The following is a 123,121-nucleotide window of genomic DNA, read 5'->3' on the forward strand; positions in this document are numbered from 1 at the left end:
AAATTGGGGGAATTTTTTTTGAATAAGTAGTCTTACTATAACGATTGGATCATTTGGCCTAACGGATTGACCATACTCTTTGATAGGATTCGAAAAAAAAAAAAGGAAAAGGGAGAAATTTTACAAAACTTGGAAATTAGTGATCTAACTATAACGATTGAATCATATGTCCTAACAAATCGATCGAATTATGTGATATATTATTCGGATCACATGTGAAAACTTGGAAAAAAAGGCGAAAGGAAATTTAAAATATATTTTTCTTTATATAATCCTCCTATTGCTCCGCATATAACGGCATTAATTATTATTGACCCTTACAAAAGTGCCATTATCTCAGTTTTTGGAGGAATTCAGAGGATTCATTCAGAGGAGACATAGCACAGTGAAAAGCCCCCACTTTGTCGCGTCGATCCACTAAGGGATAAAAATATCACGGCGTGAATTTTGTGTATTTACAAGTACTCGAACATGATACCTTACTTAAACGGAATAAGCGTCGAACCACTTGAATCAATTCATATTGGTTAACTTTTTGCTTAAATGGTTTCATGATATATGTTGTTATCTTTTTTTTTTGATGAAGTTATCAGATTTTTTAATTCATTAAAGTTTTTTTTATGTGATATATAAGACTATAAGATTTCATATTTTTCTTTTTTCTCAAGTAAACCCAATCCGGAATCGACAGACTCATCTTGGAGTTGATTTAGAGAAGATGAAGGGTAACTATATTGAATCGTGCATTCATTAGTTCTTATCACTGAGTTTTATATCGTATTCAATGTCCAAGCAGACATGTTGTTTAAGAAATAAAATATAATTAAATTTATCTTTTTAGTATCAAGAATTTGATAAGGAAACGTGAAGAGACATTGCACCATGAGCTGAAAGTTTTCGAAATTTCATTAGAAACCGAGGATTCCCAAATATAACTCTATGGATGTCACTATTCTGCTTTAATATATTTTATATTGATTTGCACCTTTTCTCGTAATGTTAATTGAAAAAATAAACGGGAGGGGGTACATTAGCCATATATAAATTAGTTTAGAGGGCCGAACTGAACTGAAGGGTATTTTTTCAAGAAAAAAGAAAAAAGAAGAAGGGTGACATTTTATATATATATATATATATTTTTTTTTTTTGCTGAATGGTGACATTTTAATTTGGATGGACTTATTATTTATTATCCCAAAATTGGCTAATCCATTCCTCCCCACCTCACCTCTCTTTTTTTATTATAGTAAAGTGCAACAGTAAGAGGTCCCCCTCACTTCTCTCCTGCCGGTGGCAAATGGCAATCGCACGGCATTGGCGTCTCCATTTTCCCGGGAAAAAAATTGAAACCACCGACCCACCACCCCCCAGACCACAGCATACCCTACCCTGTGCTTCCCTCCCCCCCCGCGCGCCAAATCCAAATCATCCGGCCGGGCCGTTTCCTTTTCTGGTGTCTTCTTCCGTCTTCCCTTCAATATATGTGTTGAAATCCGGAATACGAGGGGCTTCCTCCTTTCCTTTTGCCCATTCCGATGGCTAGCCAAGGAAGTTATTCGAGGAGAAGCGCATCGATGTCAAACTTGCCATCTCAAGGAAGCAAGAAAGCTTCTGACAACGGCGGAGTCGGAGCCGGACCTGGACCTGGACCTGGAGGGGCAGGCGATTCCTCTCGGAAATCTCTTGCCGTTTCTCGCTCCATGTACGTCCCCTTCTTACCCTGGTTCAAATTTCCGCTACATTTTCCTTTTTCCCCTTAATATTTGCATTTGATTGCTGTGCCTTGAATGCACGGTGCCTCCTGTCCTGCTGCTATCTTATATCCAGGAGCGCAACTGTTCTTTGCATAATTTTCTTTCCGGATTGATCAATTCACGTTGGAGTTTCCGCGATTTGCTTTCCCTCCCTCATTTGATGGACCGTATAATAAGGACTTTCTCAGGCTATACTTTGATTTTGTCACGAGAGACTCTTTTTCCTCTCCCCCCACCCCCCTTCCCTTTTTGAAGCATCCGTGCTAATCTGTGCTCAATGTAATAATTGTCTACGATGAATTAGCATTTGGCTTTTCTGTTTTTGGTGTTCATCGAGAACAGTGATATAATGTTTGGAAGAGGAGATTTTAAATACTCATCGTTTGGGCAATAGGGGACTGACGGGAGAGCGCACGGTGAAAAGGTTGCGACTGTCAAAAGCCCTTACTGTACCTGAAACTACAAGTATCCGTGAGGCATGCCGGCGAATGGCTGCTCGTAAAGTAGATGCTTTACTGCTGACCGACTCTAATGCACTGCTTTGTGGTATTCTCACCGATAAGGTATCACCCACCCTTTTCTTCCCATATCTCCTGTCATACTGTGTTGATTTATCGCGTCTTCTTACACCTCCTCTTCCGATTTCCAGGACATAGCAATAAGAGTGATAGCCCAGGAGCTCAATCTGGAGGAAACACTAGCTTCTAAGGTCATGACTCGGAACCCGACATTTGTACTCTCGGACACTCTCGCCGTAGAAGCCCTTCAGAAGATGGTACAAGGTCGGTTAAAAACTGAGCAATTGCATCAACTTCTTTTTAATTTTCGCGTCTTATCTAGTTCCAAATGAAATGGCCCTGATACTTTCCGTGACAGGGAAGTTTAGGCATTTGCCTGTGGTGGACAATGGCGAGGTCATTGCGTTACTTGATATAGCAAAGTGCTTGTATGATGCTATTGCCCGAATGGAAAGGGCAGCAGAGAAGGGTAAAGCTATTGCTGCAGCTGTTGAGGGTGTTGAAAAGAACTGGGGGACACCTCTCTCTGGTTTGTGGAACTCTTTCGATGTGGATATAGTTCTACCTTATCAACTTCTAGACACGATTCTAATCAATAATTCTATAATAACATACTCTTTTTATTCACAACTTGCAGTTCCAAATACATTCATTGAGACGATTAGAGAGAGGATGTTTAGGCCGTCTTTGTCTGCAATCATCTCTGAGAATTCAAAGTAGGTAATGTCTCTTTTATAAGTTTATCGGTGTTAATACATACAACTTTGGATGATATTTTAAGTTAATTTTGGACAAAATCGTTCATTTTTTAGGGTTGTAACTGTTTCACCAACAGAGACGGTTTTAGTGGCAGCAAAAAAGATGCTTGAATTTCGTTCAAGCTCGGCTGTTGTGACAGTTGAAAACAGACCCCTGGGAATATTGACGTGAGTATATGGTAGCTGTAATTCTTTTATTTTTATTTTTTTTAAAATATTTTGTTGAAATAAGAATTAACCCTGAAATAGTTATTCCATAATCTACAGCATGCTCATGGTTCGTAAATATTCTTACCTGTACATTTATTTTTGGCAGTTCAAAGGATCTCTTAATGCGTGTGGCTGTACAGAATGTCCCTGTAGATACAACTCCAGTGGAGAAGGTCTGTATCATGATTGGATAGAATTTTTTTTTTCTTTTTTATTTGGTCTAAAGGAATTTCATATGGTATTTCAAATCAACGCAACATAATCCTTTAACAATAGAATGTAGATGGTAATTTTTAGTTGGCATAAATGTTCAGGTGATGACTTTAAATCCAGCGTGTGCAACTGTGGACACCCCTATTGTTGATGCCCTGCATACTATGCATAATGGCAAATTTTTGCATCTTCCTGTTGTAGATAGAGGTAACAGACTTCCCAATCAAAGTTGAATATCAAAAGGATTTTAGGAATATCCAGAGACTGTAATCTTGAACCTTGACAACTGCTGGGTATGTCTGGTTGGGATAGATGGAAATATAGTTGCTGTTGTGGATGTTATCAATGTCATTCATGCTGCTGTGGCCTCGGTAAGTCACTCGTCGATTTCTGTCATTTAAAGCGAAACATGTATTCGGGCTGAAATAGATCTGACCATATCTAAACTAGGTTGGGAGTGCTGTTTCCGGAGAATCTGCGGGCACTACCATGCAAAAGTTTTGGGATTCTGCTATGGCCCTGACTCCATATGATGATGAAGAAGAGACTAGAAGGTTCTGTTATTGATGAAAAAATGGCATCATATTTGGAAGATTTTAGGTCATTTTATGTTTACTAATAATATGTGCTATTGGATTACCAGTGAAGGTTCCTTAAAATTGGCTTATGAAGCCGATATCGCAAGATCGCCTTCCTATCCATGTTCAAATCTGCCAACTATGTTCACTTTCAAAATTGAAGATAAGAGCGGTTGGATGCATAGATTCACATGTGGTAATTACATCTACCTTGCTTATTGCATAACTATATTGATTTTCGCGTGCGCATGACATACATCTATTCGTTTCCAGTAAGGGTGAATGAACAGTATGTTTATGTGATGACTGATGTTATAGCAGATAGTCTGTTTCTTAGACTAAAAGGTATTGTATTCATTGCACATAAGTGACCTAGGGGCCTAAGAAGTTTTGTCATTTTCCTCTGTCCTGGTCTCGGATATACTCGTACCAGCTTTATAGATTTATTTAGTGTGTGAGACTATAGCAAAGGGAGGTGGCAGCTTGGTGCATCTCTATACTAAAGGCATTAGCTCCCTCAGCTCATTTTCTGATTGCTTCTCAACTCTGGATGTGCACTCAGATACTCGATCTCTGACAGAACTAATTGCTTCAATCATTCAGCGAGTTGGTGATGATCTTGACCGAAACAATTTTCCGCAGATCCTGGTACGTGATAGTTCTCTCTTGCTGTGAATTTACATTCTATTACACTGCTTTTTATCTTTTGGTTAAGCTGCATCTCGTGAATTTACATCTTGCCAAATTGCTTATATTTGGTTTTAATGTCCTTGTTGGCTAACTGATTTCATGTTATCGCAGTATGAGGATGAAGACCATGACAAAGTCGTACTTGCATCAGATAATGATCTTGCAACAGCTGTGGATCATGCTAGAACGGTTGGTTGGAAGGTGCGATTAATCGTGCTGATTCCTGGGATTGACATGCAGTAGAAGCTCTAAACATAAGAATTGCTCCTCTGTCTTCAATATATATTTGCTTCTTTTTTTCACAGAAAAAAAATAAAAAATTGAAAAAAAAGGGAATGTGGTCATATAACCTTGCGAATGATGATTACATACACTTGGCAGGGGCTGAGGTTGCATCTAGAGTATTCTGGGACGAAAGGCGGCCGAAGAGGTTTCGGGTCCCTATCTGGGAGATTTGATTATTATGGTCAGGCATCAGATGCCCGGGCTGCTGCATACAGTGCTGTTGCAGCAGGGGCCGCTCTTGTTGCCGGGTTGGGCATATTAACATACTTGAAGAGATCCGGAATGTGAGCAGCCAACTGCACTTCCAGGAAAATTGGAGCAGAGCAGATTGGGCGCATTTGTTTGTATGATCCTCAGGATGTGCTCGAGACAAGAAGAAGCTCTCGTTATCTGGATGCGACTCCACACGATTCTTTTAGCTTTGTACAATATATAACATAATAAGGCTGGGGGTGGGGGGGTGGTGCTGCACATTCCTGCAATTTTATTATTATTATTTTTTTTGAATCAGGCCGAGGAGTTTGCAGCATCACAATTCAATACTGTCTATAATATGTAACCTTGGGCATTTGAATGGAGGTCATGTGTTTCTGCAAGTTTTTTAACTGTGTGCAATATCAGACGGTGACTCGGCTCGGCTCGGCTCCACCATTGTTAAGTATGTATATTTGGTAAGACTGAGTGGATATGTTAAGAGAGAGACCAAAAAAGGGGGATTGCTTCAGTAACATTGTCATGGTCGAGCGAGCGGAGACAGAGACGGATGCAAAAGATTTTTAATCTTAAATTTAATTGTTACTAATACCTTGTTAGGGAAACAGCTCGTGACCAAGGCCGAACCTACTACTAGTATGCTACTACAATGACAATGAGTTATGAGAGGGAGGCAGGAGAGAGAGAGAGAGAGAGAGAGAGAGAGAGCAGTCCGCCATCGAAATCGAGGGAGGAACATTCACTGGACTGGGACTGGGACTGGGATTGGGCCCGTGGTGCAATGCATCGATCCAAACAATCTGACATGAGGAACGTGGACCCAAGCTTTCCCGCGTAAAAGAAATTTTATGAAATCTGTTCCGCGGGCCCCACAGCTAGCTGGGCTGGGCCTAAAAGAAATAACTCATGACTCTTACCAGCCAGACAAGACAGGACCAGCAGGACCCAGGAGTTTTGTGGGTGTGTCGTCGGTTCTTTCTTAGTATTATTCCACTTCCACAATTTGCATCCACAACCACAAATTCAATTCGCAACGATATAAGTTGTAATCTTCTCAACATGAATGAATTGGCTATTTCATATATGTGTATGTTATGGAAAATTATATTAGAGAACACTTTTTTTTTTAGTAGGATTTGGCTTATGTAGTACTATGCTATCGCCCACATGCGCCATTGCTTCCGTTTTTTTTTTTTTGATAAAGTCAGAAGCATAGCCCAAATTACAACGAAACATGAATAAGTCGAGACATGGTGACCCCTACAAAGTCGCCTAACAACAGCTGAAACACTCCATTAGAATTTTGAGCTTATTCGTTCACAGCAAAGCTTTTTTTTTTTTTTTTTTTTTAAGATTCTGCAAAACTAACTTTTGTCTTTTTATTTCACGTGCGGTACTGCTGATTAATATGTGAATGCCACTTGGGCTGGGGCTGCTTTGCACTGCCCTTTCTTTCCCAATTTTTGACAATTTTTGCGACTGCGAGTGTGAATGAATGCCATTGCCATTGCCATTGCCATTGCCAGCAATTCCAACTTTGTCCTCTTCTGATGCAATTTCATTTCTCATTGAACAAGCCATATTCATTACTTTACCATATATATATATATATATATCATATGTGTGTGTATATATATATATATATGTTTAGTGAATCCGGCAAATCCTCCAATTTTCCTCCTTCAAATCTTTGACTGACATTCTCCTTTACTTCCATACCCCCATATGCAGATTCGTTCTTACTAATATCATATATCTGTCTTCCTCTGCTTTTTTCTCTCTCTCTTTCTGTGAATTTCACATGGTTAATAATAATAATTGTTATTGTTATTTATATTATATAATGGAAGGCCGTCCCCTTACCGAAGCCAGAGGCAAATGGGGGAATGAATGGATGAGTGAATGTCTCAGTTTAGTTACCCAAAAAAATATATTTCAAACCGTTTACGTTTTAACGATTTTAGCACGAATTTTTTTCTTTAATTAATTAAATCACAAGCTATCGATTTGATAATATGTCAGCACACCCTTAATTTCTTCGTTAATTTTAATCGAAATTGCTGACGTGTATATGACGGTACCACACTGTAATTGACCCAGTGGATCTCACATTTAAAAAAAAAGAATTCTGAAAATTTTAAAAAATAACAAAAAAAAGAAAAACAGTGAAGAAAAAGAAGAAGAAGAAAGAAGTGGAGGCTTAGCTGAGAATAAACGAAGCAAGAAGTCCACCTCCCTCGTCCTCGTCGATCAATCCAGGGTTAGGGAAGAGACTGCTAATGCTAGCTTTTGCTTTTGAGTATCAGACTGATAAATCAGTCGGTAACACACTCTTTTTTTTTAAAAAAAAAAAAAAAACTTTATTACACCCAATAAATGATCCACCATTCCACACTCTGTCCCTTCTGTGTGAGCTGCTCGTGATTTTGATCTAAAGCCCCTCCTTCCCTTCCTCCCTTCCCCTTTCTTCCCTTTCTGCTTGTTTACACAAACAAAGACAATGGCTTCCATTTTCCTCCTCATCTTTCTCATTCTCTCTGGGGCGATGGCCTCATCATCATCATCCCAGCAGCAGCAGCAGCCCATCAAAACAATTGTGGTCCTGGTTCTGGAGAACCGCTCCTTCGATCACATGCTCGGTTGGATGAAGAAAACCATCGACCCTAACATCGATGGGGTCACCGGCGACGAATGCAACCCCATCTCCACCAACAACACTTCCAACCCCCTACCCAAAACCATCTGCTTCACCGACGATGCCGACTTCGTTGACCCCGATCCCGCTCACTCCTTTGAGGCCGTCGCCCAGCAGGTCTTCGGCTCCTCCAGCTCCTCCATGCCCTCCATGAGTGGCTTCGTCGAGCAGGCCCTCTCCGTGTCCCAGAACCTCTCCCAGACCGTCATGAAGGGCTTTCGCCCCGACGCCGTCCCCGTCTACGCTGCCCTCGTCCGGGAGTTTGCAGTGTTCGACCGCTGGTTCTCCTCCATCCCCGGCCCCACCCAGCCCAACAGGCTGTTTGTGTACTCTGCAACTTCCCATGGATCCACCAGCCATGTGGTCAGGCAGCTAGCCCTGGGCTACCCTCAGAAGACCATCTTCGACTCTCTCCGCGAGAATGGCCGCCTCGACTTCGGCATCTACTACCAGAGCATACCCAGCACACTGTTCTACAGGAATCTCAGGAAACTCAAGTACGTCCCCAACTTCCATCAGTATGACTTGAAGTTCGAGAGGGATGCTAGGAACGGCCACTTGCCCAACCTAACTGTTATCGAGCCCAGATACTTCGATCTAGTTGGCCTACCCGCCAACGACGATCACCCCTCTCACGATGTCGCTAATGGGCAGAAGCTGGTTAAGGAGGTCTACGAGGCGCTGCGGGCGAGCCCTCAATGGAATCAGACCCTCTTGATCATCACTTACGATGAGCACGGAGGTTTCTATGACCATGTCAAGACTCCATTCCGCGACGTTCCCAACCCCGACGGAAACACCGGTCCTGCCCCTTACTTCTTCAAGTTCGACAGGCTCGGAGTTCGCGTGCCGACGATTATGGTCTCTCCTTGGATTAAGAAAGGGACTGGTGAGGATTAAGTTACTTATCATCGTCGCTCCTTCCGCAAGATCGGTTTCCCTTCGTTGTTCGTCATGCATTGTTTCTGTTGTGTTTCTCTTTGACGGCCTTGCAGTGATCAGTAATCCGGTAGGGCCTACTCCAAATTCCGAGTTCGAGCACTCTTCGATCCCTGCAACTATAAAGAAAATGTTCAACATCACATCCAATTTCTTGACTCACAGAGATGCTTGGGCTGGCACGTTCGAGCAGGTCGTAGGGGAACTAACATCCCCTCGAACCGATTGCCCAGGTACATATATATACTTACTGGCAGCCTATTTCAAGCTCCAATACCACCAGCAGCCTATTTCGGCTAATCAAATCAAACAGTGTAGAGTGTACTATAAGTTGCCCTGCTGGATGGATCCTCTGCAGAGACATTGCCCGAGGTGACCCCTATGAGGACCACACAAGCGAAGGAAAATGGCGGGTTATCTGAGTTTCAGGGTGAGATAGTCCAATTGGCAGCTGTTCTTAATGGAGATCACTACCTGAGCAGCTTCCCGGATGAGATGAGCAAGAAGATGACTGTGAAGGAAGCTCACGATTACGTGAGAGGTGCTGTTTCGAGATTCATGAGAGCCAGCAAACAGGCCCTCAAGTTGGGCGCCAACGAGTCCGCCATCGTGGATATGCGGTCATCTCTCACTTCAAGGTCCTCGACGCGCAACTAATAAAGCCTCCCATGACCCAAACTCCCCAGTCTTGATGTATCTAATTCAGCCATATACCCAAGTTTGTCAATTCTTACGAAATTTTCCAAGTAAAATTGAAAAGGTGCCTAACTGGCAAGCAAGTTGTCTTCCTGTTTCTTCTGCCTTCAGAATGCTGGCATTATATCCCAATCTCTCAATTTGCCATTGAGATGAACACACAATTGCTACCCTTTCCTGATACATCATGTTTTTTGTTGCGCAAGCACAGCGCAGTGTCAAGGCTCGAGGCATATAAGTGAAAAAAGAGGAAGTTGCTGGTTAATTCACTGCGACGAGCGAACAAGCAAGAATGGTCTTCATTCCAAACTAGGGGAACGTGAAGTGTCATTGCACGTAGAACTTAAACTGATTGCGATAGTTTAGAGATAGTGACACGGAGAACTTAAACTGATAGTTTAGAGATTGTGACAGTTAGGTCCACAAGGTCAACAGAATATAAAACACATCCCTTCTGAGAGGACCTAGTCAAGCCGAATCTCATACAAACAATCAACTAATTAATTCTCTGCCAAGGATCAGCAGTTCTTCCGATGACGCAATCAGTACAGCCCATCCTGGCGTTTTCTACGATGTTCCAGGAGATAGAGCACCTTGGTGGACTGTAGAGTATATATATATATATATATATTACATCCCTGGCTTTAAGCAGAACAAGGACTTTGCCAAGTCGATGTATCCGCAATAAGATCACGTAGCTGATCTATGAGAAGCTTGAGATAGTAGTTCTTCTTCTCCAGCTCCTGAAACAAACCATACAAAATCCAGTGAGGATATGTTGTTGAATTTCACGAAATGAAGACAGAAACCAACACCACTGTAATATGCAACTGGGGTTTATGAAAATTCATTCAGTACCAAAATGGGCAAGTCTAGAATCAATGAGCCACTGCCACGGTACAATTGTACGTAAAACCAATAAAAGAGTGCATCTCTCCCTAGATTGGAGTCACGGACGATATATAACTAGTAACCTCGATTGTATCTTTCTTCTCTTATGAAATTCAGAGTTTGATGAAAAGAGCGCTGGATTTTCACTTCTCTTCAACCAATGAAAGAGTTTAGAATATATATAGTATAGGAAGGATATGATCTCGATTTGCACCAGCGTTGGACAAGACGAGAGTTGAATGTCTGGCACTTGTCCCGCACTGAGTTGGGAAGAATAAAGTTGAAACAAAAGTATAACTTAAATTGCATAAAACTTGAAAGATAGTGAAAAGAAAAGGGGGGGGGGGGGGGGGGGGGGGGGTGGGGAAGGGGAAGAGAGTCCGGAAAGGAAACAACATCAAATCAAGCACCTTTCTTAGGTTTGCTGCACGCTCTTCTAACCTCTCAAGTTCGGTCTCGTCAGCAACTGATGCACTACCCATAGCCGAACTGGTATCAAATGATCGAGCCTGCATTGTTCAACGGACGGATAAGCTACCGTAAAACAGAAGAAGCAAGTCTTGTGCGGGACAGCACAGAAAAATAGATGCAGCAGGTAGACGCTGCAGTTAAGTGGCTGCCTTCATTACCATACAATGACATCCTGTACAGTGTCCACCACACCATGTGAATGAGATCAAATGACCAGAACAAATGGCAACTTAACTACTACCAGGAGCATATAGCAGCCTAAGGCAAAGCCGCCTCATTAAGAAGATTTGTTCAAGCTCAGCGAGACCAGACGATATCTTTACCCTTTCAACGAATTTGCTCAAAACTTTGGAATATCCGGAATATGGAAACTGCATGCAATCAATCAATCAATCAATCAACTACTTCTTCTGATGCTGATGAGGGGTTGAAATTCACATCTACTGACTGACTGACTGACTACAGAAAGAGCAGTAAAGATGCAACTTTTTCAGGCTGGAATTCAAATAGCTCGTCCTGAAATTTACATCAATCAGTAATCCATCCAATGTCAAGCTCGTCGAGAAATTCACTTGACAGTTGGGCATATTGTAACGTCGAGAGAGAGAGAGAGCTTGACAATGAAGAGGGGCCTAGTAGTACTACCTTTTGGGAGTTTGGGATTGCAGAGAGAACAGCACGAAGAGCAGAGACGCAGCTCTTATAACGGAGGCGAGCTTCTTCTAGGGCACCTCCACCTCCTCCAGCTACTCCTCCTCCGGAACCGGAGGTATTATCAGGGTGATAGGTGGAGTCAGAAGAGGAGTCCCCGTTGCCACTGTTGATAGGGAGGACGGGGTGGCCGTTGGAGGAGGAGGAGGAGGAGGACCAGAGGGCCGGGTTGCAGAGCTCGTCCTTCATGGAGGTGAGGACATGGAATGCCGCCTCCACGGTTTCTTCGAGATGCCTCTGACCTTCGACAGCCAGCTCCTGGGTGCTCTTGGGGCTCGTTATGATGGTGGCACTCCTGCTCATCAAGTTCTTCTCTTCCATTAAATTAAATTAATTAGAAGATTCTTCCTTCTTTTCTTCTTCTGCGAATCGATCGGATCCCGAACAGAACGAAACAGAAAGATGAAATCAGACAGCAGTCGCAGCGGCAGGCAGCGCTCTTCTTCTGTTGATGATTGTTGAAGTTGAAAGTGGATTTTAGGGGAAGTGGAACATTACAAACAAGAAGAAGAGGAAGAAGGAAGAACGAAGAAGAATTGATTAACCCAAAAAAAAAATAAAAATGGCATCAAATCAAATGGGCCGTGTTTTTAAACGGGCCTAGTTCGGTGGGTTGGGGCTTGTCATCACTAATTAATTAATATTTATTTATTATATCACTCTCTCCGGGCTTGAGAGGAAATGAAAGGGAGACAGTCAGTACAAGACAAGAAAAGAAAAGAAAAGAAAATTAAATAAAGAAATATATAAATTTTATCGATAAAAATTAAATTTATAATTTTTTTAATTAACAAGATGAGACGAGGGAGAAATGAAATTTAGATGACGCGGACGTGTGTCTTATTGAGTGGAGCGGAGCGGAGTGCTGTGCTGAGGGCGAGCTGGGGGGGAGAAGAGAACGCAACGGCAATGGCAATGGCAATGGCAATGGAATAACTTTAACTACCCTTACCAGCCTTAGCCTTGATGACGACGACGATTCTTCTCTCTTCTCTGATTCCTTCCACCACCTGGAGCTGGAGGTGGAGGCCCAGTTCCTCTTCCTCCTGCAAATGCAAATGCAATTGCAATTGCAATTACCCCCACAATAGTCGCCCCCTCAACCTCAAAGTCAAAGCGGCTGCTTCAGCTCTGCTGCAGCCACCGACCTCGACCTCAACCTCAACCTCTAGCTCAAAACCGACTCCTTTCCCCGCTCTCCTCTCTCTCGCCCTCGCCCTCACCTTGAGCTCCAGCTCTCCCCTGCCTTCTCTGGCCATCCCTTCTCTTAGCTTTCAGCCCTCCCCTCCCCTTCCCACCACTCCCTTCTCCCAGTCCAAGAATCAGCCCCTCGGCCTCCAAGATGATGGGTGCGTTTGCTTTGCTTCAGTGCGTGTGCAAAATTTTTGCCTGTTTTCTGATATTGCTCTATCTATCTATCTATCTATCTATGTATCCATTAAATTTTGCTTCTTTTTTTTTTTTGTTGTTGTTTCTTCACCTGAACTGAAATGCTCTCCTTTCCAGGAAGATCCGACCTTGCCCGTCTACGAACCCCGGTTGCGTATCCACAAATCCAAAGTCGTCGTCTTTCGCATTCCCATGGAGAATCCCTGACACTTCCACCGGAGATGCCGTCCAGGTTCCACAGAGCAACAGCATTAGTCAGTCGTGTATTACTTTGTTGGCTACCGAGCACCTTCTAATTCATTTGAGCATCATTGGGTCTTCTTTTCTGCAGAAACTAAAAGAAGCTATCTTGAAAACTCAAAAGAATCCGAATATCGAGGTTGCTGAAGATACCCCGTACGGTAATTATTTTATCCCAACTGATACGATCAGATATATGAAAGATTTGTGATATAGATGCTTTTATAAAACTGAACTGAACACAGGCCAATACTTGCGAGCTGAAGTTGATGGAGGATTTGGCAGAGATGTGTTGGAGTTCTTGGTGAGAGGAGATGTGGTTGCTTATAGGACTATGGCCACAAAAGTGACCTATGTTTACCCATTCACTACTGCTTTAGGTGACTCTAAGGGTCAAGAAGAACGAATGAAGAAAATCATGGATGAGCTGGGCTGGTATGCTCCTAGCTTTGATTCCATGGATTGAGGCTGCAGCCAGTTCACTGAAACTTGTAGTCAATAGATAGATGAAATTCATCGGCTTGTTGTCCTGTATGTCCATTGCCTGCAACTGCTTCTGCTACACACACTGTTGAGCTACGCACGCTTGCTTTGTATGAGGGCCAGCTTGTTGCTGTGCAGTCGCTTGCAATTCATAGTGTGCAAAGGCCTCACTTTCTTGTCTCTTGCTATTCCTCTACGTGAGTGGTTATAATATAATATTTGATTTCTATTCTATCGTGGCCTAGATCTCTTGGGGCATACGCATATCTCCCCAGCTCCTGAGTAAATTTTACTCTGTAGGCCTGAGCCAAGCATCTACGGAGTCGTCAGGATATGAAACTTCTTTTTGTTTTTTCAATAAATAATATGGGCTGCTCTGTATGTGTTCTTGGTAATGTAATCCCACAACCGGATTTAGCTGATCCTCATATTCGGGACAAGTGCACTGGCTGTGCATGGACCTGCATGTTCTTAAATGATGGGGCAGAGGAAATATGGCCATCGTTTTGATGGCAACAGAGCGAGTTTATTGATGAAAGTTGGGAAGGAAGAAGACTTACTAATTAATGGCACGCAGCGCAATGTTTTTGAGCAAGGGTTCTTTTCCCTGTACGTGTTCTTTTTTTTTTTTTTTTGTGAGAAGACAGATAGGTCGTCGTCAAATCAATTTGTCTGTGTTCCAGAGAAGTTGCAAATTTTTACTCATGGAGTTGCTTTTCACTGACCATCCTTTTTGAAGGACCGGGAAAGAAGAGACTCCTTCACTAGCTGGAAGAAAGAAGTGAAAATATGAATGATTTAGAAAATCACAATTAGTTAGCTGAGTCGTGAGGAGCTGGATAGCCCGACTAAAATGATGCTCAAATGATGTAGACCGCTATAGCATAGCTGAGTAAACAAACCTTAATATAGGGCTGATGTTGACTGCAAAAGTTCTACCTGTTTCTGCATTATTGACTGGAGGCTGCCAAACTTATCAATAAAAAGATCTCAGAATTTCCTTCCCTTTTTTTTTCTTTTTTTTTTTCCGTGGTGGCCGGCGAATCAAGCTTCGCATTAATTCAGCAGATGATAGCTGATAAATCCTAGTCATGCACGGGAAGTTTATTTCTTTATCAGAATATCAATAATAATCTCTATACTTATTTCATATCGAAGTTGCATTACTTACATATGGCCCAATAAGAAAAGAAAGGAAATAAACTAAGTCTTGCTTGTCCTTGTCCAAGTGAAGAGACCAGTGATCATTGACAATTTACTAAAAGAATTGTTTCTGCTAAATTATTTAAGGTTCAACAGTGTTATAGATTCGCAATGATATTATTGCTAAAATATCTGCATCTGCATGCCTTTTTCTTGTCCGAGATCAGCTGAAAGGCAGATCCTGGAATAAGTCGAACAAAAATTGTCCCTGGCACAGAGACTAGTAGCTTCCACAGTCAGTCTCTCTTCCCATTGTATAAGTATTTCAGCTCTTGTTACTTTGAATCTGCTGATGGTGTTGAGCTTGCTCTCCCATGTACTTTGATCCAAAGTCAAGTTGGATCCTGTGATAAAGTTGGAAGTAAAAGAAGGATGCTGCGAATGCGGGTACCAGCAAAATTCAAGGAATTCTGCAGGAACAGATGGCTAGTATTTGTGTGTGCTATGTGGGTTCAGTCTTGTGCAGGAATCGGGTACCTGTTCGGGAGCATATCGCCAGTAATAAAGAGCACCATGGGTTACAACCAGAGACAGGTGGCCCTACTGGGTGTTGCCAAGGACTTGGGGGACAGCATCGGATTTGTGGCGGGAAGTTTATGTGAGATCCTGCCCATCTGGGGGATTCTTGCAATCGGGGTGGCCCAGAACTTTGTCGGGTATGGCATGCTTTGGTTGATTGTCACCGGAACAGTGCCTTCTCTGCCTCTGTGGGTGGTGAGTTCTATCAGGATCAGCTCCACTTGGTTTTTACGTTGCTCCCTCCTGTTACTTTTCAGCAGTGTGATTTTCGCATGTCATGTGTTCACAGTGAATGTCATTCATGAAAGTCCAAGCTTCTCTGCTTGGGAGAGGTCTAATGAAAATCCTTCCTACTTGTTTTTGCTTCTTTTCTTAACTCCCCTTTCTTCTACTATGAATCGCCAGTGATGCTCCGTTGGCATCAAAAATTTTTGTTGTGGAAAACTGGGATGCAGTATCAATTATATAGCCAAAACTCTGCATGTAGAATAGTCTGATATATAGACTTGAGAATTGCACATCGTGCTTTGCAGGCTTGTAGAGAATTCCCTTCCTTAAAACTAATATAAGCTCAGAATTAGTTTTATTCTTTTTCACCATCATGTACATGAGTGGTAGCTCAGAGGATTTCTTCTGCCCTAACAACAAATATTGGCAAAATTATGGCAAATGCCTGGCAAATTTTTCAGATTAGTATGATGTTCCTCGAGTATCTTGGCATGAACTTACTACTCCATTTCATTTTGTTCTGCTTCGTGAATTTGGCAACAATTTTCTGCACCAACCTGTTCATACTGGAGAGAATTACTGAAGTTAAATCATCTGTCACGCTTTGCAGCTATGCCTTTGTATATTTGTGGGAACAAATGGGGAAACCTACTTCAACACGGGAGCTCTGGTTTCATGCGTTCACAACTTCCCTAAAAGCCGGGGTCCTGTCGTGGGGATCCTCAAAGGATTTGCAGGGTTGAGTGGGGCCATATTGACACAAATTTACTTGATGATCAATTTCTCCAGTGAATCATCCTTAATCTTCATGGTGGCTGTCGGGCCCTCCATTGTTGTCATTGCCCTGATGTTCATCATCAGACCCGTGGCGGGCCATAAACAAGTCAGGCCATCTGATGGTTCGAGCTTCTTATTCACGTAAAGTATCTGCCTACTCCTCGCAGCTTACATGTTGGGGGTATTGCTGCTCGAGGACTTAGCCAATATTAGTCAGACACTGATCACCATATCGGCGGTCATTCTCATCATTTTTATTTTGCTGCCGGTCATAATACCGGTCCTGCTGGTTTTCTTCTCTGAGCCAATTTCATCGTCAGAAGAGAACCTTCTTTCCCATCGTCAACAGAATGAACAGCCAGGAAAGTCTCAGCAAGATGGGAACGAGGTCATTCTCAGCGAGGTGGAAGAGGAGAAAACAGAGGAAGTAGATCTGCTACCAGCATTGGAAAGACAAAAGAGAATAGCACAACTGCAAGCGAAACTTTTCCAGGCAGCTGCAGAAGGAGCGGTGAGGGTGAAAAGGAAGAAGGGGCCTCGCAGAGGGGAGGATTTCACCTTGCTCCAGGCCCTAATGAAGGCCGACTTTTGGCTCATGTTTGTTTTGCTTCTGCTGGCTTCTGGTTCTGGTGTCACGGTGATTGATAACCTTGGTCAAATCTGTGAATCTCTGGGGTATAATGACTACAGTATATTCGTTTCCATGATCAGCATTTGGAACTTCCTTGGCCGAGTCGGTGGTGGTTACTTATCAGAGATTGCTGTAAGGTACGCATGCTTGTCGGGAACTTCAGCTACCTCTTCCTGCTGCTTGCTAAACATGATAAATATGTGTGTGCATGTTATTTACTTCATTGCGTTATACCTACCAGGAATCTTTCCCTCCCAAGACCAGTAGCCATGGCAGTTTTTCAGCTTCTTATGGCAATTGGACTCCTATACTCCGCATTGGCTTGGCCCGGGGAAATTTACGTCTTGACAGTGCTGATCGGGCTGGGGTATGGGGCCCACTGGGCAATCATACCAGCTTCCGCATCCGAGTTGTTCGGCTTGAAAAGTTTCGGTGCTTTGTATAATTTTCTCACTCTAGCCAGTCCTGCTGGATCACTAGTATTCTCTGGTGTTATTGCTAGTGGTTTCTATGACTATTACGCGGAAAAGCAAGCTGCCCTCTCCTTCCAGATTCAAAACTTGGACTTGGAGCCAGTACTAGTTGGAATCTCTCTCCGGGACGATGACTCGCTTACCTGCACTGGTTCCATATGTTACTCCATCACTTTCGGGATCCTGTCAGGATTCTGTATTATTGCAATGGCGTTTAGCCTGATTGTTGTGTATCGAACAAAAGGTGTCTACGCCCAGCTCTACGGAGTGACCCGTAACTGAAGGGAGTATGAAAATCTATCTCACCTAACAAACCCATGCGTGGTTGCTAACGGATTTTAACTTTCTTTGTCTGGTGAAAATTCAGATTTGTAAACGAGTAAAGATAGGATCGTAAACAGGAAAAAGCTGGACTCAGTTACCGTGGGGTCCAAGCAAAACGCTTTGAGGATTGCTCATCTTGAGACGATTCTTCCCGATAAGTCATATATATCGTTTCATTTATTTATGGTTTATTTCTTTTCATTTTGGCCAACACATTTGTTTTATGGGGGGGGGTCGGTTCATGCATCTGCTTCTGATTCCTTCGACGGCAAATTAACCGTTGCATTGGCATTATTTAGCGGCTTAATTAGCGAAATGGAATAAAATATCTTAATTAGCTCCTCAATTAAATGATTTTTTTTTTTTTAAAAATAATAATAATAATAATAATTCTCGAACAAATCTTCATTTTGTGTCGTCTATGACAATTCCTCCTTTTGGGCTGTCTAGGACTGCTTACGACTCCTTTACCAACTCCAGCGTTACCGAACCATCTGCCTACTCGTCCCAGCGCCGGTTTTGCCGACACCATCCGCTTTCTTGCCTCAGCTTCGGTGTTTCGACCACGTCCTTCAACTCCATCACTCTCAATTACTTGTCTGCATTGCAACGCCTCCATCTCGCCTAAGTGCCAACGATGCCGCCCGCCATCATCGGGGTTCTTCAGCTCTTCACCATTTCTGTTTCTTTCTATCTATGTGCCTCGCCTCCACCTCCCTCCAAGAGCACTGTGGCTATGTGTCATTGGTTTGTTGATTTGATCGGTCCCGGGTAAGGACGATGCTGCTCTGTTTCTGTCATTTTGTAATCTAGCTTTGCTAAGCAGTGAGATGGTTAGGTTTTGGTGAATTTCAAGAAAGTTTAGCAATGCCAAAAGTTCCGATTGAAGTGCCTAAGGAAAGAGTTGAATGAATGGGCTGTGAAACATCTATTTTCTTCTTAGATGGTGTTCTGTGAAACATCTACTCCATCTCTGTTTGAATTCGTACTCGTCGCTTTATGAAGGCATTTTTTTTCTCCCATAATTTCTACAATGCCTCCTCTTAGAAAAAGAAACTCTTCACATCGGTCTCCTTTTTTCTTTTCTTTTCTTTTCTTTTTTTTATAAATAAAATCGGTGGAAATTTCATTCTCTCTGTTTCTCTCCAGACTTTTTGCCCCTTTACTGGTGTCTTGTGGTTCTCTCTTCGCTCTTCTTCTTTCAGTGGGAATAAATGGGGCAAACCGAACCTGCTTCAATCGTAGAAAGGCAAGAGAAAGCAAGACATTGACGAATTCATCAACAGGTGCTTGTTGATGAAGGGAGATCAACCGCTGCGGCTCCAGGCGACGGATGCAAGGTGATTTTTATGCAATGGCAAGGCATACCATTTGAGCGTTTCTACCAAGAATGAAAGGATGTTGAGGATTTCAGTAACATCTCAAGGACAACTACTTCAGCTCAACAAAGGATTTCAGTAGTTTTTTCGGAGTAAGCCCTTCTTTACCTGTGCAAATAGTTATGTGAACTCTGAGCACGCATGCACCCATTATCACAACCGAGGGCAAACTATTCATGAGGCTGCTCGGGCTATCAACAACGATTTGAGCTAGAAAGTTCATCAAAAGCGTGCACTTTAAAAGCAAAAATAATTTGAAAAATTCAAAACGTTCACTCTGTCGACTCTCATTTATTGCTTCTTAATGATAAGGTTTGTTTTCTTTTTTAAGGGCAGTTGGCGCACCAACGGGTCTAGTGAGCTTGGTCGAGCAGTAGCCGTGCATGCACTGGGAAAGAGACATATACTGTTTCTTTTAGGTCATTTTCATCTCTCTTTTCTGTCAGAAGATGGTATGTACTGTATATGTGTACATAGTCGATGGCATATCCTGTCGATATAGTAGAAAGGTAAGAAAACATATGCTACAATTCATTTGTTTGGTTACTTTGGACCTTGAAATCTTACTGATAATGGTTTTTTTTTTTCCCAAACCATGGTATCTCGTGGTGGACGTTCATCAGAAAATGGATCCTCTATCATCACCGAGAAAGAGTCAGGCAGTCTCAAACTTACAGCTGGGGTGTTTGGTCTTGCGGGAGCACTCATCTTGAACCCCATTTCTTGACTAGCAACAAACAAGAAAACACGGTACTGTTGATCTCCCGCCTCTTGGGGCTGAGAAAAAAGCTAAAGATTTGTCCATTTTCATTGGGATTTGTCTTCTAAGGACAATTTAATGTCAAGCTGTGTTTTTCTTTGTGTTAGTATAAGGATAGTATTGGATTGGTGGAGTTGTTCCCGGCAATGTTTATTCACTTGTGGAATTCTAATTCTCGACAATTTTCTCATCTGTGTTAACAGTGAAAATGGAAACAAGAACTGAGTATACTTGAGCTTTAAGGGGGAAATATTGATAATAGAGGATCTTTATGATATTAAGACTTTTAAAAAAAATTGATGGACGGTCCGAATTTTTGGATTATTTGTTACATATATCTCTTTTGGAATTTCGACTATTTATACTTTATGCAAATATTAGTATATAATTGATGTTGCCATCGATGGACTGCACCATGAAAGCATCAACATACTTTTCTCAGATATATACGCCGTTCACACTATTCTCTCAGTCAACTACTCAATCCGTAGGAGGTCATGTGAGATCTTACAATATGAAGCCGTGATGCACGCTTTCGGAGCCCTCTTCGAGTCAGAGGAGTTCAAAAAGATATGGTTCCATTTTGCAAGAAGTTCAGCGGTCAAGTCCCTGGTTCCTAATAAGTACATGGCGGAGGATGATGAAACTTTATGGCCTCTAATAAATAAATTGAGTGTGTTTGAGGGCACGCAGTACTGTTATAGATCAAATTACTATCATAAAATCGATAAATTTGGCATCCTCATTTACATATATCCAAGTATTAATTATGTAACGTCCCGCGCAACGCTCGGGTCAATTGGCTAGTTTATTGTAATGTAAAGGCATTAGAACATGCATGGAAAGCTACGCTTGAGGTCTGTCATTTTGGAAGTGGATTCCAATATGGCTCGTCGACTCAACATAGGGGAAAAAACAGCGTGCTTCCCATCTCTCATCGACGGTTGAATTGAATCTATCTATGAACTGCCTCAGAGGAGTGGAATTTGCAATTGGTCCAATAAGTGCTCGGATTGGCTTGGACGTCTCTGTCTACTGCTTGTAATCCTACCAAATCAAAAGGACCAAAATTTTTTAGGACCTTTTTTACTTTTAGAGAAGTAATTCTCGTTTTACTTCTCTACTTTTTTTCCTTCTCGAAATTTATTTCTCCATTGAAAAATATAAAAATACATTTACTAACATAAAAGTTAAAAAAAATCATAATTCACAGTAAATCAATCACTAATTTAGTATTGATGCTCAAATCTTGTAGAAATAAATGACTTAATAAATAAGAAAGGAAATTCATAAATTAAAAAATTACAAAATAAAAGAATTGGCTAATGAAAAATTAGAGAATGAAAAAAGAGCTTTTTCTAATCTCTATACGAATTTGAATAGTGAAAAAGAAAATTTTCTTAGAAAAATCATTTCAATCTATATATATACGAAAACAAAATCCTAAACTAAACCCTCACGTCGCCACATCATCAAAAACATAAAACGGAACTCTCTCGCGATACCATATCGTCATCATTTATATAGTAATAAAATTTGTATATCCTTTTATAATATAGAAGTAGCTATATATTTATTACATACTTTTATCAATTTAATTATGTAAATTTTATATTTGTATATATCCATGTACCCATATATAAGGCAATTCTGAAAAGAAAATTTATAGATATATTTCATTTCTTTCAATAAAGATGTCAGTAATAAGCATATATATTGTTTGGAGAATAAATCATGTGATTACATTTATAATACTTATGATTATCTTTCATTTTATGTTAATAGTATATCCTCAATTATGATTTCCTTGCTTATAATATATAAAAATATATTTTAAGTCGTCATGTCCTTATTGCAATGATCATATATAAGATTCTACATATATCTTAATGAAGAAGACTTCTTTTCACTTTTCTTGGATTTGCTCTTTCTTTCTGATCAACTGTTATGACTTTTTCACAAAGAATTATATGTGAGAGTAAGTTTTTGCAGACTCTCCATTTCTTTTTGTTGAACTTCACTTTTGTTGAATGAGTTGTTTTTGAATATTTGAAATTGATCATATAACATTAACTTTGATTGTTTTCATAGGACATTTAATCCAATTCAAAATTGCCTTCTCAATTGTAACGGTCTTTTGGTTTCTTTGCCTTTTATATTTCTTTTTCATTCTTTTCCATAGAAGATTTTTCCATAAACTTTGAGTTGGGTAATTATACATTGCGATGATGATTCTTATAATTTCATAGTTTGAGAATTTTTGTTTCATGAATTTTGGTTTTCATTCTTTTATGTATATGGGGCTTGAGAAGCAAGATGGTTGATTTCTAGATACACAAATGACTAACTGGAATATTTTTGATTTTTTCTTATTTATTCAAGCTCCAATTCCATAATGGCTTCTTAATTATAATTTTTTTTTTGTTTTATTTTCCCTTGATATTCTTTTCAATTCTTTTCCGTTGAAGATTTTTTCCCAAAATTTTTGAGTTGAGTAGTTATACATTAATATAAATGATATGTATATATTAATTCCTTTTGCATATATAACAATATATTTCATTTGTATTATATACATGCGTATATATTGATTTCGTTATTTAAACCTTATGATCTTTATATATAAGTAACTTATCAAAATATTTATATGTATCTATCGATTCATTTTGCTTATGTAACAAAATATATCCCGGTTGTATTATATATAAGCACAATATCAGTTTAATTATGTAAATAATATATTCAATAAAATATATAAATTTCTTATTTGGACTTAATTATAGGAATTTTTATATTTAATATACCTTTTAATTATTTTAAATCACGTATAAATGGTAAAAGAATTACAATAAAAATATATAACAGTGTATGCATATATTTCTATTCCAATTATGTATATATATTATTATAGAATTTTAAATATTATATTTTCTTTTATTGAACTTAGATATCTCTTCAATTGACTATAAATATAGATCTTATATTGTTCAAGTTCTTTAACAAGTAACAATCCATTGATTCTCGAATTACAACAATTTCTTTTATTTCTTCACTATTTGTTCGGAGATTCCTCTCCAATTCAAGTGGCGAAAGATTCGATCAAGTCCATAGCCGCAAAATGAGATAACTTGTTGTACAAGAGATGATCCAATTCTTTTTCTTATACATATATATATATATATATATTTCGTTAGACATTTTGAATTTTCGTTACGGGTTTGATTAGGATAGCGATAATCATACTTTGTACAAAAAAATTACTTATTGTATTATTGTTGCATTATTATTTATAAAAATTTCTCGCGCAGCGCGAGGGTTTTCATATAGTTTAATGTTAGTGAGCGTATTTATTTTTGTTCTCTACTTTTTAGAAATTTTTCCTAGAAAAAAAACTCCAAAAATAAACAGGGCCCTGCCCTTTCGTTTTTTTTTTTTTTTTTTTTAATTTAATTTACTTAAATTAAATTAAATAATTAAGTTTTACCAGAGGTAGGGTTTTAACTATGCGAGAGAGAAAATTGGCCCAAAACAGAAGTTCTTGAATAAGAAAGCCCACAAATTCAATTTGCATTGCATTGGGTGCTGCGTTGTTGTTGTTGTTGTTGTTGTTGTATTGCGCCTCTTCTTCTTTCCATTCGCTTCCTCCTCCTCCTCCTCCAACAGACACGCCCGTTTGTGTTTTGTCCATCTTTATAATATTCCGAGTTTTCTTTTTTCTCTGAATTGATTTGTCTGCTCTGCGGAACAAAAAGAGTACTCCCTTTTGCGTTGTCTCCTCATCGGATCAGGGCGGCAGTCTCAGCATTTTCCGGGAAACTCATCAGTGCCCGTGCCTTCTCTGGTATAATTCCAATCATCCCAAATACATCAATGGCGGCAATCTCTATCAATGTAGCTTATATATGCGATTACCTTTTCATGATCGTGGGCATTAGTCTGCTCTCTTAATACAGAACATCCGGGCTGTCCAGCTAAAGCTTTCTCTTTGTTGGAATTCTGAGTCTGGAGTATCCTCGTATAAGTGTTCCATGCCATCTGCATTTGGGTTTTCTTAGGCAATTCAAGGGCATGAATTTGTTTTTGATTATTGCGTGATACGATTTCTAGGAACAACTCTGTTTGTGGGATTTCAAATACTGGACGAAGAATCCATGTGCTTTCTGCCAGTCCGAGGGTCGCTTAAATATAACGAGAATCGGCTATGTTTCCTGCTTCTCATTATCATCATATGTGGTGGAGCTTCCACTACCACACCAACATATGATGCCTGTTTGTTGCTTTGCTGAATGCTGATCTCCTGTATAATATTAGTTAGATCACCTACATTGCTAAGTTCTTGCCACTGATTCTTCTAGGGCCTTTTCATGTCATAATATCTCTCAGTTGATTTATTTCCCAGCTCCAATACTTGCAATATATCATGTCAACTACTTGCATTTTTTCCCGTGTATCTCCTCCTTGTCTTTTCTTCATGGCAAAGCTTGTATGAAACTGATGCATCCATGCACTGGAGAATCAGCGTTCCAATATGATAGTAACGGCTAACCGTTAACGGCTATCTTCTTGTTGTTTCTTCTCTTGGTATTAATTATTTGAATCTAGCATTTTATGTTAAATGTTATTCTCTTTGATTCGTGTGCCCTCTATCCTTAAAATGTTACCTTATGTACAATGCGATTCACAGTTTCTGATTTTCCTATTATGCTTGGCCATTCCTTTTCAGGGTTTAGTATTTTAATCTGATCAAGCCTAGCTCTTGTTAATTGCGTGGAAATGGCTTGTTGGCTCTACGCTCCTCTTATTTTTCACCTGAGCTGTCATACTTGCATGTATGGAAGTATATGAATCACGTACATCATTTTCTCTTCCATTTGCTCCTGGATTAATTGATGACGATAAGTGACTGCATTGTAGATACGCCAGGGTGTATTTTCCGGTTTGTGCAAATTAAATATGAGAGTTGTAGTCCGCATGATTTATCGCTTCACTTTCTGCTCAAGCATAGAGTTTTTAAGCAAATTTTATTTTTATGAATTATGGCAATCATTCTCTGTATTCTCTTCGTTAGGCACAATAAGTGATCTGGATGCTTTTGCAGAGATCCCTCGACCTGAATCTGTGTTGTATTCATTGCACTTATTCTGAGGCCCGCCATTTTCGATACTTGGACGCCCACCAATTGCTTGCACTGCTTTGTTCACTTTCCTCTCCTTAGATTGACCAATGTGCATTAAAGAGCACGAGAGTGCATTTATCATGGCTATCCTTTATTTTCCCTGAGTTTCGTACTTACTGCTCTTTGACTTATATTAACATGAATTTCACATTTGCATTTACCTTTTTTGCTGATACATTGCTTTCCTTGGATTGGTTCTTCTGAATTTTAGGGCTGGCTCGATCAGATCTAGCCGTTTCACGGCGGAATGAAATTCCCGATCCAGGTCCACATCCCGTCCCTCAAGCTTTGTGACATCAAGATGTTTGACATTTGCTCAGGCGGCAGTGGGTAACTAAATATAGTAAAGGCCATTGAGGTTAGAGATCAATCAACACACGCATATGGAATGGAACAAGGATGAGGCACTCAAGGCGAAGGAAATCGCAGAGAAGAAGATCGTGGAAATGGACATGAATGGAGCCCTAAGATTTGCTGTAAAGGCCCAGAACATGGATCCTACTCTTGATGGCCTTCCTCAGTTGCTGGCAACTCTAAATATATATGTCTCTGCTGAGAATAAAATCAATGGTGAAGTTGATTGGTATAGGGTGCTTGGTGTACAGCCCTCAGCCGATGATGAGACAATTCGGAAAAGTTATAGGAAGCTTGCCCTTATTCTTCACCCAGACAAAAATAAAGCAATTGGTTCAGATGGAGCGTTCAAAATACTATCTGAAGCCTGGAGCGTGCTTTCTGATAAGATCAAGAGAATATCACATGATCAGAGGCGGAACTGGGGGACTATATGCAAGAAAACTCCGAATGGAAGTTTTCCGATGTCACATGAACATGATCGCTTTTATCATCCTGGTCCAAGTAGCCAAAAGTTCAGTCCAAGGGTCTCTGTGGGAGCTTCTCATCTCAGTAGTGTATCAGCTCATACTACTACACCACCATATAAGCCCACATTTTGGACTGCCTGCAATGCTTGCAAAGTGCAGTTTGAGTTCATGACTCGATATGTGAATCGCCATCTTCGATGTCCCAACTGTCATCAGTCCTTCATGGCTGTTGAGATTCTGCCCCCACCAATAAATGGGAATGGTTTGTTTTCCTCACAGGCTTCATCTATTCTGCAGCGGAATCCCAGTAAAATGAAGCTTTCTGGTAAAGCAGATTCAATGGGCTTTTGTTATAGCAACTTACCAGGCAAGTCAACTCCTTCTTATGGTGTTTTGCCAAAACTTGGGAGTGTTAGAACATCCCCTTCACCAGCATTATCTACTGCAGGTTTCCAATCAAACTTTGGGTTGGAGCACACCCAGAGGACGCACTTTTCTATGAAGGCTAATGGTGGTGTAAGGGGCATGTCATCTAATGCCAGTTTCAGTTCTAAACTGGACGCTGGGGGGCCTAGGAAAAAGAGACGCCCACTCGAACCAGGGGCTAATTGTAGGGAGAGAGAAGATACCGGAAGCCGCATTGTGACAGCAATAGGAGGAGGTGGTTCGATGATGGAAACTGGAGGTGGAGCAAGTCGGCCAAACAGTACAAGGGAGCTGTCACAGCTAGAAACTCGAAGCTTATTAATGCAGAAGGCCAGGACAGAAATCCAGAAGAGACTTAGTGAATGGAGTATGATGAAACACGTTGCAGGCAAATCATCTTTTTCAACAAAGAAGGTCAAGGAGCATCAGAAAGAAATGAAAAATTCAACTTCTAATGGGGTGCAAGATGGTGCCAGCAGATTGAGACAGCACATGGACATGAAGGAAGCCTATCAAACTGAGAAGCCTTCTTGTGCTACTTCAACAGTTGATATGGAGGTAGACTGTTCTGCCAATTCAATGAGCGTCCCAGATCCAGATTTTTATGATTTTGACAAGAATCGTGTAGAGTCATCGTTCGGTGATAACCAAATTTGGGCCATTTATGATGATGACGACGGGATGCCGCGCTACTATGCTTTTGTTCACAATTTGATATCTGCAAAGCCATTTAAAATGCGGATTAGTTGGCTCAGTTCCAAAAGCAACCTGGAGTTCAGTCCTGTGAAGTGGGTAGCATCTGGTTTTCCCAAGACGTGTGGGAACTTGCGCATTGGGAAGTCTGAAGTCTATGATTCTCTCTATTCTTTCTCACACAGGGTGAAGTGGACCAAAGGACCCAGAGGCATAATTCAGATTTATCCCATCAAAGGTGATGTTTGGGCTCTCTATAGGAACTGGTCTGCTGATTGGAATGAGTTCACGTCAGATGAGATCATACACAGCTATGACATGGTCGAAGTCCTTGAAGATTACCGTGAGGATTGTGGTGTGACTGTTGCTCCCCTGGTCAAAGTTCCTGGCTTCAGGGCTGTATTTCAGAAGCATTTGGATCCAACTAAAGTTCGGAAAATTCCAAGGGAGGAAATGTTCCGCTTCTCGCATCAAATCCCTTCTCACAAGCTTTCAGGTCAGGAAGCCACCCATGCTCCTAAGGGATGTTGGGAGCTTGATCCTGCATCCACTCCTCTGGAACTTCTTCAAGTAGTAACTGAATGCAGCAAGGAAGAAGATCTGTTGGTTGGTCCTAGAATGCCCACGGGAGAAGTTAGGGGTAATGGCAATATTACTGCGGGAAATATTTCAAAAAAGGATGTTGAAAACAATGTATCGGAAGCAGCACTAAAGGCAGGGGGAAAGGTACAAGGAAAGAAGCTTTTGGTGTATCAACGAAGACGTAGAGGAAGAAAGCAAAATGTCCGGTGCTGACAGTCACCATCTACTCCGCCACATGTATCCCCCGTTTTGCAGAACAGTTTATGGGCTTCCATTGCAGAGCTGATGGAGAGTCCAAATGTAGAGAAAGCATTGGCCACATCATGGACAAGGTATGTGGCTTGCATGTTATAGCTTACGCCAAGTTGTCTCTGTTTTAGTTTCTTTGAAGAAGTCTCTGTTGTATTTTGATTTTTCAATGAATGCGATAACTATCAATTGGTTCTGTAAGACAAAGATGGGGGTTAAACAAGACATGTGCCTGTGCTACGCATGGCATGGCATATCTTTTCGTGTCCTTTTAAAATTTTTAGAGAATTATAGTTACATTTTAGAGATTTTAAATATGAATGAGTTATTTGTAAAGATTAATAGATGAGATTAACTGAAAAATAACGAAACGGAGAGATGAGAGAGAAAAGGAACAATGAGAAACCGTGAGAGGAGAGGAGAGAGGGATAGAGGAGAGAGAGGGAGAGAATAGGAAGTGGGATGGTAGTTAAAAGACAATCAAATTAACAAAGTTGCCCTCAACTTCCCCATGATCCAATGCTTAGTAATTAATGTAGTGATTTTATTATGGACAAAATTGGAAAAGAAATGTTACCCCATCTTCCTCCTCCTCCTCCTTGTAATATAGATATGAGGATAGACATGTTAGTAGAATGACATTCGATGCAAAGCAAGAAATTTTCACTGGATAGAATTACACAAGCAAATATATGTAAAAGGCACATATTCCATGTAATGAGAAACACTTTTGAAGATTTTATTGCACATATTCCTTTTTCTTGTGATTAAAAGGAGAATGAGAGGTTATATACTTCTGATTTGCACAAACAAATTCTCGTGAAAATTTTGAATGACTTTTCCACTTCCAGGAAAGATTTCTAGGTAGATGATAAGTATTGCATTTTCTCCATTTGAATTCAGTCAGAGTACTGTCATCCCTTTGATTAAATTTTCTAGTATAATGTTGTTCAGATGGACACATGCATATTTGGTGAAGTTACTCAAATCTCTTCCTGGCTGTTGCATTCGTCATTCAAGAATTGAGTGGACATGAGTGAAGTTAGGTGCTTCATTTGGAGATTTTATTGTTTTAACTTTTTCCTTTTAATCCTTGTGCCAAATATACATACATACATACATACATATATATATATATATACAGTCTAAATAGATTGATTTTGAAGTGCCTTTTCTGATGCTTGCTAAAATCTTCCTTAAATCTAATAATAAGGATAAAAGAGATCCATACAATCAACCCTGCTTTTCTCCAGATCCTCACTTAAGTTTTTTCATGTTGCATGCAGTTTAGCGGAATCATTGGAAGCTGATATTATGCTAAGGTGCCTGGGGAGGTTGATGAGCTTTGCTGATGCTTGAAATTCCATTAACTTGTGCAATAAGTGGCTTTAGGTTTTGAACTGATGGATTAAAAAGAAGCTGCTATAAGCTTTGAACTCTGAGGCCTAACTGGTTTAGCGCAGTAAGAAAATTGCTACTGTAATCAGATACATTATTTTAAACCTGGGAAATTCATTTGATTCATTTTGTTCGAAGGAAATATACTACTTAAAGAGGTGGACCATTGGCATTCCATTGATTTTGTTAAATGGATGCTGCAAATCATGTGGTACTTGGTCATTTATAGCATAATCATCTCAATAATTTCTTTTATCAGTGAATAAAAAATTGCTGTAATTTCATTTGCTGATTGTCTATCTCAGCTAATCTCTATTTAATTAATGCTATTTTTTTTTATTAAGTGCATGAAATGCTGATCTAGTATAGAGGGTACTAACCCCAGGAAGTAACTGAAAATTCATGGTTTTCTTCAAATAACAAGTTGCCCCTAAACTTCCCAGCTTTTCCTCATTATATGAGATGCATGAAGTTGATTTCGTTATTGTTATGATTGTGAGTTTTTTTACTAGTTCATGTCTTGTTTTCTAGTTAGTTATCTGTGCTAGAGTTTTGATAGCATTTAAGAACTATATTGTTGCGCTTGATTCTGCCCTGCTTCAAATGCCCATGGCTTGAACTACTTTTCTGGAAGAGTTGAACACCTAAATTTCTGAGAACTTTGTTTCTCAGTTTGAATTACCAGAAACCACAGAGGACAAACAGTATATAATCTGCGACAGTGACCCTTTAGATATCAAAATTACGTATATGTATGGAAATGAAGTTCTCCTCAGATTAAAATAAAAAATTGGGACAGGATACTAGATGGATATATGATTCTGTAGGTTTCAAAATGAAAGAAGTAGATTCTACTTGCACAATATGGAAGGCACAGCATAGCCATTTCAAATCTGAGTGGGGTCTTTGTTCTTATCATGAAGTTTCAATGCCAATTCCTTAAAAGGGAGGTAATCCTTAGATTAACACGAGATGGACTTGAATTGAGATATCTATGAAAATACGTATGTTTATTTGCAGGTTTTCTCCACCTGGATTGCACTTTGTTTTGTTCTGCTGGTATGTCAAAACACATGCTATGACAACATCAGGCAAGTGTGGAAAAATCCATCTGAGTTTCCCATGAGCATCTTGCTTTTGTCGTTTGCTGTACTATTATGGTATTCACTATTCCTTAATTTCGTTATAATTATAAAGATACGATTGTTGAAAATGTAGATTCACCAGAGCCAACGCAAGCTTGTTCTACTTTCAGATTAGGTAATGGCTCAAGCAAGAGAAAATTCAAAAGTTGGAGGGAAAATATTTCAAATGCCTTATCAAAACCTTGAAGTCATTGTGATTTATACTTTCCATTTAAAAAATGCCTATATTTACAATTCAATAAATTGAGGTGTTATATATTCAAGGATGCATAGACGGATTGTTTAAACTTTGCAAATAACATCACAAATTTTAGAGACTGAAGAAAAGATACTTTTTACTATATCTTCTATTCAAATACTGATACAATAAGGAATTTAAATTTTACTAGTCTTTTGAGCAAAAGCTAGTTTATTCAATTATAATGCACAAATAAAGAAAAATAGGATTTGGGATGTTTCCAGGCTTTTACATTTAATTGGCTCTTTGTTATCCCGTCAGTTTGGTTCATCTCTTTCACAAAATTTTCTATATCCTCTTCTATACCGGTTCACACACCTTGGTGCTCCTACTTATACATTTGAACCCTCTTATCGATTGGGGAAAAAAAAAAAGAGGAAGAAGAAAGAAAGAAGGATTCTAACCTACCATGTTTGGACACATTGCCCAGATTTAGCTGTCACTGGGGCTTTAAATAGGTGATGAAAGGAGAGGTTATAGCTTCAAAGAATTTAGGTGAAAGGGGGATCTTGTGTTGTATTTCACACAAAAAATATTTGGTGCTTCTCATACAATGTTCTTGTTATTTGGTTTGCATTCTGATTTACAGAACTACATTCTTTTGCGGGCTGCTTTTCTTGTAGAAGGTCATCTCAGAGCTGTCTGACATACTAGGTGTGGTAAGTTTCAATAGTCCAATATATCAGCTAGTAATAGTTATCTCAGTTTTTACATGATTTCTGTTCTTTTGCTATCCATTCTTTTGATCTATCGTTTAAGTTGCAGAACAGTGAGTAATGTTAATTACACATCCAAAATCCAAACTACTCTATTGTTAAATGTTCTGATTGATCATGATTGCAGGCTGGTAGCCGTCCCGTCAATGCCATTTTTATGTGACCTATAAAACAATAAAATAATGCTCCCGATTGCTGTGATCTATTCTCAGTGACACTCATAAAAAAAATCCAAGAAGAAATTATCAGTGGCAATTGGACATTAGCAGTTACTGTTGAAATTGAATTTATCCGAGCAATGAAGACTCTGAATTGCTTGTGTCTTTTGTTTTAAAAAAACTGAATCAACAAAAAAAAAAAGTGCATAATTGATATATCTGAGTTGCTGTAATTTTGTAGTTGCATGAATCTCACTGAATTTTCATAATAAGTGCAACGACTACCATATAATGACTAACGGCTACTAATAATTTTTTCTTGAAATCTCTCATGAATATTAGTGTGCATATATCTAGGCTCTGGGGATTCCATTTCTTTTTGATTCTATGCATTATAGTTGGACATACATTTTAGATCTGTTAGGCTTTCATGTTGAAACAAGATGGTTTGCCTGCACACTTTGATGAGGAAGCAAGGTTTCCATTTGCCAGTAAACCTTGTACTTTATTATATGTTGCCATGGATTTTAGCAATTAGCTTCTAATCATTGTTCGTAAGTCATTTGTTGTTGATTCTGTCATTTTTAGGTTCATTTATTATTTGTCACCTCGATACAAATTGATAACCTGCACTTTTTCATGCATTTAAGGTTGTTGGATTGATATAAAGATACCATTAGAGAAACATGATGACCGTGGTGCCATTTATCATTAGGCTGAGTTGAAAGAGCTACTGGCCTAACATTTAAGCATTAGTTTTTTTTTTTTTTTCCACTCTTTCACCCGCCTATTAATTTTCTGCATGTAACTTTTTTCCTATTAGGGCTAGTTCTATCAACAATTGTATGGTGGAATGATGTGGACTTCTTCATGCATTCGAGTTAGGCACTGTATAATGCAACTTGCAGCTTCGGCTTTTTTTATCATTAAAAATTGGATTTAGTTGAGTTACCGCATGCAGAAGAAGGATGGTTCACTGGTCTGCATCAGTTGGTTGTATCATTTTGTTCTTTCACTTGCCATTGGGTGGCGCAATGTGTATCAATCAGCATGAAGCTGGTGTGTGCGTGTCATTCTATATAGTATCTGAGCTTCGTATCCTTTTCGCTCTCATAGTTAGACCAAAAAAAAAAAAAGAAAAAAAAAGAAGTTGATTTTAGTTGTTTCCTCCTTTTCTCAAACTATCTTTTTTTTGTTTGTATTTTTGTGTGTCAGATTTCTTTGATTGACTGAAAACTGCACTGCATTGGAAGTGGAAAAAGCCATCCCTGGAATTTGATCATGCAAATGTACAAGGACGAGAGGCGCATAGGGCTAAGGAAATCGCAGAAGAAAAGATTTTGGAGAAGGAAATTGATGCGGCGAAAGCATATGCCATGAAGGCCCAAAGCCTGAATCCCATGCTCGAGGGACTTCCTCAGTTGATGGCAGCCGTTTAGACATTTACGTTGCCGCTCAGAAAACAATGCTAGGTGTAGATCCCAGAGCGGATGATGAGAAACTGAGGAAAAGTTATAGGAGGGAGGCTCGTTCATCTTCTGCATTCTGATGAGAACCGAAAAGCATGTACTGAAGGGGCCTTCAAGATCCTATCTGAAGCTTGGAGTTAGAGCCATCTATCCTATAAACCCAACAAGAGAATTGCCTTACAACCAAAGGCGAAATAATATATTGTTACATCAGGATTTTCTTAACGGTCATTCTACTGGTTCCTATGAGCTCAATTTAAGCAGGTTCAACATAAGGCCTTTGGGATTGGATGATTACTGGTTCAGCTCCAGCAACAGCACCACCACCATCTATCAAGAACTCCTTTTGCTTGGACCACCCGTAATGCCTGCAGGACAGGGTTTGAATTTGCAATCAGGCATCGGAGCCGCGAAACTCCATTGCCCCCATTGCCATAAAATACATTCTTCGGTGTTGAGAATCAACCTCCACCCGCCCCATGCAAGGACAGGCTACTGAAATTTGGTGGTCTCGAAAGTTCCCCGGCTTCTTCGTCGTCCATTGCAAGAACCAGAGGGGCCTTTGGTGTTGGTGAAAGATGTTCTTCACCAGCAATGTCACCAAGGATTACCTACTCAATAGAGGCCCTCCAGAGGACCCACATTTCAGAAAAAAAGTTCATGGTGGGGCGGCGGGCATGTCATCCGGGTTCAATATTGTACTGGAAGCTGGGAGGCCTAAGGGAGGGAGCAAAGCAGGAGGTTTGGTCAGTCCAGTGGCGGTGGGAGGAACTAGAAGCTCTGCCATGCATAGCACATATGCTTCCCAGAAGGCCTTGAAGAAGACCAGAAAGGGGGAGATATGTCGCACGGGGGGGGGGGGGGGGGGGGGGGGGCGGCTCCGCACTATAAGGGATCTGGGACTGAGAGAAACTCGAAAGATGCTGTCGCAGAGGGCGAAGGTGGAAATCCGGAAGCAGCTTTCTCTGGGGAGCATGGTTGTTAACAAGTTGAATCCTTCAGAGAGGATGGTGGAGGAGAAATATACAGAAGATCATGCCACAAAGTTCGATCATGCAGAAGATGATGCTGATGGGAAGCATGACGAGCATGCTGCGATCAAGTCTTGCGTTGGCGCGCGACAAAGAAGGTAGGATAAGGAACGAGGGAATTTTATGTCTACGGGGCGCAAGCGTAAAAGAGAAGATGAAGGTGGCCGCTGCCAAGGAATCCGCTAGCGCTGCATCATCGCTTTCTTAGATCTGTTAGGGTGCGTTTTTTTTTTTTAAAAATTTTCAATTCAACTCAATTCCACTTATCTTTAATTCAACAACACAGTCATTACGTATTTTTATATTTTATTTTTTAAAATTATTCAATTCAATTTTTAATATTAAATTCTCTCAACTATTCATTACTTTTTCACAATTCAACAACACAATCATCACTTTTTCTCAATTATTCATTACTTTATCTCATAATTCAACAATACAATCATTATAAACCAATTAAAATTAAAACTCAACTCTAAATCCAAACGCACCCTTAAATTGTCTATCTAAATGTTGTTTGTTTTACCTAATAGTAAATTGTTAAATTTGGAGAAGAATAAATTTGAATTATTATTATTAAAAAAAAAGTCACGGTACAATTGACTCTTGAGATTTGGTTATTATTTTTTATAAAATATGTCTTGCGTTTAAACAATTATTTTGAGTGTTTCGGGATCGATTGAGACCTTTTAAATAAAGGAAGTGAGCATGTCATGTCGGATCGATCTCTTTGCTCGGTCGGTTCCATTCAATCAAAACAGGCATGTAAAGAAACCAAGATGAGTCCTAGTCTACGCAACCTATTTAACATGTGATTGTACGTAGCAGTAAATCTTTGTGAATTGCAATATGAGACCATTTATATATATATATATATATATATATATAATTAATAGAAATATCGGCAATCAATAAAGAATTAAATTAATATGGAAAATATGGCTCGATATTCATGGAAAGCATCTTGTTTGTTTGGTGTCAAGGTCAAGTATGATCCATTTGAGCACACCTCATGGACTTAACAGCAAAAATAACATTAATAATAAATAAGAATATTGTCTTGTCTGGTCTCGTGCCTCGCCAGTGTGTCGCCTTATCTATCTATTTATATCTATCCTACATCATCATCATCATCATGGTCGTCGTCGTAGTCATCTAATCCGTTCATATGCTTTCTGCAGCAGTGCAGCCCCTGGCCTGGAAATGGAAATGGAAATGGAAATGGAATAACCCCACCCCACCACACCACACCACACCACAGCACTACCCCCACCAATCCACCTCAATCGTCTCTTCTCTTCTCATCTGATCTTCCTTTCAAAATTTACATCATTAGCATTGCAATAATCTCTTCAACCTGAACAGCTGAACCCCAACCCCAACCCCAACCCCAACCCTCAATAGGAAAATCCAAATACGAGAGAAAAGAAGAGAGAAGAAGAGAGAGTGAGAGGTAGGGAGAGCCGCAGCACACTGCCACTGCACTACTCTACATTACCATTATAGATAGATAGATAGATAGATAGATAGATAGATAGAGAGAAGGGAAAGAAGCACCCCCACCCCACTCCCAATCCCACTCCCACTCCCAACCAAAGCTTTAGCAAGCAACAAAAGCAGCCAATCAATGGAGAACAACACCCAGCAGCAGCAGCAGCATCAGCATCAGCATCAGCATCAATCGCCATCTTCCTCGTATCCTACAACAGCGGCGCCGGCAATTCCCCCACCGGCGGCTTCTCCTGCTGCCCCATTCCACCACCTGCTGCAGCAACAGCAGCAGCAGCTCCAGATGTTTTGGTCCTACCAGAGGCAGGAGATCGAGCAGGTCAATGACTTCAAGAACCACCAGCTCCCCCTCGCCCGCATCAAGAAGATCATGAAGGCCGACGAGGACGTCCGCATGATCTCTGCCGAGGCTCCCATCCTCTTCTCCAAAGCCTGCGAGCTCTTCATCCTCGAGCTCACCATCCGCTCCTGGCTCCACGCCGAGGAGAACAAGCGCCGCACCCTCCAGAAGAACGACATCGCCGCCGCCATCACCCGCACTGACATCTTCGATTTCCTCGTCGACATCGTCCCCCGCGATGAGATCAAGGACGAAGCCGCCGCCGCTGCTGCTCTCGGCGTTGCTGGGGTCCCTCCCGCCATGGTCGGCGGCGGCATGGGCCCCACCGCCAGCGGCGTCCCCTACTACTACCCTCCCATGGGCCAGCCCGCTGCTGGCCCTGGAGGGATGATGATCGGCCGCCCCGCCATGGACCCCTCCGCAGTCTACGTGCAGCCGCCTTCCCAGGCTTGGCAGAGCGTTTGGCAGACTGCAGCCGCCACTGGGGATGATGGGACCTACGGTGCTGGTGGTGTTGGGACCAATGGGCAGGGCAGTCGGGATGGTCAAGGGTAGGTATGTATATGTGCATGTGTCTGTCTATTTGTAGGATACGACTATTAGCCGATAAATGAGCTCGATTTCTTCAAGTTTAGTGCTTGCTAGCTTTTACTCTGCCCATTGTTTCTAGATTTTTGGGTCTGGTGGTGATGAATCGGTGATCATGTGGGTTCTCTTATCAGTATCACAATCACATCCCGTGTTCACTGCAATTTTTGGGTAAAGGTGCTTCATTTTCAGTTGTTCAGGAACTTCAGCCGTACTTTGCATTTCTCATTGTCTTCGATTCTTCCTCTTTGAAGTGTATTCTGTTTTGCTGAATGCTTGCCTACTATATTATTATTTAAGCATAGTTGAAATGATATGTTTTCAGCGTGAGAGCATAGCTCGGGTTATTAAGTTTGGATTACACAGCGTCCATGCACTATAATACAACTTGACAATTGTAGGTCAGTCATAATTTGTTTTGCTTCACCTTAATGCTCTGCTAGATTAACTGCATATGGTCTCAATATTGCACAGAACCTCTCAAGCCATACCTTTGAGACCATCACATGACTCTCAGTGATTGCTGAAATGGATAAATTGCCGCTTTGCATTTTTCTCGTGAACAATGAATTGGAATCACTCTTGGCTATCTGTCATATTCAAGGCCGTGGAGACACCATAAAGAACTCTCGCTTTCTGTAACCTTCTCATGCTCTGTGCTCCACGAGCTCTCCACCTGTTTTCCTTCTCTATATAGATTGCCTAACTTTAGTAGTTCAAGCTGTACCCACAGCCATTCACTGATTTTTGTTGATTACATATATATTCATTCATCTCACTGAGCATTGCCCCTGATATTCACTACAGATTTCTCTTCCTTTCGCCGGCAAAGTCTTGGCAGTGTGAGCTCTTTTTTCTCTGGTTGTGACATTTAGGTAAAAATGATTCACGAAGAGATATCTGATGCGTATGAGTGATGGAGGAGAAATGGTGCATTGAGCTTTTGGGGTTATTAAGGTTTGGAAGAAAGGCAGCCTCAAATTGTTCACTTACCAAAAGGTTTTAGAGACGATAAAAATAAATGAAGCATGCAGATGCTAGGGATCATATAAATTCGAGGGGGAAGAGATTACTTGGATTTTGAACAGATGGTATATTACATACTTATCTTCGCCTTAATCATTTTGATTTGAGATATCATTCTGAATTTATGTAGAATCTTGCTTATATACTGTACTATATACTGTACCTTTATGTGCTGAGCACTTGAAGTTGATTGCACTTGCGCTGATGGCTTGGTTTTCCTAGTAGCTTGCACCCCTGTGCTTATTCTTTCTTCTTTTGCCTCCGGTAGAACAGGAGTCTCCATTTAATGGGAAATGTGGGTGGCGTTGGTGTTAGTAGGTTCGATTTCTGGTGTTAGTCGGGACCATTAGAAGCTGACTCTTAACTTTGTCTTCATGTCCCCATGCAGCTGAGTGTAATCGATGCGGTACTTGGTGCCAGGGAAGCTGAAGCTGATGGGTTCTTCTGGCGCTTGCCGATTGTCTGAGTTACTTGTGAATTTGTGCTCTTGCCCAGCATTAAAGTGTGTCTAAGATTGTATCAAAGTTAATGAAGAAGGACCAAACGAGTGTAAAACTGACTACTTGATTTTAAAGCTGTGCAGTAACAGAGAGACTGTTGTCATCTGCTCTATAATCTATTATTATGTTAATCTTTTGGACTTGCTGTACTATTATACTTCACACGCTATTTTATATATATATATATATATATATATGTATGTATGTATGTATTATCTCATGGCCGTCTTCCTACTTCTTTAAGAGCAATATTCGATAGATCAAGCAAATCATATGAACACATATTTTATTGGCTGGTTGGCAGGCAGGCAGGCAGGCAGGCAGGAGGGTTTCTTTAAGTTTGCACTTTATCAGACAAAAATAATCAAAAGTCCCATCACGCATGGGCCACTACAACAAGCATAGGCCCACAGGCCCAACGTAAAAAGATTAGGCGTACAGGCAGGCCATAAGTGGCCCGCAGACCAAATAAATCAGGCTCGCAAATATGCAATCATTCCTTGCCTTCCAATTTGCGATAATATCATAACATGCCAAGCTAGGAGTCTACCAAGAGCGGCATTGATAGTTTTTGCCTTTATATCTTCCTATCATCCAATCCAAATCACTATCACTTGTGTTCTCGCCGTTAAAAATGCTCGACCAAATTTTTGCAGGAAAAAAAATAAATAAAAATAAAAAGGAGCACTCATAGAAAAAGATGGGTTGATCTTGTCTCTATTGCTGACCCACAAAGAACACAAGTAGGATCAACATTCCTCTTCCAGTTTGAAACTCTATCCAGTGTTGGCAACCTTTTTTTTTATTTTTTTTTGACCACCCATGAAATAAAACTGATCCTGGGAATCATTGTGAGAGGAACAAAGAAATCTGTGTATGCCACATCTTCTCTTCACCCTTTGCTCGAATATAACACCAACTACTACCCACAGTAAAGATTACCTTTTGGATGGGCTGACCACACGACTCTGTCCTCCCTATGACAGAGTTGGTTTAGGTGTTATTGGTCGGTTAATTTGTTTCTGTGCATTATCTGATATGTTTTGAAGATCTCTCAATTATCTGATTCTCAGTGATGAAATTATCCTATCCTCGTAACTTTATATCAATTAAAAAAATAATTAATAATCGTAAAGAAAAAACATGCTTTGCTTATTCTTTCTTTCTATATATTTTGATTATCATTAGATATAGAAGAATTATATAAAGGAAAATATACCAACAAAAAAAGGGAGAGAAAGAAAAAAAAAAATTCGAAGGCCCAAAGCCCAAGGCCCACGGTGGGAAGCCATTATTAATTCATTAGCCCGAACTCCCCTTCTCTTAATTGCGTCGACTCGCGTCCTCTCTCTCTCTCTCTCTCTCTCTCTCTCTCTCTGACGCCTCGGAAGGAAGAGAAAAAAGGTCAGATCTTGCAACTCTTATTGGTCAATTGATCGATCGAAGAGGCGGAGATGGATGCCATAGATTCAGTCGTTGATCCTCTCAGAGAGTTCTCCAAGGACAGCGTCCGCCTCGTCAAGCGTTGCCACAAGCCCGATCGCAAAGGTAACCTCCCCTTTTCCCCTCTCTTGAATTGATTATCTGCATGTCCGGTTCCTGTTCTGTTGGATCCAACTCTAGTAAGATCTGATCTGAAACTGCGGTGTTCCTTTTGTTCCTAAATCGATCGATCCTTCCTTAATTCTGTGCTGAAATTGTCTGCCCATGCAGAGTTCACGAAGGTGGCCTTCCGTACCGCAATTGGTTTCGTGGTCATGGGGTTCGTTGGCTTCTTTGTGAAGCTGATCTTCATCCCCATCAACAACATCATCGTCGGTTCTGTTTAGGTGGGTCCGCATCAGTTTTTTTTTTTTGCTGTTTCTTTCATCTCCTTAATTTCGGCCCTGTGGTTTTTCTTTTTACCGTCATCCTCTTTCAATTTATTTGTTTGATTGCCAAATTCGAAAGTTCTCTGATTAGTTGAGAGGGTCATTGGATTGTATTAAAGCTGCAATCTCGAGACCACCTTCTGAGAAAGTTTCCAGCCAATCTCGATATTGTTGTTTGCGTTAATTGTTTATTTCTCTAATCTGTTATATGATGATTTGGATCTCGATATTGTTGGTAATCATCAGTCTTTCCTTCTGGTTTCTCGTTGAAATATATTGCGGATACGATATAACTAAACACATAATGTCATAAAATGTCTTTCGGACTTGGTAGTAAGGATATTTGCTCGTATGATTCCCATATGTCATTAGTGAAATTTATCACTTTTTGCCCCAAATCTCGTCATATACATCTGATCTGTCATGAAATGTGTCCTGTAACGTCAGAAATTCATCTCTATATCGCTTCTCAAAGATCCATCCCCAGAATCCTCAGCCTGTCCCAGTGATAATTGGGGAAAGAAGAAAAGTTTCGCACTTTCAATTGCAGTAAGCTAATTCATGCTAGATGAGGGGAGGTGGCGGAACTAATGTGGCATTGACAATTATTGTTGCTTGTAATGTAGGCTGCATGCATGTTTGGCTGGTGATGGAGATAATTTTTGTCATGATCGATCTGTCCTTTTTGTTCCGTGTGAATCTATGGTGGTTGGTTTGGTTGGTTGTTTCGTGTCAATGCTATGGACAATGGAAGTTTGATCTTAGTCATGATGGGGCTGGCTGTTGATGTCTGTCTGGGAATTGTCATGGATCTTTTTGCTTCCTCTGTTATCCAAAATGCAACAAGCTTTAGAGCGTCTCTCTGATCCATAACTGTCTTTCCTTCTCCGACTTAATGTTTGTGATGGTTCGAAAGCTAAAGCCTCGTACCTTGTACTTACCGGATATGACGGAAACGGATTTGTGTACAATTTGCAGGTTGGGAGCTGGGATACTAGATGGAGGGAGGCCTCTTTTTAACTTGATGTGCTGAGGGGGCCAACAGATAATAGTTCTTGTCAGCGTATTAGTGTCGAACATCGAATGTACTTTTTGAGAATTTTCTAGATCTAATTTGTGAACTAAAATTTTGATAATTATTTCTCTGTTGATTACGTCGTGACGAGACAGACAGGGCTTGCATTTGGAGAAACCTCTAATAATATCATATCCGGTAGCAGATTCCCTTTCTTTTTTTTTTTTGGGTGGTTTTGTTTTTCCAGTGGGTAGAGTAGAAAGAATATTTTAGAATTTGAGTAGTGAATCTCACACAAGCAAAAGCTTACATGAACTTGATACTCAGCAGCCCAGCCAAGCCAAATCCAAATCCAAATCCAATGCAAGAGAGAGGTCTTTGCGTCCGCAAGCTGCGGATTTTGAATCTGAAGAGACTTTGCTTATGGGCTTTTTGAGTCGGGTTTTTTTGGGGGGGGGGGGGGGGGGGGAAGACATTCTGGAGGCCTCTGTCTGTCTGTTTGTCTGCCGGAGTTAGCTGCCTACCTATTATATAATATAATTATTACTTTTAAATAGTCTAGTGTACGTTAGAGATAATCAGAGTACTACGGGCAAAGGCTGCCATTTCAAAAACCCAAAGAAGAAAAGGCTGCTGTTCTCTGCGTGCGTGGGTGCAAAGGGAAAAACTCAAAGACAAAAATGCGGCAGCGGAAGGCTTGACATCCCGAGACCTCCTTGAGGGGGAGATTAGATCATAATTAATTCAACCTGAGCTTGCTTGCTTGAAGGAACTTGGAAAGGGTCTCTGCTCGGATCGTTTATTTTATGTAATGTGACTTCGGAGAGCACAAATCAAAATCTCGTGGCTGCTACCATACAGTAGTACTCTGCTTTAGTTTAGCTACTAAAATTATTCTACTAAGCACACCCGCCGGACTAGACCAAGATCACAACACGCCACGCCACACCACTCTACGAAAGGACAAAGAATGGCGGGGCCCAACTATTACAATTATTATAACCCCAAAAAAAAAAAAGAAGAAGGTAATATTCATAACATAACATAATATGAAGAAGATGACAGATAGATACATAGATGTCCTCTCCTCAAATACGTTACTATTCCTTTCTTTCCTGTCCATTATTTTTTTATTTATTTTTTTCAGTTCTATTCTGGTCCCCTCACCCATCCATCCATTTTCATCTCATATCGACCCCCGCCGACAGAACTCGTGACTGGCTTTGCCTGCTGTCTGTCTGTCTGTCTGTCTGTTACTCCCTCCCAGGCCCAGGCCCAAGCCCATAACCCACGCTTTGTTTTGTTTTCAACCTTTCATAATAATAATAATAATAATAATTTTTTGAGACAAAAACGGTGATACCACATTGCTGAATATAATAGGAAAGAAAACCATAACTTATCAAAAGGTGAAAAAAAAGGGAAGAAAAATCTTTTTTTACTGTACTTATTTTTTCCTATGACAAATACCAAAAGAAAGTAAAGCCCCCCATCTTACCTTTTTTTCGTTTCTTATTTATTTATTTATTTTTGTAATTTTACCAAATAAGAATAGCAAAATGAATGAAAATATATAAATATAATTCAGTTTATCAATTTTTTTTAAATTTTTTTTGCCATAATTCACTTCACTCTCGTTTTTTAGCGAATAATATCGTTTTATTAATAGCAAACCTAATTTACATTGCATAGCCAATAAGAGCATCAACGGACACAAACATTAGACTGTCGACCATTGGATCAGCCACTCGACTACCAACTAAGAAAATGACTACACCAACACAGATGATTGAATGATCATCCCTCATTAAACGAAACAAGATAACAAACAACACATCCGATACGATAGAATTCCCGGGTCAATTCAGTACTTGCTAACCAATTGAGAATTAGCCCGATTAAAAGTTCTTAGTACAGTCACCAGGAGGAACAGCGAGACGAACACTTGAGTGGCGTCGAACAATGTTAATAAGTCGTCGACGTGGAATGCCCAACCAGTCGGGGAGTTTTCTCTATTAAAACTTCACCTTCACGACCATCTTCCGATTGATTTTTGGTTTTTTTTTTTATAAATGATTAATAACTATTTATTATTGAATTTAAATAAAAGGGTTGTCGATGCCATTCGCCGCCTCCCCTTTTGTTTTGCCCACAAACTCTGCAACGCACAGGGTAGAGAAGAGAGCTTCATCCTCTCCCCGCCACCCACCCAATAATGGCGGCTGCTGCCCCAAACACCACCTTCTCGGCCACCCCCAGCCCTTCTGCTTCCTCCAAATCCCGCAACCCCTTTCTCAGGTTCACCCGTCCTCTCCTCCCCCATCCCGCTGACTCCTCTCCTCGCCTCCGCTCCCTCCGGATCTCTTCTAGCTCCGTCCCCGCCCCTAATGCCCCCAGAGCCGCCATTACCACCTCCGCCCCTACCACCACCCCCGATACCTCCTTCGTCTCCCGATTTGCCCCCGACGAGCCCCGCAAAGGCGCCGACGTCATCGTGGAGGCCCTCGAGAGGCAGGGCGTCCGCCACGTCTTCGCATACCCTGGAGGGGCGTCCTTGGAGATCCACCAGGCCCTCACCCGCTCCAACACTATCAGGAATGTCCTTCCCCGTCACGAGCAGGGTGGCGTTTTCGCTGCCGAAGGCTATGCCCGTTCCTCCGGCCTTCCTGGAGTGTGCATAGCTACTTCTGGCCCCGGGGCCACCAACCTGGTCAGCGGCCTTGCTGACGCCTCGCTCGACAGCATCCCCATTGTTGCCATCACGGGTCAGGTAACCAACTGCGCAGACGCTCTATCTATGTTCCCTCCCATTCCATTCTTTTATGTATCATTTCTTCCTCAATTTGGATAATTGGATCTGCTTGCTTATGATGGTTTGGTTGATGGAAAAAAATAATAATTTTTTGATCGATCGCCTCACAGATTTCACCAGTATTGTCTAGTAAACTGTAAGATACAAGAGCGCAACCTTGTCATTTCTCCTTACATGATCCTATAAAGCCTATTTTGATGGTACATATTGCAATATCCGAAAAACTTTTAGGTGCCAAGGAGAATGATTGGGACCGATGCGTTTCAAGAGACTCCGATTGTTGAGGTAACCCGGTCCATCACCAAGCATAACTACCTGGTTCTCGATGTGGAAGATATACCCAGGGTTGTGAGCGAGGCATTCTACCTAGCGACTTCGGGCAGGCCTGGTGCTGTCCTGATCGATGTACCCAAGGATATACAGCAACAGCTGGTGGTTCCCAACTGGGACCAGCCCATCAGGCTGCCTGGGTACATCTCCAGGTTGCCTAAGCCGCCTGCCATTGCACACTTGGAACAGATTGTGAGGTTGATCTCTGAGTCGAAGAGGCCAGTTCTGTACGTGGGAGGTGGGTGTTTGAATTCAAGCGAGGAGTTGAGAAGGTTTGTGGAGCTCACCGGAATCCCTGTCGCAAGTACTCTGATGGGTCTTGGCTCATTTTCATGCTCACACGAGTTGTCCCTTCATATGCTGGGAATGCATGGAACCGTTTACGCAAATTATGCGGTGGATAAATCGGATCTGCTGCTTGCCTTTGGTGTGAGGTTTGATGATCGTGTGACTGGTAAGCTCGAGGCATTTGCTAGCAGGGCCAAGATTGTTCACATTGATATCGACTCGGCTGAAATTGGGAAGAACAAGCAGCCTCATGCTTCCATTTGTGGAGACGTCAAGTTGGCCCTAGAAGGTCTGAATAAGTTGTTGGAGTCGAAAGCGTCGAAGCAGAGGTTTGATTTTTCAGCTTGGAGGGAGGAGCTCAATGAGCAGAAGATTAACCATCCCTTAAGCTACAAGACGTTTGGGGACGCTATCCCTCCTCAATATGCAATTCAGGTCCTCGATGAGTTGACCAATGGGAATGCTATCATAAGCACTGGGGTTGGACAGCACCAAATGTGGGCCGCTCAGTTCTACAAGTACAGGAGGCCTCGCCAGTGGTTGACTTCAGGAGGGCTGGGGGCTATGGGCTTTGGACTACCAGCTGCAGTTGGAGCAGCCGTCGCGAATCCTGATGCAATTGTCGTGGACATTGATGGTGATGGAAGCTTCATCATGAATGTTCAGGAGTTGGCGACGATCAGGGTGGAGAATCTCCCGATCAAGATTCTGCTGTTGAATAACCAGCACCTGGGCATGGTCGTCCAGTGGGAGGATCGGTTCTACAAGGCCAACAGGGCGCACACATACCTGGGAGACCCATCGAGGGAGTCTGAGATTTTCCCAGACATGTTGAAGTTTGCTGAAGCTTGTGGAATCCCTGCTGCACGTGTGACTAAGAAGGCCGATCTTAGGGCAGCAATTAAGAAGATGTTGGACACCCCTGGGCCTTACCTGTTGGACGTGATCGTTCCCCATCAAGAGCATGTTCTACCTATGATCCCAAGCGGAGGCGCTTTTAAGGATGTGATTGTTGAGGGCGATGGGAGGACAGCGTATTAATTCCCTTGGCATAGTCGTCGTCGTCTAGGTCCTAGGAGATAAATATGCATGTTATGAGGAGATGCAGGCGTTAGTGTGGGAGTTTCTGGCAACTTTCTTAAGTTATGGACTGCACCAAATAGAGAGCAACTTTAGCTTGTTCGCTTGTTAATGCAACGTAGTATTTTTCATATCTTACCTTGTCTGTAGGAACTGTTGTACTAATGTATGTGAAGGGTTTCTGGTTAAATTTGTCCAAATATTTTCACATTATGAATGCGATGATGCCAAAAGTTGCCCTCTGATGGAGAGAGTTGACGTCATGTTTTTCTATCGACTCTTGCTTTTCATGGCCGATTAAAACAGGCTCGGTTTTTAAGAAAATTGAGCTAAACACAAAATTGATGCATTGGAAGAGGTAGGCAGTCTTTTGGTGCTGGAAAGTCTAGATACAGATGGAAGGCTAGAGGCGTGAGGCTATAAGCTTGCAGCAGCAGCAGCAGGAAAGAGGTCCGGAACGGGATCGAGGGATGGACTGCAGCATTTTGTTAGTCCAGATCAGAACTCTTAACCCATCGTAAGTCAAGAGTGCAAATATAACAACCGACTATTTAGTGGAAATCAGCAGTTCTTCACTTAAACGAAAAAAGGCAAAAAAGTAGACGAGTGAATCAACTGAATTTACCAACGCAGTCTATGATATCTCCAGCAGCTCCACTCCATGTCCGCTCCAGTAACGCCTCCGAAAAAAGAGAGAGGAGGTTGGGAGGTTGTAACTTGTAGAAGCTTGGCTTACAAACTCCAGGAACCTCAGAGGCGGGGGAGTATGGAGGATAGGTACTTCATTCATCAAAGAGTAGTATACTGTAAAGTTCAGGATACGGAATTTGTACGAGCATGACGATCTTCATTCATTATAAATTCTGTATGATAAAACTGCAGAGCATTTCAACCACTTGATTAGTGGTGGGTTTGTGGTATTCTATTCTTTCTTCATGTGGGTAGGGTAGGAATAATCAACTCGAAGCATATATTCCTGTGACTGAATTTTAAGCAATGCCTTCACTTGAGTGAGTGAGTGAGAAGCTGGCTCATGTCTGACTGGATATTTTATATATGCAAATTCAAATCCAAATTAAAGATGCCTATCTTGTAAAAAAAAAAAAAAAAAAAAATGATTTGTATGTGGAGAGTGGGATTTGAACCCACGCCCTTTCGGACCAGAACCTTAATCTGGCGCCTTAGACCAACTCGGCCATCTCCACTTAGATCGCACGTGTAGCTACAGCATTGGTGTTGTGCAGCATGCAATCTATTATCTCCAATTCACCTTCTCACGAAGACATTGAATAAAGAGAGTTGCTGCCAGGCCCAGTCACGCAATATCTCTTGCCCGATCTCGACACCAGTCCTCGTTGCCATCAAGTGAAGAGTAATGTGCAGATGAGGTTCCACACGTCCCATATAATTAAGGAAGGGAGGGCAACTCTAGCGAGAATGAGTCGTCTGCTTGAATCAATGCGCTTTACTTTCCAAGGAAGGAAGGAAGGAAGGAAGGAAGGAAGGATGGAAAGAGAGGTCTCTCTAAATGTAAATGTGACGGTTGAAAAGACAACTACAAATTGATACATCGTCATGGCCTAGTTGAATTCATTGTCTTGCTGAAGGAAAAAAAGGTCGTGGAAGATGGTCTATTGTAGCAGCAGTATTTCGTATTCTCATCGGCCTATCAAACAGGGAAGAAGGAAACCGGGTTGAGCCCAATGGTATGGTGAGGATACCTCTTGTTTAGCTAGGATCCAATCCAACATCTTTTAAGTTTATACTTTATTTTATAGTGAATCTTTTCTATGCATATATACAGGCAAGTGTAAAGCTAGAAAAATCAGCATATCTATCTTCTGCTTGCACAAGTCCAAAGAAGAAATGAAGGGCAAGAGAAGTACTTTACTATGTAAATTTTGTAGGGCCAGAAATTCGGCCAAATCTTATTTTCCAACGTCACCTCACCATAGCAGTGAGTCAGTACTACTAATCACATACAACCACCGCACAAGAGCAGCAGAGCAGACATTCATTATTTCACTTCAAATTCACTACCACTACCGAAAAAGGTATCATCTTTCTTAGCCACTTCTGCCCAGCCGGTGCATTTTGAACAGTCATTTGGCCATCCGACTCATCAAAATGAACGAGGGCGTCAACCATGCCAAGCAATTGGCATCGTCTCCGATTCCCATCCGGGGAGCTGCATGCAATGCAAAATTATTCCACTTTCTTACACAATACATAACCACACTATATAGCATACAAGAAAATTGATATAACGTAACTGTCAGCTCTCAGTTTGAGGCTGCTGCTTCTCCTGAACCTTTAATGGGCCCCCAGCCTTCCTGCTGGCTCTGGCAGCAGAGATTCTACTTTTTGTCCACTTGAGGATCAAATATGCGAGGATAACCGCATTGAAGATGACATTGAGTGCAATAGAATTGTCCTCAGGCAATGCACTCGCCGATCCTTCTCTTACCTTGGGCACTGAAAGCAGAAATCTCATTGTCTGCACTAACAACGTAAGCATGTCAGTGATTATGTGTGTGTACATATAAATATATGGTTATATACTAGCACCTGATGCGGTAACTAGAACATTAGAAGACAAAACCAATTGCAAGTATGAGCACCATATTCTATATATATGTTGAAAAAGAATGTACAAGAACCTGAACGTGACAAGTAATTAATGGCATAAAAGCATGCACATTCCTGTGATGTCAAGCTTAAATATATATTTGCCCTCTGAGTGCGCAATTAATATATCAATATATATGTGTAATATATATATATATATATATATTTATGTCAGCGCGAATGCATATATATATATATTCATGGATTCAGATGGCCCTAACTAACTAAAATTAAGCACAACAGCATATATTATCAGGGAAGGGAAGGGAAGGGATGTGGGATAGGTAGGTACCTCTTCTTGTTTCTGCAAGACAGCTAAATGGAAGATGGTGTTGCCTTGAGCATTTCTCGAGTTGAGTAGTTGATCCCCGTTATCTTCTGCCAACGAGTTGACAAGCACCTTGAGAGCATCCAACTGGTTGTATTTCACACACAAGTGAAGCACGCTATCTCCGTCGAGTCTCTGCTGGAGGGAGTCGTGGCTGGGGCCGGGAGAAGAGATGATGAGCTCTTTTACGACCTCGACTCTTCCTCTCATGGCCGCCAGGTGAAGGGGAGTCCTCCCCCTCCCTATCACGAACTGATCGAGCATCGGGGTAGGCATCCAGCAGCACTTTGACGACGTCAGCATGAGCATTTGCAGCAGCCAAGTGAAGCGGGGAGCATCTCTGGGCGTCCAGCTCTGCTGCCAACTGAGGCCTGTGGTTCAAAACCGCCTTGGTGAAATCTAAATGCCCGCGTAATGCAGCTACGTGAAGGGGAGTCTCAGGGGAGGAGGTGAGTGAAAGTCGGTCTAGTATAAGAGGATCTGCTTTTAGTAATGTGTCGAAAGTATCGACGGACCCCAGCATAGCTGCTTCATAGAGGCTTTTTCTGCTGTCATCTTTTGCAGTCTCTTTTCCTGCTTACTATGGCATCTCCCATCTCGATATCCATTTTCGGATCCTCCTAATTGCTCTCTGTTTTCGCTCTCCCGTTTGTTGCTCGACTTACTATACAACTATCGAGGACACTGTTCCCCCCCTCCACAAACACGATACCATCAAAATCTTGTTTATCCTTTCCTTTGTCTTGTTTATATCCTGCCATGGAAGAAAAGCATCAAGGAGAAGGAAATCCATGAATTTAATTACACCACTTTGTTTCTGTTGCTCCATAATCTTTCTATATATATATGATTATATATGGGGACCACCTGCAGGAATGTATTGGCAATCCCTATGCTCTTTTTTTCTTTTCTTTTTTTTCCTTTTTTTGTATTAAAGAGGCAGAATTGCATTGGCCCCCGCCCTCCCGTCCCGATTAACATTTGAATGGAAGTTCCCCCCCTCTCATTTGAATAACCTGGAATTTCGATCCTCGAGTGCTCTGCTCTGCTGCTGCTGCTGGACTTAGGTTTTGATTTAGATCGTGTCTTGAACCATCTCTTGTTTTGGAATGCTTCCCACCGAAAAAGACTCGACTGGAATGAGCTCCTGGTCTAATCATACGCAGCTTTTGAGTCGTAAATGTGACGGTGGGTTTCAAGTAAATATTGTGGCCAACGAATCAACAGATCCGACATGGCTTCCCCACGTACATGGGGGCATCCCATAACCCCCAGTAATCCTCAATACATTCAAGCTTTGTTATAGAAAAAGCTTATTAATCAGTTATAGAAGACTTGTTGGGTGGTACCCGAGCCAACTGCAAAATAAGCAAATACATATTCCGTCCTTCCAAATTCCAATCCATGTTCACACAACCAAATATGGCAGAATATCTTGAATCTATTCGGTACAAAAACCTATAAAAGAAAAATGACCAAGAAATACACCGATCGTCCCACTTCCCCCTTCCTTCATTCAAGTCCTTGCGAGTCAAATAGCAAATCCACCTGGCGGTACAACAACCTACAACACAGAACCAACAGCCGAAACCATCCCAAAGTACCCGAGAAGCAAAATCAGCCACCGCCGTCTTCCCCACATACTCAGCTGGTCCCATTCTTTAACCGTGAAATCAGCTCATCCTGCATAAGTGCAAAAAGATTATTCTCAGACCTTCACCAACTCAAGTTTCACATACAGAGATAAAAACTTATTTCTGGACACAAGTAGACATAGGTAACTCCTAATTTAGACAAATGGAACTCTGGGTGGATTATCTCATACATACATACCTTCTTTCCTCTCGGGGAAAGGCCTCTTTCCTTGAGCAGTGCACGAAGCCTCTCAACAGTCAAAGTGTGCAGGTCCCTGTCCGCTATTTTAGCATTCGATCCATCTGCAATTTAGAATGATATTTGAAAGATTGAATCTAGCAGCGACAAAGATGAAGGTGTTGAATTACAGCACATTGTAACATAACATCCTTTTATGATGACAACAAAATTTACATTTTAGCTGATTGAAGCAGCTCTTGCCAAACATTTTTCACCAAGCAGTTTAAAACAATGCAGACCGAGAAAATCAAATGTGGCAATCATGTTCCAATCAAAAAGAAAAACAATGGTAATGAGAGATGGCAATAAGCGAAGAGAAGCATGAATTATAAGCAAGTTGGATGAAATATTTAACTTGCAACCACAAGCCAAACAGCAGGTGCTGAAGAAATTATGACAAAGTTTATTAACAAATATGAAAGCAGCTTACGATACTCTTATGTCTTATCTAAGAGTCTGATCCCGGTATTGGACACTATAGTCTTTCCCATATGCCATTTGATGATGGCGAAACTGACCAAAGAAAAATGATCCCAATTATGTAATATTATGTAACCACAAGAGACCACAGAGGACCAGTGCCCAGGTTTCACCTTAGAAGGGGCTAAGCAAATTAGGAAAAGGAAAGATAAAGCACTTGATCTGTTAACAAATTTTAAGATCCTATTTTCACTTCTTTATGCATGTATAATTGGTAAGATGTAAGAGAACATCCATTTCTTACCCTGTCGTGAACTAGCTTGATTGCTGGGTCTCTTAGCTGATGCTCCATTATCCAAGAGTCTCTCAGAAGTCCTTGAAGAGAAAAAGATTGCCAGCCAAAGCAAGAATGATATACGAGAGAAAGAATACAACATACATGAGAAACCCGTACAATTATACTCGCAGGGAAAATGAAGAGAGTTTATCCGAGTACGAATTTGCAATTAACAGCAGTTGCATGCATTGTGAAAACATAAGCTGGTAAAACACCAAAAATAACTCCATTCTGAAGAATTCAATACAAATGCAAGCATTGCAAACCAATAAAAAATAAGTACCTCTTCCTAGAGCCTTCACCAGTAGTTACACCTTTTCCGTTCTTTGAAGTGGACTCACCCCTCTGTTTCCGCAGCATGAGTGATCTAATCAGTATATTTTGTTGGTTGGTCTTTATAAGTTGACCATCTGCATTTAGATTTTAGAGAGAGGTTAGTTTTTTTGGTAAATTCATTCATTTACCGCCAAGAAAAGAATTCAAAAAGTCTAGGTGCAATTGAGAACTAGAAGTCATTCAGCATTATTTCAAAAAGTCAAAGTTGTAATAGCAGTATTCAGCGGTTGAAAACACTACTCGTCAAACTCTGCATGACTAACTGATGACCATAAGTTGTGCATCAAGATCCTAATGAGATTGAAAGAGCATGAATCATATCCCAACACTTCACTCCCATCAGAATCCGGGGGAACTATTTTCATTATAGTTTCAAATTATCAATTTGTAAAGCCAATCTGACTACAGCCTAGGTACACCATATTTTCCCAGCCAAAGTGTATATGTCAAGGAACGTGTTCCGTTAGCCAGAACACCTGCTATGGCATTTATGGAATTAACAAGTTCAACTAAAGACAGAAAGGGGAAAAAAAAACATAAAAAGCTTGAAAGATACGGACCTGGGGGAGATGTATCATGCTCACATACGTAAACCCGCATACCTCCCTGCATGAGATTGTCTTTGGATCAGTTTGCATTAGCCAGTCACTTTTTCCAAATTAAATTTAAGAAAGGAAAAGATTTCAAAAAATTGATGGACTGATGGAATCCTAAGAAGAAACCTTAGAATAGACTAATTTCTTATCTTTGTATAGATAAAATTGGTGCGACGCATAAGAATATCAATTCTGCCTAGGAACAAATAATGACCTTTGTAAAATCAACCAAAGCAAAGGAAATATGGTCTGGAATATGATCAACTGAAGAAAAACATCGAACATGTAAGTTTCTAGTGCTAGAGAGAGTAAAATGGCAGAAAAGAAGAACAAAGCGATCTTAAAGCCTTGTGTAATGGCATTTGCGTCTTTGAATGTTGGAACTCACATAATTAATTATCACATATATATAGATATATAGGACAGAGACTCGCTGTGGGATGTCATCAAACGAGGATCCTACTACTTCACTAGCCCCCAGCCTAGATGTGTCTTTTTACTCCAAATCTGGTGATATTTGATAAAGCCGGGCGGTCACAGATTGAGACATCAATTTCACACACAAAATTCATCGGCACTACAGCAATCAAACATCAAAAACAGCTATAAAAGCCACAAGCACAATCACATTATCGATCTTCAATGGCAATGCTCCAGAAGCAAAGGATAGATAGAGCAGAGAGAGAGAGAGAGAGAGAGAGAGAGAGAGAGAAATTAAGCTTAGGGTACAGAGGAAGAGGACGAGGAGCTGACCGGATTGGAGGAGAGGACAGTGGAGGAGAAGAGGCCGCGGGAGGGGAGGTTGGCGAGGAGCTTGGAGGCAGCGGGACTGGAAGCGGAGGGCTGGGCTGAGGAAGAACCCTCCATAAGCTCCGACTGTAGGGACAAGCCGGCCGATGCGCTCTGAAGTGTGTGTGTGTTTGGGTTTTTGGGGGTGCAGGGAGATGTTATCGGTATTGATTCGACGGAGTCACGAGAGAGTCAAAGCTGCGTGTGGCGGCTCGTCTCGTCTCGTCTCGTCTCGGTGGACAGTGGCCACTCGCCCCGCTTTATTATAGGGAAGAGGAGGCCCGGAGGGGATGGTTGGGAAGGGGGAGGGAAAACTAAAGGCGAGCTCGCCGGAGACCTGCGGAGACCCGACCGAGGCAGTTCCGTATCGTTCGTTTCACTGACCCCTTTTTTCTTTTCTTTTCTTTTCTTTTCTTTTTTTGAGTACGGAAAATTTTCATTTTGACTATTCATTCAGTTCAGTTCAGTTCATTGAAGTGGCCTCCATCCACTTGCATGGGTTGCGGGCTTCGGCCCATCTTTCCTACAGGAAAGGTTCATGGGCCCAATGAAAGAATCAGAACCTGGTGCAATTTGCAATTAGCTATGCTTTTTCTCTCCTCCCCGGTCCTTCTGTTTAATATCTTCCAGTCAAATTATCTTTTCGTGCATGAGCTCGAGACATTCAATAAAACCCAGGCCAAGGTCCTGATCAGCCTACAAACTTCGACGATCAAATCAGCCACTCTTTCATTGTTGTACCTGGGAGGCTGACACTATTGATCCTTGAAAGTCTGGTGGCTGGCTATTCATACTCCACGACGGCAACACAATCAACTCCTTTAAATAATGATAATGTCATGCAGAAAAAATCGGCATCTCTCGCGGTTGCTGGCACTCTTATCACATCAAAGACCGACCAAATAACATTTTTCCTAGACCTGGGCTCCAGTTGACTCCGTCTTCAATTCTGATCACCACAGGCATCAACCAGCGCCACAACCACAACCTTTGATTGTAAAACAATGCCGGATCTGAGAAGCAGTGCCAGTGCCACCTTCCTTCCAATCAATAACTACGCAGGCAAACATCTTCTTCCAGTGGAAAAGGAAGACACCAAATCAAGCCAAGTAATTCATTTCCAGTTCACAAAGCCGAAAAATAACACCGACAATAATAAACAAACAAAAGAAACTTCCTTTTGTCTCTTTTTCCATCACAAGTCGAAATCCCTCCACTCAACTGACCAGCTAATAGCAGCCGTAGCAGTAGCCCGGAAAGCATGGAAGCAAGACTTCAAGCGAAGCAAAGATATCCCTGCACCATGATCTTTATATTCTAGTATGTTGCCTGACCATAACCCGCAGGCATAGTAACACTCATCCATAAAACGCATCATCAGATAGGAATACTAGAAACTCAAAAGTCCATAATGAGTCCGGCAACAAGGCTTTGGCATCCCAAAGGAGAACAGAACATATATCTTTCTTGTTTCGCAGTCCAATCTGGTCACACTTTTCAGACCAATCTTCAAAATTTGGACGCATACAGCAAAGATAATGGTCACTCAAGCACCGCTTCCCCTTTTTTCTTTTGTTTGTTTTGATAGCTGAGCATCATCATGACTCCTAGTAACAAGTAGTCGTCCCAATGTACAAAGAAAAATCCAAGAATAGCTCCGGCTATATATGTTTTATCCACAGAACCACAATTCTACTACCAAATCTTGGAAAGAGTAAACAATATAACATGGCTTTTATGCATCTGCTATAGACTAGCCTCCAAAGACAATTCTCACGATTATCTAGTACTAAGAAGTTGGGGTCAGTTATTTACCAGGTTTTCGCTCTCGGAATGTCCATACAAGATTTTCTCAGAAAAATATGGATTATAAATCAAAACATAGTGGCAGGAGCTTCAATTTCTCCTCTTTTATTCCTTTCCCAGCCAAAGCCTACAAAAGCCTCTTATGCTAAAAGTGGATATACAAAATGGTATGCACTATGCGAAAGGGAACAACTACATATAACAAAGCTAGTTCTTATAACACGCATCTCCAGATATAAGCATCATATACTCAAGCTACATCATAGAGGAAACTCCACTCTATCAAAATTTTGATAAAAGTGGGAAAGCGTACCTCCTCGGACAAGACCTCTATTATTATGCTAAGAACTTTTTCTTCTCAAATGATGTAGGACATTGGGTGACCCCACAAACAAATCTAACACATAGTTCTCCAAATCCTCTGGTGTATACTTGATATACTTCCCAGAATGCCTTCCACTCTCTAGCTGATTCCCAAACCGCCCCAGAAAGGAACGGTAAGCTGGAATCACCTTTTCAGATATAGATATCCGGAGTTCATCCTGTAGCTGCTTGTCGGGGACCTTCCAAGCTGTCTGAATCCTATAAATCTCCTCGAAGCATGCATTGAAATTCTTGAACCTCTCCTTCAAGGCTACCTTGGATGCATTACTCGAGCTCCCACCGATCCCCTCATCCTTCAAGCACGACAAAGCTTTGCTCCAAGAAGCCCTTAGATAGCTCGTGGCATACTGACGCACTTGGCCACGCCGCTTACGGATCCAATGATCTCCCAAAAGCTTGGCAAGCTCGGAATCCTTCACTTTCTGCACTATGTACCAGATATTGTTCATCAAAAACACGTACTGCATCGCAGGCTCTTCGTACAGCCTTGATTTCTCCTCAAGGTTGGATTCTAAACAGGAAAGCAACAATAACAGGCGTCGTGATAACGGCAACATGTTCTCTAGCTGCAACTCATCGCCTTCATCATTCTGCAAATCACGCAACTCATCCTCATTGCTATCCAAAAGTAAGTTAAGGGTAGTGCTGTAGTCGGCAAGCAATTTAACATAGTTCATGACATAACGAGTTAAAGGGTGAATCTCGCCCCCTTGCATTGGCCTCCTAGACGTCTCGCTCTGCACTGCTTTCTCAAACTCCCCGAATGTCCCTATCGCAGCCTCTCCTAATGCATCCAGAACTCCCTTGGCCTCGTTACATACAAATCCATCAGTAACCATCGCCTGCAAATCGGGCATCACATCTGCAAGCACATCATACATGTCCAGAATACGGAAAAGCTTCTCGGAGGACCGAGTCCCAATTGCCACTGCCTCTCCGAAATTCAGTAACTGCATTAAACACCACTTTGCCGTCTCATTGAAGCAAGCCTCCTTGATCCACTCGGCTCCATCGAAGATTTGATCACAAAGCCTTTTCTCACCTGACAACAAGACCCTCGCTGCAATCTTCACAGCCTGTATCCACTTCTTCATGGTCTCGTTGAGATCACTCCACTCCATCTTCTGCACTTCCTCGATGCTAAACTTCTCGGCCCCTAAAATCACCAAGCACTCATCCAAAGCCTCACGCCTGACGCTGCTATAAGCCTGGCTGCACTCCTTCTCGTATCCAGACCGAATCATCCGATCCGCAATCTCCCTCAGCTCAGCAACCGCATCAGGATTGATCAAATCAACACTCAAATCGTCGCCCAGACTCGGTCCTCGCTCGTGAAAGCAGCCACTGCTCTCGTTGTCCACTTCTCCGAAGCTCTCGAATTCATCGCCGATTTCCCCTTCATTGGAAGCGAAAGAGAGCGAAACCCTACGGATCGAGCCGTAGAGCCGCCCGGCGTCGAGCGGCACCGTGTTACGGATCAGAATGTGGCGAAACTCGTCCTCCAGGAGTGACATAGCGAGCTGGATCGCAGTATCAGCCCGGTCGATGTAGTCTCTGTCTTTGTCGTCTTCCATGGATAGGTTCTCGCATAACTGGAGAATCTCGTCGATCGCCGAGAGGTACTCGGCAGCTTCTTCCGGCGAGTCCTCCCACGCGAGGGTGCGCCTGGAGGCGTCGGCGTCAGCATCCCAGCGCAAAATGATCTTCTCAGAGGACTCGAATCGGTCCTCTGCGGCGGAGGAGGTGGGGTCTCCGTCTTTGACCAAGTCAGTGATGTTGGACAGCCGATTGTCGAAGCTGGAGAAGATCAGGAGCATGTCCTCGCGCACTTCTTTTGGAGTGTTGAGGCTCTTCAGTATCCGCTGTGCAGTAGCCAGCACCCTGTCCTCGCCGCCGCCGCCACCGTCGTCTCCGCCCGCGGCGGTCCCGGGACTGTCAGGGGAGGCCATTTTCCAGCTCCAAGAAATTCGTTTTCTTTTTTTTGTTTTTTTTTTTTGAGGGATTTTTCAATTTTTCCCAGAGGAATTGGAATTGTTTTTACAAAGTTGGATGGAGAGAATTTAGGAGCCAAAAGAATCCTGTCGAGCTACAGCTGCCTACGCTTACGCTTACACAGCCAGCCGGCGGGTCGTAAATAATCCTTCTAACAGCTAAATAAATAAATTATAACATTTTTTAATTATTTTTATTTTATTTGACTTTTGAAAAATATTAATTACTTCTGTGCTTATATGATTTAATTTATTCAATTTAATTTTGGCTCAAGAAAGAAGGAGAGTTTTTCCGTTTCCATGTAAGTTTGAAGAATTTGACCATATTTAGTTACTATTTATTTATTTATAGGATATATCTATAATCGCAGAGTATCGTTAACTGCCTATTTAAGTAATTCGGCGAATTAAATAAGAACAATATTAGTTTGACAAGAGCTTAATTGACGTTTTTATTCTAATATTAAAGAATATTCAAATATATTTAGAAAATTTATAATTGAATATGTCAAAATGAAAATTTTTGAAAAGTAATATAAAATAATAAATAAATATATATATATATATAACACAAACTAACATCGTGAGAGAAATTAAATAAATTCACAAGACATAATAAGAATGTTTACTACAAAATTATAATTGCATCATTCAAAAGTATTCATGAAACTTTATTGAAAATAATTTTTTGAAAATTGATTATTGAGAACTTTTATTTTCAATAATAATAATAATAATAAGTAAATTAATATCTTAAACTGTGATAATTATTATTTGTAAAAAAATATAAATATATGAACACAACTCGTGCATTAGATTGAACCCTAGTTTAGTTAGTATTTATTTATTTATTTATAAGATATATTTATAGTTGCGGAGTATCGTTGATTGCTTGTTTATGTAATTCAGCGAATTAAATAAGAACAATATTAGTTTGACAAGAGTTTAATTGACGCTTTTATTGGAGTATTAGAGAATATTCAAATATATTTAGAAAAAATATAATTGAGCATGTCAAAATGGAAAAAAAAATGAAAAGGAAACGAAAAAAGAAAAAAAGGATTAAGTACTGAATGTGGACATATAGTTTGAGTTTGGCTATAATCGAAAGGAAAAATCATCTTTTAATTAAGCAAGCCTCTTTTAAAGTAGGACGAAGAAGAATGATTCGATATGATCCATCTGCGTTATACTTATCTATTAATAATGAATGACCTTTGATACTCAAATCAAATGTACGTACAATTCTATCCTTAAAATTAAAGGTATTAATAAAGAGATAATGCTCCTTTTTCTATTTTTCGATACGCAAAGTTGAAGTAGCTGATGATTGCATATATATATGGTTGGTATTAATGTAAGTACGTACGTACGTATATGCGCGTACGTAGGTATGTATGTATGTATGTACTATTATTATTATATATAAATGATATATGTGTGTCTAAATAAATAAATAAAAGATTAAAATTTTTTGGGTGAATAATAAAAGATTAAATTTTCATCACCGAGTGAAAAGGCGGGCATTTTGTTTTTTTATTCTTCTTTTTTGCTCCTTAGAATGTAGGCTACGGGCCTATGTCGGATTGAAATTCTACTATGTTTGTATTATTGGATCCATAAATATTGCTCGGGGACTAGTTAGGAAATTTACAGCAAGCTGCCCCATGAAAGAAAGGCGTGCCACGGCCACAGGCCTCCTCACTATGCTCTGCTGCTCCAGCCCATTTAGCGAGCCCGTTCACAAGCCCATTAAGCACGCACAGATCTTTTTCAGCCCACAGAAGACTTTGTATCCAAGAATCCTCATCAGTACTTGCCCGACGCGAACCTGTGCTACGTGCAGTATTTATGTAACTAAACTTACTAATTAATAAATATTTTTAATTTTATAATTGAAGTTTGAGTAAAATCAAATATCTAATTAGTTAGTGTAGATTATTAATCAATAATAATATTTCTAAAATTAATTATATAAATTTAGAATTCAAAAAAAAAAACAGAGAGACAGGAGACGGGGACAGAGAGAAAGAGGGAGAGAGGAGAGAGTGGATGTAGTAATTAATTAGAGCTATTTTTGTTGATGATATTTTCATAAAATCAAAATTACACCATTATATTTTTTATAACAGGTTTATGTACATGTCTATAGAAAATGGTGCGAGGAAAAAAAAAATATTAAAAGAGAGCGTAGTGCGATGGCGCATATGTTCATCTGATAATTAAGATATTCTAAGTTCAATACTCATTGAAACTATTTGTACTCCTTTATTAGCTAATAATAATTTTATTTTATTATAACAGGATCATAAGTGTCTCATATAAAAAATTAAACACAAATATCGCGCATGCTAAATAATGAAAACCCCACGTGATAATTATCTGAGATAATCGATTGTAAAGAGGGCTGGTGGGGGCTCGATGAGATTGTGCTCTGCTGCCGTGTGAAATGAAAAGGCGATTGAATGCACTTTAGTTCGGCAATTCAGCTTTGGCTCGAGAGGTTTCTTTTTTTAATAAAAAAATATCTTTAATATTTGATTGGTTGCGATTTGCGACCACGGGCTGGGCCATGAGTATGTGGATAGCATGACGATACATTTACTACTCAGCAAATAAAAAATAAAAAGACAATAAGTTCAGGAGGAACGGCGCCGTCATATGAGTGGCAGCCATTGAAGCCGTATCGGTGTCAATCTGTCAATGTGTCATTGGGTCGTCTTGGGCTTGGGGTTCTTCTCTTTCAGTCAACTATACATATTCCATTCCCCCACCGCAAGGACGCGACAAAAAGGGGTTATTGTCACCATGGATGGATGGATAGATTAGGACCGAGCATTTTGTGACAGGACATGATAATACGATATAAATATGGTACGAAATTAAACGAGTTCAAACTTGGTTAAATATGTTTTTGGTTTAAATGGATCGAACTCGCGTAATCTGTATAAATAATAGTATTTTAACGTGTTGAATCCGTATAAATAAAACTATGCCCATTTAATTAAATATGTTTTATCATACTACTGAATCTATTAACTTATTTATCTATTTATGAGGATATTAGCTCTTCGGCTTCTGAAATTAGATCACATATGTTATGATATTTTCATTGGATAATTGGTGTGGTTTTGTTTAGTACTTTACTATGCTAATTTTGTATAATTACTAGTGTGTTTACAATTTTTTAGTTGCTTTTAATTTGTAATCTCATCATGAAAAACTAGTTGTCCATGTGACGTTACAGATTCATCAAGTACTTATCATGGGCCCATTACGCTCCACACTAGGTGAACTACGGTGGACGGACTTCACATTGATTTTTTGGAATTCGAACCAGCGACCTCTGGAACTTTCCTAAGCTTTGATACCATCTCGCCACGAAAAGTTAACTGTCCGTGTTAGGGCACAAATTCATCAAAGTACTCATCTTGGGATTGTTTTTAATTGTAAATATTGCATGAATGGATTCATTTTAAGTATTCATGTTGTATCATGCAGGTATGTATACATGTACAAAATTAGACACACTTAATTAAACGGTTGAGTGAGCATATCTGTGTCAACCCGAGATTAAATGGCCTGTGTCTAGATTTTTAGTTTTTACACGTTTAATAAACGTGTCGTGTTCGGGTTTAGGTTTATTTTACACGAATCCATTTAGATCCAACCCATACAGACACGTTACGATACAGATTATCAACCCTATTAATAGATAGGTAAAACAACAACTCATCTCGTTGTAGACTTAATCATCATCAATAATAATAATGGTAAATTGCACTGGTGGTCCAAAAGGTTTCATAAATGTTTCATGTTGGTCCAAAAAGTTTTTTTTGCTACTTGACGGTACAAAATGTTTCAAAACCGTTTCTTTATAGTACATTCCGTCAATTCATGATTGACGTCGTTAGAAAATACTGACGTGATAAGAAACTTTTTAATAAAAAATATTTTTTAATTTTAATTAAAACTCCAAAGTTTTAAAAATTTCAAAATGACCTAAATTTTTTAAACTTTTTAAATTTTGCCCCAACCTTCTCTCTCCTTTCACTGTTCATCGTCTTCCTCATCCCCTCCATTGTTTCCAATCTTGAGAAAGAGCTCGATCGTCACCTTTCCAGCAGAGCTAGAACCTCTAGCTACTTCGATCTTGAAACTGTTTTTTATGAGTTTTCCATTTTCTCTATCTCTTTGTTTCCTTAATTTCCCGAAAACGGAGATGGCCAATTCGCGGCTGAGCTTCCTCGGCCTCGTCCCCTTCAGCACGAGGAGGGCCAACGTCTACTACATAGTGGTGGTGGCCATCTGCTGCAACCTCTTCTACGTCGTCGGAATCTGGCAGCACTCCGGCACCGGCTCCGTCTCCGGCTCCGTCTCCGGCGGCCTCTCGCCCCTCTCTATCGTCTCCAAGACCCCATGCAACGTGTCCCATACTGCCACTGGCCTGGCCGGACCGCCCCGCTCGACTTCTTCCCTCGACACACATCGGACAACATCCTACCTCTGGCTATAGAGGAGGCTTTCGCGCGCGTGCCCCACTTCCCGCCCTGCCACCCTCGGCTCAGCGAGTAAACCCCCTGTGAGGACGTCGAACGATCGCTGAAGTTCGAGAGGGACAGGTTCGTCGGACACTATCATCGCTTCGCTGCTTTTGACAGATTCGGCGAGATGATGAACAGTGATGAACAGTTGAGGGGAGGAGGAAAACGATGAACAGTAGAGGGAGAGAGAAGGTTGAAGCAAAATTGAAAAAGTTCAAAACATTTAGATCGTTTTGAAATTTTAAAAACTTTGGAGTTTTAATTAAAATTAAAAAATATTTTTTATTAAAAAGTTTCTTCCCACGTCAGCATTTTCTAACGGCGTCAATCATGAATTGACGGAATGTACTATCAAAAAACGATTTTGAAACATTTTGTACCGTCAAGTAGCAAAAAAAACTTTTTGGACCAACATGGAATATTTATGAAACCTTTTGGACCACCAGTGCAATTTACCATAATAATAAATCCATCCATCCATATATATATATATATATATATATATAGTAAAATAAACCATACTAAATAATAAATGCTATATTATACTAAATAATAAATGCTATATTATACTAAAAATAAATATTATAGTTAATAAAATATAAATTATTATATCAATACAACAAAGTTCTCATATTATATATACAACTATGTATTTAGACCCGTGTGTTGCACGGATTCAATAAACAAAAATTACAATAGAAAATTTCATTTATTTATAATACAACAAATTAAATTCAATAATATTTGTTAATGTGGATTTGAAAGCTACAAAAGTATACAACATACAACATTTTCCTTATACTATATAAATTTTAATATACTATGAAAATACTTGATTTATTTAAGATTCTTCACCATTTTCACTTTTTACATAGTATTAATAAATTATATTTACTTTAAAGATATTTTGTTTTTAAAGATATACCTATGATTATATTTTTGCTCTTAAAGATATATCATATGAATTCTTATGTATCATATGATGATTATATGAATTATTATATTATAATAAGAAAGAATAGTTAACTCTAAAAGTGAATATTTTTTCCATATCTATTTATTAGTTATAATTACAGTAAATGTATAGAATTATATAAAGTGAAAAATTATATTATATTTTAGTAATATAAAAAATTCTAATAAACTAACAAACATAGAGCTTTTTTATATATCTAAACAAATATAACATCACTTTATATATGGCAAAATTGACTCCACTTTGCATTAAATATGGCATAGTTAGAGGGTTAAAATGGTAAAATAAAATATTTAATTTGATATTATCATGTAACTTATATTGAAAATCAATTAATTAATCATATATACGACTAAGCCAAAAACTATCATGTGAAAGAAATTAAAATGTATGAAATTAAGTATAAAAATGTATAAATCAAATTTGTAAGAGAAATTTTTTAAAAAATACTTAATAAGTTAATTAGGCCAACTTCATCGAAGGTTATTATTCAAAGATTATTGCGTGAAATTTTAGACGATTTTTTTATATTTTTATAATTTTTAAGAAGCAAATTATTTTTGAAAAATATACAATTATCATATAATTGAAATAAATGTACGAAAACATGAAATCACGTATAATACTAGGGATGGCACTGGGGAAAGTTTGGAATGGCAATATCTTTCTTATCCCCACACCCGTTAAGAAAAGTCAATCCTAAACCCTTCCCAAACTCATTAAGATTTTAAAAGAAAATTTCCAAACCCATCCCACTAATTTAATGAAAATCCATTGGGAACCCAGTTTTCACCTGTTAATAAGTTTGCGAGAAAAGTTTGTACGAACTTATCATAACATCTGATTTATAGAAAATGGTTTGATATAACCAAAAGCATTCAAATACAAAATATAAATTCTAGATAAATAATTATATATAAGAAAATAAACCACAACACTTATAAATTTACAACATGTTTGAGAAAAATGAATTGCAACACTTATAAATCCCTAATATGTTCAAATATAATAAATCACAACACTCTCGAGCTATACTAAACAAGTCTCACAAATATTAGAAATTGAAATTATAATAAAGTGAAATAAAAGAAAATAATACATATTATTTTGTAATATGAGTAATATGGAGGGTAATTTAGTATATTTACTCTTAAGGGATTGGGGACGGGTTTTGATTTAAAATCTTGAACCCTTCCCAAACCAGACAGGGTTTTGACCTCAAATTCCTAAATCATTCCCATAACCCAACGGGTAAAACCCGTTAAGTACCTATCAGAGTTTGGGACGGGTGAAATACCCGTTTATAAAAACCCGTTGCCATCCCTATATAATACAAAGATAGAATGCTTAAAAAATATTAATTTTTCATATAAAAATTTTCCAAAAAATAATAACACATCACTTAATTCTACGAACTTATGGTCATCTAACTAAAATTGACTCATATATTAACAAATAATCTCTCATTAGTGAATAAAATTTTAAAAAGTTTAAGAGAGTTGATTTAATCATGTCAATTTCATTTATTTAATTGGATGTTAACCAAATTTCTATTATAAGACTAAAATTGTTATTGTTTTGTATGAACTTATAATAATATAAAAAATTAAATAAGGATGTCACAAAATTTGCATATTTAAAAAAGGGGTTATGAAGTAAATATATAGAATGCCTACCAATTAGGACTGTTTGTTGCAAAATATATATAGAACCATGTAAAATTAGTCTAATATTTAATTATAGTATGAAACTTGAAATTAATTATCAAAAATATTTTATTGTATTAGGAAGCCAATATATTTTCCAAAATTCTGTATAATCGTTATAAAAATGATATATAAATGTTTCAATCTCATAAATAACAATGTAATTTTCAAAAAAGTTATGGTTTTATAAATGAAAACTATTATGAGCTTAAACTCATAAATAAAATAAAAATGAATTAAAAAAATCTCATAAATATTTTTTTAAAAACGAGCGGAATGAAGTTTTATCTAATTACTACACTTGATATATGTCAATCTACATTGATAATTAACAAAAATATGATGATGCATACAAATTGAAATAAGTAGTTTCAAAATATTATTATAATAATTTCTTGCTATGTGGCAAAAATAATTTCTTACCCTAGTTTTTAACAACAGAATGTTAAGATAAATATTTGAAATTATAATTAAAAATTGAAAATCTTTATTATTTTTAATTGAAAAATTCATGTTTCAAAATGTAAATAATTATAATCAGAAATGGTATAGGAATATATGTAAATAAATCTGTCCAACCCACGGGATTAAAAACTAGTAGTAAAGTAGAGTTGGCAACCTTATTTTATTATTAAATCGAATAAAAGTATAAATATAAAATATGTATAATATGAATATAGTATTTTAAGTATATACACTCCACAAATCATGAAAAAAAAGGAATTTATGCCCCTAACAATATATTATTTACAAATTGATTAATTAAAAAAGTTAAGATAGTCGCTTATATGATTAAAATATGGAATATGCAAAGTATTTGACTAAAAAATGCATACAATATTTAGAATGGGTTATATTTAAATAACTAAATTAATGAATCATAAAATTACAATTTGTGGCATCAAAAGTATAATTTTGACAAATTAATTTATTAGAACAACAAAATATTGTTGCTAATAACTTAAAAAGAAACACTCAAGCACTTGACTTTGAAAATATTTAATATGCCAATTACTTTAATAATTTATGTGATTTATTATATGCATGTATATGTATATCAATTGTATTTATAAAGTGGGTAGTCTAGGTAAAATATGTATACAATATATAAATATATGTTTATGTTATATTTATATCAAGTGAACCACGTTATAAGAATTTCTTTTTTTTTTTTACAAGGGATGTCCATGCGCATAGTACATAAAATCAAGCATAGATATTATATTTTAATATTATAAATATAATTAGTTTTACTAATTTTAATTTAACTTATGTAAAAATTCCATGCAACGCTCAAATAAACACTAGTTTAGAGATGTAACGAGATTAATACACCCGTGCGATGCACAAAATTTTAAAACAATAATTTTTAGCTTTTATTTGTTTTATTTATCATAAATTACACTAACCTATAATAATAAGATACGTGTATGGCTAGATTAAAGGATAAACTTATTTCTGACGAAACTTTTAAGTGATCAATGAGAATATAAACACATATTAACACATTCAATTTAATAAATATGTATATGATAAAGTAAAAACGTAACTTTATATAAAAGAATTTCTTGTAGAACATTGTGAAGTTAGCAAAACAAATAGAAGATTCTGAAATGACCTTGAATATTTTCATTTTATAAATGAAATAATATATTGTACATTGAAAAGTTCATTTTAATAAAAAAGTACGAAATTCTTGAAATATATCCTAGTGTTTGTATTACTTAGAGTATGATACAAATATATCGATATATTGATAAAAATAAAAATATAAACATCAGCATAAATATGTAAAAGGACGAAGGTATGTTCTCCTAACAATATTACTACCTAATCTATATATATCCACCACGTGAAGAAAGGAAAGAGAAGATAGTCTCGTTTAATTTCATCTTTTACCTCATTTAAGTTCGTATATATTTTTATTGAAGAAAAAACTTTGTATATAGAGAGTTCAATATGAATTAGATAATTAAATAGACTAATTTATGTTGAAGTTCGGATTTGTTACCCCATTTATGAGAATTATTTATCAAACGAAACTTTTTGACGGCGGTGTAATATGCTGGCTCGAGAGTATTATATACATGTATTGATTATTTATTTCATTATTATTTTCCATTTATGCGAAAAAGAGATTTGTTTCATAATTAAATCTTCCCCAAATATCCGTATTTCATAATTAATCAATTATGTTAATTAATTTGTTCCTCCATCAAATGCATGTCGGAGTTCGTAAGCTTATACTATATATGTCCATTGGCCCTTATTATTATTCCTCTGTTGGGGACATTGTTTGGTTTTTTTTTTAATTACAAGAGAGGTTTACGTGTGTTGCCTTTTTTTGTGAACCTCTCTGGTACATGCACGTGGAAAGATCGCATACACATTAGGTGCTAGGCGTTACAGGGCGCAGTCCGAAGGAGTTGTGGCGAAACCTCTAACCGACCTCATCGTGTTAGAGCGTGGCACCACAGCTCGGAATTCCATAGGTCTAGTCGGCGGCTGGGTTTCGAGATAGAGCGTGTTGAACGGTTGAAGGTGTGTTGATTAGATGATTACAACGGTCCAAGGATTTGGCCACTTAGATCCTTCCCAAACAAGCACGTGCGACCTATCGACTCGACAAATGAAGAGGCCCGAAAGCTGATTCGATGGATGGCGAGCTCTCGGCCATGTTCGGTCCGGGAGCTCCGTGGGTCCGGTTACCCGAAAAGGGTGAGCTTTGGTCCAGAAACCTAAGCTCACGAGCAGAGGTCGACGGGTCGGCGACCAAATAACCCTGGGAGGCTAGATGGGTTTGCTTCAGAAAGCGGTTTAGTGCATAGTACATAAAAGTGCACTAACGTAAAGGGTGCAAGAAAAATAAAGATAGAAAAGTAATACGTGTTTGATTGATATGCTGAGTAAGCAAAAAAATACTAGACCGAAACAATACTTATAAGCCTTAGTCTATAATCGGGCTCGGGATATCGAATTCGAAATAATATCAAATGATAATAATAAATTACCCACTAGGAGATATTCTCCCCTTCATTGCCTAATCTCCTAAGACTAATGAAATGATGAAAAAATATTGGCTCCCATGGAATTGCTAATAAAGACAAGAAAATCAAATGAAAGGGAACTCCATGCTCTGACCCAAGTACATATGCACATTTCATGCAATCTTCATTTCCCCTCTTGTGCCATGAAATCTGGTACATATGGTCATCCTCTTCTGTCTTATTCTCTTTCCATATGCATTGCCTGTGTAATCTTCATTTCCTTAGCAACTCTTGCGTGGGAGGAATTAAATGTGAAATTCGCCAAGATTGAGAGATCTTGCCAATCTTAGATTCGCGCCCATGTGTATCGTCTCTTGCTTGGAAACAAACGACAATTTCCATCCTTGCGTACCAACCCCTTTTATGGCTGTCCTAACCGTATCTTGCCACAAATTCGGGTCGATTCCATCAAGGGCTACTATCATAGGCTGCTCCCAATAGGTTTCGCGGGCTTCAATCAGTCCAACTCACGTTCAAGCCCATATTTATAACGAAGTGTAGAAAATGAGTGTAAACATTATGGGCTTAATACAACGAAATACAAACCATAATAACTAATAATGAAGCAATGATAGTTTTACTAATATCGAATTCAAAATTTCTTAAAAGTGATGACGTGCACCACTAACCTACACTCTTTTTAGTAAGCTTAAACTATATATGTCCATTTGCTCTTATTATTTATCCTCTATTGGGAACATTGTTTGGGTCCTTTTTCTTACCCATCTTCGTATTCCACATCTTCTTTCCATTTTTAACTGAGCTTGATTTCCCCGGTCTGCACTCAAAAGACGTAGCAACATGATCATCGAGTGTCTTAAAATTAAAAGTTGACGTCCGATATATGCTTTGTGGGTGTACTCTAATTGGGTAAAATATACATGTATGTATATGTATACAATTGATCCCTACTTCGGAGAATTTTGCTCTTAGTAGGCCGATGTGATTTGAACCGAATTAATCAAGTCTTATTGAGTTTCAAAATGCGGGATGCGTATTAGAATATATATATATATATATATATACACACATATATGGCGGCTTCATTTAGGGGACGCGTTGATGGGATAGGGATTATTGGTCCAAGCTAAGCTTATCTAGTACGTACTACTGGCCAAAAAACAAAATCAAATACATATGTAACCAGCTAGCTGTATATAGGAGGCTAGGCTAGAGGCTGGTCCCCTCTGCGGGGAACAAATTAAGAACGTGATTCAAATGAGAAAAAAAAGAAAAGCATCACGTGCATGTTGTGTTATTCAATTCTTTATTCCTCTGTTAGAGATCTATGTCGACGATGTACGGCTCAACGCCGCAGAATATCCTTTTTACAAAGCCCGATCTGAGAATATGTATAGCTTATTAGCCTAGCTATAACTAGCTAACTCGATCTTCGATGTGCTTTTCCAAAAGTCAATCCGTTGCCATATTATTGTACTAATTTCGGACTATATTAACTTCTTCTTGGGTGAAACCGACTATATTATTTTTCTTTTTAGGTATACTAAACGGACTATATTAATTTTGAAGAGGGTATAATCCTCGCGATATCACAATATTTGAAAATTCTTTCCGTCAATTATACCTTTATTGAATGTATCCATTTATCCCATGATTTATATAAAGTAGACATAAGTATTATAATAGGAATATAGAAAGCATGAATATTCCATCGTTCCTAAGTTCTTTTATATTTTTCATTTCAAAAGAGCCATATATTAGAACAGATCAGATAATAAACATTTATTCTCAAGTACATATGAACTTGAATTTTCTTTCCTTTTTTTTCCCCTTCATTTATAAACTTTAATTTTCAGTATTTCTTCTTAGATAATGATGTTATCAATTATACAAGAATCACCTTTTGAGATAACAATCCCAAAAATTTTACAAATCATTCTAAGATAAAAAATGCATATTAGTATTTGTTTAAGTATCACTTACACAATCAACAAGCATTACTTTAAGTGGTTCGACGCTTATTCCCCTTAAGTAAAATTTTAAGTTCGAGTCTTGTTAATTGAAAAAAATTTTGATTGGGAGGACTTTACATTTTAGTGGACTGATCCGGTTCGAACTGGATTAGTCGGAGTTAATTGAATTTCTAGATATCATAGTACACATCGAAAAAAGTACCACTTACATAAAAAAAAACAAACGAAGGGACTAGTATTATCATGATAATAACGACTTGTTAAGATTGCGATTTATAGAGAGACGGGTAATGGAGGTTTATTGTACCGTGCGAGAAATCTCCATAACCATCCATCCATAACCCGCAATCCGGACAAGTCATAAATATTTGAGTTCAATTAATGGTAGTCCGTTCATTTTTTTGTATCAAATATATATGTGGTAAGCGCACACTAAAATAGATGGCACACAAGTTTTCTTATTCTTTATACTAAAATGTGGCCCGCACTACGTGCTTAACAAAAAAATAATTTTAATTTGAGAATTAAACCCACATATGTGAAATATTATAGATTATTTCTTCATAGATAAATTATTTATTAAAGATACTAATTTATTATCAAATGGTACATATATTAACCTTGTAAAATTACCTATTTATCAAAAGATGGTATTGCCGACCTAGATGTCGTACGTTCGATACCTAGTGGGACTATGCCCCTTTATTAGTTATTTATGATTTCTCTTTCATTATATTAGGTATTGAACCTCTTTTGTAATCGAAAAAAATATCTATTTCGAAAAGTTAATAGAAAAGAGAAATAAGAGAGAATGGAAAGATATGTTAGGAAAGAATGAGGAGAGAGAATTATAGGAGAAATTGAGAGTAGGTAGCTACGAAATAAATTAAAATTACAAAATTACGTTAAACTTTCACGCCTCTAGTGGTTCTCAATTAACTATATTATTTCTTTATAGGTACTTTTGAAAAAAAAATTAAACAAACTAACTTTCTTCTTCAATTTGTAATAATGGATAATAGGTAACTAATTTTAGATATATTTGTAGATCATTATTGTTGTAACTCAATACGTTTACAACTAAATATTAAATTTTTTATTCACCCTAAAAAAGGATATTTTAAAGTATCTTTAAGAGTGGACACATAGAAGCGAAAAAATATCTTAAAAATTATGAAATATAAAAAGAAGAAGAAAAAGATATAAATGAAAAATAATAAAAATTTTAAAATCGTGATATATATGGCACAATAATTATTACACATGCGGACTCATCTTAAAAATTGTGAGATACGTGGGACAATAATTATGTGCGCACGTGTTGCGTTTCCATTATTGTACAATTTTTTCTTTTTCGGTAGAATCCATGTACCTTATAATTGACTCGTCCATTTTGATTTTTTCTTCAACTTATCTCTTCTTTAAATTAATGTCATATCATTATAGTCAAATTTGACGCGCAAATAAATTTTGGAGAACCTCAGCATGCATGCTGATCGTCCAATCCATAACTTCCTGCCTTCATATTCATTAATCATGAAAATTTATCTAGTTAATTACTTCTCACATATGGATGATATTTTTGGGACTTTGGCTACCTCATTCTATTCTCAACGTGTAACCAATTCGGCATATTGACTACCCCGTGGTCTCTTTTTCAATTTGTATATTGTCTTCTATTGGTCTTAAAACTATTGATGCATATCTCCCTTTATTTTCCATATACCATTTCCAACATAAATAGTTTTTCTAGTGTCAGTGGGTTAAAATGTAGGTAACAAGTGCTACATTACGTGATATACATATATAAACTTATATATATACAAGACTGTACATGCGCTATGCGCGGTTAGACATAATTCTTTATTGAATTTTACAATCAATAAAAAATTGAAGTAATAAAATTAATAAAAAAATTGCTAAGGGGAAGTTATAAAAGAATTAACGTTTAAATGGAGAGAGGAGAGAGAAAGGAAGAGAGAATTGGGAAAGAAAGTGTTAGTGGGTGGTTAGAGATGATGTATATATTTACTAATATACCCTTAATATACTGGCTCAAAATTAATTTTGTTATTTTTCTATAAATAATGTAGAAAAGTGAACATTGCACCACTCATCATTTTTCGAGTATAAGTATATATTTGTGTGTGCACATGGACACAACAGCCACGATATAAATATATATATGGGAGTTATTACAATCTTCCCAACCCAAACTACAATTAATACAATGGGTTAATTACACCAGAATTCCAAATGTTTCAGAATTATATCACTTTGGTATAAAAAGAAAATATTGTAATAATCGAGTACATAAAATTTCAAAAATGCTATAATCAAGTACATTCCGTCAATTCTAGTCCGACGCCATTAGCTCGATGCTTACGTGGCTTATGACATGCATGTACGCAGTCGACGTGGCATAAAATTTAAAATAAAAATTTCAATTTTAAAAATTTAAATGAAAGGAAATAAATCAATAGAAATAAAATTTAAATTTAAATAAAAAAAGGAAAAAAGACAAAACCTCCCCTTATGGTTTGGGATGAGGATAAATCGCACTATGTTCTTTTGTTTGGGACAATTAGTATCCTTGTGATTTGTTCCATTAGACATAGGGGGTTACGACGTTAATTTCTTTTCCATTTTCAGTCTTCAATCTTTAGCCTTTTAATCATTTTAGTTCTAAATCTTTTTATTTTATCATTCATATCCTCAACTTTTCATTTTATTTCATTTTAGTCATATAAAGAAAATCGCAAGGGAAGGGGGGTCGGGGCCGCTAATCGGTGACCCCGACCCCTCCACCGAGGTCGTTGGCGTCCTTCGTGGGTACCGACGACCTCGATGGAGGGGTCGAGGTCGCCGATTGGCGGCCTCGATCCCTCATTCCCTTTCGATTTTCTTTATAGGACTAAAATGAAATAAAATGAAAAGTTGAGGATATGAATGATAAAAAAAATGATTTAGAATCAAAATGATTAAAATGTTAAAAATTGAGGACTGAAAATGGAAAAAAAAATAACGCCGTAACCCCCTATGTATAACGGAACAAACCACATGAGAGCTAATTGTCCCAAATAAAAGAATATGGTACGATTTATTCCGACTTCAAATCACAAGAAGAGTTTTTGTCTTTTTCCCTAAAAAAAAATGTTCAAGAGATCTCCTCAAATAGTGGAGATCTCTCAACAGATCTGGGTGTGGGGAGCCTCTGCCAGCACCCCACCCCTCGATCCAGGTCACAGCCTGCCAGCCGCTCGGTCGGGGAGGGGAGTCGTCAGAGAAGGCACCCTTTCCCCGTTCTGTTAAAAAAAGGAAAAAAGAAAAAAAAAAGGAGTTCTTGCTCAAGCTCACACAAATGTCAAATATGTTCACTTCTTCTAGTTCCTCATTTAAGTTGAAAGAGAGAGATAAAAGAGCTAAATGGGAAGTTCCAAATGGAACTCTCAATCCTGTGCCTTCATCTTCTTCGATGGTGTTTGGTAAACCACCTCCTAAATTGCTGCCTCGAAACTCTGGTGATGCCTCGCCATTCCCCAACTGACCACAATAACCTTTTATTCTCATCATTGATCAGACGAATCCTGTTCTCCAATTAATCCATGACAAAATCTGAATACAAATATAAATCAAGCAAATGAAATGGACTCTCCAATCGATCTCAGCAAGTACACAAACAAAGGTAATAAGCAGATTTTGCTCTTCTATTCCCCTCCCTGTTCTCCGATTACAAATCCTCCACACTTGAAGCTAGTCTCGCTCATCACGCCCTTGCTATCCACTTGAGGTATTGTCTTCATCTTGTTCACCGGCTACTCAAAGCTCATCAGCCATGCCTCCATTGTGGAAAAAACACCCTGTACAAAAAAAAAAAGTTACATTTTCCAAAACCGGGGTTGGGCGCCTTTGCCGGCATCCCCACACCAGATCGATATCACCGGTTGGCTTAGAGCTTGCGAATCTCGATCAACTCTACCACATGACAGTCGAGATATCTCTCCAACTTCTTATTTTTGAAATTTTTGTTATTTTAGTTTTGTTATTAATTTCTTTTATTTAAAAATTTAGAATGAATTTTTTATTTTACATTTAGGGCCACGTTTTGAGAAGTCAGCAACAACATTAGCACAAGCTTACGATGTTGGACTAGAATTAACAGAATATACTTGATTGTAACATTTTTAAAAACTTATGTACCCGATTATTATAACTTTTTCTTTTTGTACCAAACTGCTATAATCCTAAAACATTTTGCATACCTAGTATAATTAACCCTTAATACAAATGCCACTAATTGATGTGGCTTGGTAACTTTTTTGAGTAATCACTTTTTGAACCGTTAGATTATTTATTACTATTTATGCTAGAAAAATGGCGAGTGATGTAACATTCTCTTTCCTACAATACTCTTAGAAAAATAATAAAATTAATTTTGTGTCGAGTAAAGTGGCATTTAGGTCCCCGAGTTATTGAGTTTACATCATTTTGGCCGCTGCCTCTTTTTTTCATCACTTGGATACACGAGTTATGATATTTGTATCAGTTTGGTCCTTTTACATCACTTAGGCCTTTTTGCTACATCAAGTCAATCATTTGCGACGTTAGATAGGTCATTTGCTACATTAGATAAGTACTTTGCTACATCAGTGAACTTCCCGAAGATCACGACACATCAATTCGATCTCTTTGCTACATTATATAAGTTATTTTGCTACATTAGGTTCTGTCGTTGAATTGAGAGACTGACGGTGTTAAAATGTTACATCAATTAGGTCCTACATCCACCTTTTTTGTTTTTTTACCAATTTTTTTTTAAAAAAATTTCTTTCTTTTATATTTGTTGTTTTCTATTTTTTCTTTATAAGTTGAATCATTTTTACATCACTTAGGTCCTTTTACCATGTGGGACTCACCAAGCTATTTTAATAAAAAAAAATATTCTAGAACATAAAACAAAATTTTAAAAAAAGGAAAATTGAAGGTGACAAGAGGAGGGTCAGTGGCCGGCGGTGGAGGCCTCGCCGAGGGCCATCACCACCCCGATCGGTCACCAATGACCCCAATCGGAGGAGTGCGTGAGTGGGGAATCGAGGCCCCACCCATTGAAATCGAAAAAATTCCCCAATATGGAAATTCTCCAAATTTCAGTGGGTAGGGGCTTAATCCCCCTCTCTCACCACCCCTCGATTTGGGTCACTGATACCCTCAGTAGTAATCGACAATCCTAATAAAAGGGGTATTGGCCGCTGACAGGGTCCCCATCGCTGGCCTCACTGTCTCTCCTGACTCGACTCTCATGCTTGTCACTTGCCCCCGCACTATCTCTCCTCTACGTTCGTCAAGTCCAACATGATGACGGCGATAATTGTAATGGCAACGGCAAGGCGACAGCGCAACACCATGACAACACGACAACTCGAAGGCGGTGCGATTTGGTTTTCCAGCCAACCATGCGTGGGGAAGCTAATGGGAACCCGACGCTCGCTGTCCTTCTCTGCCAAACCAACCCAGACCATCGACTCACCACCCACCCTCGACATGTCAAGATCGCTATTTCAAGGCAAGATTATCGGAGTCGATCGAAGATAGCAAGTGAGAGAGATGAGAGGAAAGAATGAGCGACTGAGTCGCGGAAAAATGGAGGAGACATAAGGGCTATGGGGAGAGGGAGAAATAGAGGAGAGAGAAGGAGAGTGGTGAAAGTAAAGTATCACCAAAAATCTCAGGGACCTAACTAATGTGGAAGGTACTCGCTGACATGACAACATGTTACTGGGCTCTGTAAATGTTTTCTTTTAATGATGGTTTGAATTATATTATATCATTTACGTCATTAACGAATAATTTCACTAAATATTAAATTTTTGACTTTTAGATTAACGATGAGAACGTATGCCACTACACTATACTTTTTCTTTTATTATCTATTGATCATTTAGCAGTCAAAAAATTGATTACACCGTACTATTGATTATACCATATACCTAATTGGCATGCCCTTCTTTTTCTTTTAAGCACGAGAGCCACGTGACTTGAATTCATTGTCTTCTGTTCTGTCGCTTTATTCAAATCAAGCCGACATCTTTCTTAACAAGAAGGCAGTATGTTTTGCTTGAAGACCTAACTACTGGTCGGCCCCTCTCTTTCTAGTTTCTATACCTTTATTATTATTAACAGTTAAACATGCACGTGCAAATTATCGACCTTTATCATATATATGTATGTGTTTATGTATATGTGACATAGTGCAAGATCGTGTCTACTTATACACAAGCTCCCGCGATATTCTTTTCTCCCAACCTAGCTCTGATCATTACATATCATTATTTTGTTTTTCGATTCTTCTACGGCCAGCTGCTGCGTAGCTCATTCCAGTCAATCATGTTCATCTTCTTTCTTCTTTTTCTTTCTTCTCTCCCTCTAGGTTTTCTTCTCTTCTCCGCATTCCTCTCGCTCATCCGACAACGTCGTCTATATGCTCATTTTATAGGGCGTTTCAAGAGATTAGTACTATATCCCTCATCATCATCTCACCCCGGGCCTCCTTCGTATCCCGTAATAGGATGCCTCATCTCCTTCTACCAAAACCGGGGCTGCCTGCTCGACTGGTACACCGATCTTCTCTCTGAATCCGCGACGAACACCATAGTGATTCGCCGCCTAGGAGCTCGCCGAACTATAGTGACCGCGAACCCAGAGAACATCGAGCACTTGCTTAAGACGAACTTTGCGAATTACCCTAAAGGCAAGCCCTTCACCGATATCCTCGGGGACTTTCTTGGACGCGGAATATTCAACGCAGATGGAGATCTATGGCACGCGCAGCGTAAGGTAGCGAGCCACGAGTTCAGCACCAAGTCCTTGAGAGAGTTCGTGGTGCGGACCTTGGAATCGGAGTTCAAAAACCGGCTCTTACCTCTTCTCGAAGAGTCGGCTGAGAGCAGGAGAATCTTGGACCTGCAAGATATACTCGGCAGGTTCGCATTTGATACGGTGTGCCAAATATCACTGGGCACCGACCCGCACTGTTTGGACCTTTCTCGACCGGTGCCTCCCCTGGTCATGGCTTTCAATCACGCATCGAAAATATGTGCTATGCGGGGAATGGCTCCGGTGTTTCTCGTGTGGCAGATCAAGTGTGCACTCAACATCGGGTCCGAGAGAGAGCTTGCTGAAGCAGTCAGAGTCGTGCACACTGCTGTCTCGGAGATTATTCGCAGCAAAAGGATATCACTTGAACAAGATCGAGAGAAAAGTAGTCAATCGTCACGCGATGGTGATCTCTTGACGCGGCTTCTAGTGGCAGGGCATGACCAAGAGATGGTGAGGGACATGGTGATAAGCTTCATAATGGCAGGGAGGGACACCACGTCCTCGGCGATGACATGGCTCTTCTGGCTCCTGGCGGATCATCCTCGTGTCGAGAAAATGATCTCGAGTGAATTAAGCTCACTCCTAGATATAAAAAAGGGTGGAAGGGCAACCTTAGATTTTGAAGTTCTGAAGGAGATGAAATTTCTTAAGGCGTGCTTGTGCGAGTCCATGAGGCTGTACCCACCCGTGGCTTGGGACTCGAAACATGCCGCTGCCGGAGATGTCCTGCCGGATGGAACTTCAGTGAGGAAGGGCGACCGGGTCACTTACTTCCCGTATGGGATGGGGAGGATGAAGAATCTGTGGGGAGAGGACCGACTGGAGTTCAAACCAGAACGGTGGTTCGATGGGCTGAAAATGAACGAGATGAAGGCGGTGAGCCCGTTCAGGTATCCAGTCTTCCAGGCGGGTCCGAGGGTCTGCCTTGGAAAGGAGATGGCATTTATACAGATGAAGTACGTCGTGGCGTCAATCCTGAGCCGATTCGATATCAGACCAGTCGACAGTGAAAATCGACCGGTTTTCGTTCCACTCTTAACGGCTCACATGGCCGGTGGCTTGAGGGTTATGGTTAGGAGAAGGATTGACCATGTCGCATAGACGATGGCAGTCGTGTGTGTCGTCCTCGTTTTTGAACTTATTATATATAGCTTAATTAGTTCAGTTCAGTTCAGATACGCCATATATATCCTGTTTGAGATCAAATGCTTACTGGTTAACTATTGAATGAAGGCTTAATATCAAAGTTATTAATATCTCTCAAGAACCGACGTATAAAATTTTTATTTATCAAGATGTTCATCATGTTTTAGTGAAACATTGTCCTCATGAAAAGTTTAATGCGATAAATATCGAATGATGAAACAGAAAGATCAAACTATGACCATTATATCATAATGTGATTTGATTGCGATATTATTAATATTTTCTTTTTATTTATTTCTTTTTTTTGGGTGGACTAAGGACGTTAAGCACGACTAATATCGCTAACGTTATTGGAGTGCCACTCTTTCTCTGCTTTTTTTTTTTTTTTTTGCAAATTATTCCAACCAAAGCCCACTATATTACTGGACTCGAGTGGCTGAGTTTGACCATACAACCTTTTATAGTTCCCCAATTTTATCCGGGTACTAGGAAAAAATTCAAACATATATATGATTATTTTATATATGTATACATATGTCCAATTTGTCCCTTTCAAAATAGCAAAACATGGTTCCACCCAAAAAAAAAAAGAAGGTAAATTATGGTATATAAATAGCCTCTTTTATAATTAAAAAAATATATATATATAAATCAAGCACATGCAACACATAGCATGCATCGTGAGCATGGATTTAATTATTTCGAAAAAATAATTTAATAAAATCTTTTTCTATTACAAAAAAGGATTAATGATCTAATATAATGAAATAAAAATTCTAATAATTAAAAAGAGGGGCACGGGTAGTTATACAATGAATATCAGACTAGAACTTTTTGGTTATTAATCACACACGTGCGCTGATGCTACACTTTTTTTTTTTCAGTAAATTAGGTTATAACTTTTTTTATTTTAATAATATCATTTTTATACATCGCAATGTATACATAACATATGTATCTAAAGAATTGATGAACGATTACCCAACGCGGATATACATGCATTTATATAATTATTAAGTTAATTAACGAAACGACTGTTTTCGTAAAGCGTGTGTGTACATGCATGCGAGGTATATATAATATTTGATACAATATCACATACACACATGAGGCTGCACAAGGCAAGATATATATATTTAGGCGCGTGTACATAATATACATATAATTAATTATACAAACGCGTATATATAATATATTAGCCCAAAAAAAGCATATCATGTGTTAGCATAATAAACATTAATTGTCATCTTAGACGGGACCATGTAGAAGGTCACAATATCTTGTCAATACATAATGATCGTACGTATCCGCTGGCTTTTTCAGCTGACAGATCGGAAAGTCAATCAAAAAAATGAAAATGATGATATTATAAAACAGACAAGACGAATGGAGGAGAGATTTGATTCATTTACCCAAAAAAGAAAAAAAGGAGAGATTTGATTCGACTGACCTGTCAACGAAATATCTAATTCCAATTCAATTGCTTCTTTTGAGCACAGCAGGAAGGAATGCATCACCCTCCAAAAGCCCGTGTCGATGATGAGCCCAACTCGAACCATTATTTTTCTTTTTAGATGTTTTCTTTTCTATTTTCAATTTCATTTGATGGGTTAAAACTAATTCATATTGATTGATTGATTGATGCACTTTGGACATGAATGACGTTATATTCAACGTGCATGCTACATCCACACCAAGGTTTTACTCTTTATAAAAGTGAGTTCATTAAATTAATTATATATCTCGCAGGTCGATTGCACGATTATCCAGCTTCTGGACCATCTTTCTGATCCACTTGCAAAATTATCATTATAATGGCACGACTATAAAATTATACTCAAACTCTTATTAATATGTGTCTTTTTATTTGACTTTTTTCACGTGGGACGCTCGACTCTTATTACTTGTCCTCACGTGACAACGGTGGCTTGATGCTTCACCAACATTGGCAACATGGACTTGAAACTCCCGCCCTTAATAACTGATTTCAAGCCGGTTCTAGACTGGACTTATAATGACAAGTGAACTATCTTCTTCCATACTTGGATGAGAGGTGGACAAGGTATAATTGAAGACGAGGTGGGTCTTCTTTCAACACTTGGTTGATTGACTTCAACGAGTTCCATATTCGAGTCTGACGAGAACATAACACTCGACATGTACCCCTCTGATACCATATGAAATTCCATCGGACCTATAAGCGATTGAGCTTATTTACAAAAAGAAAAAGAAAAATTCAATTGTTATATCCAATCTTTTATAAATTTGATTTTTTATTTAACTTTTCTATTCCGCCTAGGCAGAAATCCATGCGGGCCAGTCCAGGCTGTGTTTAGCCCTGACCCAATTCAATTTTATTATTAAACAAGCATGGAGGAGATCGGCCTTTACTAATCATCTACAATATTTATTAGCCGTCCGAATATAATAAGTTGATTTGGGCTTTTGGAGGGCCTGTGATGTCGAAAGTTACCCCACCTCACCATCAAATTATTGTGTTGTGAGGTTTGCGAATTGGAAGGGAGGGACCAATCTCATCTCGTTGCTACTGCTTCCCCCGGTCTGGCCCCCGAGCTCTCCGACTCGGACCGGCATGGACAGCATACACACTGACAACCAGTAAAACTAGCCAGCAATGTATCAGTCATTCAATATCGATCATTGAACATGCATGTAAGGCTAGCTGTTAGGTGTTGGCTGTCGGGGTGTTCACAGAAACGATCCCTATAGGAAGTTCTTGCAAGTTTGCTCTTCAAGTTAATGATCTTTACAACACAAAAGACAAAAGTCAAGCTCCTCAGTTGACTTCCCAGATCCAAAACAAATAATCGTTCATACCATACAATGAATTGCAAAGCATGACGGAGGAATGGATGACAGCAAAATTTGGTACATCCACAACACAAAGCAGCTTCAGCTTCAAGGTTGCACAGCCTCCAGTAGCTTTTCATACACCTGCCTCGCAGATAGATCCTCAACCTGAGATAGATCGTCGTTCAAATTATTAGCAAACAAGTGCTGATTAAGAGAGGACTGCAAGACTCGAATCAAATGAATATCCGGGTACAGGCAGGTTCTTCAATATGAGAAACAACCAAAGATCCCAGGCAAAAAGTGCCCAATGTAAGTTACGCAGCAAGCAATGATTTGCTTAATGCAGAGGTTGCATAATGAGTTGTAACGTAAACAAGTTTAAGACCAATACATTGATGAGATTTAGGTACGTCGCTCCCGTCAACTTATCACATGCTTGATGCTTAACAAGAAAAAGAAGAAACCAAACTTCTTTCGCATGGATAAAACATCAAAGGCCAGGCACATCGCCTTATCAAACATCCTACTCCAAACAAAGAATAAGATTTAATTGCAGACAATAATATGGATCTGGTAAGAAATTGAATCTGTTTAGCGGAACTGCAGACCCGAGGAAAAACATATCCACACCAACTGATTCACTAATGACCACCCTGGTAAGCAGGGACAATTGCAATATACCTGCAGTCTTATGGCTCCAGACTAGGAAGAAGTTATAACTCACCACAAGGAGCTTTGATTTGTTATTCCACCCTCTCTGAAGAGTCATCTGACTGAGTCTCAGACCCAACACCTATATTACAGTATTGACTGTCTCAGCAGTTTGATACGAATGATACTGAAGAAAACAAGGACTTCGCTGGATAAGTATACAGAAAGTATTACTTTTCCCATGAATTCTAACAGCTCGTTGTTAGCCTCTCCACGTGCTGCAGGTGCAGCTACAGTAACCCGAACATCATCAGCATTCACTCCTGATTATAAACAAGAAGCAAGCATAATTACATGAATTATGAATGATGCAGGACGTGTTCAATTCCAAATAATTCAAATATTGTGGCCACCCATTTTCAGAAAATTCCAGGACAAACGATCATTACCAGTGGCCCCATGTCCCTATTCTTACTACAACAGGGCACAAGGATGTATATACAAACATAGGTCCAACCCACATCACAGAAACAGTGTGCAGCATCTAGTTGCTTCTGCACACAGACTAAAGCTTTGGACTGAGCTCTCAGAGGTGAAGTTAAGAGATCAGTATTACAGATAATATTCTATAATTGGAAGTTGGGAAGGTCCGGAAGTCCTAACAAAACCATGATATTCAAGACCAAGCGGAAAATAGAGAATGACATTAGAGAGCTATAATGAAGAAACTATAACAGGCATGCCCAACAATAAAGGAAGCAACAACTTAAAGCCTTCAAGGTGAGGAGACAATATCTACAAAGCAAAGCAGTTACAAAAATCAAGTTACTTGTAATTGCAGACCGTTGTGCCCCAGCTTCCACTTCTATAGCCACCTGAACAAGCCCGCCTTCTAACTGTGATATGCAGGGTGGCACAGGAGCATCCTACAGCATATTACAAGAATTCTTATGGCATTATATAAATAGAATCCCTGAACCAAAGGGAGGCCCTATCAACAGAAAGTGTATAATAAAATCTAATCCAGAGAAAACTCTCCCCAGCAAGTGACATAAAACTGTTGGCACTTCAAACTGCTTGCCAAGATGCAAAGATTATTTCCAGAAATAAGGAAAATGCTCAACATTGCCAGTTGTGAAGGATGATCAAAGTACACAGGCTAGGAGACTGTATATGATGGGGCATAAAAACAAAAGATTATTTCACCTGTGGATTGGTCTCAGCAGTAACTGTACTGAGGGCACCATCAACAATATAAATGAGAGAAGCAGCTTCCAGATCCTCTTCAGCTCGGTAGCAGACAAATAGTCCACAGCCTAAGCAGTTCATGCGGAATTGCTTCTCCATTTTTCCTTCACCTCTAGATATGAAATAAGTCAGATTTACGGCTTTGATTATGTGAGCATTCCAAGGAGCTCATGTGATTTTCTACTGCTGAAAGTTCCACGTTATGATAGCACAGCCAAAATCTCTACTCTGAACATATATAATATAACGAGAAGTAAGATGCCAGAACCAGTTGCTATAATACCAAAGCATCCTATTATTATCAGAGAACGACAAACGTGAATACGTTAATGAGGCTTGCGAACAAAACAAACGGATAGACACCCAAAGGGGAGTAACACTCTTCTTCCCCCAACAATACTATTATTATTATTATAGAATTGGGCAAAAAGAAGGCAGAGATTATCAGGGCAGTGGCACAACAGAAAGGAGCATTCACTGGATGAGTACCGTTTTAGGAGAATTTTCCCTGCCTCCTTGACGTTCAGTCTCGCGAGATGCTTCTTCTTGTCCACCACATGTGCCTTGTCAGTCTTCCTTTTTGGTGTTTTCTGCAATTGCGTATCTTATAATAGGCATATGTCAGTTCAGGAAGTGGTCTAGAAAAAAATCAGACAGACCATGAAGAAGAATAAGACCTATGGGATTAAAATCAATACAAGACAGGTTCGATATTCAATCAGTCCGAAGACTCCGAACTATCTGACAAACAAAATCGGGGATAAAAGAATTAGATGCAAAATTGCAAACAGCTAAAAAGTTGAGACATTCGATTCAATTGCATCACAAAACGAATAAAGATTCATAATTTACAAGTGTGTGCTCCTAAATGCAAGTTTCCCACTAAATCGTTTACTCTGCTGCTGCTTCTACCATACCAGCTGAAGGAACCAACCAACGACGGTAGAACTGAGGAAGGAAATAAAAAAAAAAATCGAACTACACAAGTGATAACTTCAGCTTCATAATCATGACCACCGCGACTTGTGCATTTTTTCTCTGGACTTCCTTCTTCTTCTTTTTTACTCTACTCCACCTAATGATAGCTTATTTAATTACCGAACTAGCCAGTAGCAATTGACAGAAAGGGATCAACAAGGAAGGAGAGGTGAAAAGAGCAGAAGAATTCCATGGTAGGGAGAGAAGAGAACCAGTGATTAGGACGTGGGAACTGCAGTGCTTGCAGTAGTAAACGAAGAGATCAGAATCGGGTCCATCCGGAGCTGCGTCTTCGCTGGAGTACGTGTGGGTCGTTCTCTTAGGCATCTCTCTCTTCCCTGTCTGTCTTCTCGCTCTCTCTCACGGTCTCGCCGTCGCCGGGGCGTTGAGCTCTGTGCTCTGTGCTCGCCTCACCTCTTCACCGGAGTGGTTACGTTACGGAGATTGGATCCCCGCAGGCATGGACTATTGGATTCGGAGCATGTCGGCCCAGAACCAGAATCGGGATCCAATTAATTAAGCCCATCTCTGATCAATTTGTCCAGTTGGTCTTTTTTTTTTTTTTTTTTATAGGCTGTCTGGTTTTCCAACTAATTGACCATTTCATTTTGGGATTTTATCAAGTAGCAGCCATTGCGTATTATCGGATCTTAATATGACTTGAGCACAAATGAATCATGTCACATCAATAGATAAGGAAGCGCTTGCTGAAGATTACACATTGAAATCGTAACTCAGGGCCTCAGAAGTTGAATGTACAGTATAATGCTCGACAAATTCCAAATTCGATCCCCACGACTGATCACACATACCACTGTCTTCGGCAACATATTACCATAAAGCACAGTCCAAATGTACCATCTATAGCATACGAGGAAGACTTATGCTTAATTTAAAATACCTGTGATCGAGTAAGCAACTAGTTTGCACGGGTACAGCAATAAGATTTTTCATGTAACATGACCACAAAACATCTCACCGCTTAAAAAGTCGGTAGTCCACCGTTGATTTAACTTACTAGTCCCACAAGTACGTATGATAAAGTCGAGTTTCACTTGAATCTACACTACCTACTAGCTGTAATCCGTCTTAAAATGCATATACATGCATTATAATTTTAACAAGATCCCATACTTCATTGATTACGCTGAGTGAGTTCACTGCAAAAGCGATCCACATCTTCATGACAGAACCAGTCCTCTGTCATCTGCAGCATTAAAAGAACAAAAATGAACCCTTGCCATACGTGGTGCGAAACAAATAAGCAGTATCAACGGCATAGTGGTTGATTTTATCTAATTCCTCGAAAGCAGCAATGGAAGATCCTTACAAAATAAGGATAGCCATCCTCAATACTGAAGTTCTTGGGAGCATGTTGAACAAATAGATTTAAGAAATAAAGAACATAGAGCCCGCAATGTTCCCCGTTTCTCTGTTGAGGTACCTACATAAAAGACTCGTACCATTGAAAAGCTAGAAAAAAAAAAACTATGATTAATATGCGCCAAAATAAGCACTGCAATTGAAAGTGACCTTAGGAACCAGTAAAGGAATTTTCGAGAACATCGCTGTCTTCTGTGGCTTCTTCTCGACTTCATATATGTCACTTACAAACCTAAGCCAATCAATAAATGAGGGGGATCACCTTGACACGTATATATAATATAAACATACTCGAGGGAGCACAGGCATTACTAAATACTTTCTAGCATTCCCTAAGACAACAAGCTAAACATACCTCCTGATATCCGGTTCAAGCCTCTTGGGCTCTGCCATGTGCAGAGAATCAAGTAACAACATGCACCTTGTTCTGGTCTTGGATTCTTTACTTTCACCAAGGTGACAGAGAATCAAGAGATTCCAATGGTTCCTGCAGCATGTTAAAAACAATGAGCCCTGGGGGAAAACGAATGGTGAAGCACAGATATATGGAAACCGCAAGCATTGCCAAAGGAAAAGTAGCTACCAACAAACTATTGGAACAACCACATATTTCTTTGATAAAATGCGCTTCTTTTTTATCCATTCCAACACCTTGTCCTTGCTTGATTTTTGCCTGTAGACTGAAAACCAGAGGCTGTCTAGAAAGGCAAAGGAAGCCTTTGTATCTTTGGAGAAATTCTTCTGCATGATCCTGCGGAAATGATATCATGCTCTCACGATATTATACGGAGAAGGACGGACAAGCTATTCTGACACCACTTTACACACTTGATAGAGCTTACCCAAGATAGTGCTCAAACATACTCGTGCTTAACTTCTTCGACTGAAGGGCTACAGCAGCATCACAGGCGGTCCCGCTGCTTGGCCCTTCGTGTTGAGAGAAAGCATCTAAAACGAGCAAGAAGGATACAGAAATCCTAATATGTGAAGAGTTTTAGGCACGAACATTACATCCTAGAGTTTGAAAAGACGACAACGAATGTAGAATTCAGAAAATGCCATCAGTCATTCGAGAGGTTTTTCTTGGATAGATAGATGTAACATGGTAGCTACTAAAGGTTGGAAACATCAGCACAAGCACAAGCATAGATGTGGCATATTCGCTTGGGGAAGGAAAAGTTGGAAACATACGAATATCAATTTTGCTCGTGCACTTCTAATCATCTGTGTTGACGACATAGTCAATTATGAAGAAAGAGATCACTGATGTAATGAGATGTGATGGTGGTGTTGGGGGACTGAAAAAGAAATCCTCATCATGATATGATAAACGGGAGAGAGAAAGGAACCAAAGCTCTCCATGGAATGGAAGGGGAGTCGCACTCGCAGGATCACAGGACAGGAGTACACTCATGGAAGAAAAGACAGGGAGAAGATTACATCAGGTAAGGTAGATCACATTTTCTGCGTCTTTTCCTCTCGTGGTTGTGGGTGAAGAAGAGTTCAGTTCAATTCATGACCTGGGGGGGTGGGGAAAGGATTTACCTGTAGCGAGCTCGGAGTCGGAGACGGAGACGGAGACGGAGACGGAGCCGGAGCCGGAGCCGGAGCCATCGAGAGATATAGTAGAGCATTCAATCACAGCTGTGCTCTTTCTCTTCGACATTACCTGTTACCTACCCCCCAAACCCACAAAAAAAAAAAATGAAGAAGCTACGATCAGGCCTGTGATACCATACACAGAAAGTCTTCAGCTTTAACCTTGACTTGAACCCTGCCACATCCTCGACAAATAATAATAATAATTAATCATGCTGAACTAGCAGTCAGTCAGTAACTGACTGGAGTTTGAATGGTCCAACCAACCTCTGTTCGGGGCTGGCTGATACTGGAATGGAAAGTCGTAACGTCTGATCAGCAGAGCAGCGGGAGGAGGATAGGCTAGAAAACGCGTAGCATGCACCATCAAAACTCCATTTTCTCTCTCTCTCTCTCTCTCTTTTTTTTTTGGGAACTCCGACGAGTCGACGAAATTCTCCGCCGTGTTGATCGCTGCTACCGCCGAGTGCCGAGAGACAGCCAGGGCAAGTACTGTAATAAAAGTATTAATTTCCCCTGCCACAGCCAGCCACATAACCTTTGCCAGAGAGTCAGAAGAGACGAGACAGAGAGTGGGGGGAGAGGGGAGGAGAGAGAGATGTCTTGGTACTTATTAATTATTGTTCCTAACCAACCAGAAAATGCATCTTCCGCCCCTCAGACGGTAACAAAAGGGCCTGGTTATGGGCCTGAGAGAATGAGCTTGTTGGGCCTGGGCCTAAGCCTACACAGCACGTGGCCTTTTGTATTTTTGCACTGTGTGTGTGTCCGTACGTATGTTCCACTCGTCCAATCATCATCACCTCTCTCTCTTCCTGCCTTCCCCCCCATGAGCCCGATCTCACCAGTTCGGTTCGATCGATGCAGAGATCCAAATTTTGGCAGAGGCAGAGCAACTCTCGCACAGAGAGAGAGAGAGAGGACCTGCCTTGGAGCTAATGGCTATGGCGGACTCGATCCCCTCCCCGTCTCCCACGCCGCCCAGATCCGCGGCCGATCTGTTTTCCGATCCACTCGACTCCCACCCCCTGTGGTTCAAACCCACCGCCTTTCTCTCCCGGGACTTCGACTCCGAGTCCTACATCTCCGAGCTCCGTACTTTCGTCCCCTTCGACGCCCTCCGCTCCGAGCTCCAGTCCCACCTCTCTGCCCTCAACCACGAGCTCATCGACCTCATCAACCGCGATTACAATGACTTTGTCAACTTGAGCACCAAGCTCGTCGATGTGGACTCCGCCATCGTCCGGATGCGAGCTCCGCTGGTTGAGCTCAGGGAGAAGATCGAAGGTTTCAGAGGCAGCGTTGAGGCGTCCCTTGTGTCTCTGCGCAATGGCCTGAAGCAGCGCTCCGAGGCTGCCGCTGCTAGGGAGGTCTTGGAATTGTTGCTCGACACATTTCACGTTGTGTCTAAGGTGCGTCCTGGAAGCTCCCGTTCATCTCGTCATTTGTAGTCTTTCAGCATTTCGGTTCCCACTCTGCTCTCGACTCGAACCTCTTTTTATGCATTGTTTTAGCATTTTCACTCTCTGTCATTCCGCTTTTGCAACCGTTGCTGGTTTAACATATAATTTATGATACTGAGTCCATTTGCATAGATCTTGGCATTTCGGGTGCGATGCTGTCTCTGGGATTTTTAGGTTGAGATAATATTGGATCATCTAAGATATTGCTAGAGCTTTTGGAATTGAGCAGCCTCTGCAGTGCACTTCTTTGCGGGTCTTATGATACCATATCGTTGATTGCGTGCTCATACCTTTTTCAATCGATTGAATGAAGGTCGAGAAGCTAATAAAGGAGCTGCCAACCGTGCCCTCTGATTGGTCTACTGGGGATGCAAATAATAATATGATGGAGAAGGCCTCCTCCATCAACAACGGATTATCTTTGCAGCATGCTGAGGTGGGGACGAATCTGAGGGAGACCCAGAGCATGATACTAGAGAGAATTGCCAGCGAGATGAACCGGCTCAAGTTCTACATTGCTCATGCAAAGGTCTCTCAGTCTCTCTCTCTCTCTCTCTCATTCACTCATTCACTCTTCAGTGCGATACTAAAATTTGATGTTAACTTGAGATTAACACTTGGAATCTGATGAAAGTTTTACCATGAAATTGTGAAGGGAATCCAATCAAAACTCTTTAACCATTGGATTGGATTTGTGAGAATTATGAGCAAGGTTCTGAATTCCAGCAGATAGTAAAGAAGGTGACCATTACATAGTTTATTTATGGAATTAGATAATTTTCTTACTAAGGCTAGCTTGGATTCTCTGGTTTGGGAGCTACCTCTGTATATGCCCTGTTCAGGGAGATGATGTACCAGTTATACTTTTAGCTCATTTTACAGCGGTTTATTTAGTACTTCTCAGAAGTCCAACTGGCCTGTGGAATATATATATATATATATATATATACTTATCTTTCCTGTCAACCAGGAACGGATCTGTTAATATATGATTGTTATGCTTTTCCTTATGAGCAACATATACTATCTATGCTGATTCTTCTTTCGATTATGCCAGTACAGAATCTGCCTTTTGTTGAAAACATGGAGAAGAGGATTCAGAATGCAAGCCAGCTGTTAGATGCAAGTTTATCCCATTGCTTCATGGATGGTTTGGAGCATCGAGATGCTAATGCAATATACAATTGCTTACGTGCTTATGCTGCAATTGACAACACTGGCAATGCTGAAGAAATTTTCCGAACGGCTATCGTAACACCAATGATACAGAAAATTATACCTCATGACCAGTTGGGTGTTGTTGATGGGGCATCCACTGAACTTGAGAGTGATTATCGACTAATTAAACAAAGTATTCAGGAAGATTGTAAGTTTTTATTGGACATTGCATCTGCTGGTGAGTTATACTCTTCTTAATAATCTTTTTGCTTTAATCTGCCTTTTTTGTGGTTAGTTACCCTCTTTCCACAGATGATATTGTTATAATGCTTTTGATTGTCTAATCATGTAGGATTCTTACTTTTGCTGAACATATAAGATTTATGTACTCCCCCTTTACTTCTCCAGAAAATTCGGGTTTACATGTCTTTGACTTCTTGGCCAATTCAATTCTCAAAGAGGTCCTCCTATCAATTCAAAAGGCAAAACCAGGTTCTTTTTCTCCAGGGAGACCCACTGAGTTCTTGAGAAATTATAAAACAAGCCTTGACTTCTTGGCTCATCTTGAAGGTACGTCCGAGTCATTTTTCATTTTATTTTGATCCACACGTGCATCCTTCTGTTTTGGTAGAATTACATGCATTGTAATACTGATATATCCTTGATCGATATCTGGTTTACTCATATTTCTGGTGTCTGTACACAGACACAGATTCGAGGCTTACATTGTTTTGAGATAATGACATTTGATTGTCCTTCAGGATATTGTCCATCGAGATCTGCCGTTACTAGATTTCGTTCAGAAGCAGCCTATGTAGAGTTTATGAAGCAGTGGAATCTTGGGGTCTATTTCTCTCTTAGGTAGTCATCACAATTTATGGTTCTTGTTAAGCCATCAAGTAGTCAATATTAATGGTGACTCCTAAGCATCAGCTGCTATTATTAATATTGATGACCTCAGATTTCAGGAAATAGCAGGGGCTCTGGACTTTGCACTTTCGTCAACTAGTCTTGTCCCAGTTCAGAATCAGAGTCCTGATGGTGGGAATCTGACACTAAAACAGAGTCTCACACTACTAGATAGCCTGAGATCCTGCTGGAAGGAAGATGTTCTCATACTTTCCTGCTCTGACAAATTTCTTCGTTTATCTTTGCAGCTTCTTGCGAGGTAAGTTCGAGCTGCAATCATTAAAAAACAAAATATTGATTATTATTTTGGTTGTGCAGGTGTATACAATATGTATTTTGAATCACTGCATGGTTTTCATGTATGTAGATACTCAAACTGGCTGTCATCTGGGCTGGCTGCTCGTAAGAAGGTTGATGCTGGCTCCAACCCGGGATGTGAATGGGCTGCATCTGCAGTTCCAGATGATTTTATTTATGTACGGTTTCTTGCTGTTTTCCTTTTGCTTTATGATTTCCACCAAGTTAAATAATGCCAAAATCCTCTACTCTGTTAAGTTGATTTATATCTATTTACTGCTGTTGTTTCTTGTGAAAGACAATGTACCTTTTAGATCTGGAAAATAGTTGCCATATATATATATATTTGATAAGTAGCGTTCCATAAATAAGGCTCATGTCGACTTTGGATCGCTTGAATTAAGAGTTGTATGTGCTGCTCTGCTTCTTTAGTGGACCTTGCAATTGACTGTTGGAACGGTGCCTTCAGGCTTAATGCATCCGGGAAAACTGATTTTTCTCGTTTATTTGCAGATTATCCATGATATAGACCTCCTAGCACAAGAAGTTCGTGGTGACTACCTCAGGCATATACTCCAGCTCCTCTCTTCATGCTCTGCTGAAATTTGTGATTCTGTAAAGGACAGTATTTTGCATGGAGGGAATTCGTTGAGTGACATGATTCCTCAAGTCATCAGCACAATTATTGAGGCGCTGGCTGAAAAGGCTGCTGAGGTACTAGTTGTGTCTTATCATGCTAGCTCTTTTCAGTTAGGTTACATAATTTTGCTTGGATAGGCCCTCGTTCAACTTTTTATAGATGCCGGTTGCTAGGGCTCACTCACATGCTCGCCTCTGCTGGTTTTGTGAATTTAATTTGAATTTCTGGCCTTGCATTAATCTATTCTGCTACCCTGAATGTTCCGTTGTATATAAAATCCATGTAGGAGTTGAGACAGCTGAAAGGTATAACCGCAACATATAGGATGACAAATAAACCGCTTCCTACCCGGCATTCACCCTATGTCTCAGGCATATTGCGTCCCCTGAAGGTAAAGAAAGTGCATCTTTTGTGGAATTCTATGCGTTAATAGTTGGTTCATTGTATTCTTGATAGAGATCTGTTTATGAGGATTTATTAATCTATATAATTACCGGGTTAAATTTTTCTCCATAATCGGAATTTCTCTGCTAAACTACTTTGATTCTTCAGTCCCTTCTCGATGGAGAGCGGGCAGCAGCATACATGAATGCAGAAGTGAAGAGCAAACTGATATCTGGGGCCGCTACCGAGATTACTGGTCGATACTATGAGTTAGCTTCTGAGCTAGTCAATGTGGTTAGTGCTTTAACTTTTTTCGTTTTAACCTCCAAAATTGCTTTCCCCCCCGCCCCACCCCCTCCCCCAACTTCTATTGATTGGATAATGATTCTTTGATCACGATCACCAGGCCAGGAAAACTGAATCTTCGCTCCAAAGGATAAGACAGGGTGCGCAAAGGCGAGCTGGGGCGAGCTCAGAGATATCGGACAATAATGTCTCCGACCCTGATAAGATCTGTATGCAGCTATTCCTCGACATTCAGGTATGCTACTGCTACTCTCTCTCAACCTGCCCCTGATGGTCTCTTTAGCAAAAGCTGAATTTGAGATTTTTGGTAATCGCGGTATGTCTACTTTTGATCAGGAATATGGTCGCAACCTTGCCTCACTTGGTGTTGAAGCAGCTGACATCCCATCGTACTGTTCCTTGTGGCAGTGTGTCGCTCCTCAAGACAGGCAAAATACGATCAAGTTCTAGAGCTTTGCTGGCTTAAACGGTGAAAATACAGAGTCGTCATTCTTTTTCGTTGCAGTTAGGTGTTCATGGATGTCCATTGAAAGTATGTTTGCATATTAGCATCACATAGAGAGAAATCTTTTGTACGAGGGACTTTTGAGAAGTTAATTTTACATGTGTGAGATAGTATTCGTAAGGCACGGATTTCTTGATTTTCAGCGGGAGTTGAATAATAAGATGATAATTCGGGAGGTAATTCTCATTTATCACTTTCGATTCTTTCACACCATGCCTATGCTATTTCAGGAGAAGCTTGGATGTTCCAGAGCCTGTCCTTAAGGAAACTGAAACAAATTCATCTCCTTGTGATTTGGACGCATAATTTCCATAGCTCTTTCTCCTTGTTAAATGCAAGCTAAATGGTTCCCTTCGAGCTGCTTCGGCCCCTTGAACCGAACCGAATGCTCTGTCGGTGGTTTGGGCTGTTGGCACCAGAAATATATGGGGTGAGATCTGCTTTGGCAAACATCACAAAGTTATTGCTTCAGTCTGGTCCTAAATAAATTTGCAGGTCAAATCCAGATAAAAATTCATCCTCCGAGCCGGATTCAGGTCATACGTGTGTGTTGAAGGAGCCTCGTCTCTACTCCCCTGCAGGAGGGATGTTAAAACGGAAGCTATGCTGCTACAACTTTACTGTATTTTGCAGATTGGACCCGGTTTTGAGGCAGACAGAGCGCCTTCCCTTTGTTTCAAGGGGATGATGGATCGAAGTATGGAATGCGGACGGGTAAAAGAGAAACTCTCCGTCGTAGTAGACATAGCCCGCCTCGGAGACCAGCTGCGTGGCAGTTGGTTCCATAGGGTTTCCATTAGCCTTACTGGAAGCACTTCCAATTCGTGCAGATGAATTAGATAGAACGAGTCGCCTCTGCATCCGCGAATTTATTAGCGGTTGACTTCTTCTCTCTTGAGTCTTGACGGAGAGAGAGAAGGTATTAATATATATATATATATATAAACAAGTTACGAAATGAATTCTGTCAGAACGGTCCGTTTTTTAATTGAATTTTATTTTTTATTTTTTGAATTTTTAAAATTTTAAATTATCTTAGATTATAAAATTAATAATAAAATCTTTTGAATTTATATGATTATGTAAATTTTCTTAGCTCTTTTTTTAAAAAAATTAATTTATATTATAAAATTATTAATAAAACTTATAATGTTTTATTCTGTACAACGCACGAGCTCTACGACTAATTATTATATCTATGGAAAATCCTTTTAACAATACAAACAAAAGATAAACAAAACAAAACTCGAGTTGGACGACGACGTACAATTGCCTCACTTTGCAATTCAACGTCATTATGACAGCACGCCCTGAACTAAAACAAATACTACTAAAAGTGAAGCTGTCTATTATTGCATTTGTGATCTGAACTCATTGAACCTGATCATTCTGTCCGACCGATCATGACCTCACCTCACACACGTGTCGATGGACATGGACTCGCTCGATCTGCTGGATCAGCATCCTCTTCAGGCTCCTTGGAGTGATGTATCTGCAGCCCCGATCCGTCTCATTCATACATCCTGAGAGCCTCTGTCAATTTGATCGGCTTTCTCTTCCTTCCTCTGCCCCTCCTTCCATGCCATTAGCTCGACGAAATCATCCAGGCAGACCAACAAATCCATCCCCGTCTGATCCAGAGCTTTTCACTGCAGTCTATGCCTTCACAAGAAGAATCTCCGATGCCCCTGATCAGAGTAGCAGAATAAGTACGTGCTTGTAGTCTCCGCTGAGAGCTTCCTGTCAAAGTAGGGAACACGCTCTAGTAGTCTCCTCCAGTTGTGATCATTTTAGCTATGTAATTGTGATGAATGTATGTATCTACACAAAAAAAAAAAAAAAAAAACTAGCTAGTTAGCAATTCTGCTGATACCAAATTTCAGTATATTTAATATATATATTATATTGTTAGGCCGATCTTAAGTTTCGGCTAGAGTTGAGTTTATTTTAATTCAAGACTTCGGCCCACTCTATTTGGGTGAACTTAACTGAATAAGTTAATTTCAAGAAGCTCATAAATTAGTCGTGAATCAGTTTCATCATGGCCATATATATCTATATATGGCTGAATTGAGTTGAAGCAAACGATGGCATGGCGGTAAATGGCATTGAATTAGTAAGTACGGCAAGTGAGGAAAAGAGAATAGCATTTGGAATTAATTACTTGTGGCTTATTATCCTGGCTAGCTATTTCTTGGAGCTCAAGACTTACATATGTCTGCCTATTGCGCACACACACGCACGTTTTAATTACACTCATCCATTGTCGATTGGTAAGCCGACAATGGAACAGAATCACATACGAGCCAAGCTTCATGGATCTTCTTCCCTGTCGAACCCCCACTATTGCCAGTTACTTTGTCCAAGGCTTGATTTTAGGCAACTACTCGTTGAGATTCATGTCAGCAGCTGGAGAAACGCCTGACAATATGTCCCCTCAGTTTCTTGCCCCAGCCCGTGAGGATCGAGGCGTGTGATCGCGGGATACTGCTGTGCAGGAGGGAACGCACCGACAATGCGCCATACGTCCCTTAGTACCACATGTGCAAGCCGAGTACAAAGGAATGGGTAAAGATACTGAACCCAAAGACCAAGTACTACACGAAGATAACTTCCATGGCAGTGGTTAGATCAAAACCCAGTTATCTGCACTACGAAACGAGATACTTCGAATCTTGGAATATCATGGCCGTCGATGTCTCAGGAGGCGCTTTGGTGTGAGATCTTTGATTCAAAGGCCTGGGCATGGAAGAGACTAGCAGACATGAACATTCCGCATGAGTACGTGTATGGTCGTGAGCCAGAAAGATACGTGTTCATGTTTGCTACGCACGAGGAGACCTGGCCTATTCTCCCAGTATCGGTTCTGGGATATGGAGAAGAAGTGTTACTTGTGTCTGCGACTCGTGAACCTTGAAGGAAAGCTCGACCTGCTTCTTCCACGTAAGAACGACGGCTTCATTGAACTCTTGGTCATGGAGGATCTCCAAGGCCCAGTGTGGGGGAAGATGAGGAGAAATTGCTTTGAAGATCAGATGGGGCGCCCACTAGGTGGTCTCCTGGCACTTTACAGTGCTAATGCTGCTCTAACGCAAGGGTTTTTCGAGGTCTCACTTTGCAGATCTCGGCCCAGCGGCACTGCTGCCGTCATGTGTTGAGACGAAGTGCATGCGCGTCGGTCGACCAAGTTTTCCCGTTCTATTCAGATTTGGAGCAGAGCAACTTAACGGCTCAACCCAAGCGTTTCAGCGAGATCATCACACGACAGAGTGCTCCGGTAGGTGATTTGATGAAACCATTCAGCAAGAGGATCGGGATGCCATACTGGATGATTCCGATATCTGTACTTATTCTAATCCTAGCAGTTAGATAATTTTCATCATAAGCTACACCTCTTTCGAGGTTTTGCAGGGAATAGAAAATGTAAATTTCAAATCGTAGTTATGGCTTGTTTGGTTTGCATATATAATTTTAAAATTACAATTTTAACATAATTTTACCTGTAACAAAACAAAATAATTCATACAAAGTCAAAGAGTAAGTCTCATTTATATCACTTTTTTTCACAACAAAACAAAATAATTCATACAAAGTCAAGGAGTGAATCTCGTCTAAATCACCCTTTTTTAAAATCAAAATCTGATTTTAAAATCTTACTTTGAAATCAAACACGGCATTTGCAAAGAATCTCCTTTTGTTTTCGGTAAGTGAATGCGAAGAATCTCTTTATCCCTTTTATCTGTTCACATTAGCACTCCATTACTGCCTGTTGCTGCCTTGAGCCATTCTCCTTACGAGCTGCATGAATGGCAAGTAGCAACTTCTCGCTTTGTCCCATAGTTCAATCTGGTGGATAGGATCACATCAGAGAAGTGTACACTCTTCGATTCGTTCCTCTGTTTCCCATCAGGTTACCTCTCCATTCCATCGTACTGAATAGGGCCACAAACATATCACGAGAGTGTTCCAGCAGCTCTTCTATATATCAATTCAGCAAAAAATAATGCATGTCCATTCAACACGACCCGAACTCTACACGCATCTCTTCTATATGTGAAAATTTTAATGCGAGTAGGTCAGTTTTACAAAGGGACATGCCATTCTGTCAGTACAAAGAATCAACGTCCACTCACTGGTGATTCTCTAAAGCAACCCATAATACTAATAACGCACTATTCCAGGACAAAATCTGCTCCCAGACTCGATATCAGGGGCCAGGGCCATTCATGTCCAAGCTTATTCATGGAGATTGCACCCTGAGGACGGCTTCTTCCATGTATAAAAGATGAGCAGGCTCAGTTGCCTCGTATCGTACAAGAATTGCTTACTTTGCCGTGGCTGTTTCCCCCAAATCTGACAAAATTGCATTCATTTCCTCAAAATATGGCCAGCTTTTCTTGCTCTTGTTCCCACTCTTAATTTCCTATTTCAGAAGAAGAAAAACATACAAAGAGAAGGTAAGAGAAATCGGAAGCTGTTGGTATTCGCGTAATGCTAGAAAAACAACGGGGAACAAACCTCATATTTCTGCACGAGAGAAGCCCACAACGATTTACACTGTGCTGAACTTCGAGAGAAACCGTGTGCTGATAAGTCCGTAGATATCTCATCCCAGAGGGCCATTCTCCCCTTCACAACCTGAAATTTGCTGTGCAGTTCTCCACGCAATTTAATCAGCTTCTTAACCTCCTCAGGCTTCCATTTGTTTCTCCGAACAGTCTTTCTAGGTTTTTCTTGAGAACTCGGCAACTCCAAGTCCGAGGACTCACCTTCACTCACATCTGAAGCATCACTTGTAATAATCTCCGCTTCATGCTCCTCTTTCAGCATGGAGCCATTCTCATTCTTCACTGTCTCGTCAACAGAAGGTGATGACGATGAGAGAAATGAACTCCAAAAATTATCAGAATTAGCAGCTGGACTTTCCGATTCCAACACATCTGAACTTGCAATTGCAGTTTCATCTTCTGGCAGTATTCTGTGGGGTTCAACACCTAAGGACTCTTCTTCTGAATAATTATCTGGGTGTTGACTTTCTTTCTCACCTTCCACTCCCTTCTTGCTGGACTTTGTTTTCTTTGGACTTCCACCTACCACCTTTTTCAAGGGTGACATCCCAAAGGTAACTTGTGATCTGCCCGATAACCTCTCCTGGATCTCATCTGAGAGAACCGCTTCAGGATTTTCCACAGCAATTGCAATGACTTCAGGCCTTTTGCCACTATATTTTCGCACCATTTTTCTCAGAAGCTCGGAGACTGTCCTTTCCATGTGTGCCAGAGGACAGTTTACAGGACAGCTTGAAAGAGCTGCATGGGCAGCTTTATGAAGTGCGTCCAGAAGTTTCCCTTTGTCGAGCCACAAACAACGGGTAGTGATGCGTATCTTCCCTTTTAAGCTTCTTTCTGTCATACCTTCTATGTCTTGAGGCCGCCAAATTTCCATACTGCAACAGAAAGATATGAGAATACTAAAATCATTTTCTGTCCCCCCCCCCCCCCCAACAAAAAAAAAAACCAAAAGTTGCTGATGTACCTGACCACAATGATGCCATCTGATGCAATTCTGAGTCTCTCATCAACACACAGCTCGGTTGATGTACCAAATGCTTTATCACCGTCGCTATACATCAACTTGAATATAGACCAGAAATCCATTAGAACTAAGCCAACAAATTTTGCTTGAAAAGGAAAAAGAGAGCCTTCTAAAGGTCACCAACCTGCAAATTCTCTTTTCCTAGAGAGGTAAAACCGTTAGACAGAACCCTTCTGTTCCTCAAATGAGAGACCCCAAGCATCTCTCCGTTCTTAATGACCTGATAAGTTAGAAGTATATCCAATGATGATATTTGCAAACTAATGTGGACTGAACAGTATATTATAAAAAACGGAGCGGTGACTTACAGTTGTGTGACGAATGCCGGTTGATTTACCGAGCAATTCATGCTCTTTCAGGAACAAGAGTTCTCCATGCACGGGTACAAAATGTTGTGGCTTAACAAGTTTAAGCACTTCATCCTTCAAAAAATCAAGACTTAAACTAAAGATTTCCACCAAGGATCACCGTGTCAAGAATAAGAAATAGAAGAGGAAGAACAGAAGAAGATAAATCCATGTTATTTGTCATGTGAAAAGAACATCTAAGATGTAAATTTGCAAAAATAGAAAGATTTATACCAGCTCCTCGCGATATCCATGACCAGAAGTGTGGAGCATTGCATTCCTTCCCATCACTATGTTAGATCCAATCTCAGCTATACGATTCATCATCTTCATCACACGAGTTTCATTACCAGGAATAACCTGAAAATCACCCAAAATGGTAATGCTCATCTACTCACTGAAAGTTTTACATGAACAGAAAATGAATGTATAAGTATCTACTACCTTAGCTGAATACAATATTATATCATCCTTCATCAATTTGAGGGAATGACTCCCACCATAAGAAGCAAGATTCAAAGCCGCCCGTGGTTCTGCCTGACCAAACAAGAGGCGTAGCCATAAACAACAGGAGCAAATAAGATTATAAAGCAATACTATAACTGAGGAATGTAAATTCCTTACTTGAGAACCAGTCGTAACGATTAGTAAGTCTTTTGGAGCATATGCATCAATATCTTCAGCTTTAATCTTTATGACAAAAAACAGAGCAATTTATAAGAGTCAACATATATAAATATACACACACATATATACGGGTATATATTTGTTATAAATAACAGAAATTAAACTAACAGAGATGACTATGGCCTCGGCATTATAATACCAGGGTTGACGGATCAATTGATCCCTTCCCATCCTTCCATGCTGCATCAAGATATGTCCTCAGAGACATGCCAACAAGAACCTAATAGGAGTACCAGAATATCATGTTTCCGACCATAGGTCAAATTTACCTAGATTGTAAAACTTCAATTTTATGGCGAGAGAGAAGAGAGGGAGGCGTACCATCTTTCTACCCGTTAAATCGGCAGCAGTTTTTATACTTCCTAGTCGGTGTATGTTTGAGGCAAACTGAGTAGTGATAACTCTCCCTTTAGCTTCGGAAATATGTCTTATCAATGAATCGGCCACAACAGCTTCACTGACTGTCCTCCCAGGAGAAAGCACATTTGTTGAATCACTCATCATCTGAAAGAAATGTGCAAAGAGAGTTGTTGTTAAGCACCTTTACTCAAAGAAACAACTCAGCTTTAGTAAAATCGGGCTTACCAATGTCACTCCTTCTTTTGAGAGCTCTTCCAGAGATTCACGATCAAAAACATTCCCATCCAATGGAGATTCATCAATCTGTCAAGCCATGATATGTGTCTTAGAGTCAAAGAATAAAAAAGAGAATATGATATAACATAAAATAATGATTTCTTACTTTCCAGTCCCCCGTATGTAAAATTGTCCCATCAGTGCAGCGAAGAACTAATCCACAACAATCAGGAATGGAATGGGTCACTCTTATAGGCTCTATCTCAAAAGGCCCAGCCATAAATCTCTTCTTCATTTTAAAAACCTTCAGTCTAGACGGAACAAATATCCCATTCTCCTTCAAACGCTTTTTTATAAGCTGTAAAACCAGAAGAGCAAATTTAAATCAACGAGGCCACAAGAATAATGATAAAAGTTCTAGTTCAAGCAAATGCTATAGATTTCCATACCTCCATTGTGAAGGATGATGCATATATTGGTGTACATGAATCCAAAGCTGGGACAACCTACATATCAAAAATTGAACGGCTTTCAAGACGTACGCAAAATTAAATGGAAAATAAAGAGGAAAGCAAAACCGACCACACAGACATGAGTTTTTACCAGATAGAGAAACAAGACAGTAGGTTATCTCTAAGAAAACAAGCTTGGTTCAGTTTAGAAATATTTCAACAACCAAAATAGCACAAGTAGATACTAAGTCAGAGGTACAGAACCAATCCTATAGGTCAGGTACAGAAAGGGCATTTCAAGAAGTAGATAGAAAGAAACTTTACCCACGGCAACGCACCGATGTGGTCTTCATGGCCATGAGTTATTACAACTGCTTCAATTTTATGGCTCCATCTTTTGATAAATGTTGTGTCAGGTATGATCTTCTGTACTCCAAGCTCATCATAGCTGAAACCAAGCAACAAATATGTAAGTGCCCGTATGAGTTTGACTACTTGGAAGGAAGGTATAGCAAACCTGGTTAGTCTACTCACTCTGGAAACATGACACCAGCATCAATAAGGATGTAGCGGTCAAAATTCCCAACAAGCATGCAATTCATTCCAATCTCACCGAGCCCACCAATTGGAAGAATACGGAGTGGCGGGCCATTAGACCCCTCATAAAACTGTTCCATCTTGCGTTTAACGGAATCTTCCATAGTCTTTCCCGCACCATCCATTCTCCCGACCCTTTTTCTTGGTACTTTAGATCCACGTGTATCTAATGTTGCATTGAACAATGGGTGAGCTATTAATCCACAATCAGAGATGTGATAAATGTTACCGTAAATAATAGTTGAACCTGAGCTCTATCTCGACAGACTGACGCCACATGGTTTTTGGTTATCAGCGAAACACATCATTCATCAGGAAAACAAAGGCAGGCTGCTCTTCCCCCATAATATCAAACGACCACACATAGGGGCAAAAAACGCCAACTTGTTGTACAGATAGGCATCGGTTATCTTCGCAACAATTATTAGATGAAATCATGGAAAACCAAATAAGAACATAGTCATGTGAAATTTCCCGTTCTTTTCAAAACAAATTATCAGCTTTGTACAACTTTGTTGTATTAAGCCGTGGAGGTCAAGATTAAAATGGCAAAGACAGTACAAAGAAAGCTAATCCAAAAAACAGGAACAGCGAGCAAGAATAAGGGAAAAATTGAAGCTTGACCAGACAACGGCCATCAAAAGACGAAAAGAAAAAGGAAATGACTGCCCTTTAATAAGTAGCATCAGAATTGCCATCCAATTCCCCAGCATAAACTTACCGACAATAGCGGGAGAGCCAACAGAGCAAGAAACAAGGCGACTGCTACGGCTCGGCAAGCGCGGGAGGAAGTGAGAACAGGGGGAGAGGACACTGAAAGCAGCCATTTTCTGGTGCATGAGAAGAAGCTTAGAGCTGGTGAATGGAGAAGACAGTGTCTCAAGCTTCATGGGTCGAAGCGTTTCATCTGAAAAGAGTTCGGCGAGAGGACTCGACAGAGCAAAGCAGATAACAAATAAACCCTAAGAAAGAAAAAAAGAAAAGCTACCCCAGTTCAGATAAGAGGGTTTAAGCGAAACGCAGAGCTGAAGTTGAGAGTGGGACTGGGGAGCGGGAAAGAGAGAGAGAGACGGGCATGACATGGAACTGGTGACCATCGCTCCTCCTCTTCCCCCTCTCAGCAAAACTTATCATTTTCTTGGAACACGACAAAGACAACGCCTGCACGTGCCAAGCAGCTGACAAATGGTATCGCGACGAACAAACAATTTACTAGAGATTTGCTTGATTCTCTTACTAGAGTTTTTGAGTACTGTTAGGCCCGTTTGAATAGTGGGTTAAAATCGCCATGATTTTAACTTTAACTTTACACTATACAACAAAACACACATTTGAAAAGTCAAACTGGTGGGGCCCATATCTTATTCAAACACACAATCTCATTATACACAATTATCTACTACATCCATTCATTTTATTTATTACCGACTTCATCTTGTTTTCGCTTGCCATATTGCATCTGCAATACGGTTACGTAATGCATCCATTTCCCTGCTTCTCATGTTTACGTCAACCCGATCTCCAATTAGATGAGGAGGATTTCGAAATTCATCGTAATATTGCCATGCATTTCCATGCTCTGCGAATAATCTGTCGTGATAATTATTAAGCCGAATGAAATTATGCAATACGAAGCATGCAAGAGTAATTTGTCCTTGGCAAACCAGGCCGTAATTTGGCATTGACCGCAGTATGGCAAATCTGCTCTTCAGCACCCCAAAACACCGCTCGATAACATTACGAACGGATGCGTGCCGCTGATTGAATAACTCTTTCTCCGTCGTTGGTGGTGTGTCGTCATTAAAGTCACTGCGATGGTACCTCTGCCCTTTGTAAGGAGCCATATAACCGGAAATATTGGGGTATCCAGCATGAACAACATAATATTGTTCTGCAATATTATAAATATTGATCTAATATATAAGAGTTGTAAAATGTAATTATGGAAATACATACGCGATTGACAACAAAACATGCAATATGAGTAAGAACTTACCACCATATGGAGCGGGGAATGTTTGCAATGTAGCGGCATCGGACAAAATTCTCGAGTCGTGAGCCGAACCCTCCCATCCAGTCAAGACATGTGTGAACATCATGTCATGCGAACAAGCGGCGAGAACATTTTGCGTAATCTTGTTATTTCGATCGCGATACGCGCCTCTCACCGATGAAGGAACAGTAGCCGACACGTGTGTTCCATCGATTGCTCCAATGCAATTCTACGAGAATAATGGAAAGAATACGAATTACAAATTAATTGGAAAACTTAACTGCCAAATTAATATCTCATTCTACTGCTCATACCTTAAAGAATGGGTACCATTTTCGGCATCTCTGAATTTCAGGCTACACGTCAACGTTCCTCCGTCTTATGTATGTTGGTGACAATGAATGAATTCCTCTAACTATTACCTTGATGAGCCGTGACATCGTCTCCTTAGAATGCTGAAAGCGTTCGGCAACCACAGACAATCGCGTACTATGTCCAACAACCATTAAGAACATGCCGACCATTTCCTCGACGGTTGTACCTTTCATGGTATTTCTGATTCCACAGTTTGCCCTTAGCGTATCGCACAAGTTATGAAATACGTGAGGGTTCATCCTGAAATTCTCGAAACACCTTGTGTCATTGGCAAGAACTTCCTCTATGTAATGTCTACCTTGTAGCGTTGAGGTTCTACAAGGAATGTTGCGCGGGACATGTTGTTCGGCCGCTGCATTCTCAAGCGCAAGATAAATCCACATAAGCTCATTGTCGTAATCTTCTTCATCACTTGGTTGAGTTTCATTTCGTCGTGAATTACCATGTCTTGGCATCGTGCCTTCCTTTTTGCTGAGCAGACTATAGTGAGAAACAAAATGGCATCAACTACGTAAGTTGGATTTTTACGGTGAAACGAATCAAGTTTCAACCACTGTATACGAATGCAAGAAATTATGCACAAACAAAATAGACAAATAGCACAGCATTCACATATAACCAAGGCAAACAATCAAAGCAACGTACTTGCACACACAACAAATATAAAAGGGAAGTGTTTATTTAATGTCATTGCATTTAAACGATACGAAATTACGATAGAGTTGAGGATGCATCATGCCCACTCAAGGGGCAACAAGCCGACGAACCCATGGAAGCCTTGTATCATCGAGCAAGCACATGAATATACGCCTTGTCTGCTCATCCTTTGCTAGACAATCACTGGCCACGAGGTACTCTTCAATGGACAGTTGTGGACGCAAAACATTCAGTACAGCCATCGACTCCTCGATAGAACCCGAAGCTGGTTTCGGAGGGCTCGTCACAGATTTACTTCTCTTCGATGTCGGAGGGGTACAAATTCTCTCCTTCTCCCTCCTGCTCATATTGCACTTCAACATGTCGAGGCACTCTTGCAATCGGGAGTCAGCGTTGCAACTTCTTCTACGCACTTGCCGACGGGACGCTATAACAACAGGTTCGGTAACCTCATGGACCGGGTCATCACTATCGCCGGAGCCCTCTTCAAGATTAACTGGTTCTTTTCCCCGATTTGCCGCTGCTGCTAGGAAGTCTTCTTCCATGCGTGCATAAGTTTCTGGGCTCTTTGGTGGTTCTGCAGACGAAATTCGTAACGCACCTGTTGCTGTCTTAGATCTGAACAACTCATTTAATGAGTTGTAATGCTTGAAGCCTTTTGCTTGGAAACTCTTGTACCCACTGTTCTTCTGCATTTAAATAAAAATGAACAGCTGCACAGTAACGACTTACACTAAAAACATACAAATTGGAAATCATCAGTAAGTCAGGTTATTATTACTATACCTTAATAAATTTGTCCAACACATGAGCACTCGCCTTCACCGTGTTGGTTGTCTCATCCCAACCGACACCAGTGTGCGAAACAAGCTCAGTAAACTGCATGTATTGGGTCCGCAGCCTGCGAAGCTTCTGCTGCAACTTCTTGATGCCGAGAGTGGTGCCTGGAAATTACTCTTCCATCTCCTCATTCATTTGTTGCCAATCCTTTCCTTTCCAAGATGTAGTATGCGTCCTTGTGAACTTCTCGAGCAACACGTCAATGAAAGCACTCTCCAATGCATCTGTCCACTCAAGTATTCCATCACCCTTGGGGACCATCTCTTTCTAAATGCTGCAGCAAAAACTTACAAAGCCACGCACGTAACTACCATTATGAAACCACGAACTGGTAAGCGCAAATATCAGTCCAATGCAGTACAGATCAAATTCACACACATCATCGAACAAATTCAGTACAGATCAGAGAAACGGAGCTGCAAATAAACAAACTTGCATACTGACCTGCTCATACAACAAGCAAATTAAAAATTGGAGTACATCAAAAACCAAACGAACTGAACAATCCGAGAAACAAGTTTCGATCCAGCACAATATCATGCCAATTCAGCGAACACAAGGTCTGCAATATCAGCGAAACAAAGCTGCCAGGAAACAGAGGTCATACTCTATTGCCAATTACAATAAGCGAAGTGAAATTTGAGTTCAACAACAGAAAAACGAACTGAAGCGTGCATAAGTTACAACTCTTTTCGATCAGTACAATTTCTGTACTGCATGTCATGCGAACAAATGCAGTACAGATCACCGAAAGACATCTGCCAATAAACCAAATTTTCATACAGACCTGCTCGAACAACAAGCAAAGTAAATATCGGAGTACAACAAAAAAAAAACGAACTGACAGTTTCATAAATCATCTGCAATTTTCGATCAGTACAATTTCTGTATTGCATTTCATCGAACAAATGCAGTACAGATTAGAGAAACAGAGATGCAAATAAACAAACTTTCATACTGACCTGCTCATACAACAAGCAAAGTAAAAATTAGAGTACATCAAAAAACAAACGAACTGAACAATCCGAGAGACAATGTTTCGATCCAGCACAATATCAGGCCAATTCAGCGAACACAAGGTCTGCAATATCAGCGAAACACAGCTGCCAGGAAACAGAGGTCATACTCTATTGCCAATTACAATAAGCGAAGTGAAATTTGAGTTCAACAACAGACAAACGAACTGAAGCATGCATAAGTTACAACTCTTTTCGATCAGTACAATTTCTGTACTGCATATCATCGAACAAATGCAGTACAAAGCACAGAAACAGAGCTGCCAATAAATCGAACTTTCATACAGACCTGCTCGAACAACAAGCAAAGTGAAATCGGAGTTAAAAAAAAAAAAACAAACCAACTGAACAATCCGAAAGTTATAACAAGTTCAGATACTCTACTTTCTCACATACATTTCATCGAACAACTAATGTACATATCAGATTGTGCTCTGTGTTAAGCAACAAACGGCGGTAATAAACAACAGGTTCGGTGACATGAAATTGGTCCAACAAATTAACCAAACAAATGCAATTCAGAACACAATCCAACGGAAATTAACAAAAAAATCGAAGAATGCTTCAACCCTCAGTAACGGCAGTGACATTCTCCAAACCCTAACCTGGAATTCAACGATACAAGTCAAATTGGACAAGAAATAGGTCGCAGAAATTACCTATAATGTCGATGTGGGTGTTGGAAGTGAGCTCAGCCACTTCTTAAGAAGAGAACTTCCTCTGGTAGGGGACCAGCTTTGTTCGTAAGAAGCGCAAGATGCACTGCCGACACGATTCTTGGCAGAGGTAGGTGTAGGGGCTACTCTTTCTCGCAGACGACAAGCACGGTAGAAGAGATTAGGTGTTATTAACCTTGAGATGTCCAGCAGAGGAGGAAGAAGGATGGGGGGGCCGGCGTTGTGTCGCAGGGGAAGAAGACGGTTGCGAAGGGGTGGGGGGGCCGGTCCTCTGTCTTTTGCCAAGAACACTGAAAGTCAATTTCGATCAGATGAAGGGGCCCACAACGGTAATAAAACTTTTGTCTTCTTCCTCAGTTAAAATCAAAGTTAAAATTTCGTTGACTTTAACTCCGAATCCAAACGGCCCGTTAGAATTTCACCGTAAATCAAAGATTTGCTTAATTCTCCCTGCTCGCTGCAGATAAATTTTATTATTTCGATCCTCCTTTTTTCCTCTTTTTTTTTTTTTTCTTTCGGTGGATTTTTTGCATTTGATCGGTGCCTCGTTAAGAGTCGACATGTAGATGCGAAAATGAGACGGATAATCCCAAATGCGTGAACTAGGGAGATATTTGATTGCACTGGTCAAAGAGAGACTGAGGTATTCCATAAACATGAATTCCAATAGATTACTAACCCGCCAAAGCTTCATTGATTCTTCCTCCTCGTGGCTTAAGACGGATATCCCCTTTGAACCAAAGAATATATATATATATATATATATATATATTTTGTAGAGTTGCACAAGAAAGTGAAAGATGATAACGTCTCTTCTTGGATGTAGTAAGTATGATCTCTCAATTCATGGTCCCTTTTCTAGAATAATTTTCTGCCTGTGAATGAACAGTGTACAGCTTCTGGGTCGCTCGGTTCAATCAATATAGGAGGCTAGCGAGGAAAACCGGCTTTTATTTCTTCTTGGGATGCAACTCTGCTCAGGATAGTCGCCTTGCCTATGTTGGCTTCACCTAGGAAGGAACCATAGAAAATGTGCCCACAAAACTATGAGCATCTTCTATTTTATTCGCCGGCTGCTGTACCTTGAACTTGAGCTGCATACTGTAAGTTCCACAGAATGTCCTCGAATGACGGGCGGCTCCCTTCAAAAGAAATGCATTTCTTAGCCAAGGAGATCACAACGGACAGTGAGTCCTGCGAGCTGGTGGCAAGAACGACAGGATCCACCATTTGCCTCCTGCCTTCTGGGCTGTTCAACGCTGCCTGTTTAGTGCACAAATCGGTTAATAATAGCTACTTTCTGCTTTTTTTATTTTCATTTTTTCTTCCTTCCTGTTTAAGATTGTAAGTGATCGCGGAGCATACCATTTCTTTATGCAGTAAAGTCTCTTTTCTGCTGGATGTTGAAGGTCCGAGGAAAGACTCAAGAATTATGAACCCGAAACTATACCCATCATCCTCTAAACTTTTCTTCTGCCTGAAAGAACAAGCCCCCTGCAGTCAGAAAAGACATTGATTCGTGTGATAACTAACATTATCAACACCTATCATGTTCGACCCGACTCATCCTTTGTATCATTAGGTTCACAGAGGAGTATTTGCCCAGTGGAAATCCTTACCATGTTTTTGTGCTGTCTCCTGTCACCTGGCAACACCAAGAAGGCAGGTCTTATTAACCATGAATCGAAAGAAATTACTCGCATTGGGTTTGAAGCTGATGTCGGAGAAACAAAGTACTAATTACCTGGTCCTTGTCAATTTCTCCCGAGATAACGGACAAACCGTAGTCGCTCAACTTCGCCATTCTATGCTCATTTAGCAAGATGTTATTGCTTTTCAATCGATTGCTGAAGAATCCTGGAATTATTCCGGTATGCAGGAAGTGCACAGCTCTTGCCACTCCAATCAGAACATCCAACCTCTCCGACCATCTAAGTGCCTTATCGGGATTGTTACCTACACAAGTTCAAATTGCCTTAGCCCAAAACTACCTACCAAATGCTAATCATAGTCGCAATGCCGAGGCAGAATGATAGAAACTAATCGAACAGTGTATGAGCTACCAGAAACACAGGTCTGGAAATTTCCATTGGTCACATATTCGTAAACCAGGAAGACTCTGTCGAATCCCGGTTCGTCTTGTCCACTGGCATCGATACAGTGGCCCAAGAGGCAGACCAAGTTCGGGTGTCGGAGCTTTGAGAGCAAATCCAATCTGAGCCGCAGGTTCCGGATTGAATATCTCTTTGAAGGTAAGCACCTCACAGCTACTTGTAACCCATTCTGCAACCTTCCCTTGTACAGCTGCAAAAGATATGAGTGAGCAGACTTCTCTGTAAGAGCCTTGACCGGGGGGGAGGGAACAAGATGAAAAAATTTCCATACCTTTCCGTAAGAGCCATCCCCGATAAAGGCTGTCTTATCAAAATTGTCGGTTGCCTCCTCCAACTCTTGCAGAGAAAATGACCGGCACGGCGGAAGATCTAGCGTAGACATCTTGGTAGTTTCAGAGATGTATTCTGCCAAATAATGTAGTGAGGAAGCAAAGTTAGATTTCCGGAGAAAAAGATAGTAAAATGTAATCTCAATAATCTCAATCTGCAATTCAAATCGTTTACAAAGATCGATGACTTACTTCCACTTCTTAGGACTTGGGAGGAAAATCCTGTGGCCGAGTTATCTTGTGCCGCTTTTTGCAGCAAACGCTGTCCTGAGATCCCCCTAGAACAGCATCTCATATACAGAGTTAGGATACTAAAACCCAGAAGGCAGATAAGAACCACAGATCCTCCGATAACCGCCACCAGTGCTCCCACATTTTCCCCCCTTGATGGTTTCATTTCAGGGACTTCTGCGCAGTAAGATTCAGAATGCTGATTCTCTGCATCTGTAGACAGGCAATTCCCATTAGAGTTTACTGTTCGGTTTCCTGATTGAGACCTCAAACAAGCTGGCAGACCGCCCTTTAACTTGTTGTTCGATAAGTCAACGAACCCGAGTTTCTTGCTGCAGCTGGTGTGGACCGACAGTGAACCGCTGAGCATATTCGTTGCAAAATTGAGATATGTGATGTTAGGCAAAGAGAAAAGTCCCGCCAGAGGTTTTCCTCTCAGCATATTGAATGACACATCAAAGAATTGAAGATGACTTAGTTGGCTATATTGCTTGGGGATTTCGCCCGAAAAGGAGTTGTTGCCTAGTGAAGCCATAATCAAACTCCTCGGCATCTCAGGTAAGCCCGAGCTGAATCTGTTCCCACTTAAGTTCAGAACTCTTAAATTACTTAACCCACTAAGGTCGGGTACTTTTCCATCTATTTCATTGCCTGACAGGTAAACTTCACTTACGGCGCGAATTTTCTCGAGTGAAAGCGGGAATTGACCGCTCAACCGGTTGCTCCTCAAACTCAGGACCGTCATGTTCCGCAAGGAATCAAACCAGTCCGGAGCAGACCCATTGAAGTAGTTATCGTCGAAGATTAAGCTCTGAAGCTTCACCATTGTAGAGATCTTCGGCGGGACCAAACCGTAGAGGAAATTAGAGTTCAGATCAAGAATCTCGAGCGAGGAAAGCCGATGGATTTTGTCCGGGAGCGAACCCCACATCCCTAGAGACACCAAACGGAGGACTCTTAGGCTTGTCAGACGAACCAGCGTGGTCACAAGAGAATCCATGGAGAAGTTCTGGGATAAGGTTTGGCCTGGAATGGCATACCCTTGGAAGGAACGTCTAGCTGAAGCTGCAAACTTATCTCCTACTAGTTGGAGTTCAGTGACAGAGTTTTTCTCGCACGTGAGGTTCACATTCGGTGAGGGTGGCAGGAAGCAGAGATCTAGGCCGTGGGTGGTCCACATCTCTAACTGGCTCGGGTACTCCAAGTGCTTTCGCAGCTGCTGGAGGACTTGTCTCTGAGATGACTGCAGCTGATGAGTGCCCGGAAACACCAAACTCCATGTCAGGCATAGAAAATGTACCAAGTAAAATTTCCCCATCAGCAAGGTTTCCTCTCCGTCCTCGTTTTTAGTTTCCGGAACTGGAACAAGACCAAGAACTCGATCATATAATAAACAACAGCACGAAGCAATGACGAACAAGTAATCCAAATTAGCTCACCCGCTGGAAAGCTTGTCGCAGAAGCTCAGACGAGGTGGGAGCTTTATGTTGTTGGAAGAAGACCAGGCATCGACATCGGTTTAGTTAGGATACATAAATTTAGAGGAAGAAAGAGTATGTGATATATATTAAGGTGCATGGGAGAAGAAGCAATACTGCGGCTGCGACTGTGGCTGTGACTATTATGAGTCAATGACTGAAAGGGTGAAGGAACTCTTCTCTACTGAAAGGTTGGGCTGGGAAGAGGAAGTTATTTCCATATTAAAGTGATTCCACCTGTTATAATTAATCTATCCCTTCCTTCCTTTCCTCAAGGGGCAATTCTTGGTTCCAGCTGCTGCCGGGATCCGTACAAAACGTTATTCTTCAAATATGAAAAAATTTCGTACAGTCGAATGATTCGTACATGCAGTCAACTGGTTATTTCGTACGAAACATTATTCTTCTTATACGAAGTGATATTCTTTAAGTACGAAAACATTTTGTATGGAGCACAGCGACTGAATATTCAACCGCTAGACCCAATAATTTCTCTTCATGAAGATCTGTCAGCTGTGTCCTTAACATTAATATATACATATATATATGTATGTTCGTATATGCGTGTGTATAAATATTCCATTTGCTTGAGAAAGAAAGAAAAGGGAATCTTTATTTTCTCCTCCTTTATTTATTTATTTATTTTTGCTGGGTAGCGAATCTTTCTTTCGTTTTCAACATCATCTCTGCAGAATTCAGAAAGATATATTATTAATTTTTATGCTTATAGGCGAGCTAAATAATTATCATTTTTCGGTTAAAGGTTTAATAATTTACTCATAACCAAACGGTTGCAGCTGCACATCCTAGGCAGTAGGCACCCACCCGACTCGACATACAGAGACCGCAACCGCAGGTGTTTTCAGAGGAATCCCGCAAAAGGGGAAGCCGGCCCCTAAAGATTGAAGCAAGCATTTGAAAGAGCATCTGCAGCACCTAAAAAGTACCATTGAAAGATTAATTAGGAGGCAAAGCAAAAGGGATTCTGTCAAGAAGTTGCATAGAAAAACTCGGTTATATGTAGGGATCCATTTAAAACGGATCGTACAGTAGAAGAATTATATATTACAACACACTTTTCTACGCGGCAAGTCTCTTATCGAAATTTTTTATATGAAAAAGTTATTATTATCTGTGCTCTTAGTAAAATGATAAAAGTCCAGATTGACGTATATGTTCTCTTGCAAATTAGATTTACTAGCTAGCTAGGAAGGTTGAGGAGCAGTCACTAGCTACATGTATATGTTACAGCTCAGCTCTAGGCTGTAGCAACTGAATGATGAGGAAAATGATTGGTGCATTAATTGGTGATTTAATGATCATATGATATTTTGTGTGTATATATACTATGTGTGTGTATGTAACTGGACAGGACCAACTGGGCAGGGCGCTGCGAAAGAGGCAGTCAAGTGGATGATATAAAAAATATATGTTCTTTTTTGGCCATACTCGCATGGATCGTCTATCGTATTGAACTTTATTGTAATATGTATGAACGTTGTAGGTTTCTCCTTTTCCTCGTTTTGATCCCACCACCCTCATCTCATCTCATGTGCACAAAGTGTTCGTGCAAATTATTTATTTATCTGTCTGTCTGTCTGTCTATCTATCTATTTTAGGTGAGATTTGCACATACAATTCAATTCATACGTTACTTTTTTTTTTTATTAAGAGAAAATGAAACACCCATACATACATACATACATATATATATATATATATATATATATATATATATATTAAGAACATGGATAGTGTAATGGCAGATGTCATCAAGATTAAGAAGTTTTAAATTGACATCAATTTTCTGTTAGTGAAACTTCTCATACTACTTCATTTTCACCTTCTTTTTCCTTTATTATGTTGTAGGTTTCCATTGTAATTCTAGGAAAAAAAAAAAACAGAGAGATGTATATAGATTATGGATGGGTAGGTCAGCCTGCGGAAGGAACAGCATTTAAGGTTCCATTAATTGAACGAACTACACGAGATTTTTCACAACTACCTCCAATCAATTTGTCTCCTTGGTCTTTCAGAGTTTTCAAGGACCTTAGCCAGCCAGCTATACAGTAAAGCATCTATGACTACGTTTGGCCGTCTAGTAAGGGATGTGGTTAGGGATGGGATGAGTTAGAATTTAAAATCTCATAGAATTATAATATTCTAATCAAATGTTTGGAACGTGTTTAGATTTAGAATTAGGATATTCTAGGTAAATGACTAACATATCCCTTACCTATAAAAAAAGATTAACATATCCCTTAAAATAAGTATTTGTAATATTAAAATTTTAAAAAAACCAAAACGTACAAGAAGAATAGGGATGGTGTCCTCTCTTTCTCTCTCTTCACTCAAAGCAAGATAAAGATGAGGTGGATCGACACTCAGAATCGGGCTACCGCAGCGCCAATTTACCTTCTCTCTCTTTCGCTCTCTTCGGAGAGAAAGAGATGACTCAGGAGCGGTGGAGCCTAAACGCCAACCACCACTGCCACAAGCGAGGTCACTAGTGATCTCGGTGTTTGGGCGTCACCACCCCTCTGCAACTTCAATCCAAAAAAAAATTATGGATGGCAAATTTCGAAAATGTGAAAGAGGGGTATGGGCATTTTCGTCTTTTCATACAAAGTACTATCCCAATTCACCCTTGTCCGACCTCCTAACTAGGATTAGGTCCTTAATTGTTATATCCCAATTTCGATACCACCAAACATCGGATTAGGATTTTAGAAATTCTATCCTCCCTCTAATTCAGCCTACCAAACATGCACTATATGTATGTGTGGGTATGTCTATATGTATTTATTGGTTGAGAATGCACAATGCGTGCCGTAATATATAATATTGATGATTTCATCAAAACAACGAGTCCAACGTCATATTTATCGATTCAAGGAATCATGCTTCTTGTTGTATATCGATCCCGAATGCTGATTACTTTCCTCTCCTATCAGACTGTGTGTGTCGAGAAATTGTCTTTTTTGTTCTAAAATAAGTACTTATCAAAATAATAGAGATAGGCAATAGGCATACTAATAGATATCGAAAGTAATTCAAGGAAATTTTTTTTAAAAAAAAGGAAGGAAGATAGAGAAAGTACAACAATTATAATTTCGACTGATAATAATTGGAGTAGACAAAAAATGTCCATGATGTATGTGTACTTAATTAAATGGGGATAAATTTGACTTTACATTCCTTTTCCGCATCATGCATTGCCGATCGACACTGACATTAAATGGGAACGGATACCATTAAATATGATCTTATCGTTTAGAAGGATGCATAAATCTTCAATAATTTGCAAAAAAATTATATTGCATTGATTGATCAATAATGCAATAATAGTATGTCTGGGCTGCAGTGAGACATAATACTAAGTGTTTGTTTGAATTTAAAATTAAGTGTTACAATTGTAAAAGTAATTAATGGAATGGGTGCTTAATAGAATAAGTCAATCTTATTTGATTGATGGGGTATTTCTGACTTATTTCATTCGGCTGGTTGCTGACGGCATAGCTTGGAATGTGATGGCCCTCGATGAGTCACCGTAGCCCGATCTTGTCCTCTCTCTCTCTCTCTCTCTCTCTCTCTCTCTCTCTCTCTCTCTCTCTCTCTCTCTCTCTCCTCGAAGACATAGAGGGGGTAGAGATCCCAAAAAATTCCGGGTAAATGCCGGCCGCCACCCTCCGACGAGGTTGCGTAACCTAGGCAACATTGTCGGAGGTGTGGTGACCGACGATGGGGCCACTATTGCCTGGAATCAGCTATTGCAAGGGGGAGGCGACCCCTCTCTCTCTTCGGGTTTGGGGTGAAGAGAGGTGAAATGCTTTGCAAGCATGAAAAAACTTTGAGGGCACTGATGCAATAAAATGAAAAAAGGGCCCTTTAGCTGAGCAAATTAGGTAGATAGAAATTTTCTACTTAATTGATCAACTCATCATTCATCAAATTTTTTACTTAACTTAATCAATTAAGTCAAATTGAATTGCATTTACTAAAAAAGCTGAATTGAATTAAGTGTTAAAAAATTAATTTTAGCACTCTATTTTGGTTGAAAAGTCAAGGACTAGCTACATTGTATATATTTCGACTCGAACACTTTAGCCATGGTACATATATATATATAGCACTGCAGTAAATGTTTTACGTACCACTAGTCTCAGAGATCTAGAAATATATGGTCATTATTCATAACTAGATAATTGACCGCTCGTGTCGCTTCAATTGCCATGTTTGAACCAATCTAATTACGTTGGAAGTTGCATCCATATTGATATACTAATATGAATAGAAATGGACTCAAAGAGATTTGGTCTAGTTGTTAAGGAGGTCCGGAGGAATTCAAGTGTCCATCTGATCCTGAGCTCGAAACCTCTCGAAATCTCCGGAGCGTCTTTGGTGTGGTTACTCATTCCGTGTGTCGCCGGGGGTTTATAGAGCCCCGGAGATTAGTAAGATGAAACCTGGACACCCTAAGTTAGAAAAAAAAAAAAACATTTTCTATCTACATAACATATATATTGCATTAACCCCAGTAAGTATACTATCTATCGTGTATATTTTTCTTGATCTAATTCTCATTATATATATATATATATATATATATATATGCAAGTATCATGCTATGCTATGCTATGCTATTCTATGCAAGGGGTTTGGCATCAGAATATACACCATCCTCTGCCAACCTCGTATAGTTAAAATCACTCGATGAATAAGATATATATAGTAAAATAAAGGGATCAATAAAGATAAATGTGAAAACTTTGAATATATATATATGCAGTAGGACAAAAAGAAACATTGTCAAACTAGCTTGTACGATCCCATGGCTCTCTTTTAGCTCGTTTGGAGGGGATTCGTAACAACTAATTCGTTCTATCATTTCGCTAGAATGCCATGCGGAAGGTGAGGTGTGAGTGTCACCTGACCTGACCACCAGTTGTTAGTGTTAGAGAGCGAGGACCATGATTGGTAAAGGCAAGACTAGAGTGAGCTTGCCGTTTGCATAGCATAGCATATTATCATCATCATCATTATTATTATTACCTCCTTCCTTGAGCTTGACTTGGGGCCTTTTCCTTCCTGCTCCAGTCTGGTCTCTTTGTTTGTTTGGGCCTCTGAGTGTGTGGTGTGGGCTGGGCCTTGATGAGGGCCTAAACATAACAGCCTGCAAAACAAGACACGACACGAGTAGAAGAGAGAAGAGGCGGGGGTGTTTGGGCAGCATGGAACGCCATCGTCTGGAAGGGGAGATGAGATGGATGGATGGGGTTGGGTTGGGTCGGGTTGGGTCGGGTCGGTAAAGAGAGCAGCGGTTGCAGGCAGGCAGGCAGGCCGGGCATCTCTTCTGTTGTGTTCTGCTTGATACAGAAGCATTGGAAGGTCCGAATCTAACCCACCAACGAACCGAACCCACCACTCCCTCTCTCTCTCTCTCTCTCTCTCATCAAACTTCAACTCCCTCCCTTTCAAGTCAATCTCTCTCTCTCTCCCCCCCTCCCTCCCTCCCTCCCTCCACCAAGTCACCAACCCTTCTCTGTCATTCTGCCATTCGGTTTCTGTTCCTTCCAAATCTCTGTTGGTTCCGAAGGCAGTGCGAGCGAAATGGCGAGCGGTAGCGCGGTGAACTTGGACGACGTGCCGTCGGTGGATCTCATGACTGAGCTCCTCCGCCGCCTCAAGTGCTCCTCCAAGCCCGACAAGCGCCTCATCCTCATCGGTAACCTCTCTCTCTCTCTCTACTCTGCTCCCGCCTCCATTTAACTGAGCTTTTTCGCTGTCCAATTCACGTTCCCCACCCCCAATTTAAGGAAAATACTGGTGAATTATTAGACTGCTTTAAGATTCTGATGGACGGGGAGCTTTTTGTCTAGGGTTTTGATAATGTGCCCGGGATTTGTGAATCTCGTTGCTCTTTTTTGCATTATGTTCGACTCACAAATTGAGATTTTTATGTTTTGAGATGCCGTAGGATTTATGTAGGCCTGATGTTCCCTGAGAATCTGGTTGTGATAAATTTAGATTTTTATGTTGTTTTCACCAGCCATCCATTTGCAGCTGAATAATTCAGGATTCTTGGGGTTTGTCGGTTGAATCTGCCTTTCTGTTCTGGAGCTGTGTCTTAAACTTGATTTCCGTTGACATGCAATTCCAATGACAATTTTTTTTTTTTTAATCCATTTCGCATAGCGTGGTTTGGATAGTTTAGTGAGTTCCTGCATTGGGTTCACCGTACATTAGTGTTTCCCATGATCTGCTTTATTATCGAGTTACTCTTTTTTCTTTTTTTTTGCCGGTCTATCTTCATCTCCACTACCTTTTATCAGGGATGGTGATATGTGAGTCTTTTGTTGAAATCCAAGTCTGTTAATTTAACCAGAATTATTATTGATATGACTCCATGTAATTTCTTTTGACAATCTAATTACCATGAAATGTTGGAAAGAAGGATTTGTGGCTTGAACCTCCGAGGCTCCTTAATCAGTTGGCTCTAAAATCTCCTCTGCTATTAGACACAGCTGCAATAGGAAATATTTCGAATCTAAATGGAAGGCTCCTTAATCAGTTGCCTAGTCATTTAAGTGTACTGTAGGGACGGTTTTTGAGCTGATGGCTATTGATTAATAATAATGTTGGGAGAAAAAAAAATATATGCAGGTCCCCCTGGCTCAGGTAAAGGTACTCAATCGCCCCTAATCAAGGATGAGTACTGCCTGTGCCACTTGGCTACTGGTGATATGCTGAGAGCTGCTGTTGCTGCTAAGACCCCTCTTGGTATCAAGGCCAAAGAAGCAATGGACAAGGTGAGACCTGCCTTTCTTTTTCCTCTTATTTCTTTTCATTATAATATTTTGCTGGTCATAGATATGTTATCTCTTGACAATTTTCTTTTCAGGGAGAACTCGTCTCCGATGACTTGGTTGTTGGCATTATTGATGAGGCAATGAAGAAACCTTCATGTCAAAAGGGCTTTATTCTTGATGGTTTTCCAAGGACTGTGGTCCAAGCTCAGAAGGTACTGCATTAGCACCCGATTCTCGTGAATGCTTTGCACTGGCTATTTCCGGGCACTTGCGTAGGATCGACTGGCAGATGAACATCTGGGAGTCATAAGATACTCGGATTATGTTCTTAACGCATTGCTCTCTTCTTCCTGCAGCTTGACGAGATGCTGGAAAAGCAGGGGGGTAAAGTTGATAAGGTGCTCAACTTTGCTATCGATGATACAATTTTGGAGGAGAGGATTACTGGTCGTTGGATACACCCTTCAAGTGGCAGAACCTATCACTCGAAGTTTGCACCTCCGAAGGTTCCCGGGATTGATGATGTAAGCTTTAATAGCCTCATTTAACTGTCTTTCTTATTTTCTTGTGTGGTCTCTAATTATGTTTCCCCCATGGTTTCTGATGGAAGGTGACCGGAGAACCATTGATTCAGCGTAAGGATGATACTTCTGCTGTTCTCAAGTCTAGGCTGGAAGCTTTCCACAGGCAAACCGAACCAGTAATGTGCTCCCCATCTTCTTGTTATTTTGGTAGGCGTAAATTTAGGGGGAGGCAGTTAGGAGTTTATGGACTATTTTCATTTGAAACTAATAGCTACTCTTTCTAGATGCTATGTTTGGCTAGTGCCATACTAATGTTTGTGAAAATTGTCTGCGCTCACTTGGGAAGTATTTGCACCTGAAATGCAGGTGATTGAGTATTACTCGAAAAAGGGGATGGTTGCCAATCTCCATGCCGAGAAACCACCCAAGGAGGTCACAGTTGAGGTTCAGAAGGCGCTTTCTTCATAAGAGCGTACCCATCAACAATTCTAAAACCTGTAGGATTTTTGGTCCACTGATTGGATTCTGATACGTTAATGAATCCGCGAGTGCTGGATTCTCTTGAATATGTTTTCAAATTTCAAAATTGCGGCTGCTGTCAAACTTTTTGAGGGCTTAATTTGCGAGAATAAAGTTACTCATAGATTGACATTAAATTTAAACCTATGGAATGTTCGAGTTATGACAATGCGACTGCCCTTTTTCCTTCTTCCTGTCATCCTGTTGGAGTTGCACAATGAGTTTTTGATTGCTTTCTTTCTTTACCTCCACTTAGCATCCTTTAATCATGCTTCGATAAATTTTGTCATAAACATAGAATCATCTGGATTGAGAGAGTCGCCAATTGCGAATTAGCTCTGATAATTATCCAAGACGTATAAGGAACAAAGTTGTGCCATGAGTTTTATGGATGTCATCAGGAAGCAAGATGTCACGTAAGTAGGCTTCCCATGAAGGATAGACCAATGACTAAGCTAATGAAACTACATGTCTACTGTGATTTTGGCATCAAGATGAGAGCACTCTTCGAAGAAGGCCTTGAAGTGCTCGTAGGAGTGCTTAACATCATCCACTGCACACATCTCCCTTATGCTGTGCATAGATAGCTGCGGGGCCCCCACATCAACCGTGCGGATCCCCACTCCGCTTGCAATGATTGGACCAATAGTCGAACCACAACCCATGTCATTACGCACCACAAAGTCCTGCAGGAGAGTCAATATGTATGGAAGTGAATGAGTTCCAGAATACATTGAGAGATCTCTTGGCATAGTTTTGAGCAAAAAACGAAATTATTCAGCAAAACTAAATGACCTGAATGGGAAGGTCATGCTTCTTGGCAATCTCTCGGAAAATGAACGCAGTGACGGCATTGGTCGCATATCGCTGGTTAGCATTATGCTTGATAACAAGCCCTCTGTGCATTTTAGGCTGGTGATTCTCTTCGTGCTTGTCCTGAGAAGGCATCCAGATTTGTCACCACAGAACAACAAACAACAGAAAACAGAGGGAAAAGGACCACAATAACATGAAAAGACGGACCATATAGTTCGGATGAAGAGCATGTGCCATATCTGCCGATACAAGAAAACTCTTCTGAATTGCCTTTTGAAGCAGCTGAAAAGGTTGAGAAACAAGAAATCAGCTAACAAGTTTGTTGAGGGGAATTTTTGCATTTCGATGACCTGTGCCCTTCAGAACAATCATCTCTTCTCATGATCTAAAGGTTCCCACGCACGTTGATCTCCTCTAATCCCCATTAAGCAAAAGAAACAATGAATGTACAAGTAAATTAACTGATCCATCTTTGATACCTTAGAATCTGAGCCAAAGGAATTGGTGATTCGGGAGAGAGTATCTAACATGGCAGGAGATCCAGCGCCCTGGGCAGAATCAGATCCTACTTCCTCATGATCGAACAATGCCACCACTCTCACACCACTCTCATCCTCGAGGCTGCTCTCTGAAGATGTAGCATCAATCAGTGCCTGAAACCCAAAAAATGATTCATCCAATTAAGTATGAGATTCTTCTAGGCTTTTCATCTACAAAGCAAAGCATCGATAAATACATGAAAAGCATCCTAACCTTCAGAGAACAGAATGACATGCAAAGATTATCAAGCCTTCCTGAGAAAACAAACTCCTTCATAGCGCCAGCAACTACACTAGGTTGGGCATCACATGCTTGCAATTCAAAATCGCATATTTCTTCCGGTTTACAACCAGCCTCCTTTGCCAGCATCTGAAATAATAATAAGAGAAAAGACCAGTAAAATAATCCGAATACAGAAGACAAAAGCGTTGCGTTGTCTCGCAGGTATGAAAGGCTCCCTGCCATCTACCAATGCCAAGTCCATGAGGCCCATCACCAGATCCTGCCTATACAACATTAACTAAAGGATTCAGCTTCAGAAGTAATCACCTGAAGTAGCAGTGAATGATGCTTCGGATTGTCACTTATGCTTTTCTCCTGATTTGAGCCATTTTCTGCAACCGGTTTATTCAGCTCTGCCTGCAGATTCAGAGGGCCATGTTATCTACTGCCCAATAAATTCAAGAAAGTTGAAAAAGAAAGAAAAAGAAAATCCTGTAGAGACATCTAACATGTTTTCTGATTATATTTAATGAAGTATTCTTGTCTCGTAGAGTGCATAGTTCGACTGCCTTCCACTTAATTCTCAAGAAGTGGAGAATCAGCATCCTAGCAAAGCCTCATAAATAAGAACAAAAACTAATACAAAAGTACCAATGCGATGTCTAATCAGAGGACTCTACTAACATAGTTTTAAAACCATAAACAACAATCATTCAATGAATCAAGATATATGTTGGCCAAAAAAAAAAAATTTTGAGATATATGATTACCTTAATGGAAGTTGCCAACACAGGAACAAGATGAGACTGAGTATTCACCTTGAATCCATCAGAATTTACATTTCTGTTCATAGAACACAATCAATGAGTGGAAAGGTTCAGTCAGCCCCTTTAAGATAGACTAACCAGAAATGAAATAGGATAAGTCATGATTTATGACATTACTGCAATATTAAGATAATGAAGATGCAACCTACTTAAGTAGGCATCTAGACCCGCATTGCATTATAAATTTCCTAGTGTCCCTGGTATCCTAATAACATGCAATTCATAACTGTCGGAAAGTCGTGACAACTCCATAACCTAACAGATCACTGTTTAATCAACAGAAGTAAAGCACCTGTCTAGATGAATAGCCAGGGTTGGTATCCGCATTATTGGCTCTTCTAATCTGACAAGCTTGTGCACATATGAAACCGAACCATCCTTCTCTTCTCTTATCATGAGCCTTCCAGCGACAGTCAAGTCTCGGTCAAACCAAGTATGCCATAGACCACCTCCGTATGTTTGAACACCAACTTCCATATACCCACCTTTGGTTACCTGCAAAGGCCATTGATTTTAAGCTTTTATCGACACAAACTCCATTGACTCTGCCATAGATTGGAGAAATTCAGTCATTCGTTCAGGGGCTAATCAATATTTGCAAATTTGAAATTCCGACTCGGAAATCAAAGTTACCTTGGAGACAGGCTTAAGCTTCAGGCAAGGACTATCAGTATGTGCTCCCACTACATAGAATCCATTTCCAGCAACATATCTAACAATAAATACCGACGACCACCATAGCCACAAGGGAACAAATTAGAATCAGAACTCTGCAACCTTCCTAGAGCTTGTTGTAAAAATCCGAAAAAGCTCGAACATACTTTTTGCCGATAGCGAAAGCCACGATAGTGGAGTGGTTCCTGGTAAAGAAGTACTTCTTTCCAGCTTCCAGTTTCCAATCCTCTCTCTCGGAAATCCGCTCATACCCAGCTTTCACCAATCTCCTCTTCGCCTCATCTACAGAAACAAGAACCCAACCCCCCCCCCCCCCCCAAAAAAAAAAGGCTTGATCAGGCGAAAGGATCGTAATCAAAACAAGCTGAAATTTGTAAGAAACTTGAACCGTGAGCATGACCCACTATAATCTAATCAGAGAGCTCAACTTTCTCTGCAGTATAGAAAAAATGTGAGCTTTTAACGGTCTGGGGTGTTTACCAACAGCGTGAAAAGCAGTGGGAGCAGCGTTCAAGAAGGAGATGAGATCAGAGACCACGCTACTGTCTTCGCTGTTTATGGAAGATATCGCCATGGATTTGGATCAATCTATGAGAGACTTTGAAGCTCTGAAAGTCGCGGTCACTCCGGGATTTCACTTCAAATTTATAGGCGAAACAAGCAAGCAATTCTACCTGCAGACAGAGAGCACGTATATATTACGCAGAGCAAACAGTGTCCGGTGAAGGAGGCGAATGGCAAGCAGGCAGGAGGATAGAATAGATGCTTAAAGAGGAGGAGTAAATTACAAAGAAAAACCAGAAGGAAAGGGATCCAATATAATTTCATTCTTTCTTTTTTTATTTAAATCTCATAATAATTTAATTTAGGGTTAATGACACAGATAGGTCAGTGACTTTCATTTTGTGCTGCATCTAGCACATGAGTGATAAAAATTACACAAACAAGCATGGGTATCAATTTTGTGCCAATTCTAGCATTTCCGTCCAGTTCCATCGGGGAAAAAAAATCGTGAAGTGCTGGCGTGGCACTTTTGTTAGCCCACCACTGCAAACGTAGAGCTTAGATGGCAATCGATGGGCTCACCATTGATCTAAAACCTCGATTTCCCTCCAAAAGGCCATCCTCTTCCCATCCTCTCTGCCCTGCACAAGCTCCGATCAAGCTCTTCTTCTCTTCAACCAAAGCGAGCCTTAATAAAGCACGGGCCATGATTGTCGGCAATTAGAACTCCATCGTCGGCATAGTTCTTGGCCAGCAACCTTAGCTTGATTGCAGCAAACCGCTTAGCGTTGACGGACGATGATTGCAGTCCATCAATGTAGATCTTGACCATCAACTAAAGATCCTCTTGCAAGATGCACTCTATAATATCCGTCGAGAAGCTCTCATTCTACAGAAACCCCACGTGCTGCTTAGTCTCTAGATTTTGAGCAAGTGAGAGGGATTGTTGGAGGGAAATAGGGGTTCTGGGTCAATGCTGGGTCCGCTAAGCTCCACGTTTTCAGTGGTGGGCCAGCAAAAGTGCCACGTCAACACTTAACGGAGCTTTTCAACGGAATTGGATGGAAATGGTAGAATTGACACAAAATTAATATCTCATGCATGTTTGTGTAATCTTATCAATCACCTGCTAGATGTGGCACAAAGTGAAAATCAAATGCCTATCCGTGTCATTAATCTTTTAATTTAATCGGCATATGACCTTATTTGTTCAATTAATCCTACGCCTACGGCTATGTTGTGTTACTTATAAGAAGAGGCCCCATTACATTACACTCAGAAAAAAAAAAAAAAAAAACAGAGGCCCCATTTCACATTTAGGCCGGGTCAGATAACAGTCCACAAGTAACACTTCAGCCCAATTCCGGCAAACGAACCAGAAACTTCTTTATTCCAGCAAGCAGTCATCGTAAGAGATCATTTTAGATTCCTCCCATTAAGTCATTGCGAATTTACCATTTCCTTCAGAATCGGCCAGGTCGGGTACTCACTCGATTGAGGGTGAATCTAAAAACTCTTTTATTTCAACCACTTCACTGACCATAATCCATCAGAAGAGGTCTTTTTTTAAAAAAAAAAAAGAAGAAGAAACCGGAATAGGTTATTTTAGATTATGCCTATAATTCGTTGCTAATTATCATTTCCTCCTAATTCAGCTAAGTCATTTTGAATTGCCATTTCCTTCAAAAGTTGGCTAGGTCGGGTATACACTCGAGTGAGGGCAAACCCAAAACTCTTTTGTTCCAGCCACTGCACTGCACTGATCCACAATCCATCAAAAGAGGTCCTTTTTTTTTTTTTTTACACTGGAATAGATCATTTTAGATTCTGCTTAATTTAGCAAAGTCATTGCAAATTGCCATTTCCTACAGGTACTCACACAAGTGATGGCAAATCTAAAACTCTTTTGTTTCAGCCACGGCACTGCACTGCATTGGACGATAATCCATCAAAAGAGGCCAAACTTTTTTATAAAAAAAAAAAAAAAAAAAAAAATTGAAACTGGAATAGGTACTATCAGATTTTACCTATTAATTCGTTGCTAATTACCATTGCCTCCTAATTCAGCGAGGTTAGGTTTACTCTTGAGAAATGATATGCTCGTAATCGCTTTGGAATCAAAGGCATTTAACGAGATAGACCAACACAGACAATGTGGACCAAGGTGATCTCACA

At 40.0% G+C, this 123,121-nt stretch overlaps 19 protein-coding genes, 1 long non-coding RNA gene, 1 other non-coding gene and 2 pseudogenes across 38 annotated transcripts; 11 read left to right on the plus strand and 12 right to left on the minus strand.

Annotated features, from left to right (window-relative positions):
• The first annotated feature begins 1,280 nt into the window (after positions 1-1,280).
• Positions 1,281-5,611, plus strand: LOC116212872 (CBS domain-containing protein CBSCBSPB5). Of its 2 annotated transcripts, none has more exons than XM_031547596.1 (14): positions 1,281-1,702; positions 2,149-2,317; positions 2,404-2,536; positions 2,631-2,801; positions 2,910-2,988; positions 3,085-3,198; positions 3,347-3,413; positions 3,555-3,660; positions 3,766-3,824; positions 3,904-4,007; positions 4,097-4,227; positions 4,612-4,679; positions 4,833-4,922; positions 5,103-5,611. In XM_031547596.1, the coding sequence occupies exons 1-14, from the start codon at positions 1,536-1,538 to the stop codon at positions 5,292-5,294; spliced, it is 1,650 nt and encodes a 549-aa protein (XP_031403456.1). In that variant the 5' UTR covers positions 1,281-1,535; the 3' UTR covers positions 5,295-5,611. The 2 variants fall into 2 exon arrangements, with proteins under 2 accessions (XP_031403456.1, XP_031403455.1); XM_031547595.1 differs by having other exon boundaries at positions 1,284-1,702; positions 4,594-4,679.
• A 1,901-nt stretch (positions 5,612-7,512) lies between these two features.
• LOC116214776 (non-specific phospholipase C6) lies at positions 7,513-9,646 on the plus strand. Its single transcript, XM_031550235.1, has 3 exons — positions 7,513-8,803; positions 8,910-9,086; positions 9,212-9,646. The coding sequence occupies exons 1-3, from the start codon at positions 7,720-7,722 to the stop codon at positions 9,508-9,510; spliced, it is 1,560 nt and encodes a 519-aa protein (XP_031406095.1). The 5' UTR covers positions 7,513-7,719; the 3' UTR covers positions 9,511-9,646.
• A 240-nt stretch (positions 9,647-9,886) lies between these two features.
• On the minus strand, positions 9,887-12,165 carry LOC116214778 (mediator of RNA polymerase II transcription subunit 30). 2 transcript variants are annotated; one of them, XR_004158335.1, is made up of 4 exons: positions 11,557-12,165; positions 11,070-11,282; positions 10,851-10,949; positions 9,887-10,292 (listed from the first exon to the last, which is right to left on the minus strand). XR_004158335.1 is itself a non-coding variant. In XM_031550238.1 (3 exons), the coding sequence occupies exons 1-3, from the start codon at positions 11,941-11,943 to the stop codon at positions 10,194-10,196; spliced, it is 585 nt and encodes a 194-aa protein (XP_031406098.1). In that variant the 5' UTR covers positions 11,944-12,151; the 3' UTR covers positions 9,887-10,193. The 2 variants fall into 2 exon arrangements, 1 of the variants encoding a protein (XP_031406098.1); XM_031550238.1 differs by lacking the exon at positions 11,070-11,282 and having other exon boundaries at positions 11,557-12,151.
• A 275-nt stretch (positions 12,166-12,440) lies between these two features.
• Positions 12,441-13,968, plus strand: LOC116214777 (thylakoid lumenal 17.9 kDa protein, chloroplastic). The gene is made up of 4 exons (XM_031550237.1): positions 12,441-12,971; positions 13,129-13,243; positions 13,343-13,412; positions 13,497-13,968. The coding sequence occupies exons 1-4, from the start codon at positions 12,589-12,591 to the stop codon at positions 13,715-13,717; spliced, it is 789 nt and encodes a 262-aa protein (XP_031406097.1). The 5' UTR covers positions 12,441-12,588; the 3' UTR covers positions 13,718-13,968.
• Positions 13,969-14,919: 951 nt separating this feature from the next.
• Positions 14,920-20,350, plus strand: LOC116214775 (annotated as a pseudogene).
• Positions 20,351-23,615: 3,265 nt separating this feature from the next.
• Positions 23,616-34,429, plus strand: LOC116214004. 4 transcript variants are annotated; one of them, XM_031549210.1, is made up of 4 exons: positions 23,616-23,869; positions 25,416-28,061; positions 30,397-31,418; positions 32,849-34,429. In XM_031549210.1, exon 2 carries the CDS (start codon positions 25,588-25,590, stop codon positions 27,940-27,942), a length of 2,355 nt encoding a protein of 784 aa, XP_031405070.1. In that variant the 5' UTR covers positions 23,616-23,869; positions 25,416-25,587; the 3' UTR covers positions 27,943-28,061; positions 30,397-31,418; positions 32,849-34,429. The 4 variants fall into 4 exon arrangements, with proteins under 4 accessions (XP_031405070.1, XP_031405071.1, XP_031405072.1 ...); XM_031549212.1 differs by lacking the exons at positions 30,397-31,418; positions 32,849-34,429 and adding an exon at positions 29,265-29,598 and having other exon boundaries at positions 23,617-23,869; positions 25,416-26,395; positions 26,477-28,061; XM_031549211.1 differs by lacking the exons at positions 30,397-31,418; positions 32,849-34,429 and adding an exon at positions 28,933-29,243.
• Positions 34,430-35,163: 734 nt separating this feature from the next.
• On the plus strand, positions 35,164-38,238 carry LOC116214617 (nuclear transcription factor Y subunit C-1-like). Of its 5 annotated transcripts, none has more exons than XM_031550004.1 (3): positions 35,164-36,533; positions 37,378-37,412; positions 37,985-38,238. In XM_031550004.1, the coding sequence occupies exons 1-3, from the start codon at positions 35,761-35,763 to the stop codon at positions 38,023-38,025; spliced, it is 849 nt and encodes a 282-aa protein (XP_031405864.1). In that variant the 5' UTR covers positions 35,164-35,760; the 3' UTR covers positions 38,026-38,238. The 5 variants fall into 5 exon arrangements, 4 of the variants coding, with proteins under 4 accessions (XP_031405864.1, XP_031405867.1, XP_031405866.1 ...); XR_004158292.1 differs by lacking the exon at positions 37,378-37,412 and adding an exon at positions 37,446-37,661 and having other exon boundaries at positions 35,173-36,537; XM_031550007.1 differs by having other exon boundaries at positions 35,173-36,537.
• Positions 38,239-39,413: 1,175 nt separating this feature from the next.
• LOC116214618 (protein transport protein Sec61 subunit gamma) lies at positions 39,414-41,198 on the plus strand. The gene is made up of 3 exons (XM_031550008.1): positions 39,414-39,644; positions 39,810-39,925; positions 40,946-41,198. Exons 1-2 carry the CDS (start codon positions 39,551-39,553, stop codon positions 39,923-39,925), a joined length of 210 nt encoding a protein of 69 aa, XP_031405868.1. The 5' UTR covers positions 39,414-39,550; the 3' UTR covers positions 40,946-41,198.
• A 1,901-nt stretch (positions 41,199-43,099) lies between these two features.
• LOC116214616 (acetolactate synthase 3, chloroplastic) lies at positions 43,100-45,705 on the plus strand. Its single transcript, XM_031550003.1, has 2 exons — positions 43,100-43,752; positions 44,026-45,705. Exons 1-2 carry the CDS (start codon positions 43,198-43,200, stop codon positions 45,451-45,453), a joined length of 1,983 nt encoding a protein of 660 aa, XP_031405863.1. The 5' UTR covers positions 43,100-43,197; the 3' UTR covers positions 45,454-45,705.
• LOC116214619 lies at positions 45,601-46,733 on the minus strand. The gene is made up of 2 exons (XR_004158294.1): positions 46,118-46,733; positions 45,601-45,967 (listed from the first exon to the last, which is right to left on the minus strand). It is a non-coding gene; the product is annotated as an uncharacterized LOC116214619 (long non-coding RNA).
• Positions 46,617-46,697, minus strand: TRNAL-AAG. Its single transcript has one exon. It is a non-coding gene; the product is annotated as a tRNA-Leu (tRNA).
• A 663-nt stretch (positions 46,734-47,396) lies between the features above and the next one.
• On the minus strand, positions 47,397-49,643 carry LOC116213503 (annotated as a pseudogene).
• Positions 49,644-49,807: 164 nt separating this feature from the next.
• On the minus strand, positions 49,808-53,186 carry LOC116213504. The gene is made up of 6 exons (XM_031548481.1): positions 52,766-53,186; positions 51,977-52,022; positions 51,364-51,490; positions 51,048-51,118; positions 50,282-50,385; positions 49,808-50,131 (listed from the first exon to the last, which is right to left on the minus strand). Exons 1-6 carry the CDS (start codon positions 52,877-52,879, stop codon positions 50,093-50,095), a joined length of 501 nt encoding a protein of 166 aa, XP_031404341.1. The 5' UTR covers positions 52,880-53,186; the 3' UTR covers positions 49,808-50,092.
• Positions 53,187-54,668: 1,482 nt separating this feature from the next.
• LOC116213501 (exocyst complex component EXO70B1-like) lies at positions 54,669-57,114 on the minus strand. The gene has a single exon (XM_031548480.1). It carries the CDS (start codon positions 56,938-56,940, stop codon positions 54,949-54,951), a length of 1,992 nt encoding a protein of 663 aa, XP_031404340.1. The 5' UTR covers positions 56,941-57,114; the 3' UTR covers positions 54,669-54,948.
• Positions 57,115-75,423: 18,309 nt separating this feature from the next.
• LOC116213062 (cytochrome P450 94B3-like) lies at positions 75,424-77,321 on the plus strand. The gene has a single exon (XM_031547866.1). The coding sequence runs from the start codon at positions 75,574-75,576 to the stop codon at positions 77,164-77,166; it is 1,593 nt and encodes a 530-aa protein (XP_031403726.1). The 5' UTR covers positions 75,424-75,573; the 3' UTR covers positions 77,167-77,321.
• Positions 77,322-79,919: 2,598 nt separating this feature from the next.
• LOC116213223 (UPF0235 protein At5g63440) lies at positions 79,920-83,352 on the minus strand. The gene is made up of 7 exons (XM_031548088.1): positions 83,115-83,352; positions 82,414-82,528; positions 81,883-82,036; positions 81,506-81,602; positions 80,911-80,999; positions 80,750-80,818; positions 79,920-80,190 (listed from the first exon to the last, which is right to left on the minus strand). Exons 1-7 carry the CDS (start codon positions 83,227-83,229, stop codon positions 80,131-80,133), a joined length of 699 nt encoding a protein of 232 aa, XP_031403948.1. The 5' UTR covers positions 83,230-83,352; the 3' UTR covers positions 79,920-80,130.
• A 284-nt stretch (positions 83,353-83,636) lies between these two features.
• Positions 83,637-86,497, minus strand: LOC116213222 (probable ubiquitin-like-specific protease 2A). 6 transcript variants are annotated; one of them, XM_031548086.1, is made up of 8 exons: positions 86,152-86,497; positions 85,831-85,954; positions 85,128-85,262; positions 84,869-85,036; positions 84,641-84,772; positions 84,436-84,517; positions 84,233-84,346; positions 83,637-84,109 (listed from the first exon to the last, which is right to left on the minus strand). In XM_031548086.1, exons 2-8 carry the CDS (start codon positions 85,917-85,919, stop codon positions 84,038-84,040), a joined length of 792 nt encoding a protein of 263 aa, XP_031403946.1. In that variant the 5' UTR covers positions 85,920-85,954; positions 86,152-86,497; the 3' UTR covers positions 83,637-84,037. The 6 variants fall into 6 exon arrangements, with proteins under 6 accessions (XP_031403946.1, XP_031403944.1, XP_031403945.1 ...); XM_031548084.1 differs by having other exon boundaries at positions 85,128-85,233; positions 86,152-86,495; XM_031548085.1 differs by having other exon boundaries at positions 85,831-85,961; positions 86,152-86,495.
• Positions 86,498-86,704: 207 nt separating this feature from the next.
• LOC116213221 (conserved oligomeric Golgi complex subunit 2) lies at positions 86,705-91,739 on the plus strand. Its single transcript, XM_031548080.1, has 12 exons — positions 86,705-87,296; positions 87,661-87,876; positions 88,410-88,743; positions 88,914-89,075; positions 89,267-89,366; positions 89,467-89,673; positions 89,782-89,890; positions 90,225-90,425; positions 90,638-90,742; positions 90,904-91,029; positions 91,142-91,276; positions 91,378-91,739. Exons 1-12 carry the CDS (start codon positions 86,823-86,825, stop codon positions 91,489-91,491), a joined length of 2,283 nt encoding a protein of 760 aa, XP_031403940.1. The 5' UTR covers positions 86,705-86,822; the 3' UTR covers positions 91,492-91,739.
• A 3,758-nt stretch (positions 91,740-95,497) lies between these two features.
• Positions 95,498-100,899, minus strand: LOC116213924 (ribonuclease J). Of its 3 annotated transcripts, XM_031549073.1 has the most exons (16): positions 100,522-100,898; positions 99,738-99,966; positions 99,528-99,651; positions 99,201-99,257; positions 98,918-99,109; positions 98,761-98,838; positions 98,497-98,679; positions 98,315-98,395; positions 98,113-98,178; positions 97,933-98,025; positions 97,723-97,848; positions 97,450-97,563; positions 97,266-97,361; positions 97,082-97,179; positions 96,065-96,992; positions 95,498-95,969 (listed from the first exon to the last, which is right to left on the minus strand). In XM_031549073.1, the coding sequence occupies exons 1-16, from the start codon at positions 100,688-100,690 to the stop codon at positions 95,871-95,873; spliced, it is 2,733 nt and encodes a 910-aa protein (XP_031404933.1). In that variant the 5' UTR covers positions 100,691-100,898; the 3' UTR covers positions 95,498-95,870. The 3 variants fall into 3 exon arrangements, with proteins under 3 accessions (XP_031404933.1, XP_031404932.1, XP_031404934.1); XM_031549072.1 differs by having other exon boundaries at positions 97,933-98,178; positions 100,522-100,899; XM_031549074.1 differs by lacking the exon at positions 100,522-100,898 and having other exon boundaries at positions 99,542-99,651; positions 99,738-99,879.
• Positions 100,900-102,757: 1,858 nt separating this feature from the next.
• LOC116215027 lies at positions 102,758-105,880 on the minus strand. The gene is made up of 3 exons (XM_031550583.1): positions 105,341-105,880; positions 103,612-103,939; positions 102,758-103,514 (listed from the first exon to the last, which is right to left on the minus strand). Exons 2-3 carry the CDS (start codon positions 103,708-103,710, stop codon positions 102,912-102,914), a joined length of 702 nt encoding a protein of 233 aa, XP_031406443.1. The 5' UTR covers positions 103,711-103,939; positions 105,341-105,880; the 3' UTR covers positions 102,758-102,911.
• Positions 105,881-106,089: 209 nt separating this feature from the next.
• On the minus strand, positions 106,090-109,729 carry LOC116215026 (probable inactive leucine-rich repeat receptor-like protein kinase At3g03770). Of its 2 annotated transcripts, none has more exons than XR_004158396.1 (8): positions 109,472-109,729; positions 107,994-109,391; positions 107,744-107,877; positions 107,422-107,662; positions 107,103-107,314; positions 106,978-107,003; positions 106,724-106,852; positions 106,090-106,621 (listed from the first exon to the last, which is right to left on the minus strand). XR_004158396.1 is itself a non-coding variant. In XM_031550581.1 (8 exons), exons 2-8 carry the CDS (start codon positions 109,348-109,350, stop codon positions 106,421-106,423), a joined length of 2,283 nt encoding a protein of 760 aa, XP_031406441.1. In that variant the 5' UTR covers positions 109,351-109,391; positions 109,472-109,725; the 3' UTR covers positions 106,090-106,420. The 2 variants fall into 2 exon arrangements, 1 of the variants encoding a protein (XP_031406441.1); XM_031550581.1 differs by having other exon boundaries at positions 106,724-106,835; positions 109,472-109,725.
• A 5,221-nt stretch (positions 109,730-114,950) lies between these two features.
• LOC116214024 (adenylate kinase 4) lies at positions 114,951-117,552 on the plus strand. Its single transcript, XM_031549237.1, has 6 exons — positions 114,951-115,235; positions 116,174-116,319; positions 116,412-116,531; positions 116,676-116,843; positions 116,930-117,019; positions 117,210-117,552. Exons 1-6 carry the CDS (start codon positions 115,121-115,123, stop codon positions 117,309-117,311), a joined length of 741 nt encoding a protein of 246 aa, XP_031405097.1. The 5' UTR covers positions 114,951-115,120; the 3' UTR covers positions 117,312-117,552.
• A 126-nt stretch (positions 117,553-117,678) lies between these two features.
• Positions 117,679-121,214, minus strand: LOC116214023 (probable aspartyl aminopeptidase). Its single transcript, XM_031549236.1, has 11 exons — positions 120,923-121,214; positions 120,589-120,724; positions 120,401-120,479; positions 120,060-120,262; positions 119,711-119,783; positions 119,268-119,357; positions 118,932-119,087; positions 118,658-118,831; positions 118,386-118,460; positions 118,158-118,298; positions 117,679-118,048 (listed from the first exon to the last, which is right to left on the minus strand). Exons 1-11 carry the CDS (start codon positions 121,014-121,016, stop codon positions 117,827-117,829), a joined length of 1,443 nt encoding a protein of 480 aa, XP_031405096.1. The 5' UTR covers positions 121,017-121,214; the 3' UTR covers positions 117,679-117,826.
• Positions 121,215-123,121: the final 1,907 nt, after the last annotated feature.

This window comes from Punica granatum, chromosome 7, assembly GCF_007655135.1.
Source record: "Punica granatum isolate Tunisia-2019 chromosome 7, ASM765513v2, whole genome shotgun sequence".
Taxonomy (NCBI): Eukaryota; Viridiplantae; Streptophyta; class Magnoliopsida; order Myrtales; family Lythraceae; genus Punica; species Punica granatum.

Bases quoted from the DNA above. Each gene is read 5' to 3' on its own strand.
- LOC116214004 (XM_031549210.1), top strand. From the start codon at position 25,588: ATGGAATGGAACAAGGATGAGGCACTCAAGGCGAAGGAAATCGCAGAG.
- LOC116213062 (XM_031547866.1), top strand. From the start codon at position 75,574: ATGTTCATCTTCTTTCTTCTTTTTCTTTCTTCTCTCCCTCTAGGTTTT.
- LOC116213504 (XM_031548481.1), bottom strand. From the start codon at position 52,879: ATGGAGGGTTCTTCCTCAGCCCAGCCCTCCGCTTCCAGTCCCGCTGCC. The intron at 52,023-52,765 runs GTCAGCTCCTCG...AATCTCATGCAG, and splicing joins CTGTCCTCTCCTCCAATCCG to GGAGGTATGCGGGTTTACGT. The intron at 51,119-51,363 runs GTACTTATTTTT...TTTCTCTTCAAG, and splicing joins GGTGAAGGCTCTAGGAAGAG to GACTTCTGAGAGACTCTTGG.
- LOC116214777 (XM_031550237.1), top strand. From the start codon at position 12,589: ATGACGACGACGATTCTTCTCTCTTCTCTGATTCCTTCCACCACCTGG. The intron at 12,972-13,128 runs GTGCGTTTGCTT...TCTCCTTTCCAG, and splicing joins CTCGGCCTCCAAGATGATGG to GAAGATCCGACCTTGCCCGT. The intron at 13,244-13,342 runs GTTCCACAGAGC...TCTTTTCTGCAG, and splicing joins CCACCGGAGATGCCGTCCAG to AAACTAAAAGAAGCTATCTT.
- LOC116214023 (XM_031549236.1), bottom strand. From the start codon at position 121,016: ATGGCGATATCTTCCATAAACAGCGAAGACAGTAGCGTGGTCTCTGAT. The intron at 120,263-120,400 runs GTAACTTTGATT...TGGCCTTTGCAG, and splicing joins AGCTTAAGCCTGTCTCCAAG to GTAACCAAAGGTGGGTATAT. The intron at 118,299-118,385 runs GTCCGTCTTTTC...ATGCCTTCTCAG, and splicing joins CTCTTCATCCGAACTATATG to GACAAGCACGAAGAGAATCA.
- LOC116214776 (XM_031550235.1), top strand. From the start codon at position 7,720: ATGGCTTCCATTTTCCTCCTCATCTTTCTCATTCTCTCTGGGGCGATG. The intron at 8,804-8,909 runs GTGAGGATTAAG...ACGGCCTTGCAG, and splicing joins TTGGATTAAGAAAGGGACTG to TGATCAGTAATCCGGTAGGG. The intron at 9,087-9,211 runs GTACATATATAT...GATCCTCTGCAG, and splicing joins CCCTCGAACCGATTGCCCAG to AGACATTGCCCGAGGTGACC.
- LOC116213221 (XM_031548080.1), top strand. From the start codon at position 86,823: ATGGCTATGGCGGACTCGATCCCCTCCCCGTCTCCCACGCCGCCCAGA. The intron at 89,367-89,466 runs GTAGTCATCACA...TGATGACCTCAG, and splicing joins GGGGTCTATTTCTCTCTTAG to ATTTCAGGAAATAGCAGGGG. The intron at 90,743-90,903 runs GTAAAGAAAGTG...TTGATTCTTCAG, and splicing joins GCATATTGCGTCCCCTGAAG to TCCCTTCTCGATGGAGAGCG.
- LOC116214778 (XM_031550238.1), bottom strand. From the start codon at position 11,943: ATGGAAGAGAAGAACTTGATGAGCAGGAGTGCCACCATCATAACGAGC. The intron at 10,950-11,556 runs GTAGTACTACTA...TGAACAATGCAG, and splicing joins CAATCCCAAACTCCCAAAAG to GCTCGATCATTTGATACCAG. The intron at 10,293-10,850 runs GTGCTTGATTTG...GGTTTGTTTCAG, and splicing joins GTGCAGCAAACCTAAGAAAG to GAGCTGGAGAAGAAGAACTA.
- LOC116212872 (XM_031547595.1), top strand. From the start codon at position 1,536: ATGGCTAGCCAAGGAAGTTATTCGAGGAGAAGCGCATCGATGTCAAAC. The intron at 1,703-2,148 runs GTACGTCCCCTT...TTTGGGCAATAG, and splicing joins CTTGCCGTTTCTCGCTCCAT to GGGACTGACGGGAGAGCGCA. The intron at 2,537-2,630 runs GTCGGTTAAAAA...TTTCCGTGACAG, and splicing joins CCTTCAGAAGATGGTACAAG to GGAAGTTTAGGCATTTGCCT.
- LOC116213222 (XM_031548084.1), bottom strand. From the start codon at position 85,951: ATGTCGAAGAGAAAGAGCACAGCTGTGATTGAATGCTCTACTATATCT. The intron at 84,518-84,640 runs GTATGTTTAGCT...TGATTGGCTTAG, and splicing joins CTTGAACCGGATATCAGGAG to GTTTGTAAGTGACATATATG. The intron at 84,347-84,435 runs GTCACTTTCAAT...TCTTTTATGTAG, and splicing joins TTCCTTTACTGGTTCCTAAG to GTACCTCAACAGAGAAACGG.
- LOC116214617 (XM_031550004.1), top strand. From the start codon at position 35,761: ATGGAGAACAACACCCAGCAGCAGCAGCAGCATCAGCATCAGCATCAG. The intron at 36,534-37,377 runs GTAGGTATGTAT...TATTCACTACAG, and splicing joins GGCAGTCGGGATGGTCAAGG to ATTTCTCTTCCTTTCGCCGG. The intron at 37,413-37,984 runs GTGAGCTCTTTT...GTCCCCATGCAG, and splicing joins GCCGGCAAAGTCTTGGCAGT to CTGAGTGTAATCGATGCGGT.
- LOC116213223 (XM_031548088.1), bottom strand. From the start codon at position 83,229: ATGCCTAAGAGAACGACCCACACGTACTCCAGCGAAGACGCAGCTCCG. The intron at 82,037-82,413 runs GTACTCATCCAG...TTTCATATCTAG, and splicing joins GGGAAAATTCTCCTAAAACG to AGGTGAAGGAAAAATGGAGA. The intron at 80,191-80,749 runs GTGAGTTATAAC...GATCTATCTCAG, and splicing joins ACAAATCAAAGCTCCTTGTG to GTTGAGGATCTATCTGCGAG.
- LOC116213924 (XM_031549072.1), bottom strand. From the start codon at position 100,690: ATGAAGCTTGAGACACTGTCTTCTCCATTCACCAGCTCTAAGCTTCTT. The intron at 99,967-100,521 runs GTAAGTTTATGC...ATGCAACATTAG, and splicing joins TGGCTCTCCCGCTATTGTCG to ATACACGTGGATCTAAAGTA. The intron at 99,258-99,527 runs GTAAAGTTTCTT...TTTGATATGTAG, and splicing joins ACATCGGTGCGTTGCCGTGG to GTTGTCCCAGCTTTGGATTC.
- LOC116213501 (XM_031548480.1), bottom strand. From the start codon at position 56,940: ATGGCCTCCCCTGACAGTCCCGGGACCGCCGCGGGCGGAGACGACGGT.
- LOC116214024 (XM_031549237.1), top strand. From the start codon at position 115,121: ATGGCGAGCGGTAGCGCGGTGAACTTGGACGACGTGCCGTCGGTGGAT. The intron at 116,320-116,411 runs GTGAGACCTGCC...TTTTCTTTTCAG, and splicing joins CCAAAGAAGCAATGGACAAG to GGAGAACTCGTCTCCGATGA. The intron at 116,844-116,929 runs GTAAGCTTTAAT...TTCTGATGGAAG, and splicing joins AGGTTCCCGGGATTGATGAT to GTGACCGGAGAACCATTGAT.
- LOC116215026 (XM_031550581.1), bottom strand. From the start codon at position 109,350: ATGGGGAAATTTTACTTGGTACATTTTCTATGCCTGACATGGAGTTTG. The intron at 107,663-107,743 runs GTATGGAAATTT...TATCTTTTGCAG, and splicing joins GGGATGGCTCTTACGGAAAG to CTGTACAAGGGAAGGTTGCA. The intron at 106,622-106,723 runs GTATGCTCCGCG...TGCACTAAACAG, and splicing joins CTTTACTGCATAAAGAAATG to GCAGCGTTGAACAGCCCAGA.
- LOC116214616 (XM_031550003.1), top strand. From the start codon at position 43,198: ATGGCGGCTGCTGCCCCAAACACCACCTTCTCGGCCACCCCCAGCCCT. The intron at 43,753-44,025 runs GTAACCAACTGC...AAAAACTTTTAG, and splicing joins TTGTTGCCATCACGGGTCAG to GTGCCAAGGAGAATGATTGG.
- LOC116214618 (XM_031550008.1), top strand. From the start codon at position 39,551: ATGGATGCCATAGATTCAGTCGTTGATCCTCTCAGAGAGTTCTCCAAG. The intron at 39,645-39,809 runs GTAACCTCCCCT...CTGCCCATGCAG, and splicing joins CCACAAGCCCGATCGCAAAG to AGTTCACGAAGGTGGCCTTC.
- LOC116215027 (XM_031550583.1), bottom strand. From the start codon at position 103,710: ATGCAGTTTACTGAGCTTGTTTCGCACACTGGTGTCGGTTGGGATGAG. The intron at 103,515-103,611 runs GTATAGTAATAA...ATTTAAATGCAG, and splicing joins TGTTGGACAAATTTATTAAG to AAGAACAGTGGGTACAAGAG.